Below are 138,726 nucleotides of genomic sequence, written 5' to 3'. Positions count from 1 at the left end.
TGTTTTATATTGTGTGTAATTGCTATGGGAGAACAGCACTGAATTTCATCACCATGGATAGCTCAGCACTTGCTGCTGTGTGTAAAGCTGCAGTTTACTCAGTTTCCTGTCACAGCACAACAGAAATAGATGTTTGTTCTCCTCTTGTTGGTGGCATTGCACCTCATGTTGAGTGTACTTCAGAGTTAACCTTAAAAATCACAAACCCTGTACTATTTCTGTGATATTCTGTGTGGGGGGGGGGGGGGGGGGGGGGGGGAACAAGTCATGTCAATAACGTAATTTGCTGACTTATCACCAAATGTCGACGGGTGCTCAAACAAAGGGATTCAATTTCCTCGATGTTTTTAAACCCCTTCTTCTCTGATTCACGGCCGATCGTATTGGAGAAGGGAAATTCACCATGCAGGGCGGGAATTTTGGTATAGGAACATCAACTGCATTTGAAACAGTGAATGGTGTCATAACAAACATCTGTTGTGTCATTGCTGAGGATGCTTGGATGCTCATCACTCATTGCTCTCACATATTATGTTACTGCAGGATACTGTGATCATGCCTCGCGGGGATAGATGTCCTACTTTGGCTGGGATTGTCTCGTCTGCCTTTAACTGTAGTTGCTCAATTTCCTGTCTTTGACCCTAACCCTGTGTGTGTGTGTGTGTGTGTGTGTGTGTGTGTGTGTGTGTGTGTGTGTGTGTGTGTGTGTGTGTGTGTGTGTGTGTGTGTGTGTGTGTGTGTGTTTGTACATGTGTGCCTGCCTCCCCCTGCCCTGTTGGTAGACATATGGATATAGGGACCATGCCAGGAGTTTCATAATACCATTTCCAGATCTGCAATTTGATTGGTTCGAGCTGAACGCCTGACTTATGTCAGCTCCTGAGAGGTGGCCAACCAACAACATACGGAGTGTGTGTCTGGCACAGCAGAGAGTTGTCACTTTCACACCACTCGAAACACTTTCACAACTGTATATGTGTGTGTGTTTGTGTGTGTGTGTGTGTGTGTGTGTGTGTGTGTGTGTGTGTGTGGGGGGGGGGGGGGGGGGGGGAGCCTAAAGTAGCGTGAGGGCATGAATGAGACGGAGTAGAGAGACCGAGCCAGAGACACGGGAGAGAAAGTGTTTGTCTGTGACATGAGTGCAGATAGCCTTTCCCTTAAATCTGGAGCTATCACGGTAACAGTGAGGGCTCGCAGACATGACTCGCCATCGGGGAAAGTGTGTGTGTCCTCCCTGAAGTGTATACGTGTGTAGAATTGGTTGTATTTCTTCATTGTGATGATACAATAGCTCTTTCCTAATCAAAGGTCATTTGCGCACTTACCTCTATTTCTTTTAAATAGAGGTAATCAAAACAGGGAATCAAAACAGATGAAATATCAATATGCATTTGCATATTCAACATCAAAACGCCTGTTATATCTATTTTTACATGATTGATCTGCCTGGCTTGTCAAAGCTCAGCCAATCTATTTATGAATATCTATTTAAAAACGTTTAATAAACAAATCAAAAATAACCGAGTGGGGGGGTCATTGCATTTTCACTACTCTGTTTGAAGCTTTTTAAGGCGTGCTGACGGCAGTAGCCTGGTCCATTGGGACTTGAGAACAGGAGGGGAACAAGTGAGAGTGGACTGATAGCCTCTTGGGCACTTCCAAGGTGCACTTGCTCGTGGTGCCGAACCCTCAACTGCTCAGGGTGCCTGCCCATGGGCAGCCCCCTCTCTCTGACATCCTTCCATGTGTACAGGTCCTGTTTGTGCATATAGTGTGTAACAAATAACAGAGTAAAGAAGTTGAATTTACTCTCAGGGATCAATAAAACATTTCTTTACTCTGTGCCTTTGGCATTCCTGATGCAGGGAAACGGGGATGACGAAAGAGGTGGACAGGACTAAACTGGACCTGACGACAGTCAGAGGAGGAGAGGAGAACGGGGTGAAAGAAAAGAGACAGGTGACAATAAATCCACTACCAACGTGAACCTATTAATGAATCTGTCACTATCTCTCTTTACTTCTGGGTTCAAGATTGATGCGCTGTATTCTCTTTCTCTCCTCTTCTGTATTCACTTCTCCTTTTTAATGGTCTGACAGCATTCTGTTTCTCTCTCTTACTGCCACCATTTCTCTCCATCTTTTTCTTCTTTCTTCTCCCATTCAGCTGACCCTATTCGACTGTTCCGATGTGACTCCTCCTCTCGCTCACCATCACCCTGTCTTCCTCTTTCTCCTAGTCTCCCTCTCTTTCGTCTGCCTGACGTCAGAGAGGAGAACGAGACTGGCTCAGCCTCTCTTGATTGGTCAGAGAAGACAACACCCTCAGCCCTGGCTTACTGTCCTCTGGATGTTACGGATCGTCAAGAGATGTGTGATTTACGGTTAATGGATCATCCCACTCAAGAACAATAGCGTATTAACCTGCAAAGGTATGTTTGTGTTCATTTGTGTGTGCATACATGCTTGTGTTTGTGTTCATGTATATTGTGTCTATGCATTCTGCTGCTCTGAGTGTGTCCCACTGTGTTGATATCATTATCATTTGAATTCAAAAGTTCACTCTTGACCTTAGGAGTCATAGTTTGATAAAAAATTAACTCGAGGGCAACTTCAACCGCATCTCACATTCTCCATCAGTGAATTGAGTTTGCTCTATCATCATAACCTGTGGAACTTTGGTCATGTGATAACAAGTAGTCATTAATGTAATATTAATTTAATATTTACTGTATATCAAAAAAACATACTTTTTAGCTTTTTAATTTGAGCTCTTCTTCAAACTAGGTGTAGTATAAAATTAACTGCTTACAATTTTTATATCAAAAAAATGTGTGAATGTCAATGTATGTCATTATGTATGTAATGTCTTACTTACTTACAACCATTGATTTCCATTTATTCTTTTATGGTATGAAAAACAATTAAAATATTCTTGAAATTGTCTTGACTGGTGTTTTATTTCATTTATAAAAAATTGTGCACTGCGCTGCTTCATAACTTTGACAAATAACAAATGCATAGTTGTTGTTTAATGGATGACAAAGGAAGTCCAACAATGGAGAAATATATGGAAAGCAATGGCTGCCTGGAAGGTAAAAAAACAAAACATGTTCCATTCCAGGAATCCCTCAGCGGCTTATCAACACAGCTCACTTTCCCAAGGACACTGCCTATTCCCATATCCATGATCCTGGATTCCTGGCCCATATTCCCACGTGCACCCTGGATCTCTGCGTTCACCAGCATCCAGCTTCAAAGGAAATGTGCCTGTCGGGGAAGGCAGAATACAAATACATCACAGAGGAGACAAGTTTGTGTTAGAATAAAATCTATTGATGTCAAGGCACTTCTGTTATGTGTATTATTAGCATTGTTTGACTAGCAACGTAGACAGCTTATGTTTACCATTTTTATGCTCTACTGGTCAACATCTGATTTTAAATATTACTGTTTTATGATATATACTAACCACAACATCTAATACATTCTTGTTATAAACATTTTCAGCTGTATCACTCTAACAATAGTCATATAATTAAATGTATTTGTGTTTGTTAGACGTCATCCTCTCTTACCCTGATGTTACATCACTGATGTCCTGAGACTATATGCGCTCACAGTCTCTACACAACCTCTCACACGGGGATTGCTCTCTCTGGAAAGGACCAGAAGGCTGTAGAAATGATAATCACACAGCGGGTTCAACTCTTTTTACTCCAGTTTTAACAACAAAACAGACTTTTTTTGTCTTTATGCAACAAGTAATATGCTTTTTAAGAATTGTGATGTGAATTTATCTTTTAACTAAAAATGACTTTTTAGGATTATGACGGTAATAAAGAATTGATGAGGCGTATGTGACAGTTATTTATTGTGTCCTCATAATGTTTTTGGTGTGCAGTTGCTACAGCTGCTAACGTCCAAAAGGCCATCTCTGAATTATATTAATTTACCAAATGAGACGAGACATATAGCTAGTTAGCAAAACCCACGGCCCTCTGCCTCACTCCCAGCTACTGTAGGAGATACTTTTCTTGGAGGAGAGTGAACAGCAGCTCCGGAGAAAGACCTTCAGTGAGTGGGAGAGACCGTTAAATTACTTTTTCTTGTCTCATTTGGTGTCTGATAAATAGTAAATTCGTAAAATCCAGTGTGAGATAAACACGCCCCATTCATTTCAATATAACCGATGGAAATAAAAAGTGCTGGGAAATGAATGTGGTGTTAATAATTAATAGTCCCCTAAAATAAATAAAAGTAGTTGTTCATTTATTGAACTATGGGGACTCATTTACATTTTCATATTTATATTTATCTATATATTTTATATTTTCAGGATTTATATAGGCATTTTTATTTATTTATGTAATTTTATTTAAAATTGTCTTACATGGCATTCCATAGATGAGAGCTTCTCGCGGAATTTGTTAATTCAGAAAAACAGAGCAGAATTATTTTTCCATGAAAACTTTTCTCAGAATTCTGAGATAATAATCTCAATATTTGGGCTGGATCTTCTGACTTTTCCTCAAGCGCCACCAAGAGGATGACATTTGTGGTTTGAGTGAAATGTCTCAACAACTGTAAAATAGATTGATACACAAACTCAAATCTCTCTAAAGATAAATTGTATCACTTCGTGATCCCCTGACTTTTCAGTTAACAGGTAAAAACTTTGATTCATGACCAAATACCAAGAAACACCAATGACTTTGCCATCTCAGCTGTACTATCTTTGCATGCTAACATGCTAAACTAAAATGTTGAACATAGTGTAAACATTATAACTGATTTACATCAGCTTATTAGGATTTGAACACTCTCGTTTGGTTCATTTTACAACATGGGGGCACCATGAAATTCACATTCTACATAGAGTGGCTTTAGGGAAAGTGATTAAGCATAGTGATTTAATTTGCTACATTATGTTCAATCAAATCACAGACACATTTCTTTCTGAGGAGATCTAGAATTCAAGGAGTGTCTTGATCAACACCAAAACCAGGGGCCTGCTTCCTCCAGATGGAAGGAGCGGGTCCCTGTAACATTAGCTTCAGTCCTAGTGTAAACAGCAGAAGGCAGGATTTACAGGAACTCCAGGGCTGAGACTGAGGCGCCACACTCCAGCAGAGAGAACCAAAAGTGTTTTTGTCACAAGCACCCCTGCTGTCAACACCAACCTGAGCTTAACCCACAGTACCTTCCCCATCTGTCTCTCCATCCTCCTCTCCTATAGTCTCTATCTTTACATTGAATTATATTTACTTAATAAATAGAGATCAAACGGATTTGAAGTTGCTTTTCTTCTGCACAGAGCTGTTGGTATCGCTTGAATTTAGTATTCCTTGAGTTTACATAGAGATGTCATATGCTAAATGTAATGTGTAGGACAACAGATAGAAGACCTTGGAGGAACTATTTATTAATGCAAAGCATGATAAGGGCTCGGTGTGTTAGTAAGGAAAATGAGGCTGGCATTTAGAAGTGCATTTGCCTTTCAGTAATCTGTGCTGTCAGAGAAAAGCACCTCCCGATGAAAGGGAAATGTCTGCCCCTGGATCCAACAGGAAAATGGGGGGGTGCATGTTGAAGCCTTTGAAGAACTGGGAGTGAAGTCCAATCCTGGCTAATATGGAACCTGAGAAACATCCAGAGCTGAGATCCAGTCACCTCTCATCCTGTAGAAGTGGTGTGTTCACAGGAATAAACATATAGCTACAACCAAGAAAGGCCAGGGTAGCTCTGCTCTATTCCCAAGGCCTCTTCTCTCCTTCCCTCTCCTTCCCTCTCCTCCCCTCTCCCCCTCTCCTCAGCTTAGAGTGTTGTACTAGAACATCACTAAGCAGTCCCTGCCACTCTGTTACGACACAGCTCACACTGATCCAGACCAATGTCTTCTCTTCAGTCTCTGTCTCACTCATGTTATCTCTGTCTTACTGTGTAATTGCAAAAAAAAAAAAAAAAAGATCTGCAGTGGAAATTTCTTTGATCAGATATATCATCAAAAGTTAATTATTTTTACAATAAATGTGCCATCGCTGCCTTTTGGGAGCCTTATTGCATCTCATTTGGTGTTTCACCAGCTATATCACTTTTTGCCATATCAGTGCGGTCTTCCATGCATGCTGTCAGTAGCTCCACCACTTTGCTCCAGACTGAAATATCTCAAGAACTATCAACTGGATCGCCATTAGTTGACATATGAATTGAGCGCAAAGCACCGCTATGTCCAAAGCACACCCTCACAGAGCTGCTATTGGCTGCAGACGCTTGGTCTCATGCAACGTGGTGTCACGGGATTTCACGGATAGGACCCAATAGCAAGACCACAGGAGACAGGAGTTGATATAAACAGGTTTTATTGTGAAGGTGTGTGAAGGTGTGGAGCCCGTGGTCCGACACCAGAGAGTAGGCAGATCGACGGTGTGAGTCCCGTGGCTCGACACCGGAGGGCTGGCAGCTTGACGGCGTGATGTCCCGTGGCTCGATACCAGAGAGTAGGCAGATCGACGGTGTGAGTCCCGTGGCTCGACACTGGAGAGCTGGCAGCTTGACGGCGTGTGTAGTCCGCTAACACAACGGAGGGCAGAGCGGCGGTGAGTAGTCCGTAAACACAGAGGGCACGGGGGATTCCCGGACCGACGGACACCGGAGGCAAGCGCTCGAGGGAGAAGATGCAACGGGGTTGAATCGGGTGAAAGACGGTTAAAGACGGTACGACCTGACAACCCCAGACTGCAGGACCAGAGTTTATATATTGCCAGGGGTATCGTTATTGGGACCTGAGTCTGGTGTGTCAGGCTGCAGGAGGTGATCAGCTGGAGTGGCTGCAGCTGTGTGGCAATGGGAGATGTCTGGTCTGACAGGGATCCTGACAGTACCCCCCCCTCAAGGAACGGATTCCAGACGTACACCGTCCAGAACAACAAACAAGGGTGGGCGGAGGAGGGACGTCCCCGCAGATACAAAGCCAACCAGGGTGGGCGGAGGGGGTCCGGAGGAGGGACGTCCCAGCAGATACCAAGCCAACCAGGGTGGGTGGAGGGGGTCCGGAGGGTGGGTGACTGGATCTGACTGGCCACGGGGCTGCAGAAGGGCTCCAGACACGGGTGCTCCGGCGGACGGCCGGGCGGGCAGAAGGGCTCCGGACACGGGTGCTCCGGCGGATGGCCGGGCGGGCAGAAGGGCTCCGGACACGGGTGCTCTGGCGGACGGCCGGGCGGGCAGAAGGGCTCCGGACACGGGTGCTCCGGCGGACGGCCGGGTGGGCAGAAGGGCTCCGGACACGGGTGCTCCGGCGGACGGCCGGGCGGGCAGAAGGGCTCCGGACAATAGGATGCTGGTCCAACGGCGGCAGGCCCTGGAGGTCGCTGCTGCTCCGAGGCAGGCCCTGGAGGTCGCTGCTGCTGAGAGGCGGCGACTGGAGGTCGCTGCTGCTGAGAGGCGGCGACTGGAGGTCGCTGCTGCTCCGAGGCGGCAACTGGAGGTCGCTGCTGCTCCGAGGCGGCAACTGGAGGACGCTGCTGCTCCGAGGCGGCAACTGGAGGACGCTGCTGCTCCGAGGCGGCGGCGGCCGGGACTGGAGGTCGCTGCGGTACGGAGACGGCGGCGACCGGGACTGGAGGTCGCTGCGGTTCGGAGACGGCGGCGACCGGGACTGGAGGTCGCTGCGGTTCGGAGACGGCGGCGGCCGGGACTGGAGGTCGCTGCGGTTCGGAGACGGCGGCGGCCGGGACTGGAGGTCGCTGCGGTTTCGGAGACGGCGGCGACCGGGACTGGAGGTCGCTGCGGTTCGGAGACGGCGGCGGCCGGGACTGGAGGTCGCTGCGGTTCGGAGACGGCGGCGACCGGGACTGGAGGTCGCTGCGGTTCGGAGACGGCGGCGACCGGGACTGGAGGTCGCTGCGGTTCGGAGACGGCGGCGACCGGGACTGGAGGTCGCTGCGGTTCGGAGACGGCTGCGGCCGGGACTGGAGGTCGCTGCGGTTCGGAGACGGCGGCGGCCGGGACTGGAGGTCGCTGCGGTTCGGAGACGGCGGCGGCCGGGACTGGAGGTCGCTGCGGTTCGGAGACGGCGGCGGCCGGGACTGGAGGTCGCTGCGGTTCGGAGACGGCGGCGACCGGGACTGGAGGTCGCTGCGGTTCGGAGACGGCCGGGACTGGAGCTGGCTGCGGGGCTGAGGCGGCCGGGACTGGAGCTGGCTGCGGGGATGAGGCGGCCGGGACTGGAGCTGGCTGCGGGGCAGAGGCGGCAGGAACAGGAACTAGAGTTCGCTGCGGCTCCGAGGCAGCAGCTGGATACGGTGACGGCCGGAATGCCGTCCAAATACGGGGAGCCGGACTTGGCCGGACCACAGAGTGTTCCCCTACACTTGCTTGGCCCCGTCTCCGGCTGAGAAGGTGCTTAGCCATATGATCCGAGTCCACCGGAGGGTCGAAAACCCTCCTCAGATCCTCCACAAAGTCCACGAAAAGCACAGCATTTGGCCGATCAAAACCTAATGTTCTCACGGCCCAGTCCAAAGCCCTTCCCCGCAGTAATCCAACCACGTAGGAGACCTTGGACCCGTCCGAGTCAAAAGTCTGAGGCTGACGGTCAAATACCCGTTGGCATCGCAACAGGAAGCCCTGGCACTTCCCCAGTGTTCCGTCGTAGGGATCCGGAGCCGGCACGGGGGATTCCCAGACCGGCGGAGCGAGGACAGGAGGGAATAGTGCGGGTGCTGGAACTGGTGGAGACTTGACTGTCCGGGCTAGTTCCTGCATGAAACAGCGAATCCGAGAAACTTCAGCAGCGACAGTTCTCATCTCCTGGGTCCATTATGGTCAGGTCGTTCTGTCACGGGATTTCACGGATAGGACCCAATAGCAAGACCACAGGAGACAGGAGTTGATATAAACAGGTTTTATTGTGAAGGTGTGTGAAGGTGTGGAGCCCGTGGTCCGACACCAGAGAGTAGGCAGATCGACGGTGTGAGTCCCGTGGCTCGACACCGGAGGGCTGGCAGCTTGACGGCGTGATGTCCCGTGGCTCGATACCAGAGAGTAGGCAGATCGACGGTGTGAGTCCCGTGGCTCGACACTGGAGAGCTGGCAGCTTGACGGCGTGTGTAGTCCGCTAACACAACGGAGGGCAGAGCGGCGGTGAGTAGTCCGTAAACACAGAGGGCACGGGGGATTCCCGGACCGACGGACACCGGAGGCAAGCGCTCGAGGGAGAAGATGCAACTGGGTTGAATCGGGTGAAAGACGGTTAAAGACGGTACGACCTGACAACCCCAGACTGCAGGACCAGAGTTTATATATTGCCAGGGGTATCGTTATTGGGACCTGAGTCTGGTGTGTCAGGCTGCAGGAGGTGATCAGCTGGAGTGGCTGCAGCTGTGTGGCAATGGGAGATGTCTGGTCTGACAGGGATCCTGACAACGTGGTACCTCATGTTACACTCTTTGTGTGGCTTTCTTCTTTGCATGCTAGTTTTGATAGCGATTGGAATTTGGCTTTATTTGCAATGTGGTGCGTTCTGTGTGTGGGCCCGGACCCGTGTGGCACTGTGCTGTACTCGGCCTAAGCCCCTTTCTCTGCACCATCTATCTCATCACACAGACTGGTCGACCTCAGATGACTTTGCAGACACACTCTGCAGTCTACCAGTCACGTGCAAACCTCTCCCCCTCTCCCTGTGGTTGCTTGTTCTACTTCTGATCACAGCACACATCTGTGCTTCTCCTGGCAATCTAAAATCTACGTCTAAGTGAGACAATCAAAGGAGGAGTGCCGGCCATTAGCAACTGTTTACAAGTTGCGTTTTAGATGCTCCACTGTAAACTCAGTTAACCTGGGGCCATGTTGAATGTAAAGATAGTGTCTCTGTCAATTGTGTTATCCGCCTATTTGAAGCTCTGTTAATTGCTCCCTAAAAGCTGCTTTGATGTGAAGGATGCTGTAGGATGCTACAGCACTAAGTCCCAGCACACACACACACACAGACGCACACTACTTGTGACCCTGCTTCCTTCCTTAAAAAAACACCCTCTTTTCTCTATTGGACACTTATCCGTCTTTCTCCATCAGTCATGCTCCTCTCCGTAAGGCTCTGTGTCTGCCAAGTTCAGGAAAAGGTCAAAAGTGATCAATTCTGCACTGCTACTGTGAGCTGTGTATCATTTTAAAACCAGAGCTTGAGAAAGTCCCCAGTGTTCCATCTCAGGTAACATGATTTAATCATCTTAATTTTTCTTACACCTTCTTGATCACGCATGTAAATCATGGCTTTAATCATTAAACAGAGCCTCTAAGCAATGATCCATGGAAGAACATCAATCCTTTTTGTCGTGCTCCTCTAGGCTCACTGCAGCTGTGATGTATTGCACCGCTGAGATGCCTGAATTTACAGGAAGGAGACAAGGGAGGAATAAATAATACAGAGAAATCAAATAAATCAGCTCGAGAAGATAGGCATCATCTGATTTTCCGATCTCCCACCATGCAGTGGGGCTTATTTATGGGGTCACAGTGGGGTCATGGCTGTAGCTGCAGCGATACACTGCAATCAAGCCAGGGCCTGCAGAGCGGCAACCTGGGGAACATAAATCAGTCGCGTGAACTGCCACTATGTACTGCTGGGTGGTGAAATATCACACACACACACAGTGGCACAAATAAGCTATACCTCAGTTATCCAGGTATCATACACTGCCATCAGGATGCACACGTTCACGTACAGATAAGAACACCCTGCTTTCTGCTAATTCCTCCCACGAACAGTGACATTAACAGATATCTCCCTAGTGCACAGCCGCCAGTGTAAAGCACCTTTTCATTAAGCTCGTATTGTGTGGGGCCTCAGGGGTGAGGAGGGGAGGTGTCTGGGAGAGTGTGTCTCCCTGGGTGTGTGGGAGAGGGCAACAGAAAGAGAGCACAGATGAGAGAGAGAGAAACAGCTTGAAACAGACAACAACTAAGAGCCAAGTGAGGAGATAAAGAAGGGAACATGAGGGGGGGGGGGGGGGGGGTGATATATTGTCCAGATTCTCAACAAGAAACTCTTGTCTTTAAATCATAAGGCTCTGGGAGCAATGGCTACTACGCTGACTTACTACAGGGTCATCTGACTGGGAAGGGAGAGATATAGGAAGCCAGACACATATATCACTAGGGACTTGTACGTTGGCCCTTCCTCTCAACGGGCCTCATTCACCAACTGTTCTTAAGCAGAAATTTCTTCTTAAAACCCACTTACGCAGTTTTCACTAAGACTCTGACGATCACTTATGTTCATTTATTTGGGATTTGTTCTCGGGTGAGAAAGGAATCCACGCACACTCAAGGGCACACTTTGAGTGTTGACATGTTTGTGCAAAATAATTGGTTATTGCATGTTTTTACAATTGCTGTACAACATAGGAGTCAAATACAAATAATACTCTGATATTATAATGTTTTCGTTATTCTACAAAGCATAATGGTCTTTTTAAATAAATATGACACTAACAATTGCTGAACGAGTAATAGCATCCTTTGGACCTTTTGTGTTATTTTGTATCCACTAAGCTACTAAATATGACAGCTTATTGGCACAAGTACCTCAACTTCACAACTACTGCAGTTCTTCTTTTCTTTTTATGTTTGGAGTTGTGGTAGTAGGAGTGATAATAAAGCATTTAAGTCCTTTTTGACAGTTTTTCCAAAATAATGTAAAAGGCATTCTTATACACAATAGGCAACCCTTATGCTTAGAAAAACAAAACTGAAACAAAAATGTCTAAACTTGTCCTACAAAATGATATGGATACCTCATTTTCTTGTGTTGATGAAAACGTTTTTCATTTTTGATTTGCAATGTAAAATACATCATTTTAATTCCTTTAATCATACCTATTCTGTTTTATTTACACTGGTTTTCTCACTAACAAGCCCTGAATACAGTTAGGAAGCAAATTATTTTGTACTTCATATATTATCTGTGCAGTTTTAAGATCAACTGGATCACAAAATGTAAGTTAACAGATAGCATGTTGGTTCGTAGTAATCCGATCAATTTAAAATCACTATTGCTCTCTTCTGTAGCATGAAAATGAGTGTTGGTTAGGTTTGTGTTGACCTATTTCTCCATACAGGAGTTAATGTTTGGAACTGTGAGAGAACGATGTACCATTTATCATGAGTCCTGATGCAAGATATCTTTAGTTATATAAAATATTGTAATGATTTTAGAAATTGTAGTTGTTTACATATTTATCAATTATCAAGACCATACATTTCTTTTCATACACTCTTGCTATTTCATCATCATTGATCATAATCTTTCCTTGATTTCTGATTTGTCGATAACCAGATGTTATAATCTGGTCCAGTGCTAGATGTTAGTTTGGCCATCCTTGACTTCATTTTCTCTGTTCAATTTCTGTTTGTGCACAAGGCCCTGCAGTCGCATGCCCTTTTAAGGGGATTGGCAGGGCGTTTACATATGTTAATTTGGATCAATTGACACACGCCTTCAATTAACGAGGAAAATGGGATTCACCATTGTATTGGACACATGTCCAAACAATTCTGCGGCTTAAGAACACGTCGTGAATCTGATTTAGACTTTTCTTAGGACTTGTCTTCAGAACAAATCACCAAAGAACGAAGATATTGGTAAATGAGGCCTCACCATTCTTGTCTCCTCTCTCTCACTGTTGTCCCTTTCCACACAACCTCCTCTATGGAGCTCCTTCTACCTGGAGAACTGACTGTGTATGGGCGAATATGTCATATTTGAAAATCACATGCTGTGCTATATTACTCCCAAGTCATTAACTCTGATTTCATAGCAGCCACCTTATGTGACACGCTGTGTACTTGATGGATGTATAAATGGCATTGGTCAGTTAGTCCAGTGTGTATGCAACAACATCTTAATTGGATGGATAGCTGTGAAGCCTGTGCTGCCTGTGAGTGGATTTATTTGCCCCCAACTGGGCTATTAGTCTATATTTACAACACACTGCTGCAGGATCTCTTTAGAGCATGACCTGCTGTCACACACTAATGAATATGTACTTCCCTTTCCAATTTACATCATTAGTTTCAAGGCAATGATAACGTGCGTTAATCAATGACAATGTTTGTACTGGGTATTTGCAAGAAGCCACATATTGCAGTGCATGTACAGCAACATTATTGTGTAAGCTTTATTCCACTGTGACTAAGTTTAATAAGTCATTGTCTAATTGAATCTTTAACTTAAAAATAAAGATCCATTTTGTATTATGAAAACATCGCAGAGTTTTCTAGATTTTCAGGTTACTAGGTCAAAAACCTAAATTTTGGGGGAACATTGTTTACTCTTTCCTTTCAAACCATTTTCACCTTATCAACCGACACTCGCATGCACTCACACACACACATAGACACATGGATACTTATTCAATTAGAAATGAAAGATGGCCTTTCCGTCCCCACAGGATAAAACAGTAACCTTTCATCTGGACCTCAACCCTGTCTTTTTTTACTGACCACAGTCCACATGTCCTCTGGTATCAGCTCAGTCAGGAGTGATCTCCCAAAACAACTCAATAATCACTTATTATGCCTACCGGTCTGACTGACCTTCACAAAGTGACTGAGCTTTCTTTAAATTGAGTGAATTGGCTCTTTAAGTGGATAGAGGTTAGCAACATGGCCCCTTTCTGCACACACATTCCCACAGTTTACCCAACCTTTAGAAACCTTGTGACTTCCCTTAGATGTGTAAATGCAGCTGCATTTTCCAAGGACAGTGGGTTCTACTTCTCTTCTGCAGAGACTGAAGTCTCCACAGGCTAAATTGAACACATTGTAATTACAGCATGCCCTTGATATTGCACTTTTTCAAATAGGGCTTGCTGCTGACACTATTTCATGGTTACACCTCCTTTAAAAAGAAAATTTGCTTCACAGAGAGCCGTGTTGAGGAATTTCCCGACGTGATGAGCTCTGGGCAAAAGGTTAACTGTTACCGCAATACATTATTGTAACCGGGATTTATAACGATGGTAAGGATGATGAGGATGAGCATTATTGTGGTGGCAGCTGAGGTGGTTATTGCCTCATGGGAATCGTTTGACATTTCATGAAATATGATTATTCGCTTTTCTGCTAAGAGTAAGACGAGAAGATCAATAGCACTTTCTTGTGTGTAGCTGGAATCAGCAGGTGATTAGCTCCGCATAAAGACCGGAAGCAGGGGGAAAGAGCAAGCCCACCTCTGTCCAAAGATCAAAAATAAGGCTACCAGCACTTCTTAAGTTCACAACCTGTTATTGGGTGAGCTTTAAAGGTGCTGCGCATATTGCTGAACTTTGGAAAGTGCCAAGCTAGCTGTTGCCTCCTGCTTCCAGTCTTTGAGCTAAGCTAGGCTAATTGTCTCCTGGCTTTACCTACAGAATCGAAGGTCTAACGATTGCAGGTGTCATGGATTGTAAAGCCCTTTGAGGCAAATTAGTGATTTGTAATATTAGATTACTATAAATAAAGTTGACTTGACTTGACAAAAGCTGGCATTCATATACTTGTCTAAAAAAAACACTTCGATGAATTTCATTAACAAACCACTTGAAGGCTGCTCTATTTAGCATCTCTGGCAACTGATGTTACCAGTGTGGAGACTGTTCAAGGTGTCTGGAGAGCCAAAGACAGCTTCTGAAAGTCATCTCGTCATCTTTATTTTTGGCACAGTGGTTAAATGTGCTAATTATCTATCTCTACCATCAGAGGTGGTTGGGCAAAGACCGGGAGATTAACGACAGTTTAGGATAAGATCATTCACACTCTAAAGATGCTGCAGGTGTGATAATAGCATTTTAGGCAGACTGGTGACCACTCTTCCTTAATCCACTTTTCACGGTGAGAATATTTAACACAGTGAGGTGTGAACAGAGGGAGCTACAAGTCCTGCAAATGTGATCGACACGGCACAGACAAAAAAATGACCCTAACCCATAACAACAATAAAATGTTCAAACGAATAACGGTCACTAGAATTAAAAAGGCACAAGAGACAGAAATAGTAGGCAGTGAAAACCAATGATTAGAAAAATAAAATAAAAACTAAGGCAATAAATGACTTAAGTAAAAGCCAGGCTAAAAAGATGTGTTAAGGTTTCTTTTAAAAGTGTCCCTCAGATCCTCAGGAAGACTGTTCCAGACACGAGGGCCACAGTGATTAAACACTGGCTCCCCACGCGTTTTTGTTGAGATCCTTGGGACAACTGAGAGGCCAGCAAAAGATCTGAGGGACCTGCAGAAGTAGGTAAATATCTAAAAAGCATGTCTGAGAGATAGGCTGGTGGCAGGACATTCGGTATTTTAAATACTAGGAAGAAAATGATAAATTCTTAAACTGAACCAATGTAGTAACTTTAAAATAGGAGTCATGCAATGTATGTGATCTCAGTACTAGGGCTCCTGTGTTATTTGTTGATGGCCAACAGCTTTTTTTAGGTAAACCAAAGAAGAGAGCATTGCAATAGTCACGCCTAGAGGTTATAAAAGCATGAATTATTTTTTCTGTATCAGCCTAAAAGAGAAATGATCTAACCTAATCGATGATTCTCAAAAGCCGAGGTTAGAATCTAAGGTTTTTGACCTGGTTCTTGGTGTGAAGGGCTAATGACTGAAGGGGTGACAGTTGCTGACTCTGGGCCTTTGCCCCAAATATTAGGTTCTCCGTCTTGTTTTGATTCAGCTGTAGGAAGATGTGACATCCATACATTTGTGTCGTATAAACACCGCAATAACCCTTACTTCTTTATTGCGTCACTGAATGGCTTTGGTTTGGGATGGCTTATCCTCCAAATCCTCACCACTCCCTGCACTTTAGCAAGACAGGTCCCACATTTCACACAGGAGAACACACATAGACACAAACCTATATCTGCAGCTTAATTAGATTGATAGATATCATCATAGATGTGAAAAAAGGTGTGTTTGCAAGGGCAATGAGGGAAATATAGCCTTTATTAAATCTCTGCTTCTTCGCCACAGGAGGCCGCCTAATTGCTACCTGAGACATACAGCAATTTCCACCCAATTTATTCTTGGCATGCATATGTTCAGGACACTCTATGCTGCATGCACACAATGCCAGGTAGGCTTGCCTATTTCACTTAGCTGATTAGGCCATCACTGTACAATGTGCAATCTCATTAATCCTCGTTGACTGACACAACAGCTACAGCAGCTCTTATGTTGTTAATTATGAATCTGCATGACACGAAACAAAAGGCAGTTTAATGTTGCACTGCAGTGAAATGTAACTCCTGGCCGTATCTGCCCCCTCCTCTGTGATGTGTTTGAAATGAGGAGTCGCCATTATGTAGCCGTCCTCTCAGACTCAAAGCAACGCTCTGTCTCCAAGGTGACAACACATTTACTGTAGCCATGGACACCACATCTATCACCCCGTGCAAGGCATTCAGTGACTTGCAAATCAAAGAGTCATCATTCATGATGATGTCAGATGAGTTCAACTATGTCTTTCACAAACCCAGCAGAAAATGCAATGACAGCAACTCTTACACTTGAAGATATAAAGTCGCAGCACCAGTCCAAAAAAGATGCTGACTGACAGAGAAATCAATGTGTATCAATCGCTTGGCTATTGGCTGCGTAGCATGAGGTGAATGACAAGCATGTCCCTTGGCTTGATAATATGATATTCCCAGCGAGGTCATCACAGTCTCCCCCCATCCTGTAGCCGCTCTGGATTTGTATTATTGAGCTCAAGCCCTCCAGCTGTTTGGAGTGCTATATTTCAAGTAATTGAGTCGTGGGATACGAGAGTTGAGCCACAGAGCGTGCGTATATAAGTGTGTATGAGAGTTTCAGTGTGTGTGTGTGTGTGTGTGTGTGTAATAGATGTTTTGACTGGCATGTCAAAGGTAATTGAGTCGTAGATAAGAGAGAGTAAACTCGCCAGCTGTCAGTCTCTTATAGCTGAATCCATCAGAGTGCAGCACTCCCTATAACCTAAAGAGACGAGTGTGTGCGTGTCTCTTTGTCTGTGTGTCTGTGTGTGTGTGTGTGTGTGTGCGTGTCTCTCTGTGTGTTTGCGTGTGTGAGTGTCTGCATTGCATTCTACAGGGCTGCAGCCAGTGAAAAGGCTGCAGCCCTATGATTTTGTGTAATTAGCTTTTCCCTTTTTTTTTTCGAAAGAGTGTGAATAAATAATGGGGTTTGAACATGGACATAATTTTAAAGTCAATCTGTTGAAAAGTCCCTCATTCTCATTTCTCATTTAATTCAACGAAACCCTTTTCCCTTTAAGGGCCACTTTCCAAGTGAGCTCTTACATAAAATTGAGCTCTGTGAGTTTTTTACTGACAAAAATTTAAATCTGCATAAATGCCAAAACCTTTTCTCCTTGTCATAATACAGTACGCCTCAATATCAAATCCTGCAGTCTGCCCGACATCTTCACATCTTTTTGTTGAGGTAACAAATTGTCCAGCAATGGTGACATCATTGTTTACGTGTGGATAGTAAGTTCCTCACCTGCCTCCGTGCTGCAGCTATGCGGCTCATTATTGCCAGTGTCAGCATTTCTGCCTCGACGATAATTAGATCAACTATTATGTTTTCACACACAGACTTGATTTTTGGTGACTTTATTTTGGTAGCCGGAGAAGTTTTTAACTAACAGAATAGAGGGGTGATCCGTTTAAGGTTTTGACGCTGACTACAACGCCACAGAATCAAATCAACGAACCTCAAGGGCAGAGCTGAACGGGCAACAGCTGTGCTAGTGTGCACATAATCTGTCTGTCTCCTCCAAGGTCACACTGAGTGTGAGCTAGATGTTACGGCAATACCAATAGTCAACCTGGGAAGAGGGCAAAACATCAACATATCATCTTCAAATGTGTATCTAACGAGCTTTATACTCCATATTCCCCATGTCGGGTTATTTGTTTTATATCTGATGAGTTGGAGGCTGTAATCTTCAAATGATTGGTTAACATGCTTTCTGCCCTCAATGTCATTTCATCAAGGGACACTTCACTCAGCGTGTCAACAGAGCAGTTACAAATTTATTACAAAAGTCTTTATTTTTGAAACCCTGTTTTCTGGGGAATCTACCTTTTTAGTGGCCAGATTATTGTGGGCCTACATCAACAAATCGTACCAACTTCCTGGCTTGGTTTGAAGTCATGGATATATGATAGCAACAGTCCCCTGTCGATCTGTCAATCTGCTCCCTAACACAGCATTTAGGATTATCGTGAAGCATCCCACTAACTTTAATTTGGGGATTTTATTTGTAAAATGTAAAATTAACCTACATTTAGTGAATTTTCAGGATTATAATCTTTCCAAGAGCAGCACCTGGTGGGCAAAGATCGTATAGCACACAATTTGAGATCAGACCACTGTTATTAACACCCACTGTTACTGTTATATGATTTGTATGAGACAGGAGTAGTGGTTGCTGCTCTCTCTATTATAGCATTTCAACATGCTGCAACACTGTTTAACAGAATGGGTGGTCACCATATGTTCAGTGAAACTGTCTGGAAATAATTTAGAGACAGTTTAGACATTTTGGTTCTTGGAGTATATTTTGACTCCTGTTTCTGTGTAAAAAAGTTGTAAGCTATGTGGCCGATGTAGCAGATATTGAATCCTTCAAATATCTGCATATAGTGTAATAGAATCAAGGTTAAATTATGGCAGTGTGGTTTTTGGATTCGCATGAGAAACTGTAATTGGTTGATTAGATGTGTTCCGGGCTCTTAGATTATGTATAGGAGCAGTAAAAACATTACCCGTGTCTGCCCTACAAGGTGAGACAGGCGGAAATGTGTTTATGCAGAAAACAGCTAGTGAACTATTGGATGAATTTGAGAAGCCATGGAGATAGTCACCAAACCAAAAAAGGGCTGCAATCCTAAAATAAGGGAGAAACCACCTACCAGACATGCAGTGATGAGAGACTTTGGGAGTTTATGAAAATTAGTTTTTTCCAGCTATAATGTGGCCTTTAATCCCTGAGAGATTATTTAAAATGATGTTGGTAGATCTGGAATAACTTCAAATGAAGGCAAGAAATAATAGGGTATTTATAGTTTTAAGGAATGTAAATATACAGACTGTATGCCGGTTTTTATAGACAGAACGGAAGATCATCATCAGCTTTCAACACAAGACTGATTAGAAAGACTTGACATACCAGCCACTGTAGGAGTTATTTAACTCCAGAAGATGGCAGTAATGCAAAATGTAGGATGCCAGCTGCTGTAAAACTTCAAAGAAGAAGAAGAAGGAACCTTTCTTTTGCTGCTAAGAAATGCACGGAACTTCACGAAGGGTACACACTCTGGTAACGGTAATGCTAGCAAGTGGTGTAGCTAGCATTGCCGGTTCTTGCTAACAATAGTTCTCCTTGCGTTTCGCACCAGTTTACCGTCACTGTAATTCATTTAACTGCTAAAGAGCTGCTTGACAGTGACGGCGCCGTCTACGTGCTACTGTTTTGTGAAACATTCATGCAGCCGAGGTGCTAAAAATGAGAGGAGGGTGAGTATGTGGCTATACCTGGCTAACCATAGAAGACATAGGTGGCTTAATTTATACGGTAAAGAACGCGGCGATAGGAGTAAAGAAGGTCAGACAGATGGTTAGCGTGCCTGTCACGGTGCTAGCTCGCAGCTAAGCTAGCTAACGTCACTGTAGATGCTGTTTTATGTCCAGTCACACGGTCGGCTTATCGCCGTCTCGGGAAACAGCTCGCTTTGACAGTCTCTCATGTAACGCTACAGTGCTTAGTGGTGATTCATTATGTAATACTGACACGGACATATGCGCCTCAAATACATTTGATAGATGTCAGTAGCGTTACTGTTAAACGTTAATGTGCTTTTCACCGGGCTGGCAGCAGCTGTCACCATGTCTTCTGTGTGTGTGTGTGTGTGTGTGTGTGTGTGTGTGTGGGTGGGGTCGAGACATTTTTCAGTCTTCTAATATTTATAAATGTTTTCACCATTTCTACCCAGCAACATCAACATTAATTATTCGTTGGTGCTCGTTCCTGGTCCTGTAGAGTCCCACCAATGCATACTTACTAGTTACATCTGTCTCTACTCTGCCCACACCTCATGAGGTTCAGTTTGGGATTTTCACTTCATCAAGAGTTGTTGTCCACCAGCCCTTAAAATCGCTGAACACACCTGATACTCATAAACAATCACTGCAATGACAGCCTGACAGACGGTGGTCGTTTGGACTGATTGCAGTAGCTAAATGGTTTGAGTGACAGAATTAGCACCACAAAGAAGGCTTTTTGGTTATTAACGGGTTAATTCATGGCTGCTAAGTGTCAAACCTCCCAACTTAGTTTAAGGTCCTCTGCCTGGGAGGGATCATGTTTTACATAATGTTTGACCTCAGTATTAAATGTACTTACATAGTGCCTCATTTAATGCTTGATTGTCTTTATTTTCCCTTTGAGAGACAGTAAAGTTAGCCACACACTAACCTTAACACGTAGCTGTCTTCTCCTTAATAACTTGGTTTGATATGCATAACATTGTCAGAACAGAGGTGATTCATTAAAGTACTTTTACATTAATTCTGTTAGTGATACCAAAGATAAGTTTACATGTTAATATGTCGGTTTTGGCATAAATATACCAGATATAGATTTTATTAGTTAGTTACTTAGGTAATATTAAAGATTATCAAATTTGAGAATTTGTTGTATTTCCTTAATTGCACTGTAGCAGTTTGTAACCATCACTTTCTGTGTCATTTTTCATATTAAATAATTACAAACTAGTTGATAATTAGCCTTATGTGCATTCTTATGCACTGATGACTCACTTGATCCTTGATTATTTACACTAAACCTGTTTCTCTTCTCTTTGTACTTGCAGAGTGTGTGTGGTGTGACTCAGCTCTTGGTTAGCCATGGAGAAGCCCTGGAGGCTGTGGGCGGGAATAGAGCGTTGTACCCTGACCCTGGCCTCCTGGTCCTGGGGTGCTTGTCGAGTCTCCCTGTTGGCCCTCATCCTCACCTTCCACCTGTATGGGGGATTTTTTCTCCTCGCACTGATCCTAGCCTCTGTGGCGGGCATTCTCTACAAATTCCAGGATGTGCTCCTCTACTTCCCAGACCAGCCCCCCTCCTCTCGCCTTTACGTCCCCATGCCAACAGGAATCCCTCATGAGAATGTGTACATTCGCACCAAGGACGGCGTGAAGCTCAACCTCATCCTGCTTCGCTACACGGGAGGCGACGGGCCTCCTGGAGTCAGCCCCGGCAATCAAAGCAGCCCCACTTCCTCTGCTCCACCCACCATCCTTTACTTCCACGGTAATGCGGGTAACATTGGTCACAGGGTGCCAAACGCCCTGCTCATGCTGGTCAATCTGAAAGCCAACGTGGTGCTGGTGGACTACCGTGGCTATGGAAAGAGTGAGGGCGAGCCCAGCGAGGACGGACTGCACCTGGATGCCGAGGCCACGCTGGACTATGTCATGACCCGTCCCGATCTGGACAAGACGAAGGTGGTACTGTTTGGCCGCTCTTTGGGGGGTGCCGTGGCTGTGCGCTTGGCGTCGGTCAACCCTCACCGCGTGGCAGCCATTATTGTTGAAAACACCTTCCTCAGCATCCCCCACATGGCAGCTACACTCTTCTCCTTCATGCCCATGCGCCTGCTGCCCTTGTGGTGCTATAGGAATCAGTTCCTGTCCTATCGACAGGTGGCGCTGTGCCGCATGCCGTCGCTGTTTGTCTCTGGTCTGTCGGACCAGCTCATCCCACCCGTCATGATGAAACAACTATACGAGCTGTCTCCTGCGCGGACTAAACGTCTTGCCATCTTTCAGGAGGGCACACACAACGACACTTGGCAGTGTCAGGGCTACTTTGCTGCTCTGGAGCAGTTCACGAAAGACCTGATGAAGAGCCACGCCCATGAGGAGAGTGCTCAGCCGTCCTCTAGTGTCACCATCATCTGAAATAAACAGCCGGGGACTGACTGGTCGTGGGCTGGAGGAAGTGACGGCTGTCGAAGGCTTGATTGGATGGACTTAATTGATTTCTTGAAAGAATGTACTTTTTTTTTAATGCTTTGGTCTGGGTTTCTATTTTATTTCACTCTTTCTACCTTTTCACTTTATGTAAATGTAATATATTTGTTAACATGATTTGACTATTTGAAAGGTTTTAAACGAGGGCAACAATTCCCTCATGGCTTCTTTTGTGTTGCAGCTATGAATGCATGAACTCTGACCTTAATCGAATGAAGCCAGAGCACACACGCCCAAACTGCAAGATGTGTCACAACCGCAGAAGACTTGCTGTAATGGGTCTTATGAAATGTTTTAGAGTCACTGAAGCATTTGCTCACAGTATAATGACCATATGAGCCCCTACAATGTTTCAGTGGAAAGTGATTGCAACTGAAATAAAAAAAAAAAAAAATACACTTCTTCTGGGAACCAAAATGAGACACTGATAATATGTAGGCCTGTACTGTATGTATCTTTGTTAATTCATAACATTGCACTTTTTGTGTTCCGATTTACCAGAGTAGGCTGACATCTTCTGAGCAATACTTTGAGGAGCATTGGGATGTTTGTTTTCTCTCCGAAACTGGTGAGGATCATCATTGCAGTAGCTTGGCATGACATGATATTGTAGTGATTAATATATATATATATATATATATATATATATATATATAAATATAAATGGATAAGCTGCAAGATATTCTCCCCGTTACTGGCCTGTTAAAATACAACAAGCACGCAGGATAGCTCTTACTGTTGAATGGACTTAAGTTGCTATTTGGTGACTTTGGCTCCTGTAGTTTGGTAAGGAGCGTTTACTCAGTGTGTGGTTTTGTTAATAAATGATGGGTGCAGTTTTATTCAGGTCTATCTCGGTACAACTCTATAACATATGCCCGTTTGTGCACTGACATGTTGCCGGTCGCTGTAATCCTCCTGTCGGTACTGATCGGGAAGAATTGTATATAATGTCGAATCCAAAATTGAGCAGAGGATAAAATGAGGCTTCAGCAGCCTCAGTAAGAGGAATCAAGTGGGTACTTTCCAAGGTGAATCCTATGTCCTCTTTGTGTTGCTGTTCCTCCCCCAGAGCACAGGAGGCTCAGTCTGGAAAATTCCAAAAGAGAGAATTTGTGTAGAAAAAAACATTTGATCTTCCTCAGACTGAAGCTTCATATTAAAGGAGTGGATTCTGTTCCCCATGTCGTACACTCTAATAGAACCAGCACGGGATATAGAGTATAAACAGAAACAGGGTTGCAAAATACTGTGAAACTTCCCGTGATAATTGGCAGGAATTTACAGGAATCATCTGGAATGAAATGGCAAATATTTTTGCCGATATTGCATTTACCGTGTCGTATGCAGCTGAAAACAAACCTTGTATCGTATCGTATGCAGACAAAATCCATTAATTCCTATTTAATGGGATTCTGGTAAATTAACTGTACACATGATATTCAGCACCGCATGTTTAAAATTCAATTAAATGGAAATACTCTTCACCAAAACATGCCATAAGACCTCGTAGTACCAGAAATGTATCGACCCTTTGCAACCGATAACAGCGACCAATTACTCTGTCAACATACATACAAATATATATATATATATACAGTGTGGGTATGTGAGTATTGTATTACGATAGTCTTGAAAGAAATATGAACATATTAAAGAGCTGAGAAATAATGTAAGTATTTCTGATGAAACGTGATTACTTTGCCATTATCAGCATCATAATTGTTAATTGGAAGATTTTCTGTTCTCGTCTCACCCCAAGATTATTTATCCTAATGTCTTTCCTCACTCGGAGGGCTTTTAATGAGCGGATTAACCTTTCCTGTACGTCTTCCTGGGACGAGAGGAGAGCCCGACGATTAAAACCCGGTCTCCTGCTCTTACCGTCCAAATGCAACATGCTGCACTGCAGCGGTGTCAGAGCCTTCTGAATACACGTCTCCTTAGCCATATTGTTTCTAAAAAAGTAAGCTAAACTACATTTAACAAACATCAAAAGGCCTAATTTGTTTGTCTCAATGTGAACTTAAAAATGGTCTCAAGGCTACTATGAATGTAAATTGTGGTCTTCAATTAACAAGAAGTAACGTATCGATGGTCTTTTCTTCCTTTCGTTTTGCCTCCAGTGGCTCAGAACACTCAGACGTTTGTTTGTATTTTACCGAATCCATGAACCGAGTTCCATTTGTCCCTCCATGTGTTGCTAGAGCACACTGTGCACTCGTTTAGTTCCAAACGCCTTGTTCTACACACGTCTGCTGTTAGTCTTCATTCAAGAGAAGATGTAACTCATCAGTCACTTGGTTTATTGTTTTTGGTGGCTGGCCTCAAGCTAAATTAATGAAATGTATTGTTACTGTACAACACCCTGTTGAATCAAACTGAATGTCTCTCCATCTTTTTTTTTAAAAAATAAAGAAAATCATTTGTCAGGTGTTCTGCAAATGCACCCTGGAACATATTAGATATGCTCCTATGATTGTTAATAGTGAAATGAATGCTGTTGAAAGTGTTTGCAAGCCGGCATGTGGTAACGGACCTGCACAGTGTTAACTCTTATGTGTGTGTACATCTACCATGACTTACAGCGACACATGGCAGAACCATTGATGGGACATCTGAATGATTCATCTTCAGCACCAAGCTGTCAGTTTGAGGGATTTCTTTCCATTTCCCTTATGTTTTCTTTTCTATTTCAAAACAATGTCGACTTCTTTTTGTAAGCACACATTTTCACTTTCTATTTTCTGTACTGTAACATGCAATAAATTGATACATTGAAATTGCTTGTTTGTGTTGTTGTTGTAAATAAGCTTCTTTTTTTTAAAGTAACAGTTCTAAACTCACTTATCTAACCTGGCGTCACTTCACTTTTTTTATTCTGGGAATCGCAGTTTGTTTGTTTTGCCATTCAAAGTTGAAGTAATTTTTGTACTTCCTTCTTTCTGTGCATGTTGGCTCCTTACGAACTGTAAAGTTCAAATGTGACGGTGCCGATAATTATGTCTTATTTCTCCCACTTTCTCTTTCTCTCTCTCTCTCTCTCCCTATTTCCCTACCAGACTGTCCCTCGTCTCGCTGCCAACCTGTCCTTCCTGTTTCCACGATCACATGGCTTGTTTGTTAGAATGTGGAGAACCTGGGATGTGTTTTATCCTTTTTAAAGAGCGAGATGAAGAAAAAGAGGACTTGTCAGGGCTGCTGGTCAGGCAGGAAGCGGTGAGTGCGGTTAGCAGAGCGGAACAGTAGAGGGGAAGCTGTTGTGCCCTTTCTTTGTACAGTATTTCTTCTGCGTATAGTCCCTCAGACGGACTAAAGTGGAACCAGCTACTGAAGGAGAAAGCGAGACTTAAGGAAGCCAGCGGTGCTTTTTAACCGGCATTAAGGTAAAGCTTAAGACACCGTTGATGACAGCAGCAAACACTCACCACTCCTTGCCCAAGTGTGTCAGCAGAGAGGCAGCTTAGTTCAGGCCTGAGGCTGGTCATGCTGCCGGTGTGAGCTCTCTCTGGAGACTGTTTGGGCCCCGCAATGGAAGTTTTGGCAGGTGTGAAGCCTGATGCTGGACAAAGGCCAGGTGGAGGGAGGCTGTCCTGGCCAGTTCTCCTGCTGACGCTCGCTGCAGTCACCTCCTCCTCTCTTTCAGCGTTCTCCCTGTACCAACTGGTGGCTCTCAGGGCTGAGGTGGAGGGACTCAAATCAGAGGTCGGTCGCAGGAGAGAAGAGGGACGAGAGGCCAAGCATGCGGGCCAGGTGAGAGACAACTAGTCCACAAGGACATCTTCATCTGCACAGATTTGGAAAGACATTTTGCCAACATGTATTGTTCTTTTCTGAACACTTCATTGTGTCTTTTCAGATTGAGAACATCGGTAGGAGGAGCAGCCAAGAGTCCCTGCACCCACCTGGCTTTCCACATGCTTTCCCCCCGATACGAAAGAAAAGATTGGTCTCCGGATCAGAGGCATTAGGTAAGACTGACAGTTCACTGTGAATGTATGCTGCAGATAGTAGTTTCTTTAGTTTGCATGGAGTGTACAGGGTGTGACCGATTTCATTTCCAGGGTTTACGGTGGGGATTAAGTTCTTCAATCCATTCCTTAGTGTTGTGATATTTGTATTTATACAGCTCAAATGGGTTTCGCAATCTGTACATGCCTTTTACGCTGAGACCTGTGATTCAGAAAAGTAAAAACAAACAACATAGCCAAGTGTGGATGACACATCAGCTTTGGTGATAATCACTTAAAAACTGAAACGCCTGATGTGGTGAGATAATGCAACCATCAGCTCATAAGCTATTGAACAATCCCTGGGCTTTTACAGGACATCAATATTTACAGTAAGCTGTTGCAAAGTGCTGACTTTGGCAATGGAATTGTTCCCAAAAACCAAAAAGGGAAGGAGCAGAAGGAAAAAGAGAGAGACGGCCACGGGGAAAGCACTGTGCAGATTGTGAGGAAGCCTCTGGCCAGTATGAACATGTCTAACATTGTTGTAATTTGTGTCATAGTTTCTCAGCCTTTCCTGCAGTTGTTGGCAAACAATAGCAGGAAAACCTTCCAGAAAGGTACAGTATGCCTGACCTGCACTATGACACTTTGGAGACTGTTGCCATACATATTTAGCACTCAGTGCTTTGGCGTGATTTCTCATTTTGTATTTCCTCGGGAACAGAATATAACTCGGAGCCGCACACCGGCATCCCCTGGCAGGCTGGGCTGAGGAGAGGCTCTGCCCTGGAGACAGACGGAGACAGCATGCTAGTCACAGAGGAGGGCTTCTACTTCGTGTACAGTCAGGTAGGACGGTTCATGTTGTCATGTCATAGTTCTTCCACAGGGAGGCGCTGCTACTCCGTTTGCCCATCACCAGGTTTTTACACGGGAGGGGAATGCATCTCCACACATTGCAGGAAGAAAAAAAACAATGTGCTCGATCCAAGCATGCAGTAGGTCAGATAAAGAAGTAGAAATGCAAATGATGCATGCATAATAAATGAGGTGGCAAATTATATACCACCTACCTGACTGTTTCTACATTGTTAACCCCCCCCCCCCCATGCCTCACAGCATAGACTGAGCCCAGTGTTTGTGATGTGCTCAGGTCTACTACATGGACAGCACCTTTGCAATGGGTCACGTGGTGATCCGGAGGAAGAGGAATGTGGTGGGAGACGAGCCTCAGTATGTGATCTTGTTCCGCTGCATCCAGAATATGAACCCCGTCCACCCTTACAACACCTGCTACACAGGAGGCAAGTATTGAGTTGTTGTTTGTGTCAAGCTATGTTACAACAGCTGTTACGGAAGGTCAGTCGGTGTTCTTTAGTCAAGCTCTCAAGCTTGTGTGTGTGTGTGTGTGAATTGGCTGCATATGTGTGTCAGTCGTTGGGTAAGCTGTTTGTTGCAAGAGAAGAAAAGAAAAAAAGGTAGTTCAACATCTGAAGTGTACATTTGACTTCCTTAGGTATTGTGAAGCTGGAGGTCGGGGACCACTTGGAGCTGCTGATCCCTCGTGCCACAGCCAACGTGTCCCTGTATGGAGACACCACCTTCCTGGGTGCTGTCAAACTGGCTTGAAATGTGTCACCTCATTTCAGACTGGAGGGACACTGTGGTGGTGGAGGTGGTGGGGAAAAAAAAAAAAAGAGTGCCATAACGCGAGCAACATAACACAGTTCTGGTGACCACGCCTGACCTGACCGTGAGAAGAAAACAGGAAGCAGCCATTTCTGTACCGGCTGAGTGATAGACTGCGTGACTCCGAGCTTGTTTCCGCCTGAGGGGACATGAAGGAGACTATGAGTTGATGGCATGGTCTTTACTGTTAAAGATGCACCTTGTACACGTAGCTACAGCTGTATTATGCTCATTGCTACTATACATCATGACAGGATATTGTACAAACCGTCACAATCAAATGACTGAGACGTGACTTTGTCTGACTCGTAAGAGATGTGTTACTTGTGTGACAGTGATACTGTTTTTGATCAATAATCTTTCCTCCTGTAGCGTGACTGAAATAGCTCTCGCATGTTATTTTAGACATTCAAACACAAACGTATCTTCTGAGTGCCATCATTTTGATTCAAGTTTATTCACTGATTAAAAATTCAGATGCAATAAAGTGACAGTTCTGTGCAAAAATATATGACATCATCTGGAATCTGGGTGGAGGTTGTTTTTTTTTCTGTTGTTGGCCACAAGGAGGAGAGACTTCAGTGTGACAGAACATCCTGCTAGGCAGCGGAGAGAGGAAAGGAACTACGGCTGAGCAGGAACAGTGGAACTCAGGTGAAAGAGCCTATTTTTAGAGTGATGCGAAACTGTACAGGCAGATGGTGTCTGCACATTCAAAGGAGCTCCTGCTCAATGAATCTGTAATACCTGAGGAGCCTGGAGGAAATAGCGATATGTCCTCATCAATGGATGGTTCTTTATGTAAAGCTAGTGGGAGAGGGAGAGTTACACCTGGGATCCAGACACATTTTGACCAAAGGAGTTCCACGACTTCATACAAATTATCCTAACCAAACATTCGGAAAAGTCTGATTACATGTGGTGTGAGAATGAACTGGTTATTAAAAACTGAACTACGAAATGAATTATTATAGGTTGACACAGAGTAGTTTTGCCTAATAAATACTGGGATATTTACCACCCACCGCTCGTATACAATACATCTTACATCAACACAAATTAATGACAGGAAATAAAGTTTGATCTGTATTTGTATACAGCTGTTATCTGCTGTCAGGGAACGACTAAGACAACTAACACACTGCTCGTTGTTGGTGGCACCCACCCACATGTAACTCAGCTTGTGCCCAGTGTCAGTTAAGTCGATGTTTTTGCCTATATACACACATTTGTTTGGGTTCATCTGTTTTGTTTTTGTTTGGGAATTGGGCACAGCATCAGATTTTGAAGTAATCTGATCTAATTATTCTTTGTCGGTCTGGAAGCATCTGTGTGTTATTTATCAAACACAGACACAGAAATTCATGTTGGCGATCCAACGAGGAGATTCAAGCATTTGCATTAGTTTGAAGCTAAATTTAACATTTTTGGATATTTATTAACCCCCTACGGGTTTGTGACAAAAATCTTTAAAGGGACATCCTCCCCATCACAATATGTTTCCAGTGTGATTATTAAATTGACTCATTCTCAGATAATACTAGTTGATATGCTTAGATCCAAACCAAACTGCTAACTACATTTAATACTCAGATAAAAAAAACAATAATAAGGAGTAATAATTTGGTCATAGACCTCTCTTTAAAATTGAGGTAATACTGTCATAATTAAAAAAAATGTTCAGGCCTAAACCATTGGAAGCTAATCCACATTAAATAAGCCGATTCAAATGAACTTGGTATTTCACTCGGTGAAAGAGAGACATCAACAACATGACGCTCTATATCGCCCCAGACAGGTTGGCATCTTGTGATGTTTTTTAGCCGGATATTTTCTAACTTTTGAAGATATTTTGAAGACATTGATGTATAAATATTTTTTGCTTTGGGGTTCTCTTACCTCTGTGTAACTCACACACACACACACACACACACACACACACACACACACACACACACACACACACACACACACACACACACACACACACACACAGGCCTTCTGTCCGTTGGGGCAAAGAGTTAGACAAAGCCCACTGGGTGGTCACTTCTTCACTAAGCATTTTGCCCTTGGAGTCATGGCTCCATTCGACAAGAAGAGAGACCGACAGAGGGGGAGGGAGGAAGGAAAGTCTAAAATAGAAGGCTGAGTAAGAAAGATTTCAAATTGGACTTAATGGATAGCATTAGCCATTAGTGGAAGAGAAGAGAAAGGCTGTGAGGCGAAAACGGAAAGAGAGAGCAGGCCAGACTACGGCCATGGAAGTCAGAGAAGCTCTTTGATGATCTAGTAAACAGAGCAGGCGGCTGTACAAACACAGTTTCGAGAGAAGGAGGAGGAAGAGGAGGGGTCGGAGAGTAAAAGAGAAGAGGGGCGCACAGACCTCTCCTATAAACGTGTCAAGCATGATGCTCCCCCTCCCTCTGGGCCAGAAGTGTCTTTGTGCGGTGCCATGGAGATGGCTGGTGTGTTGGCGGAAGCTGATGTCATTGTGGGCCTCGCCTCTCAAAAGAGAAACCAGCATCTGACCGGAGAATCAGGAAATGAGACCTGCTGTGTGTACACATGCTGGCACTGTGTGCAGTTCACACACACACACATGATGCGAGTGCACTTATTATTACACGCAGGGGGGGGGGGGGGGGGGGGGAAGCAGACAGATAATATCACACATATTAACATTTACAGTGATTGAGTTTGCCTCAGTGCACCAGTCACAGAGCGAACACGTTAGAATGTTTAACATATTATTGAATCTATTTTTAGTTGGAGCTAACAAGAACAGGTCGAAAATGTTGTTGACACACTAATGTACCTCTGTCAAGTGTAAAGACTGCTTTTTTTAGAATCAGATTAATCTTTAAAAAAAACATCTGTATCCTCAGGAGGTACAGTCGGATTGTAGGTTTAATATTAGTCAATTTCTCATGACTACAGATTCTTTCTGACTTGCTTGTCGGAGAGAGGGATACATTCAGTGGAATCATCAGTCTCTGTCTCTTAGAGCCCGTCTCCATCAACGTCCCATTTTTCAGGCTGCATCCCTCGCGTTAAAACGTGGACCTTAGCGTCTCCGTGTCCCCATCTGTCCTCTTCCTTCCCCCTCCCCTCTCTCCCCTCTCTCCCTGTTTGGGAGCTTTAGGACAGGTCTGACTGGCGATCCCTGAATCCTGATTATAAAAACCCAGCATGCTCTGTTTCTGCAGCAAGCCAACACGAACGCACGCTGCAGCTTTTTGCAAGTAGACATAGATTTGCACACGCACACACACATATGCACACATGCATCTTCACTGACTCAATACTGACAACATGTACAGCACTCACATCGTCGCACATGCTCTTCAGTGTACTACACGGTTGTTTCCGTGTACGTTCTTCTCTAGTATTTGGGGATTACTTTGATCTGCTGCAGTCAGACCAAAGTAATCAGGCTGATCCAGAGCACTGCAGCTGAACTGGCAGCAGCACTGCGTGGATTTCTCATTTAAGTGAGGATTTGGTTTACTAACAAACCGGATTGTGCCATCCGTTCCTCCAAAGTCTAAACACCATGTTCTGTGCCCGCCGCATGCTGTCGATTTTTGAATCGATTCAGCTTGAGAAGAGAAGACACACTAATTGTTTCTGATCCGAAAAACGTGACTGACCCAGCAGAATGGGTGGCTTTATTTGTTTTTAACTGCGTTAACGTGAGAGCTGGTTTAGTTTCGTCTCCCCTGACTACATAGGATCTTTTGGAATATAAGCTGATCTATAATTCATATGGTTCTGCCTCTGCCTGGAATCAAACTGGGATGAAGGGGCAGGCTTGCAATCTGCATGTGTGCAAGAAAAGTGAGAGCAGATTTAAAAGTTGCCTCCATTCAAGCACATCTCGATTAATCTCGCCTTCATTCGTGGGTCTTTTTCTCGAGGACATCAGCCGATCACAGAGGAGAGGAAAAACATCAAATGGAGAGGAGAGGAGAGGAGGGAAGGATTTTTGGTTTGCCACAACTCTGCCCCCCCCCCCCTCTCCTCCTCTCTCCATCTCCTGAATTCCACACTCTGCTTTATGGCTCCAAGATGGCGCTTTTGCAGAGGCACACAGGGACCAGCAACATTTGTCTGAGGGGGGAAAATTGAGGCCTTGACAATTTTTGAAAGTAGACATAGACAAATAGACAATAGAATAGAAATGATCACTTAACTTACACAGTATATAGTTTTTTCCTCTGTTGTGTTAGAGAAGACAGGAGAACATGGTCTGTCATGACTGTAACACAGCCGAGAAGTGTTCAACATATTCAAGCCTCTTTTAAATCGTTGTGTGTGAGCTTCTGTGAAGCCTGCTATAGTTCTCATTATGAAAATTGTCAGTGTTTCATCAATAATAGATCTTGTTTGATGTCTCACACTGTGATGTGCTGGGTCCTTGAATTTGGGGGAATTGGGCCTGGAAAGTCCTTGAATTCGATGTTTTACGAAGGTGTGGGAACCCTGTAGGCCTACATATATACTGAACGTATACTGATGCTAAGCATATATAATGTTTACAAGTTCACCATCTCAGTTTAGCACGGATTTAAACATGCTAACATTAGCTAATTAGCACTAACCACAAATAGCAGCTGTTGATGGGAATGGCATATAGGTTCAACATTTCCTGGCAATTCTTCGAACAGTTGAGAAATATCGGTCTGGACCAAATGTATGGACCGACAATAGAACCACGCTATCCTTCATCAATTTCTTTATTAGGTAGCAAGCTGCCACAAACCACTAGATGCCACTAAAACGTCCCTTTAATTAATCACCGCTTTTACGCACGACCTGGCCAGCGTGCCGAATGACACACAATCAAACACGCCCACAACAGGTGCATGCTGGCTCTCTCCGCTAACGTTCATGGTGGAATCCTACATCCACGGGCGGATCCTACGGCGGTGATTTCCCCACATTTTACGCAGCAACTTTTACCTTCAGTGAGTCGTGTGAGACATTTCTGCCGTCAAGCGTTTTGAATTGGAGGAACGCAGTGGGAGAAGTTGCAGCTGAAGCACATCGAGGAGGACGTCGCACAGTGCCCCTTCAGACAGGTGCACGACGTTAAAACAACAAACGCATCTGTGGATGCAGGTAACTACATGTGTGCATGGCATGCTAATGCACTTCATTCTGCAGTGCAAAAAGTGTTGACGGCAAATTATACAGTTAAACAAGTTACTTTAATTTGCTATAAAACAAAACAAAATTCTGGTAGCCTACTCTCTCCATCCTTGGAGTTAAGGGGATGAGAAGGCATGACGTAGGTAGGAGTTATGTCCTCGTGCTCGACACATCTGCTCTGCTTTTGTTATCCTCCTGTCTTCACTGTGCGCTTTCACTTTCAGTCCATTAGTTGTGTGTGTGGTTCTCCTCCCACTCGCACAGCATGCACACATGATGAGAGTGCAGCAAGTGTGTATGAAGTCCTGTGTCACTCATTCCCACCAGCTGCTTACAGGCTTGTGATAAGCAGTTGTAATTAGAGATTTAAACTCTCATCTCACTCTTGTCCCCCACAAACACACGCTCACTCACTGACAAACTCCTAATTTTTTCTCTCTCTCTCTCTCTCTCTCTCTCTCTCTCTCTCTCTCTCTCTCTCTCTCTCTCTCTCTCTCTCTCTCTCTCTCTCTTCCTCTCACTGACTCATGCTCTCTCTCCTTTTAACTAATTCCCCCCTCATTCACCCAAACTGTCTCTCTCTCTCTCCCCCCCCCCTCCCTTTTCTCTGATGGGATGTCAGTGGAGGATTCTAGCCTATGGTGTAGAGAGAGCTGGGAGTTGATTTCTCTCTCTCTCTCTCTCTCTCTCTCTCTCTCTCTCTCTCTCTCTCTCTCTCTCTCTCTCGTGTTTCAGATCTTTGCAGCTGAGATCAGATTGTCTCTGGATGTTATTTTCCCGGCTGGAAAGAAAGCATCAAGAACTCCGGGGGAAATGTTGCAGTGAGGTACGGTGCCACTTGTCTCCTGTTTGACGGTGGGTGTTGTTTGGCTGTGTGTGAATGTGTGTTTACGTTTCTCTGTTTACCATTCACACAGGGCCTGATGGCACAATATTTGGCCATTGGCAGTTTGTTCTCATCATGATTTTTTTTTTTTTTTTTTTGAATGCTTCATTCTTTACATGCGTTTCCGTAACTGAACAAACATCTCACAAAATGTCTGCATTGATTCTGCTTTATTTGTTTTCCAAGGGAAAGGCCATCTCTTCTTCTTTAATGGCCACCGTCTGCCTTTTCTTTCCGTCTCTCTTTTCTGTTTTTTTCCCCTCTTGCGTGCTGTTGTTTGCCCTGAGATGTTGCATGTGTGCCGGCTGGCAGCACAGAAAAAGGAAAACTGGTTTGTTGGCACACACTGCGCACACACACACACACACACACACACACACACACACACACACACACACACACACTCCTCCAAAAAGCCTCCGGGGTAATGGCTGTCAGTTGGGAATCGCTCTAGATTCTGAGGACCTGGGCAGCTTTAGCCCGAACGCCGTGCGGCTGTGTGATGTGTGCAGTGTCTGCCAGTGGTACTGTGACAGTCGAGAGACAAAAAAAAAAAAAAAAAGCAGGGGAGGTAGAGACAGAAAAGGTACAAGAGGCATACAGGGACACAGAAGCATTAATGGGCAGTGAGGAGACGGAAAGGAGAAACAGCCTGTACAGCTTTTTTTCTGCTTGGTGTGACGGAACGCCGCCGAGTAACGGACGAGAACATAACTCCGCCTGGGGTCACCCCACAAAACTCTGCTTTTGTTTCACAGGAGCTCATTCAGATGGCTGAGGGCCGTGTGTGTGTCTGAGAGTGAGCATGTGTGTTGAAGTTGTTGGTGGGGGGGGGTTAAACCCTTGGGAAGCAGAGCTGTAACTGTTAAACACTGTGTACAAAAAAATAAAATCAATCACGTTAAACTGATGCACAAGGAGGACCAGCCATTTCAGTCACAGCCCTCCTTTTCAATAAGATGTGTGTTTGTGTGCGTGTCCTACACCCATCTGTCCTCCTGCTCGGCCAGATTGTGGGCCTCCGTGTACGGCAGTGTTGCATGAAGGTATTACTCTCTCTTTCAAACTGAAAGGATTATCTCAGCCACATGGTTCCATAATGCCATTTTCCAGCAGTTGCCTTTTCCAGCTTGTCGTTGGTCTTTCACATTTCTCTTCTTTGGAACACGGTCAGAGCGTCTTCGGGTGTAGCCGGCAAGAGGCTAATGTCTCGAAGCTGTAGCCTGTGGGTCTGTGTCGGGACGCAGCCCAGTCCCCTGCGCTGTGGTCAGCTGTTGAGCCACATGGTCTCAAGACTTAGTCACCACCACTCCCTGATAATTATGGGTTGATTTATGAGCTACAGAGGGTGATGACGATGATTAGGGGGCCGAGAGGAGGAGGAGGAGGAGGAGGATGGGATGGCTGTACGAAGACTTTCCCCAGCAAGAAAGCGTTTTGATGGATCTGCTGCTGTCAGAGCTCCAGAGGTGTTAAAGGGATATACAGCCCCCCCCCCCCTCCCCCCCCCCCCCCCTCCCCCCATGCTTTCACATATGTAAAGCAGCCCGCCGGCTGTGTTGCAATGCTGAGGCCCCGTGGCTTTGACAAGATTTAAATGATACCTTTTTATGCATGATTAAGGAGGGGAATAGTTGTTGTCACAGGCGTCTGTGGGGACGTGTGGCGAGGTCGTGAAAGTCACAGCTGCATACGATTCAAAGAGGACAAACTAGAAATGACAGCCACCACCTGTATACCTGGGACATTTACCGACTGCTGTAACTCCTCCAACTGTGGGCCTGATGGTCTGAAGCTAACACTTGGTGTGTCCACCAGCTCATCTATTCTTAGATGGGACTGGCCGGTGAGCTCCCTCCCTCCCTTCTAAAGAACAGCGCATGCATACAAACACTGAGTGGATGGATGCATCTGATGTCAGAAGGCAGACAGCTGACGAGGCAGACAGATGGGGGAGGGGGGGGGGGGGGGGGGGATTAAGGGGGTTAGTGTTCATCTGGGGAAGCCTTAGATTAGTTTCACCCTCAAATCTGATTAGTGCAAATTGTAATCCACACAAATGAGCCATTTATAATTGGCAAACTAGGACTTGAGACAGATGTCTGAAGCAAGACTTGTAAACACACGTGTGCCTCTAAGAGACCATGAACATTTTAAATCACTTAAATAGTCAGTCTCGATTTAATCTTCTGTTGATCAATTTAAGACACTTTTTCTTAGAGTTTTCAATTGATCATGTGCTGGAAATCGGCTGTAGATAATCTAGATTGAGTCAAATTCCTGTTAATGTAATACAAAGAAGTAAAATAAACAGAAGGCCTAATGTATAATTTGGCATCTGTTTTCGTCTGAGCTGAATGATCCTGAGATGAAGACGAAATCCCCGACTATTCTTATAAGTGAGGCCCATGTGACTGGGCAGTTGGCAGCCTCAAACAGCAGCTAAAGCTAGAGACAGGTGGTGGGAAGCACTGCTGGCAGCAGCAGCAGCAGCAGCAACATGTTATTTGGGCGTGGAACACCTCCAGCAGTCCAACATAAAATCCAAACCTTTGGTCTGAGATTCTCAGATGAAACGATGTCATCAAAGCAGAGCAGTCCGCATGGATCAAACACTGAAGAGCTGCACCGGTCGACCGAGCCCTATATGATGGGAGTCCTTGTCAGAGGAGAGGGAGGCTGCTCCCCATGTGACCCTTATCTTTCTATAGAACACTTCCTCACGTTAATGCAGGCCTGCTGCCGCTGGCATGTGACTGGCGGCCATTGCAGACTTTGTTTCCCTTCCAGGGCTATTATTGGAAACCCTGTCAATAAGAAACATCAATGTCAGGGTCAATGTCTGGGCTTGCCAGGACTTGCTTCTGCTATATCTGTGTGTGTGTGTGTGTGTGTGTGTGTGTGTGTGTGTGCATGTACATGTGAACATGTATGGCTTCCCACCTGTTTGTGGTTGAACTGGAATGGGACAGCTGTATTTTCTGTGACGCTGGAAGTAGAGCAAACCGTGCTGGAGTTTGTGCTCGCGGAAAGAGAAAACGAGCACTCCGTAGCTACTTCAATGTTGTGAAGGTAATTGCGAGCGTGGGAAGTGGAAGTTGAAACGAATAGATTGTGTGAAACGGGGAGATGGCAAAGGTCTCTCTCAGAAAGAGGCGGGAGGGAAGAGAGTGGATCACGAAGCCGCTCGTCCCCCTCCCTGGAAGGTGTACGAGGCCGGGTGCTTGAGATGTAACCGCTTTACTGTTACCGTCACAACACAACAACTTGTCCACCTACCTGGCTCTCGTGCCTGCAGCTAGACGGCGTATATTAGAGGGCCGAGTATGAGCCCAGCTGCAGAGCCATGCAAATGATGTGAACAGATCTGGTTAAGCATTCCCTTTTAAAAAAAATCACTGCTTTGATCTAGCCAAGAAGCCATGGGGGGAGTTTACGCTGAGATGAAAGATAATGTTTGGCTGTGATATATGTGTGTGTGTGTGTGTGTGTGTGTGTGTGTGTGTGTGTGTGTGCGCTTCATTTCAAGCATGTCATCGCTCACGTTCAAGCCAAATCAAATTAGGTCAATACTTAATGGGGCATGATGCCCCCCTACTTACAATGCTATGATACACTCCCACCCACTAGCATGCTAATCTACGGATCCCTGTCAGACCGTTGTCTGCAACTCGGGGGGGGGGGGATGAGAGAGTTGGAGAGTGTGTGGATGAAAGAAGTAGAGAGTGTGAGGCAAATAGTAGAGAACAAGACTTGACACACAGTGTAGCTGGATTGACGGTGGAGCATAGTGGTGGTAGAAGGAGAGGAATCTCGTTGAAGGGTGATGTGAGCGGGGAAGAGGAAGGGACGATAAAGAAATGTCTGTCAGTACACTTCCTATTCTCTGCTCATTTCTGTGAGAGCAGATGAGCGTCCTGAAGAGAGGTGTAATGTCTCGGTAAAGCAACATCTCAGACCGTACTGTGGCGGGAATTGCTTCGGCTGTGGATTACAGCCTCCTCAGGTGTGTGTGTGTGTCTGTGTGTGTCTGTGTGATTTGAAACCACTCGTCTGGTAATTTCATTCCCCTGACGCACCTCAATTCAGAGATTTGATCCACACTCACCTCCTCCACCTCTCTTTCTGTGTCCTTACACTGTCTCCGTCTTCCCTCTCCGTTCATGCTTCTCACTGCACATCTGCCAATTGACCTTATTCCAGAGTAGATGGGGTTTAAGCTCAACTAGAGCCGCGACCTTACACACACCCCACTGTAACACAGGGCCGATGAGTAGATAAGGGTAAGAAAGTGTTGTTAAGGCGGTTATTCGGAGTGAATGGGACTACAGCTAGAGCTTCGTGAGAGGCCAGAGACTGCCTTGTTCTTTGTATGAGTGTCTGTGAGTGAAGCGTCACCAGTCTGACTCTTGGCATTAATGTTAGTGTTTGCAGCAGGGCAGTTCTTATAGATAAAAAAAACAATAAGAGACTTCTTTATGTTGAGTATTGGCAGTCGCACACAGTCACATTGCACCTCTTTTTGTGTGGATGTCTAGTCTGGCCAGTTATGTAACGCATTAGACTGACCCTAACGCAGAAGGTGCATGCATTCAAATCAATTAGTTTATGATGTCAGAATACATCCGTCAACAGCTGAAAGTGAACTATCGCTTAGTATACATGGAAATAAGGCTGAGATGAAATGTGTGAGAAGCAACAGGGAGATTAAGAATGACGAGTGTGAGATTGATGCAGACAGATGGAGAGATTTTCCAGGAGGAAAGTATGAGAAGCTAATTAAAAAGCAGATGATCTGTGAAGAGATGTGACAGAGAGGAGATCCCTGTCTCCCCCCCCCTCTCTCTCTTTCTTTCTTTCTTTCTTAAGGCTTCTTGATTTACGTTTATAACCTCTCCCTCTGCGTCCTTTATCCCACTCCAGAACCATAGTCTCCTCAGCGACTGTCTGACGAGTGGATGTGTTGTGAAGTTGTTACCCTCTTGCGTCTTCCGGTTCCCGTTTTTGATCTGCAGGCTCTCTCAGTCCTGCAGGTGAAGATGAAAGTAAGTGGGAGGGGAGATGCAGATGGAAGATCTGAAATAGGAAAACAGCAGGATGGCGATCGGTGGGAGGGCAAGGTGAAATGGTTTAAGTGAGGCGACGATGAACGTCTGTTGCCCGTGGAGGTTGTGAAGAGAGGGCTGGCTGGTTGTGGTGTGTGTGTGTGAGTGTGTCTGTTTGGTTTGTCTCTCAGTGACCACATTTTCCTCCCCCTTTTCCAAGGTCAACATGGGGAGTCTTAGCCGAGAGGCACCATAGTAATTACGGTGCCTGGTCATTAACTATTCATCACCTCACACCACACTGCTTGGCCGAGTGTTTTGTGCTTATGTGTGTTTGGGAGTTACAGACGTAACTCTGCGTCAGCATTGTGTTGTTTTCCTGCGTGTCCGTGTGCAAATGAGACAGCTGGCTCGCGTCTCAACAAGAGGTTTCCAGGCGCACCTATTCAGGCTCCGTTGTGTCTCCCTTGTCGTCTAGTCCTCATTGTCTGCCAGCGCTGCCTTGACAAATGCACACCCGTCTGACCACAAACTCTTCAGGGCGTGTTCGCTACATGAGGTGAATCCAGGCGCCGCCTCTTTCTGTGTTTTGTACCCTCCTCCTCGTTTTTTTTTTTTTTTTACACCAGCATTGTGATGGTAGAGAATGGAGCGCTCGTGAAGATGGGGGTGTAACTGTACCCCCTCAGATGGAGCAAGTGGGCTGGGTTCACTGGGGTCTGGAGAGGGGGAGGGACGTCGAGAGAGAGAGAGACAGACAGAGGGAGAGACAGATGTAAAAGAATTAGCCGCTCCAAGCGGCAGAGTTGCCATGGCTACGGGGGAAACGGATGAATGAATGACATCACAGTGGCGGGGAGGTGAGAGAGTGTGAAATTGATTTGGTGGCGGCGAACAGGGAGGTGGCTCTCGCTGGGTTTTCGTTGGGCAGACACATTTCTCTCTCCTCCGTACCCTGGTGTCTCCTGTGGACGAGCTCTCACCGGTAAGGCTGTTTCTCTTCTCATCAGAGGGAAGGCACATTTTGAGGATGAATGTTGGTGTGATTTTTTATTTTTTATTTTTTTTTCACTCTGATAAATGTCTTGACCCCATGTGAGGCGGACTTAGGGAAGACGTGTGTGTGTGTGTGTGTGTGTGTGTGTGTTACATGTACATGGATGACATGTGGTGCTCCTGGCATGCCACTGGGAATGAAAAGAAAGGCAGATGTGCCGTGCAGTTGTCGTTGGTGTATATATATATATATATATACAGTATATATACATATACACACACACACACCATGAGATGCTTAGTGTGGAAGAATGTGTGTGTGTTTCTGGCTGGGAATGAACAGCTGATTGCGCGAGAATGATTTCAATGCGCGGTGAGATCCTCACTATAGCGAGAATTAGTATCTGTGTAGAGGTTGTCACACTTCAGAGCTGCACATGATCGTGAATCTGTTGTGACAATGTGTGTGTGTGTGTGTGTGTGTTAGTTAGAGAGAGATGCACTATCTTGTTGCGCCGTTGTTGTCTAGCAACTTGCAGTGCTGATGTCCCCCTCCACAGACCAGAGCACATGATCAGTCGTAGAACAGCACCCTTGGAGCTGCTAAAGTCTCGCTGAAGAACACTTCAGCGGGGAAGCTGCCTTTCCTGACATTGGAGCGTGAATCTGGCTCCTCTGATTTAAAGGGGCGGTCTGACGTCGCATTGGCACCAGCCTGCTGCGAGTTCATGGGTAAAGCCCGCAACCGTTCATCTGGCTGCGTGATTAATTACAAAGTTGACCTGCGGTGACCCGTGCGGGCCAAGCGGCCGGAGTTGAAAGGCGGGTGCTAGAGGTCACAGCAAAGCCAATCAGAATGCTTAGCTCAGTGTCTCTTCACTTAGGCCAGCATCCAGGATTGGGGGAGCAGATTACATGGGGGATCAAGGGCTCAAAAATGTAAGCTATAGATTTGGAGAACGTAATCCATTACTACAACTGCTCCACTACTACAATCTGCAGATCTTTTTGGAATGAGGTGAATTTGGGATGGTGGTTGGTTTCACATCGTTTCGGTGGCTAATGGCTAACATCGAGGCCATGCTGTTGTTGAACAGAGCATTCAAACTCCAAGGACACAATACTGCAGGCGATCTAGTGTCATGGTCTTCTGCGGCAGGTATAGTTGAACAGTGCCGTCTGTTTGGTTCAAGGGAGAATATGCGAATAGATACATTTACATTTGGATTTGCATCATTTAGCTGCCGTTCCTAACTCGACGTTTTTTGTTCTATTCAGAAAATCACAGCAGTCGAGTACGTAAAGTATAAAGTTCAAAGCCATTACGGTACATGTAAGGCTGATGAATGTTGGCTTTAAGGCAGAAAGTTATTGTAAATGTTGTTGTTGCTATGTGAAAGGGGGAGTGATGGTCAACTTAGTTAGCTTCAAAGCTAAGTCCACATAGTTTAGCGGAGCAGTTGATGCTGTGAAGGCGTCTTTGAGAAGGAGTGAGATGCTAGAAGTCAATCTGTCCGGCTTCAGCACAGCGCAGGCTCAGCTCATCATTTATGAATAGGTACGGGGTGAATGCACATGAGGCTATTTCAGACAGATTCATTTGAACCTGCGCAGGTGTAGGAAACTGCCCGTAGGCGTTGGTCGCTGTGTGTGTGTGTGTGTGTGTGTGTGTGTGTGTGTGTGTGTGTGTGTGTGTGTGTGTGTGTGTGTGTGTGTGTGTGTGTGTGTGTGTGTGTGTGTGTGTGTGTGTGTGTGTGTGTGTGTGTGTGTGTGTGTGTGTGTGTGTGTGTGTGTGTGTGTGTGTGTAGGTAGTCCTTTTATACATGCCGTACACATCACACAAGCTAGTTGGCTTGTTTTATGTATTGTGAGGAGAACATTAAAGGGCTCCAGCACAGACGATACAAAGCAATGCTGGCATGTCTTTTAAGTCAGCGAGCTGAGTGAAAGGCTGTAAGTCTCTCAGCTTGTTGGATGGCACGGTTGGGGGCACAAGTGGGTCAGCAGCAGTGCATCTGCTTGTCTCCGCTCTGAGAACAGAACTGCCCCGTAGCACAACGCTACTCAACTCAGGTTTTTTTTTTTTTTTTTTTCAGTTTTGAAAGTAAATAATCTAAAGTCGTATCAAAGCCACTCCACTCTGAGCCTCTGGTGCAACATCCTTTCTTATGCAGGGTTGAGTTTTGTTCTTCATCTTTTCAGTTCACTCTGTGCCTCTCGTCCACTGTTCACGACTACTGGAGGGGTGGAGGAGGCGTTTCAACGAGGTTGATGAGCGCCATGATGAGTTGTGTTTACACGATAAAGTCAGCGTTTGTGTGTGTGTGTGTGTGTGCGCGTGCAGTCAGTGCGTCCTCCTTGTGACGTCGGCTGGTTGGCAACGCTGCGGTCCGATATGGTGACTGGACCGTTACACAAACCCTCCCACATTTAAACGTGCCCACATACATAGACTGTGTGGAGGGTTTTGGCACGAACATTTGGTCCACCTCATGAGTTAAACAGAGACTTCATTATAACTTTCATTTTACTGTATGTACTTGTTGAAAGGAAACCAGATGGGTAAAGTAACAGGTTTTCGTGGTGCATCATGATTGCTGTGGCATGGCCTTGTGTCATATGAACTCAGTGACATGAACGGCCCTTAGATTAACTGACTAGCGCTCTCTCTTCCTCATTCTGTCTCTCTCTCTCTCTCTCTCTCTCTCTCACTCTGTCTCTCTCTCACTCTGTCTCTCTCTCTCTCTCTCTCTCTCTCTCTCTCTCTCTCTCTCTCTAAATCGTCATATCCAATTCTCGCCCAGCCCTATATTTGGCATGTGTGTGCATGTATGTGTGTCTGAACCTTTGTGTTCACGTAGTGGAGACTGTCCATATGCTGCTGGAACAACAATGCCTCTCCTTCTCCTCACCAGACTGTGGCAGCAGTAACAATTGGGGGGTTGAGAAGTACAGCAGCATGCATGGCAGAGACAAACAAAGAAAGCGCTTGAATGCACTGTCCTGTACAAGTGCAGCAACTGCATGGTCCGTTTAATTACCTTTCAGTCTTCACTCCATTTTTGTTCGTTGGCAGTAGTTCTCGACACCGAAACAGTTCATTGATCTCCTCCAGTACTTTTATAATCAGGACATGACAGGAACCGTTGGGCTGGAGGTTGCCTCAGTACGTTGTTGCTGACTGGTCATACACAAGCTTTGAGATGGGAATTGTAATATAAATGTATTGTACGGTACTATTTGTTCTGCTGAGTTGTGAGAGATTGAGATAAAAACGTACCTCGTTGTTTAAATGCAGTTCTGCACTAAAGTAGAAAAACAAGTTCTTCGACAGATTTTCTTCAGACTCCCTTTTCTTCCCTGTCTGCACAACGGCTTTCTAAAATCAGTTTAGAAATCACGCAGTCATGGAACATTAAATTATAAGGAATGATAAATGACTCTGTGCTGTTGTCTAGTCCTCGTGCCTCAAACGAATCTGTCACTTTTTAATATTTTATCAGCTTGATGCTGCTCTTCTTTGTTGTTCAGATCTGTTTGTTTGAAAAAAAAAGCCGTTACAATTTCTCTCACTGTCACTTTTAACGAAGTGTTTCCACTCTTTGTGTGCTTTGCAATGGTTTATCATTTCCAGTCGGCTGCAGAATGCCCAAATACAACTGAACTTGAAATTAAACTATTGTTGACGGCAATGTGACCAAATGCCTTTATATTCTCCGTATTTGCCTTGAGATCTGTTTGTTTAATTACTCCTTTAAACCAGATGGGAGACCTTACAGTGCGATACGAAGATCTTTGTTTTTGTGTCACAACTTCAGCAAGTTAAACTACAAACTAGACCATTTTGCCAGAGGAAACACAGCAACCGTGTCTAATCCACTGTCTAGATCCACAGTCAATAATTGTTGAATATCTGCATACATGTGAACATTTCATTTCATGTAGAATGTCCTATTTCAAAGTAGTCACAATTTGCACTGTCGGTGCTATAAAGTAGGGTTGAACAATAAATTGAATATCAATCGGCATCCAGATTTTGGCTTATCACAACTGCGACATCAACGTTTCAAATGCACGCACTGCTCATCGGAAACTCTGCTGCATATCAAATCAAGTGCTTCCTAAACTAACAGCCAGCCAGCGGGGGGGCGATCGTGTCGTTTTGGCTCCACACTTTTGGGGAGCTGCCATGTCGCTGCAGTGTCCTGAATGTTGCGGCTGCAGTCCGGGGCGGAGTGATGAACTGTATATTACTGCAGAGAGCAGACGGGCAAGACAAAAATGCACGGAATTCATCTGAAGAACAGCCCGATTTCAAGTCTTATTTAGATGCAAATGTTTGTACATTAGCAGGAATGTAGCACAGGATGGAAGTGAAACCAGTGCTCTGTTATTTTAAATCTGCAATATGTTGTCCCTAAAATGTATGAATAATCATGATTTCCGTATTGATCGAAATCATTTTGATCATTTTTTATTTTCTTTAAAGTTGTTTTCTTCAGATCGTTGCACTAAAACCTAAGTATTATTATTACACTGATCATTGGGTACACTTTCTCTTACTACCCTTTTGTCTATATCGTTGCTTCTGCAAGCATCTGAGGCTTTGCCAAGAAAAGAGCAAACAGCTGGTTAAGTATAATTGTGCAGTGTGTTTGTGCACACTTGCTCACATGCACAGCAGGTATTTAAGGGAGCATTGGTACTTGAATTTGAGCAGCTGTGAGCATGGCATGATAACATAAGCGGAATGGTGATGTGGGTTGGGAGTTGGACCCAAACTGTGCGCGCGTCTGTTGGCTCGCCGTGAGTCACTAATACAGTGCGCGTCAGGCAGTGGTCACGGCTTTCACTCTGAGTCAGCGGAGAACAGAACAAGGCGAGAGGAGGAGGACGCCGCCTCTGTGCCGAGTGGCGCTGTAGCTTCTCACCACGCGGGACCGGGCTGCGCTTTTGTTTGTCCGGTTATTGATTGTCTCTCGCCGAAGCTCGCAGCCATCCTTCATGTTCCCATGTTGTCCATTGTGCCGGTTTCTTGAAACTGTGAGCTAGGAGAGAGGGTCATAAAGGCGAGACAAAGAGCAGAGAGAGAGAGAGAGAGAGAGAGAGAGAGAGAGATGGACTCTAGTCTGTGGGGCTGATGAGTTGAGCGGAGGTGATTTAGAGGGAGAAACATAATTATAGGCAGATATCAAGTCATTCATGAAGTGTGAGGAGAGAGAAACTGGCTCATAAGTTATTGATTCTTATAGCTCTCCTTTGTCTCACACTGCTTTTGTCCGATTCTAATTTGCTTCATTTGTCTGTCAAATTGTCCTGATGGATTTTTCACTTTACTCCCCCTCGCTCATGATTCCATCATGTCCCTTTCTTTCTCCCCCTGGCCAGCAGCAATAATGAGCCATATCAGTCTTCCAGTGCTCCGTTTGTAGCACCGACTGGAAGATGCTACAGATGTTGCCTCTCTGTCCTCCCCTCACCTTCGTCTTCCCTCCAGCCGTTGACTCTTGAACTGTGAAATTACAGAAGTTTTCCTTTTCATTTTTTGTTGCTTTAGGGAATCTTGGGAGTTCATCTCTTTTGTCTTGATTGTTAGTTTACATGACAATCAAAGGTGACATGATTACTAAGGAGGTTTAGGGAGCTTTTCGCCACGTTTCGGTGTGCATTTAGCAGACTGCGCTGCCTGACAGCGAGTGTGTGTTGTTCCTCTAAGGGCCCACATGTATGACACGACTGGAGCTGAATGAAGTCTGGCACGCCTGCTGAGCAGGCTGTCTCAAAGCAGATTGACCATCTTGTCACACCTGGTGGATGACTATTTCTCTTGAGAAAAACAAGTAGATTTTATTTTCAATGGTCCTTACTTTTAGGGAAGTGTATCGTTTGATATTTCTCAATACTACCTCAAATCTTACTTTTTCATTAATTATTTTTTCAATAAAATATATTTTTTTCATTGAACAAAAAAAAGGCAAACTACTAAAATGTTGATGATTGTCGTAACACAAGGAGCCATAAAAAAAATGTAGCTTAAATAGAATACAGTCTGAATTTGGTACTTGATACTAGGTTTCCACACTTTTCTGTTGGCGCCAAAAAAAGGAGTGAAGTACCCAAATACCCAGCCCTTAGAGACTGTTGGACAATGTCTGCCTGCACAAATATCGTTGAGTCTGAGCCTAGTGTCACTTTGCAGTAGTGGGATTAACGAGTATAGCTTGTTCGTGTTCTTTCTATTTAAAACATATAGCAGGCATCGCCTGCCGTGTGTCAGGCAGGCCCATAAAGCAGATTTACAAGGAGGCACTGTGTCACTCTGCAGCCGTGCATGTTCGATCAATGCCCTTAAGCTGTTGAAAGCAACACTTGGCTTGTTAACAACTGTCTGCGAGTGAGCCACATCGGCAAAAGCACAATATCTCTTTTGTACAGAGGGCTGTTTTTTTTTTTTGCATGGATGTCATTCGTACCTTCATCTGTCCGCCCTTTTTGTCCGTCATGTTTTTACCACTAATGCATTTATATGTGTTCTGCTCGTGCTCGTGACTCAACACTGTGACGGGGTGAGCCGTAGCTGCAGAGGAAAGACTCCAGTAAGGTGGATGTTGCTTCATTTTTTTTTTTCTGGATTCATCAGTCGGCAGTTGTTATCCATAAGAACTGCACAGACTAATATTGTGTCAAGGCTATAAGTTGTGTGTGAGTTTGTCTGCCCCCGAATGGTCATAAACTGCGTAATGCAGCTTTAATTAACATGGACATGGACCCGAGCAAGGTACATAAACCTCTATTTGATTCTGTGCAGTTTCTCGGTGCTCTGCAGCATCATGCAGAGAAGCATTTAAATCTCCCCCTTGCAGGCAACGATCCACCCTGGACTTGTCCAATATAGCTGCTCGGCTATTAACTTGTATTATGAATATTAAGTAGTGATCCCTGCTGTTCCCTTTAAACCTGGATTGAGCTGCTGTTTTGGATGAATAAATGGTTGGATTACAATATAATCCATTGTAAAGGGTGATACGCAGATTATTAATAGATTTCACATACAGGTCTCAGTGGGCACTAATGGAAACTGCATTTTGTAGTTTTTTTTTTTCTTTTCTTTTTATAGTAATTCATTTTTTGATTCATGTGATTAAACATCCAAGCAGGGATGAGGGATATGTTAAATTGACTACTTGCCTATTTTAACACATGTTGTAACTGATCCTGTGTTCAAGATGTGGTAAAACAAATGCTGACAATACTTTTGTGTTTTAAGATAAGTGTACAGAAGGGAGAGGCCATAGTAATAATACCTCGAGTCTTTTAAGTCTGAAAATACTCTGGTGTGAATTATAATTTGTCCTGAGACGACTCGCAACATTGAGTTTGATACCATACCTTACAATGATTCAGTGCATTGCCTGATAATATCTTTTACAGTTCAATTTCCAATTAGTTCAAAAACAAATCTCACACAACGAAATAAACAATGGGCCATTTCAGAGTGTTTCGTCAGTAGCATAATTAACACAAACAACAACCGTGTTATTGGCAGTGCAACAATAAAACCCAATGCAGTGACAAAAACACAAGCTGTCACCACCGCTTTACCGCCGCAGCACGGTGTATTGCGGCCGATTTTACACAGCATATTATAAACTTTGCTGTGTATTTACAGGAGAACCAGGCGGGGGACGACATTAAACAATACAAGGTAGTGTTGTTCCCCTAAAATCAACAACTTAGGTGTTAATGCTGCTGGAGGTAGCCGCAGGACAAGCGAATGACCTCGAGCTTGCGGGTACAGAGGAGAGGGGTTAAGGTAGAGACAAGGAGGCGATGGAGATTGCGTAAATACCACTGCATAAGTCTCCTGTGCAGCGTCTGATTTATTTGTTGACATCATATTGTGATTGTTCATAGAAAACAAACAAACGCATATATGCAGTATATATGGCAATAAAAGAGGTGAACGAAGAGGAATCTTCATTTGCTTTCTTTCAGTGTTTTTATGGGAATGTGGATCTTTTAGATTGATTTGAGGAGCGTTTGTGGTTTGCATCCTCCACATTTTATTGTAAGTGTGTGTTTGTGTGTGTGAGAGAGAGTCCCTCATTTACAAAATATTGCAATCACATAAGAATCTAGACCGTTTGTGCAGTATGCTTACTTGCTCATCACGGTTTATGTTTGGATGCAGATGCACTATTTCCAGCCAGTAATTTGTCTGGTACAATAAATAAATATTTATTTGTGTAAATATATCACATTCGATGAATAATTAATCCAAAAACAGCTCTTTTCATATATAATGCATCGCACCCCAAACTTTCCAAGTGCCTTTTGGCTTTGCCATAATTGGGAAAATTCCCTGTATCAAGCCTCCCGCGTTATCAGCGTCAGTGCTCTTATGCTAGCACATGCACACACACACACACTAGGACGGTAATCAAAGAAGTCACAGTGGTAACACAGTCGTAGTATTGACTGACACCCGAGGGTGTTGATGGCAGAATGTGTCAAACAGAAGGAAATTAGTCGTCTCCTGTGGGACAGAAGCTGTTATAAAGATGTTTGAGGCACAATCCACCAGCTACCAATCACAGCATTACATCTGATAAAGAAACACGCGGAGATATTGTGGCACACGTTTAGATAGTGGAATAAATTTATTTATTTTTAACCAGTAATTGCTGCATTTCTAAATGGCCTATATAATGAACCCCTTCTCTCTGTTATTTCTCTCTATTTTCTTCAGTGTACGTGCACTCTCTGTGTACCTCGCCGTTTAAGTGCTTGAGCTAAGTGTAGTTGTAGAAATTGTTAGGACTCGACTAAAACCCATTATCCTGTTGCTGTCTCCCCCCCCCCCCCCCCCCCCCCCCCGAGATGACTTTCCTTCTAGCAGTGTGTCTCATAGTGAGACCTTGTGTTACCTTCTGTCCCAAGGCTCCAGCATGTCGCCGCTCCTCTGATACAGCATGTTGTCTGTAGCTGCAGGCACGGAATCTGCATCAGAACATTAATGCTTTGCGACATTCGGATGAAAAGAGGTCTGCATGTCACGGGTAAAGGGTCAACGGGGTGGTCACTGTGTTATCCTCCATGAGTGTTGTCTAAATGTGTGCGTGTGCAAACCGCGAGTGGTGTTTAGCAATGACTTATTTAGTAGTCGGTATGGGACAGTTTTTGCAAGCGTTCAGGCTCGGTATGCACACACACACACACACACACACACACACACACACACACTTAAACCTGGCATCTCACTTTACTCAGGTAGATGTTGGAGAAGTTGCTCCAGCAGTGTTTTGCTGAAGATGCAGCGAATTGCTTCAGTGACCTGATTTCCTATGACAGGAATTACTCGAGCATTCAGTCTGACGCGCACGCACACACACACACACACACGCACACACGCACACACACACACACGCACACACACTCACACCTCCCAGTCTCTGCCTTCCTCTCTTTTTTTTCTGCCGCTCCGTCTCCGTTCAGTACCTTCACAAACCTCACCTGCTTCTCACATCCTTTCATCTCGTCTCCTCATGCCCGTGTTTGACAGCAATGGGAGATGAACACTCAACCCCCCCCCCAGAATGTGCAGCATGCTATATAACCTGCAGAGAGCACCGTGGCACAGATTTCTAAAATGTGTGTCAGAATCTTGCTTTAGCCACACTTACTGCACACTTCATTGAGCTGTTTTTCGCTCATCTACATTGTGTGTGGGTGTGTGCAGTCTTTCTTGCTATCTCACTTTATCTTTTTCTCTTTTGTCTGCAGTTCTTCCCCGCTTCTCTCTCTCGCCTTTTTTTTTCTCTCTCTCTTCTCCTCTCTCGTTCATCCTCACCTTCTCACCCTCCTCGTGCAAATCCTCTTTCCGATGCAAAGCTTTGGTATTCATATATGCAAATCAGCCTTAAAGCACAAAGTCGAAGAGATTGCCCTACTGACACTGCGAGCACATAATGTATGGTGTGTCACTTAACTGTGTGTGTGTGTGTGTGTGTGTCGGAGCATGATAAACGCATGATGGAGAGTGTGTGTCAATGTACTGGTCTCAGCCCCTACCATTCTCGTAAACTGTACTTATCTGTAGTTAATTTGTAGCCAATTTAAGGGCATTGATGAGCACTTAACCTGTCACCGCACCAAAAGCCGCACTGCAGCAGCTTCTAATTCCCTCTCTCTCTCTCTCTCTCTCTCTCTCTCTCTCTCTCTCTCTCTCTTTAGCTGTCCTATCTAATTTAACACTCCTTCTCTCTCTCTCCCCGTCTTTTGCTTATTTTTCTTTCTCTTGCTCCCCCTGCTGTATCTGCATTCCCTCAATTTCCCATCTTATCTCTATCCTTCTCTTTTCTCCAATGACCTCCGTTGCTCTCTCTCCTAATCCCCCTCTCTTAAATGTAGTATAGGAAGACACAATTAATCCCACCCCCTCCTTTTCTTGCCTTTCGGCTGAGATGGTAGAGGGTACTCCAAAGAGGTGTGCATCCTTATGAGTCACTGCATGTGTGTCTGTGTGTGAGAGATAGACGGAGACTGGAACGGGGGTGTGTAAGGAGGTGAAGAGCATTGCGTCATTGGGGGTGTGTTGAGAGGGAGGCGGACTGAGCCGTCTGTCAGTCAGTGACGCGAGTGGAGCACGTGCGTCGGTCCATGGCTGGGAAGACGCTGTGCGGTGGTTATCTGGCTGTGGGCGAGGAGAGCGAGAAACACCGCAGCTCCCCTTGCCGACGGGTTGATCGAGGGAGTGAATGTCTGTGTGAGTGAGTGAGTGTGCGTGCGTGTGAGAGTCTGGGTCTGTGCACATGTAGATGCTGCATGGACTGCAACCGGAGCTGCTGCTGCTGCTGCTGCTGCTGCTGCTGCCACTACTGCTGCTGGTGAATAATGCAGACAGGGAAGCGGAGTTTGGATAGCATGCAGGGAGCCAGATTAATAATGCATCCTGCCGGGTTACGAGCTCTGCATTAGTTTTCTGCTGGAACCTGTAGCTGCCTACTGTCTGCCTGCCTGCTTGACTTACTGACTTCCCGCCTACCTTTCTGCCTGCCTGCCAGCATTTCTACCTGACTGGCGGACTGTCTGACTTATTCAGAAAATGTCTCACTACCATTTCATCAAATGCTGTAAGTAGCCATTCACCATCTCTTTGTGTGTGTGTGTGTGTGTGTGTGTGTGTGTGTGTGTGTGTGTGTGTGTGTGTGTGTGTGTGTGTGTGTGTGTGTGTGTGTGTGTGTGTGTGTGTGTGTGTGTGTGTGTGTGTGTGTGTGTGTGTGTGTGTGTGCGCGTGTGCGCGCAAGTGTACTTGTGTGTGTGCGCCTCGGCCATCGGTGTGTGCCTATTGTGTCAGCATCACTACATAGGCAGTGTCATGACTATACTGTGAGTTTATGTGCTCAAGAATTCTGGTGGTCAGCTGCTGTCACAGCAGCACAATCTAAACTTCAAATGTGTGTTTGTGTGTGTGTGCACGCAGTATGTGGGTGTGCAAGGTTGCTGCAGAGAGCTGCTGCAGATGTGTGAAGTTGACCGGTGAATGCGGCAGGTACCGGCAGAGGGAAAGAACGGTGAAATAGAGTCCCAAAGATGCAGATCCCATGAGCGTCTGGCATATTCATAACACAGTGACAGACTGTCAGAGAGAGAGAGAGTCATTGCAGAGAGAGAGGAGGACAGATGGAGAAGAAACTGAGGGTGATTTAGAGGAGTGTTGCAGAGACGGGAGGCAGGATTGGGAAATGGAAAGGAGGCGAGGATGAAATATGAAGAATATGGCCGAGTGGCGCGAAGAATGATGAGCAGACTCGGGGAGGAATGAAGGAGAGTGATGCTGATATTTGACAGGTGATGACAGAGAAAGAGGGAAAATCAAAGAGGAGAAAACAGTGAAATCTATCATAGAGGTGATGCATGCTGCCATAAAGTCCCTCCTTGACTCTGAGAACCCTACCTGTATCGCCCCCAAAATCTCTACATATATCTATATCCTGCACGTGTGTTTTTGTGTTTGCCCACATGTGTGTGTATGCTGTTTTCTGATTTACAAGCTCCTGCAGTGCTGTCCGTGTTATTAGCCGGAGCCTGCATGGGATGTTCCACATTGAATCAATAACTGATGGCCCGGTGATGGGATGGCACGAGAAGAAAGCTTCTGCTTTTTATCCCTCTCTCTCTCTTTGCGTCTCCTCACTCACTCCATCTCTCTCAGGTTCATTCAGCCCTGTTTCACATTAGACTGACTGTAGCTCTTCTGTCCTTTCCCTCTCTCATTCACATGTCATCAGTCTGTTCAGAGCCATTCATCACAGCGTAGCATACACGACTATTCAAAGCAGACATTATGTCGTTGTTTTTTTTTTTCAAATGTTGAAATTAGGAATGATGTGTCTTTTCGGTTGATGGGATGTTAGATGGAAATTCAAGTATTCCTTGACTGAGGGCAAATTACGATTGATCTTTGCTGTCAGTACTGGCCATATTTGATGTGTTCATCTAAAAACGGAAGACAACGAAATGCTCCTAGCAATGATGTATTATAGCAACAAATTCAGCCACATTGCATACACAGCAACACACCGAGTTTTTCGTCAACATATCACAACATTTAGTGCCACGTGTGAACTGCTGTGCCGTTAAAGTGAACCTTCTAGCACACTGAGCATACATACTTATTTATTAAGACCAGTGCATTTGTATCACTAATTTACTAACTAAATGTTGTGTTTTTACGTTAGGGTGTTAAGCTGTTTTTTTAATTTAATTTAATGGATTTCCCTCTACTACACGATGTATATGCCTCGTGAGTGAGTCTTGTCTGTATCTATGTGCCACGTTTTGTGCAGAGAGTTGATGGGGCGTTGATGTGACTGTAGCCTTGAATGCCTGTACAATAGATGATGTATGAGGTTGACAAAGAGTGTGAAGGATATGTCCAAGCCAAGGAAGCGATGACAGTCACAAAGCCAAGGCAGAGATGGAGACATACGGTTCACCATATCTACAATGTGTTGGTGTAAAGCAAACCGAGCTAGTGTGGTTTATACATATGCACGTAAATATAGCCTAAACCTCCAGGAGCCCTGCTCTCAATGCTCTGTACGGTAGCCCCGCAATGAGCTATGTGTCAGCATGCAATAGATCAGTGCATCATATATCAGTGCACCCAATTTTTATAGGTGTGCGCTGTGGACACAGATGGAACACACACCACAGCTACCGCTGCAAGTCACCTATCAAAGTAGAAAGGGTGAGCAGAGGGAAAGAAAAGGAGGCGATGACTGAGCAAGCTGGACTGTGGAGAGATGGAGTGGTGTGATATTGGAAAAGGCAGTAGGTTGAGTGTATTTTTGTGTTTGTATGTGTGTGTGTGTGTGTGTGTCTGCTCAATGTGCAAGGCAAGTCACCATAATAGAAAGCAGTTGAAGCAGACACCTGGCGTAAACAGTACATTAATGACCCCCAACTTGTCTGGAACCTGAACACAAAAGAACTTTTTTTGCAAGTCTAACCAGAGCAGATGGCACTGGTGTATTGTGTGTGTGTGTGTGTGTGTGTGTGTGGCAAACCAGAGTGGAGGGGGCAGGCTGTGCCTCCATTTGTCTGCCTGCACGGCTTTGTCTCTGCCCGATAAAGATCTAGTCCAAACACACCTCAGCCCCTTAAGAGAAGAAATGCCAGTTTATTGTATAAAGTAGACGCAACACAGCAACAGTCCTCCAACGACAGACAGACAGACGGACGGGGTTGTGGGACAACATGTAGTACTTCAAAGGTGTCCCACTAACAGTACTTTCCACTTGACGAGCAGACTGATGTGTGCTCCGTTACCCTACAGAGACAAAATAGAGATACAGAGAACCTCTGGAGATCAATGGAGAGACAAAGATGCTCCAGGGGGGACACTTAAAACACAATGGGCCCAAAAGACGCAGAGCAACAAAGTTGAGCTTGATTAAAGAAGGAAATGAGATATAGAGACAGCACGGGCCAAAGAGGGATGAGTCGGTGAGTCAGAGAGAAAAACACAATATCTCTGCAAAGACGACATCCTCCTCATATTTTGCTTGTCCTCCGGGGTGGCTGTGACCTGAATTTGTCAAATCATCAGCGCTTTAAATGCCAGATTGATGCACATACTTTTACTTAAAACCTGCCTTATGTAATATGTTTTTCTTTGTATTGTATTCTTTCTCTCTTGATTTTTACTTGAGTACACTTGCAGTGAATCAAATACCCGTGTTACCATACTACTTAGTTTGCCGCAAAAATATAGTCCCGATATAGTATGTCAAAGGCAGTACGCCAAAAAATACCAGGATGTCTTACTGCATCCTGTGGCATTTTGCAGTATGCAAGCCAGCATGATTTGTTTGGCTATTGTGACCCACAGCAACTGAGCAAGAGGGTCAGACTTCAATTCTCAATGCTATGACAAATATTAGCTACATTAGTGCGGCTGCAGTACCTACTAAAAGGAAAAGAAAAAACAAAGTAAAGTGATATGCAGCCTCAGTGAAACTCTTTCTGAGCCCACCTACTGCACAAGCGCTGTGCGTCCCAGTCATCCAAGCAGACCATAATAGGTTTAGCAGCTGCCTGGGATGAGATCTGTTTGGCTAAGTTCCACCGAGAGGCAGAGAGATTATGCGGAGTCAGGAGAATCACTGCGACAGGAGAGGCGACACACAAAAATGCTGTGATGCTTCTCTCAACTCACCCCCAAGGCTAAACAGACAGCCTATATCCTTTACAGTAAATATACTAAATGCCTGCCCACACACACAACTGCAGACAGACATGCAAGCATACGTGCATGCACGCAAAACAGTTAAACGCAGCTGTGCCTGGAGATGAAACTGACAGCGTCGGTGTGTTTCATCACTTTGGTGCTGTCTCATTCGCTCAGTATCAAAGTGTATAGTGAGTAAATGCTCTGGACCGCAGTGTTTTAACTGATTTCTCTTTTGCTCTTTAGGTTGTTTCCAGCTATGTAATGTCTTCCGTCAGAACATGGAGATAGACCAGTGTCTGCTGGAGTCTCTCCCCATTGGCCAGCGCCAGCGGCTGGTCAGGAGGATGCGCTGTGACCAAATAAGGGCGTACTACGAGAGGGAAAAGAGCCTTCAGCGCCAGCAAGGTGGGATCAAGGTTCGAGCGCCGCCCACCCACCGCAAGAAGCACCGCGTCCGCTTCAGCCTCGCCGACGTCATACAGGATGCCATCGTTCGCCGTGACGACAAAGAAGGTGGGTGCGCGAACGAGGGTGTATGGTTGAGTGAAATGGTAGTAGTGTGTGTGTGTGTGTGTATGCGTTTGCAGTACACACACACACACACACACACACACACACAAGTGGACACACAGAGCTTCTGACTGCAGGTCACACACTTTGTTCTGCTGGAAGCTGTCCACTCGACTGAGGAGAACACAGTGAAGCTTTTATCCTGATACCAACTGCTCTCAGGGACAGAAATACCTCAGCGGAGATGATAATGTCCACTGTAGAGAGCCGCTGAGAGCCGCTCTTTGGACCTGGCTGGTTTGTGGTTTCCTGTGTGTTTTCAGATTTGTAACACAAAATAATGTATCAAAACAAATATTAGCATGTTAAAATATTAGCTCAGGGCCGATGAATACTGGGCATTGTTTCAACCGTTCAGCCATTTGTTTCAAACAAATGGGAGCTCGCTTATTCTGGGTGTACTTGAATGATTTAGTTTTTTACAAATGCAGATGACATTGAAGATAACAGTCAAAATGCATTTACTCACCCTGTAAAAGTCTTGAGAGCTGTCCTCAGGTCAGTCATTCCTATCTCCCCTCGGGCCTCGGCTCTAAGCAGGACTCGCCGGAGTACTCGAGCTGTTTTTGCAAGATCAAATAGTCAATGAACTCATAAGATTCAAAAGGTCCTCACACTTTACTCTAAAGCACATTGATTTCTTTCATCCAACCTCACCGTCTTTCTTTTTGGCTATGCCAGTCATTTGCCAGTTGTTTACCCAGCTGTCCGGGTGTATCTGTGTCATTCCTACCAGCAGCCTTTGCGGGTCAGTGTGTTAATCTCTGCTCTCTGGCTGCCTATGAGGTTCAGCTGGGGTCTGTGGGAGCAGCTGGTGCGCCATTGCAACAGCCAGACTGAAACCAGGGTGCGTTGGCTTGGCATGAATCAGATCTGCCATTCTGCCTAATGCCTACCTACCAACCAGGCGCCGCCATGGCAGTGAACTTGTACCAGGCTACGGTTGCGTTGGTATGGGAAGACCTCCTGACAGTGACACATTTATTTCTAACAGACTCCTTTGAGTCAAGGGGACGGCTTGAAAGCTTTACGATCCATTTGTGTTCCCCTGTGTTGGCCCGTCTGGTTCTTCCATCCGTATTGCAGTGTCCGTCTCTTCGTGAGTGGATCCGTCCAAACCTTGATGTAACATTTAGTTACGAGGATCAGCACTTTCTACATCTTGACAAAGGTTCTCGAGCTTTCCTCACTGGTCCTGGTTAGCGGAGTGCTTATAGGTTTTCTCACCGTTGCTGCTTAAGTGAGCTCTCTTTTCCTTCGGTACGGAGTGATAGGATTTGCCTCAGGCTTGAACCTTCCCCAGAGTAATGTGTGAGCATTGCTGGATCTTTTCCCCTTACTACAGAGGTATTTTAAGTAAGGATGGATTGTGTACACACACTCGTTGCAATGAGAGCCCAGGGGTTAATCTGGTGGGTCGGGGTAAAAGAGTAAAAGATTTGCATTTGACTCATTGACAATGAGTCTGTTGCCTGGAAAGCAGACCGCAACAGGAATATTAAACAACATATGTGAGGGCTGATGTCCTCTTTATGATGCAAGTTGTTTCCTCATACATGTGTATCTGTTAGCTGAGATACAACGATGTCTTCAACATTGCTGTTATCATGAACAAACTGTGCACATGCCAACTTGATTAGCTTTTAATCTTCAAAACCGTTTTCCCCCAGTTGGTGATGATCAATGGAAATAAATGGACGGAAAGACGTTTGGGAGACTCATCATTGTTTTGAAGAACTTATGAGTGTGCAGAAGAGAAAAGATTAACCAAAATAAGACCCGGAGAAAAGAGCACAAAGAGGCCGAGAGGGAAATAGAATTAGTGAACCCTTGTTATGTCCTAATTAAAACCTGTTTTAAGTGAGTGAGCTTGAGAATTAGATTCACAGATAGACTCAGTCTGCTGACAAGGCAGCCAGGTAATCAGAGATATCACAGATATTCAGCCATACCAGGAAGTGTACAGAAAATAAGATGAAGGAGAATGAGGTAAAGAGAAGTGGGGTGGAGAACAAAGGACAAGTTGAACATGGTGGGAAAATGAAAAATTGGTTAGCGAGGATATTGTAGGCTTAAGGTGAAAAAACGACCAAGAGCACACAGCCATATATATTAGATAGGAGCATACTATATTTCCTCTCCATTCCTATCTGTCATATGCAAACATCTGGCTCGCTTGCATTTTGATATTTGGTGAAATTGCTTTCCCCAAACCAATCTCTAAACTTCATCAAAACAAGGCACATGTGGAACGGCAGCAGCTGTTGCTTTGTAGCCACGAAACCGACAATCTATTTTTATTATGACTTCCCCTTTCTACAGAATATAGATGCTAAATGTGATATTTTGGTTCTTTACTGAGCTGGCAAAACACATTGTGATAACTGTTCAAAGTTGATGTAAATCATTTGTAAACGCTTAAGAAAGGTGAGCGGCAACTCAGGTAAATCTAAGTTGACATTAAGTCGAAAGTCGGCTGTTGCATCACGTCGTCGTGGAAGTGCTTGTGATGCCACATGCGTGGTTTGAAAACCCATCTGGTAAAACTGTCCATTGCTAAGTATTCTCGAGCTAAACATTGAGACCTCATCTAGTAAGCCACATGTCTGCTCTAGTGTTGCATCACATTTCAGAGAATGTCGTCTGACATTGCTGTACTTGTTTTGTTTCAGTGTTACAATGCTTTATTGCTGTGAAGTCATGTAGTGTGTGCATGTGTGTCACACTCGAGTGCATCCGTCAGAACTACCACTATTGATCGGTGTGTGTGTATAGATCCATCTTGCAGGGACTCACAGACTCCAATCAGTTCTCCATAGTGAGGAAGTGAAGCACGCGGAGGTAAAAGTTTATAGCTAATAACTTTCAGTCTGTTCTGGAGCCCTGCCTCAGACACAATTCATAAAACCTGAATCATTACATTGCTAAAAAAAAGGACACCATGTCTGGTGTTATACAATGTTCAGCCATATGTGTGGATCGCTCCCTGCCTCCAGATCAGATCAGTGCAGCAAAGCTTCTTAACAAACAGAGCAGCATGTTTTCTGGTAGTTTAAACCGGGATTCTTCCCGTTGAATTGAGCCCTAAATACTTCCTAATTCAGAGAAATTCTGCGACAAGGTGACACTGGTGCGCATACTTCTCCTTTGTCCTCAGTAGTTAACCAGGATCAATGTTTAAATGATCAGAGATGGATGTTTTGTTATGTTGCGTGTCTATCAAAGGAAATTATATTCTCCAAACATACTCAGGACGGCATCGTAGCCAGACAGGGAAGAGGAGAGATGGGGGAAATAGGTGAATATGGATGTTACAGGAATACATTCATATTTCTCTGTGACAGCATGCTGGGATTAAAGGCATGCCAAACACCTGTCATGTTTTTGACAGAACGGGGCCTCGGCCCACAGAGGGGGTAGAGAAAGATGTCATGATATCTCCAATTTAAACCATAAGACTCTCTGATACAGCAGGGATCCCTATAATGTTGACTGCGTCATCAGGCAGCATATTAAAACTTTTCACTGGCGGTGCTGTTTAGCTCGGCTTCTAAAATTAACCAGTGGCCGCCATAATCTTACCGCCTTACCGCATATATCTCGTTTTCAGATTTGTTTAATATTCCGATTCATATTTCACATGAACATAAGCATAATAATAACCGTATAACATCAAACAGGAGTTATGTTGTACAGGTTTTTTTGGGGACCCACTCAGAGGAGCACCGGTGGGTCCCTGGGACTCACGACATTGAAAACCTATCAACGTCACTGAGAGAGCATGAAAAATAAAAGTACTTTGTGAACTCACTGTCTCACATCATGTTAATCATGGAGGCTATTTACACAATGTTGTGAGTTATTATTTCTGAAAAGGTTTTTGCAGATTAGTCCTTGGAATACTTCAGGCTGGTGTATATGCTGTAAATATGTGGTGTTGTTTCAGACTTTTAGCACCTGCATTCCATAAAATTATCTCATTTCTGAACAGGTGGGCAAGAGTTCCATCTTACAGAAGTCACCATACGATAATCTACATTTACAGTTGAGCATTATTGGGAAACTGTACCGGTGCCTTTTTTCATCAGGACCGAAACCTTGGAAAAATGTCAAAGCTCATTTCAGAAACATAGGGCAGCGAGGTGAGACGCTGCCTCTTGTGGCTATGACTGTGTGATTAAGGGCCAAAGAGACATGAGCATTGGTGAGGGTGAGGGATTTGAACAGAATCTCATATGGGGCTGTCAAGGAGCGATGCCGTAGATGGGACGAAAGTGTCTGGTCGCTAGATGAAGAAAATTGCATATAGTGGAGGATTCATTATTGAATTCATGGAATATCACTAGTGGTGCAACGGATCATGAAAGTCACGGATCAGATCACAGATCGGATCAGCACAAAAGAAGAAGGAGAGCAATACTTTTAGAGATCCGTGATCACGTGTTTTGCCGCCGATACTAACTGCTGATGATTGATGATGAAAACATTTCCTTCAAACAACTGTAGTTAATATAGTCGCCGACGGTCCGTTACACCACTAAATATCACGGTCCAGTAAAATGAAGAAAAACCAAAGAATCCAAAAGAGAGGCTGAAGAGATGTACATGTAATCTTGTACTGTCTCTACAGAGCATGCTCGTTCGTTATGTGCACAATATCTACTTCAACAAGTTCAACAACCAATAACATGGTTGTCACTGACATGGCTAACGTGGAGGTTTGTGATTTTTGTTTCTTAGCAGAACCCTTTTCGGGAGAGAAGTGCAAATGTCTTTGTTTAAATGAACCTGAAAGTGTACTTACTTTGCAATTCTTTGAGTAGGAGAGAAGCGCTATATTCAGATAGTATTACAACACACAAACACACCGTGACAGCGTAGATAGGTGAGCAGTCAGGAATCGTAAAACTACTAATTCTCAGTTTTGAGCTGCAGTTTTGCTGTAGAATGTGACATGCCGATCAATCCATATCTTCTATAGGTTTCTCTCTCTCATCCGCTCTTCTTCTCTCCTTTCCACTCTGCTACCAGTTCCTATCTGGTTGCCATGGAAACTCCACATACGTCTCGAACAGCTGTTTTGCAATTTTCCACAAAATGACAGCCGACTTTGCTTCGCGCCCACTCCCCATTCCTCTATCAGTAGCCTCCTGATTGAGGGTCACACACACACACACACACGCGTGCACACACACACACACACACTACCAAGACCAAAGTCTGAACTCAGTGCACAATCAAACACTAATTGACAGATAAAGATTTAGCATAGAGAGAAAATGACTGCTGTATGCTGAAGCTGTTCTAAAGATAAACATCTCTATGACGGCCGGTGTTCCTTTTCCGTTTCAACTACAATACAACAGAGACGAACGTTCTTTACTGTAAACCTGCAAACACCTCCTGAATACACTCTGCTGCTCCTATAGACGGTATTCCTCATCTACGTTCTTGGATAATACTACATTTTATCACTGAATGATATGAAACTGTATGATCTGATAACATATTTTTAACTGTAGAAATGCCACGTATTTGTCAGATTGGTTTTCATTTTCAGCCGCTTTAGACAAGAGTCATTTGCATCCATCTTGGTACTGACCTGCTACTTGACATGTGGCCTGGTTAAAATCTCAGGAGTGTGGATTTTGTTCTCCCATCTCTTCCAATAGCCAGCGTGAATATCTTTCAATGTTCATGTGGACTACTGAATATTGTTGTGAAGTTGTGAAGTTACACTAATCCTAAAAGTAAAATTTAAATCTTTACCTCATTTAGCTGGCAAACTCCCTACTCGAGCAAAAGGCAAGCGGACATAGTGGACATAAACTATAACAACATTAACCGGTTCTAACATCAAGATCAGAGTGACGTTTGCTGTATAGTGTTTAACAGCTGTGGCTTGTTTATGCAGGTTAACTAGCCATACATTTTAACTATTTAGACTGTTTCAAAGTGTGTGTGTTTGTTGAAATACATGCTATTCTTTTGGGGCCATATTGTGGTTTTGTTGTATTGCATTGTGTACTGTTATATATGAGCTGTTGTTATCCTCTGTATACAGTACATTTTGGCAACAGATGAGTGATCGTCAACATATTTATTAGTGTGTTTAGATTATTAACCAGCATCTACTGGTTTTAAAACATGCTTTTTGTATGTGTGTGTGTGTGTGTGTGTGTGTGTGTGTGTGTGTGTGTGTGTGTGTGTGTGTGTGTGTGTGTGTGTGTGTGTGTGTGTGTGTGTGTGTGTGTGTGTGTGTGTGTGTGTGTGTGTGTGTGTGTGTGTGTGTGTGTGTGTGTGTGTGTGCAGGGTTGGATGAGGTTATTTAAGCATGCCTGTCGTCATAATGACCCTTTAAGTGAAAGGACCTCATGGGGGTCATCAGCAGGTTTAATTAGCTAGAATTATTACCACTGTAATTACCATGGTTACTTTGCTCAAAGACTCCACTCTTGTGTGTGTGTGTGTGTGGGTATATGTGGTGGGATTGCGTGACACTGGTGGCTGCTTTGCTGGGAGAAGGTCTTCCGGGGTTTAGTCAGTACCCATCTATTGCTGTCGGTGTCAGTGAAATCACATATGTCCAAACCCCAGCGCGCCGCCTCCCTCTCTTGTTTGTCCATCCTGCTCTATTCATCTGTCACGCTCTCTCTCTCTCTCTCTCTCTTGCTCTCGTCTGCCGGGGCCTCGTTCATTTTTGGTACATGTTGAATAAATAATATATGAGTGATAGAGTAGAATCACTGCGACCGGTTTCAGACCTCTCATGCGCTCATGGCTGAGCGCGTGAACTTGTTCGTAGTGGTTCGTGTCGTCTTCAGTCGATCTGTGTCAGCGTGTGAGTGGGTTGTGCGGCTCACTGAAGCTCACAGCGTGTGATGTGAATGTGTGTAACCCAGAGGCGTTCTCACCCGCTGCTGCAACAAGGAGCTACAACACACACTCGCACAACCTTAACACTGATCCACGCCGACAAGTCAAGGACAGTCAGAGGACACTTGGCGCATCGGTTTTGATAGTGACTGGCACAGATCAGTGTGCGCTCATACGTCTTCACTGTTTGCCCCGTCTGTCTTCTCATCCAGCAGGTGTTAACATTATGGATGTTTGTTGTGTTGCAGTGCTGCGGCTCCTGAAGGAGGGAGCAGACCAAAACACTCCCATTTCTTCTGGGGGATCCTTGCTACACCTGGTAAGACACACAGTGTTACACAACTATTAGAAGAGACATTCAACTGACTTACATTCATTCCTTGGAGTTAACCCCTAAATTTAACCATACCGGCTCCAGTCCTAGCCCTTACCTAAATATAAGCCGAATGGAAACCAGAAATTCAATCTTAACCTTCACTTAAATGGTTATCTTTTTTTTTTTTATGAATGGCTTTCGTCCCCACAGTTTGATTAATACAAGTACAGACCCTCACACTAATACTATACAAAGGTAGAGAATGTTTTGATTAAGATTAATTTGCCCAAAAATTGTACTTAAGTAGAAGTATCTAAGAAGAAGCTCTAAAATCATAATCTGCAAAATATTACTTTAATCTACAGTTGATGTGGCAATACACGTAGGCCTATGTGATTGTTAATACTGTTGTACAATACCCTTTTCACATATATTAATTAGTACGCCCTGAACCACTCATGTGTACTGTTTGTAGTTGGCGATGCTTCAGGATATACACATTTCTGAAAAACGTCTAATAAGGACATCTACTGTGATTGCATTCTGCAGTGTGCTCGCCATGACAATGTGTTCGCGGCGGAGCTTCTGATCGATCGGGGCCTGAATGTCGACCTCCAGGACGAAGACCTGTGGACGGCCCTGCATGTAGCGTGTGTGTGTGACCATGCAGACGTGCTGCTGCTGCTGCTGCTGGTAAGAAACACGCATGCAAACATGTTTGGGGGGGAATGACACAAATATACACACATTCACACATGCATGGACACACAATTTGTGATTTTATAATTTTTCTTCAATTCCAAGCTTGTCAGCTACAAATTAGATTTGTGTTTTGGAATGGGTGGGTCGGCCGTACTAACTCCGTGTTTCAAATCAGCTTTGGACCATTGGCTGCGTTCACATTAGTCATCCAGAATCTTCTGTCAAAGTGGAGTGTTTTGCATTCACAGGGGGCTTTGGATTAAAGAGGGTCTGAAACACAGCTTGCCATTTCTCTCACGAAACCTGGCTGAATCACTGAAAATGACAATATTTAGAATTTGGGCATTAGCATGATATCAAAGAGAGAGCCCCGCACTGTGGAGGATGTTTCCCCCGCTCTTGTCGGCGGGTCGGTCTCGACGAGTGCTGTGGTTGTACTGATTAGGTCCATAACGAGAGCATGGGGCCAGCTGCAGGGGGAGGGCATACGCATCCAGTCCAGTCGCTCAGTGGGCTGATTGGACCCACGGAGGGTTAACGCTTGCAGTCTGGAGCCTCCATAGAATCCAGTACAGCCTGGTTCTGCTTATTGGGTCCTGAGTGATTGCCGTCTGCGTGCGGGGCAGGAAAGAGACGTTTCCTGAGAGGAATGGATACGTTTGAAGAGCTGCCAGGCGAAGGATGTGCAGCGAGAAGCCTGTCAGCCTGTAGTGACTGGTGGTTCATGTGTATGTTGCGTGTTTGCATATTTGCATGCATTTAATAAATTCCCTCGAAGCAAAGATTCATGCCGGCTGCCTAGTATGTAGAGCATGGTGCGATATGGATACGCCAAATGCAATTCATGCAGTGAGTTATGCTTTCATGATAGGCAATACCATGAGAGAGGGGAGAGAGATTTAATACTGCTCCCTGGAAGGCAGTAACTAAATGTCTCCCATTCACTACCAAGACGCAAACAGTTTCTACTAAATGAGGTCATATTTCCACAGAACTGAAGAGAGCCGGGGTTAAAGACAGAAAGAGGAAGAACATTTCCAACAATTTCCAAAAATCACTCAACGCTGTGAGAAGTTAGAAATGATTCCAGTTTACACCAAAATACGTCTTCGGCTTTCACAGCTTCAAAGTCCTTTGATAATAAGCACTCATTTGTTTCACTGAATATGCCTCTGTGGATGCTTTTGTGATTGTGACAATATGTGGTTGTGAGGAGACTAACCGAGTCAGAGAGGACACTTGAAATGTAATAATTTCAACAACAAAAAATGTCCTTATAGGGTAAAATCAGCACTTGGGTTTCTTTTCCTGGTGTAATCAGCAGGAAAGCTCAACGCTCTTCCTGTCTAAGGGTGAAAAAAGCTTCAGTCAAGCCACATTTCAGATAGAGATGCAACCCCCCCTCTTTTCTTCTATTCATTCATTTTGACACCCGTCTCCTCTACCACAGGCCCTGCCAGGGCCCAGTCATTCCGCTCTGCTGCGAGCTGCAGCCTTATCGGAGCTGTAAGTGGGAGATCTTCCCCTCCGAATATAACGAGTTTACATTTTAATGAGAAGTGGAACAGTGGTCTTGACTGGCAGCTTTATCTTTGATTGGCACAGGAAGGAATAGGGCTGCTAATATGTACTAATCTACGGTGTCCTACTCCTCCATCTCTTCCCCTCCCCTCATCCTCTGCTTCCGTCCTTGATTTCCTGTCTCCAGTTCCTTCATTGAGAAGCAGAAATGTTTCGCTGACAGAGATGTTACCACGCTTGTCTTATGGGGGGGAAAGGAGGAGGGGGAGGGGGGGGGGGGGCATTGTAGCATTGTCCGGTTTGGCAGTAATGTTTACGCTCTTATCTCCTGCCTCCAAACAGCAGGAGAAGCAGTAAGCTGATTCCCAACCCATTCCCAAATACGCTCCTAAGCTATTCCTAGCTCAAGCTGTGGTTAATGTTGGTCACTGAGACTCCGACAGGATTAACTGCCAGTTTAGAGACACAGTGGATTGTCTCCTATATAGATGTCAACATAGTCCAGTGTAGTTAGCCTTGGCTCATACACATCTTGTCAAAACATAACAGTGGCTCAATTATCTCTTCCTAATTTGGTTCCTTACGAAACTCTGAACTGAAAAGATTTGCTAAGTGATTAGACTTAATTGCATACTTTCCCCAATTCTGCTTCAGTGTCTCCTTGAGAGAAAGTGCACAGTGTCTTGAAGAACATAAAAAAAACGAGTTTGCCGTCTTAAACTGTTTACCACCAATGCACTTCAACGGATGTTTTTTTTTTGTATTGTTCTTCTTCCTTTTTCTTCTTTGCCATATCGTAGTTCTCTGTCAAGTACTCGCTTTCTGTGTCTAAACTTACGCCGGGGAAGATGCAGCGATGCAATCATTTGGTCCCTGGGAGACAGGTTCTGTCCCAAAAAATGTTATTTCTCATCTTGCAGTTCAACACGGGGTTACAGATGTAGAAGTGACCCACTTTCGGTGCTTGTAAATGATGAATTCAAAACTTCTGAACTCTGAGTCCTTTGAAGTCGAGCGATAAACAGCAAGCCCCCGGCTGCATTTCACACCAGTTGGATTTTTTTGTGGATTTTCTGTTGATAATATAAACCTCCCTCTTCTAAACAAAAATCAAGCAACTGTTGCACGCTCTACAATCTGCTTGAATTGAGCCCCAAACCTTCAATTAACTAACAATTTACATTTTCATATTTTCATTCAAATGCAGAATTTGTGAACAAACTACAAAATACAAAATCTACTATTTATAGATCGTGATGCTAATGTGAGTAAATATTTAATGTTGTAATGAAGAGTTTAGTTTTAGTGTGGTCAACAATGCAGTACGTTGTCTCACCACAGCGTTAGTATCTGCATGATGGTCAACAAAAGGAACAGACGGAAATGCTTTCGAGGATTCAGAAGTGTGATGATTACAGTTATTTTCCAGCCGCCTCTGCTGTTTACAACACATCACTGCAGCATGGCGGATCACAGCTGAGCAGATGTTGTGTGCAATCAGTTGAGAACAATAATTGCTCGGTTGCCTCTCGTCACAGCTTTGTCAAAGCTTTTTGATAATCAAGTGAGAAGGTTCATTGTCACTGGATTGCATTTTTTGGGAAAACCACAAAAAAATAAGAACAATTAGAAAAGAATATGTGAAAGATTGTACACATGTGACTTAGACCAGATAGGAGATTCAAATATGTATCTCCAAACACAACGGTATAGATTTAAAGGAGACATTTGGGTATCTGGACCAACCCACTGTGGGCTGCCTGCATCAGAAAACCTGTGATTCAACAAGCCATTCAGATTTGTCTGGAGATGTCGTATGCAGGCTCATTAGAATTCAATACTTTGTAAACATGATCTTGCAGAAACCCCCAAACACAAATCAAAGTATGAACCTGTAAATGAGCATGATATGGGACCTTTCAAAGAAAAACAATAGTGTACACAGGGCCCCTTGCTTTGGCTGTGACTAATGTGACGGGCAGTGTGACCGCCCCAGGGAAAGCTTTCAGTGCATGTCTGCTAGTTGTTATTGATTCTGCGGCAGTCACTGCATGTAACAACTGGCATTATAACCCACGCGCAGCGTAGTATGAACAGATTTCCATCTCTGGGTCGTCCGAGGTTGATTCATCATATTGTGGCTTGGGAGCGTGTCGGGGTCAGAAGTCAACTTGTTAAACCCTCGCAGCCTGCGCAGGCTGCCGGCGAGCGCCGACTCGTTTATATATGTCAGCACTTATCATGTTAGCTCAGACACATGATTAATGGTCCTCACGTCATGCTTCCTTCACCATAATCTGTCTGCTGGTCTTGGACTTTTGTAACTCAGCTGTGGGGGGGCGGCAGGCGGTGGTGAGAGTGGCCTCCTGACAGAGCAAGATATATCTAACTTCATCCAGCCAGACCCCCCCTATTGGCTTTTACTGGACCTTGAAGTCAATTGTCTGGGTTAGCACACCCCTTAATCCCCACTATGCAGCGCACACACACACACACTCACACACGCAATAACACACACTCGCATGTTAACAGAGGCACCCTGAGTGGAGCTGTCTGGTTTATGAGGAAGTTGACTACCGTTTGGGAGCAAAGCACAAATTGGAGGAATATTGATGGAGTAGTCCATGTTTGACAATAGAGTGTAAGGGAAGGATGGCGGGGAAGGTGGAGTGTGTGTGTGTGGGGGGGGGCTAATAGTATATGCACTCTCTCTGACTCACTCATCTCATCATTTGCTCTTCAAGCTGTGCTTCACGTCGCGATAAGGTTTCTTGTTGTCTCATGAATAGTCACCAAGCAGCAGCTGATGGTTATTAATGTTAATTAATTCCCTTTGTTAAACCCTAACTAACCCTCATAAGTGAGCGAAAAACGGCTCCCACTAGACGACACAGATGGACGCACACAAAGAAACCGCAGCGCTCACCAGAACATATCCTCTGATAACCGGAGTTGACAGCGCTGTGCTGCCTTTATCGCACTGTAATTACTTTCTTGAATGAAATCGTTTCCTTTGAATATCTTCAAAACGTTTTTCATTATTGAAGAAAAGGAAAAAAAAATTTGTCTGTTTATGAATCAATTAATAACTGCAAGGTTGCACTGATGGCTCCGTGTCCTTGTGGTCTTGCTGCTCGGGTTTGCTGCTAAGGTTCACCGTTCTTGTGTAGCTCTGTCAGCCGGCTCCCTCCTCGCATTTCCAGCCCTCTTCCTCCCATTTTTCTCTTTCCCCACCCCTTCCCTCTCTGTCTACCTAAGGACCGGGTCATGAATCTCTTTGCCGCACTTCAACTCTGCCGTTAGAATTCTATTAGCTGTAAATATTCAATAAGGATCCTCACTTAGAGTCCCCTGTCCCCGTTATCAGACCTGGTCCAGCTACGATCGTTACACCCGCTTGTCTTTTACGGTTAAGTCAAACAACGGGACGCGATTTATGGCTGGATGCTGACAATTTCCTCTTGAAAGGATGTGTGTTACTTTTAGTACCCAACCCCAAAGAGGGGAGAATAAAAAAATGAAATGGACAAAAGGAAAGTCCACCTGAGTACATTTTGCATGGCTTGTACACATTTCTGCTTTACTGGTGAAGCATTTTCACGAATAATAAGTGCCGTGGAGTTCGTCCAGAGAGGAGCAATTAATCGTAGCCATATTGTGACCAACGACTGCGCTGTCAGAGTACGGTCATTAAAGGAGCCCGAGGGAAGGCCTTCCATGTTATCTCATGCTTCACGCTTCACCCCGATGAACCCAGGGACCAGTAACCAACGCCCTCGCTATTCACTGCCGCCCCCCCCCCCCCCCCCCCCCCGCCCCCCCCAGGCAGTTATTTAATGAGTTCTTTAATTCACTGTATTGTCTGTTAATGTCTCCATGGTTCTGCTCAGGTATACGCCTCAGGGAAGCCTCCATAATTGTGCCTGCTTCATCGTCGATTTCAAGTCTGATGAATTGCCCCGGCTGAAACTCTTTTTCTTCTGTCTTCTCTGCTTTCTCCCGCTCTGCGTGTGGAAGACTGGGGTGAATGTTCTGCTGCAGGACGTCAACGGCAGCGTTCCTCTGGACTACGCCTCCGAGGGGACAGAGACCAGCTGCATCCTCCGAAAACACCTGGAGGAAAATGGTAGAGCTCTGCGCACCTCTCATTTGTTTCTGCGTTGCTCAGTGAGAGAAAGACAGGGAGGCAACATTGACATTTGATTTATCATGAGCTCCATTAAAAGTGTGATTCAAAGAAATACAGTGGCTCAAGTCCATGTTATCACAGACTTTCAGAAAGAAAACAATTAAGCACAAAGGTAAATGTTTCATTTTCTTCATTTAGGAATTATAGGGATAGTGTGAATGGTTAATATGTCATACCAGCAGTTAAAGTGTGTGTGTGTGTGTGTGTGTGTGTGTGTGTGTGTGTGTGTGTGTGTGTGTGTGTGTGTGTGTGTGTGTGTGTGTGTGTGTGTGTGTGTGTGTGTGTGTGTGTGTGTGTGTGTGTGTGTGTGTGTGTGTGTGTGTGTGTGAAGGTGAGGTACACCCACAGGCCTAATGATGGTGGATTGCGATTTGGGCACTTGTCTCCCACAGAGAACGGAGAAGGTCAACACAGGGGCTGTGAATAACAGAGATAAAGGCACGAGAGAGTTGGAGGCACAGACACTGAGTGACAGCGGGAGAGGCAGGGAACAGTGGCAGAGAAAATACAGAGAGACGCGCAGAGGAAGGGCAACGGGAATCGTGCTGACAAAGCTAGACAGAAACAGATATAGACAATGAAGGAGGGTCTTCCCTCATCTGTCTGCCATTGGCCTGGAGTTCATACAAACTCAAGATTCTGAGTGCAGACAGCTAACTCATCAAAGACACACACACACACACACAGGCTGACTCTCTGACTCCCCAGCCGCGGAATATTTTTAGACTTTTCTCTGCTTCTGTCTGCCAGCCCCCGTGGAGATCTCTCCCTCCTGTGTGCCCCCCAGATACCCCCCCCCCCCCCCTCATCACGCTGGGCCATGAAACACACTCTTACTCACACAGGCTCACTCTGTTGCTATAGCAACTTGGCTGTACGCTCTCTCTATGTCCATCAGGTTTGTTGGAGACAGACAGACAGACAGACAGACTGTCCATGTGTCTCTACATCAGAGAGAAATAGGAATTCAGTTTTTTTTTTTTTTTTTCTCATTGTCGCAGCCGAGTCATTTATTTTTCATGTTCTACTGGATTCCTCCAAGTATTGGCACTGTAGAGGATAATAATTCTCTTCTGTTATGGTAATGTTCCTCTGAGCACGTCTCAAAAAGCTACACACCCTTTGGCTCTCATTTGTTTGTAAAGACAAACGTATTGATTAGCTAATCCAACCAGTCTACCTGGAGAAGTCCCATTAGTTAGTTCTCTAAAGCTCATCAGAGTGGAATATAGATCGATTGATAATCAATCCACGCCATTGCGGCAACCAAAGTCGGCTGTTCTGTGTGTGTGTGTGTGATTGTGGAGCCGTGCATTGATCTTCATAGTTTGGGATAGATGCCCTTGTAGACGGCTGTTTTGCTGTGTCAGCCAAAGAGGCGGCTACAGTAGCCTTGTTCTTTACGAGTATTGGACGTCCTCTAACTTTTCTTTATTGAAGTTTCAACATCAGGATCACTTTTGGTCATCACTTGATTTGCCAGGCTTCGGTTTTAGTGCGCTGTCAGTTTGAGGGCGTTTTCCCTGCCAGTGCAGCACACACAGCCTCCCTTAAATTACATGCTGTGGTTGAAGTGGAATCAGAGAGCACCGTGCTGAACTCACGCCAAATCCTCTTGAGAGATTTAGTTCTGCTAAAACTGGGGAATCTTTAAATACAAAACGTGTACTTGAATGTAACTCGTCCCTACATGTTGGAGAACTCTGTAAACCAACTAGTTTGCTTCAAACAACTGAATCTTAAGTATAAGGTTTAAAGGATCAGATCGACTTGCTGAGAGTTAAAATAAGACGATTGAGACCAGGAAGTCACTGCTCCCGGCCAAGAAATATTCCAGCACGTTACGCCCCGTAAAACGGCAAGTGATCATTTTTTCGCTTTTAGCGTTAATTAGAGGTGTAGGCCAATTTCCTTTGGACAGAGCCAAGACTCCAGCTTTAATTTGAATGCATAGATATACATAAGTGTCATAGAACGTCTCCAAAATGTCAAACTGCTTCTTAAAGCATAACAATGCGTAATATGTGGATCTCAATTGTGTTTGTGTGTTTTTAGGTGTGGATGTGTCATCCATGCACACCATGAAGATGCAGAGACGTAGCACCATGCTCTCTGATGTCAGACACCTTGTAGCCACAGGGGGAAGCCTCAACCAGCCCAATGATGACGGGGTCACACTGGTAAGTACGGTCACATGTGTTAGTGTGTGCGTGCGTTGACCTCTCTTTCCCCCCTGGTCATGGTTTGTCCTCTTCCTTCACCTCTGTTTTTATTAGATGCTGTAGCGTCTTCTTTCTTCGCTGTCATAACTGCATCTCTTTCTCTCTCTCTCTGTCTCTCTCTGAAGCTCCACATAGCATGTGCCAGTGGTTATAGAGAGGTGGCGTCTGTGTTGTTGGAGAGTGGAGCGGACCCTCATCCAGCCGACAACAACTTCTGGACCCCTCTCCACCTGGCTGCTAAATATGGACAGGTAACTCCCAGCTGCTCAACAAAATGTCACATTGACGTTGATGAAGTAGTCCGCTTAATTTCTACTCATCCAGCTGCATTGATCTGATGTGATTATAGTCATTAATTGAGTGATTGAAATAACGAGGAAGTTACTGATGGATGAGTGCTTCCTCTGAGGAAGTAGCATCCAGTTACCCTGCACACACTCTGATAAGCTGCTCTTCTTTTGGGCCTATTGATTAGGAACAGTCAAACTGCTGCCACAGAGCACTACTGCACATGCATTTGTTACAGCATTTTAGATTAGCAGTTTAATGGCCTCTCTTAGAGCAAAAGAGATTGATTTCCAGATGGGGCGGAGGAGAGTTGTTGGCGCGATGATGAGATCTGGTGGTTTGGGAGGGGTCCAACTATGAAGGAAGGGAAGTGAACACGTTCAGATCTTGCTGACCTAACTGGATATTTAATTACATGTCTGTGCTGTGTGCTTGGGCTGCTGAAAAAGTAAAATTATTCATCCGGTATTTATAATCGCTGTCTACCTCTTTGGTTCATCTACCCTGAAGACGTGTTTTTTGTCACCTCGCAGCCTTTCTCTGTTTCATTCATTCAGAGTTGCTGCCTTTGTTTTCTGTCTTTCCTCTTATACAATTCTTCTTGTTGTTGTTGGTTTAAATTATTATTTTTGTTAATCACTGCATCAAAATGTGCAAGTCTTCCAGATAGCAATCTTCTAAATGGAATAATAACCTCCTTTTTGTCTCTTTGTTTTTATGACTTTCTGCATAAGCAATTACTCTGTGCGTGTGCGCGTGTGCGCGTGCGTGATATGTAAGTGCATCTGACTTGAGAGTGGCATTCTAGAGGATTGGAGAATCGATTAGTTTCCCTTGCAGTGCTACATCACCTCAGCCATCGGCTCTTTACTGGTGCCAGTGCTTTGCCTCCTGCATACCAACGACTCCCTGAGCCTTCTGAACACACCATTCCCTTTTTACTGACAGTGACATGTCAGCAGTCAGGATATTATGGGTTCAAGATGTGTGTCTGCATACAGCCGACTAAATCACTGGTCCCACCAAGAAGAGGCTTCGCTGACATGAGGCAGAAGCTAAACCGTTGCCTGGAAACACTTGCTGGTAACTGTAACACGAACTGGAACGTTAAACCCAAAGACCCCCATCTGCAGCGTGGCATACCCACTACACTGACCCTTTAAGAAGATGCATGACCCTATTACTGCAGCTAATTAAGCCTCCCTCTCTCAGTCTTGTGATAAGTTAGACCCTGGCTCTTGGCGTCTTTGATTTGAGTCTAGGCTCTTCAAGATGTGTTCTCTTAAGGGAAGGATTTTTAATAGTGTGTGGATTTTCAAACAAAAATGGCAGGACGTTAAAGTAGAGCCCTACTGGGGTTGGATTAATTAATTCAGTTTTTATAATGAAGGTCGATATGAAAGCTGTGGCAATATAGCAACCACCTGAACAAGTTTCATGATCTCAAGATCACTTTTTAGATCTGACAAGTATTTTTAAAAGGAAATCTGAGCCTTTACAAAAACCTTTTGTCTATCTGAATATGCATCAGCTATGAGGTTGCTCTGTAACCGCGGAACCCAATGTGCTGACCTTTTCCTGATCCCCCCCCCCTGACCGATTTAAAGAGTTAAGATCTTGTGGTGCCACTGACGCGTTGTCCATATTTATAGGGTGTGAGTGCAGCTGACAGGGTTTGTGGGCAGAAGAGATGCTATAGACTCATAGCCGAACAGCTGTTGACGTTCGTCTGAGTCCGCTGAATATGCTGAGTCACTCTCTTCCGTACTGCAGGCGATGCCTCTTACTCCGCTTTAGTGCAAAGAAGTTCTGCTGCTTTGGAACGCTCCTTAATTGAGAATCAGTAACAATAGTTACCAGCTGAGTTAACTTAGCCCAAGCATGATAATGTGGTTTCTTGCTGTTTAATATTCTCTATGCACAAGTGAATAGCAGAAATGTGTTTTAGGTGTCCTGAATTTAATGGAGATCTTCCAGACATGCTCAGTCTTTAAACTGTGCTTGTTGCATTGCAGCTAAATGTGGTAGTGCGGCCTAAATTACGTTTCACAAATGTGTTTTTAATTAAAGTCTACGTAGGGAGGAGGGTGGGCGGATGGTCAAGTCACATAGTATTCACAGATCACATAGTGCAGCACACATTCTTTACAGCTGATAGTCCACAGAGTAGAAGAGGGGTGTTGACAACGAGAATGCAAAACGAAGATGAAAGGGGCAGTAAGAGGGAAAGGAGAGCAAGTCTGACCGAGAGCCCGACGGCTTGGACAAAAAGGAAAAACCTCCACAGAACAATAGAGGACAGAGGCGACAGCCATCACATGTCACTGTGTGCGAGAATGAGTGTCGACAACTATGGGGTTGTTCCACTGTGACATGTGATGGAAGATACGCTTATTACCAAAGGATCTCCTCAGTCAGAGGCAACGCTTGTATAGATCTGTCATGTGTGACATACATACATTGTTTCTGTCAGTGTTCACATTCCAGGGCTGTGTAACACTATATCCTACATTTACATCTATACATCTACACTGTAGCGGCAAATGTGGGAACATCTCCTATGACCTGATGAAAAAATCTGCTTTGAGATGTTTTTTTGTTTGTTCTTGCACTGATGGTTTGAAAGTTGCTGCAGTTAATGGTGCCCTAGAAATGTTGGATTCTTTTCTGAGGGTCTAATGAAAATGGATATGTGGGTGTTTCTCCCGTCTCTTACAGACGAGCATCGTTAGCCAGCTCCTGAGGCACAGAGCAAACCCGACTCTGTTGAACTGCAACCAAGACAAGTCCTCAGGTAACGCATGTAGGCATTCACACAAATACGCACGTACACACACACACACACACACACACACAAACGCTGCTGCTGGAATGTGCAAACGTGTTTTTAGAAATCAAGAGTTAATGAGGCGGAGAAATGGATTTTGATTTATGCTGCTGCAAATGCATTAATAATCACAGTGATAATATAAAACACAGGCTCATAAACACACACTCGGTATACACAGTGAATGAGGTTCAGTCACCGCTGAGCCTATCTGAGTGCATCTGCGAGAGAGAGAGCTAATTTTTTTAATGAAAGAAAACATTAACACCTTACTCATGCCCATACACACATGCATTGATTAAAATGGGGTGTTAGCAGTAATCAAGAGGCTTGAGTGATTCATTTGCTAATGGGCATAAAGGTATCATATCAATGGGCATAAAGGTATCATTATCAAGAGGCGTCTACTCATTTTTAAAATGTTTTCTTAATTGAAGCTTACAAGATAAACAGAGGAGATCTGCTAAAGACTATTAGCACTGATTCAATGTGGGGCAAGTTGTGTGGATGTCTGTCTATGAGGATTCCCTTATGACTGGTAAACACTACAGTTAAGAGAAGACTTAATTGGTGATTATTGATTTAAATAACTTGTTGCAAATCGCAGATTGATACAGCTGCCATCTGAAAAATGATATCCACTCTTACGATGTTATTTTAATTCTAGACCCCCGTAAAATCACACAGTCTTAAATGAAATGAACCGTTGATGCTGTGGAGCAGTGTTTTGCTCTGACTACAAAGCCAAAGAGAATGATGATGGAAAGTGAGGGTGGCTGGACGCAGCTCGCTGCTCCAACGCTCTCAGCTTCGGGGTAGAATGTTAGCGAAGTCAGGCAACAACCGTCCTGTGTAATCTGCCGTTAAGCTGTGCTAGGTTCATGTGACTGAACTATGAATATAAATCCTTTCATTTGCTGTGTAGAAATCATGTAGGCTGTTAAACGGTAGAATTAAACGTTTTGCGTAGGCAGATAAGTCCTATATCAGCCCTAATGTCGTGTTCTGCTGCACGAGGACGCAGGAATATGCTCACATTCCTGCCAGTTACAGAGGGCGGTAATGCAACTTGTTGTACATGCAGGCCATAACACATGAAGAAGAAGAAGATGATAAACGAATGAAACACCTTTTAAACAGACTGGAAACATCTCAACAATTTGCTAACCAGGCGTGTATGTCAAATGAGAAAGGAAAGGCATCCAGCACATTTGTAAGGCGCGCAAAGATGCACACAATGCATTTCGAAGAGAAACATTGGCTTTAAACATAAATTATATCAATGTTGGCGTGAAAGCTGTAATTGGCTGATGATCCCAAACAATCTTCTAAATTCCCCTTCCACACACACACACACACACACACACACACACACACACACACGCGACACAGCAGCAGCAAGGGTTGAACTCTTCGCATCTTAACTGAACAGATCTGTTGTAAGACCATTCACTGAACCGGGCTGCTGATGAATGCAGTGTAGTCATTGATAGTGATAGTGATGAAATCTGTCATATAGAAGGGGCTTCGGGTTCCTCCCCATTGTGGGATAGAATACCATAGCTGCCTCCAACCATTTACTCCCATGGCTTCATCACAACTCTGATTGCCTCAATCGGGCCTTAATCAATAGCTCCTTCTAGCATGTAGGTTTGGAAAAGATGTGAGACAAGCCCTCCGAGACTGAGACAATCCCCCTCTTTCTCACTCGAAGCCCCACATCCCTCCTTCAGCGGCCACGTGACGAAAGAAAGCCGGCGCAAGAGATGGGAGCCTAGGGGGTTGTCAGTCAGACACAAATGAAGACAGGATGAAGCCATTCCCCTTCCCTCGTGCCCTGTTACACCTCATTACAGATGGGGGATCTTATCTCCCCCTTCCTCTTAAGCACAGTTGGATGATCCACAGTGGGGTTCACATTGTGCACCAGTGCAGGTTCATCCACTCGGATTGTGAAGGAGGGTGAGAGACCAGTGAACAGAAAGGCGTACCTGGTTGTTTTAGAGTGCAGAGGATTATGGTCTTTGGTCACAATATTACCAATATTCTGTTGCTATTCTGTTATTGATGGCACAGAATGGTGAAAAAAACTATTTCCACTTTCACCAGACATTTCCGCGTCGGAGCCCATAGCGGGCATGCTGCTGAACGCAGAGGAGAGCTGGCTGCAGAGACTAAAGGACCCCTCCGCTCCTCTACCCGCCACTGACCAACGCTATGATGGCGGTTCTCACGACCTCAACACTCCTGTCAAGAACTTGTGGGTTAACAGTTTCATGAGCACAATTGTTATCTTATGGTTGCTCCATAAATTGTAAATACTGTCCCCCCCACCCTACATTTTTCTCAAATCTGCTTTCCATCCATTTACCTTCTGTGTCTTTTCCAACACCTTGCCTGTCCACCTATCACACAGGAACCCCCTGGGTCTCTCCATCTCTAAGCGGGACAGTCTGCTGGAGAAGTACGCCATGTTTAGAGATGCAGGTGGAGCACTGAGCCGACAGCCCTCACAGGACAATGGCCTAGATGGCCCCTTTAGCTCTGGAGCCAGCAAACTGGAGCAGGTACCGTGTCGTCCTACAGCTCGGCAGTGAGAACACAGATAATCACAAATGCCCCCAAGTTTTTATCTATTTCAAATTAAACTTGTTTTTGTAAAGATTTGAGGCATAGCATTTCACATCTGCTTTATCAGGCTCTCTTTTTATCTGGAGCATCACACAGTCTGTAATAACTCTGGTGTTTCATAGAAGTATCTGAATAGACAAAGAGGTGGGAATCTGATAAATTTACTTCAGCAATGATGATTGAGAAGTAATCAAGTATGTGCTGGCTAAGCAATATGTGCTATAGGTGTCTACAATAATGTGCATTGTAGTACTTCTCAGATGTAATGTTGGAAAACAGAGGAAATAAATTGGTGATGAACTTGATTGGAACAAAGTGCTGCAATATCTTTAGGCCTCAGAGGATCTTAACTGGAGAACACTGTCCCAGTTAAGTTAACACTCCAACTTAGTGGCAGCCTGTTGGTGTTTACTCTCAGCTTGCGCTTTCCTCAGGTCAAGCTGATGCCTCCCGCTCCCAATGACGACCTGGCATCCCTCAGTGAGCTGACCGACAGCAGCCTGCTCTACGAGATGCAGAAGCGCTTCGGAAACGACCAAATCTACGTAAGACCCCGCTGTCATTGTGCCACTGAACCAGGAAGCATTAAACATGCATGAAAACACAAAGCACACACCGAAAAGAGAGAAACACAAACACACACACACACACACTCTCTCGCTCTCAGGCATAACTCAGTTGTTCATTTCTAGTGGAGCGTTGTGTTGTTTACGGTCTGGGAATTTCAGAGTGTGATGTTTGGATCACATCACACCATCTTTCTCCCCATGAGCACCGCAGTGGGTTTCCCTCCGGCATATGTGTCTGAAGTATAAACAGTGCATTGCAAATACTGTACCTTCTCTCCTGAACACTATTGTGCAGATCATATTTAGATTTGTGACCTCTGACCCCTGACTACTTTTACAGCCAACGATTGGTGGTGAATAGTTATTCGTCTGAATATAGTTGAATCTTTTTAGTAAACCCTTTTGTTATTAGCTGGATCCCTTCCCCTCTCTGTTTTGGCCTGCTGACTTGTAAGAGGGGTGTCTAATTCTAACACACACACACACACACGCACGTGCACACGTACTTACACTGGTGACAATTGCAAAATCAATACCATTTAGATCGATTGGAAGATAAATCCAAAACTATATTCAGCAGTAAAGTGCCTTAATCTCAAACAATTGTTCCATTTTATAGTCCTGTCATCTTCCTTCCGTTTCTAACTGTAGTCTGGCCCATACTTCTCCATGGGGGCCGAGCTCTATAAAGACTGGAACCAGATCAATGTGGAGCTATCCGGTGCACTCTCCTCTCTGTGAAGAAGCAGTAATAGTCTGTTATTATAGAAACCCAGATGGGCGACAGACAGTAGGGTTAGCCACAGCAGGGGACGACCGATAAGGGGGATGACAATAAAAGGCAGCAGAGTGGTGGATGAAGAAGAGAGAAATGATAAGAATTCAGAATAATGAGGGCCGGACTTGAGGTGCAGTCCAATTTGGAAGAAGAAAAGGTTAAAAGAAAGGACACAGTGAGGCTATCATGGGGACGTAGGAGCAGCTGATCTGATTGTGTATAACTACTCTGCCATGGAGATGCACATGCTACAGTCATGAGTTATGCTCTATTCTGTTTATAGCAAAAATATACATAAATAAAGCCTATATGTAAAGATAAAGTTTTCAACATAGTCTCCATCTTCTCTAAAAGTGCTTGGAAATGAACAACGTACTCTTTTAGTGTTGCCAAATGAATACATTTCTTTGCTTTTCTGCCCTCCTTCACCTTCTTCTTTTTATACTTAAGGTGTGACCTTATGCACATGATTGAGGGCATTTCAAGAAAGAGGTGAACAAAGCAGAGATGTGATGAAGGACAGAAAGGGGGAGAGGACAAAGGCGGCGAATGCTCCATATGTTCCCAGCAGGGTGGTCAGAGATGGGGCTTTGAAGGAGTGGTCTGCTGCCTTCTGCCAATATAGAAGGACCGGTGCACCGTTAAAACCCCCGAGGAGAGCAGCAAGGAACTGGGGAAGGATATGACTGAAGACACTGTTGTTTCATCTTGTGACATCCCTGTCAAAAATGCAGCCTTCCCCAGTTAATATTGAAGTTTTACTCCGTAGAAAAAAAGAAGCTAGACTGGTAGTGTGAATTCTGCTCTGTGTCTGCAGGCAGTGGGAATTTGTTCAAGTCATTAACCTTGAGCCAGGGCCTAAGGACAGAGCAGCGTGTTACTGAATGTTAGCAATGTCTGCGTTCTCCCGGGGGACAGAGCGTTGGCTTTCAAACATCCTCCGGGGCTCTTTGTGAGAAACGGAGGGCTGGCAGTTTAGTGGAAAGGGTCAGGAATCAAGAGTTGGTTAATTTGATCTAATTGGCCTTAGGGTTTGTGTGTCCGCGGCGTGGGAGGACAAAGGTTATTGCTGAGGTTATCGTCGGAGGTCCCTTCTTGGCCTTTCTCTGCCCTGAGATTACCATATTCTTATGGTAATGGTGATTGTCGCTGCCATGAATTCTGATGTGAAAAGAAGACTGGGACAGCACTTTTATTTTCAGTTCAGTGTTACCTTCAGGAATTATAAACCAGCTTCAGCCTGTTTGCAGGTCAAAACGGTCAACCTCACACCCAAATAGTAATTGTCTTACAGTTAGATTCACGAGTAATAGAGCAGTCGGGTGCGTTTTCTTTCTTCTCTTTTGTAGACTTACATTGGACACATCCTCCTGCTGGTCAATCCAAACAAAGAGCTGCCCATCTACTCCACTTTGGTAAGCAGGTATTTTAAATTACCTCTATCTCACAAAGGCTTCCATTATATGCTGCGCTTTCTCTCTTCATATTTAATTTGCAGGTCTATGTACCACGACCCACGCTTTAAACATGTGGCTTTACATTTGAAAGGCAATGCGTTTCTTATGCAAAAGCATAATATAAAGGAGGCATGTTTGCCGTATAATAAGCAGGACGTGAACGGATGAAATGGACCTTGTGGTTGATAAATAATGCAGTCTTCCTGTCAATGATACACAGCACAAGGCTGACTCTGCATCAGCAAGGGAAGAGAAGTATCCAGTTTAGTATCCAGTTTAGCACACACACAAAGACGGACTTTATTATGCTACCTCACCGCTTTAAAGAATACATTTTTAAAAACACTATCTCTAGGGGTGAAAAGCAGCATTTGCAACAGCTAAAGGAGACTCTCAGTGAAGGACTGACAGTCTTTGATGTTTTTAAACAGCATTATAATTAGTTTGACGTCGTGATATCAATCAACAACAGAGTGCGTCACCTTCTTTATAGCAGTGGATAACTCATTTTGAAATAGCTGAATTAACGCCAGCTTAGCGCTTGCCCATGTGGACCCAGGAGGGGTTGGATGGAGGGGGAGACATCTTCTCCTGCCATGACAGAATGAAGCCAAGCCCCCTCTGGCTGTCCCGTTCCCGCCCGTGTCTGGATTCACTCCAGGCGTCCACACTCGACTGAGAGGATGTGTGGACGAGCAGGGAGGAGCCAGAGAAGGACATATGTCCCAACATGTGTGATCTGCTGGCCGTCTGTCACCCCCTCCGGTCTGGTGGTCCACCGCCCATCCGCCTTTCCTTTTCCACAGACACCAATGCAGTGCTGGCACACATCTTCTGGACTTGTTACAGAAAGAGGGTGTGACGGTACAGTCATATAACCGTTCAGTGTGACAGACAATGGAGGGTACCCTGTCTGTCTTTCTTAGGCATACATTGTGCAACATTTAAACTATAGTTGCTGTTATAGGTTTCAGTGCAAAAGTCAGGTTTGCACTTAATCACTTTAAATCAAGTGTTTTACAAGCATATATATTTTTGTAAAACTAAACCCAGAACAGAACCTCCTTTAAAAGAGTTTGAAGAGCAGGAGTAACATTCTCCAAACACCTCAGTGGATTACTGCCATGTCAACATTTTCCGGCCATAGTTGAGTCTAATTGTTCAAAGTGCTCATGCATATTTAAAAGTGTGGGTCTCCAGAGTGCAACTTTTTAAACCAACAGTTGTTCAGACAATCGCAGTATTCCGATAAGCTGAAATGGTATTTTATCTTTATTTATTTTAACCAGACAGCTGATGATTTGCTGGCTTCCTTATTTACTCGAACTCTATGCACGGAGAGGTTACACCCAGTGTGGTTTCACTTTATCCTCTGTGTTGCTCAGCCCATGCGTGTGTCCATGTTACATGAGGTTGTAATCCAATGTGTGGGCGGACTCTACCTGTCTTTCTCCCACAGGTGAGTCAGCTGTACATGAGCTCCACGGGTCGCCTGTGCTCCTCTCTGCCACCTCACATCTTCTCCTCAGCAGAGAGAGCTTACCACATGATGCTGCAGGAGAGACGCCCGCAGTGTTTCATTTTGAGGTACACGGGCCTCCCTCAACACACACACACACACAAACACACACACACTCATAAACACTGAACTCTCTGCCCCGGGATTATGAGACAAACATCTCAACAGAGCGAAATAACTGTGCAAATTTTAGTGACGTTCAGCCGGCCACCTGGTTGGTCCACACCCCTCACTGCCACACAGCTGTTAAACACTCCCTGAGGGATTAATAGCTCTCAGCCTGAGCTGAGCTGTGGACCTGTTCAATATCCACGCAGAGACGGAGGTTTGCTGGGAGCGTTGTAGCGTCTTGCTCTTCCTCCTCGGCTGGACGGAGGCAGCTCCCTGATTGCAATTAAATCCCGCGCTGCAGTGACATTCCCGCTGAGTGGTAACCAATCTGGCAGAGAGTTAATGTGCCCTGGCCACAGGCTATCCATCTCACTCACACGTGCTAGGACATTGTACAATGCATTGTCATGTACACACACACCTTTTCCCTTCATTCTTTCCCTGCTACACTTTATTCCTCCCTTTTCTTGTTTCTCTTTGATTTACACTTTCCTGTTCGTTCGCGATTCCTCTTTATTTCCTCACACACACACACACCTACACATTTACAGGCAATCGGAGGCCATCATCCCCCGAGGCCAGTGCTCTAACAAAATGCCCTTGAAATCTAATAAAAAGTGCTAAATGAAATAGGCAGAGGAAAGGGCTTTGGACTTTGCACTCAGCAGGGCTGTAAGGAGGAAATCTATGTAACACACATACATACACAGAGACAAACAGCGCGGCACAGCACACTGCGGTCATTAGTGAGGGCTTCTGACCTTCTGAAGCCATCTGCTTGGTGCTACTATGCCTGTCTCAACTCTCTGCATGTCGCTGAGTGTCAGAGCATGTACTGTAGAGGTACCTTATGTCAGATTTAATATCCACTCAACGCCATTAATTAATTAATTAGATTAAAAACAGGCGCCCACTGCCAGATAAGCTGTGGCTGTAACGGCGTGTGGAAGGTGGGGATCAATGGAGCAACGTTAGTTGAGTCAGACAGAAGGGAGAGATTGTGATTTTGATGGGTGGGGGTTCCTGAAGGGGTGATGTCAGGAGGTGGGGACATGGAACCGAGGTGACAGATGTGGGAAGCTCCCTGATGACGAATGCATTACGTATATTCTTCTGAGAATGGTAACACACACAGATGCTTGATTTTTGTACTGATATGTTTGCTTTTAATTTCATTCTTTTTGACTTGCCCATTATCCAGATGGAAGTCTCTATGTAGATGTTGCAGCACAAGGTAGAAAAGAGTGCAATTATAAGATCGAAATATCAAATGGCAATAAAGGCGCAAAGTGTTGCACGATGACTACCTACCCCGTCACTTATTGTGGAAGCATCTCTTAATGTCCAGCATGAACACAAGGATGATCACAGCAAGCAAAACCTGTCAATGTTCTATTGTTTTAAAACGGACTTGAGAAATGATGACCTTAAGACATGAAACATTGGAGACCACGACAACAAGTATAACAATAATAGCATCACTGAAGGACATTAAATCAGCATATTTTTTGTTTTCTGTCTCTCTAGTGGTGAAAGTGGTTCTGGGAAAACAGAGGCCTGTAAGCACATAGTGAGACACCTGACAGCCCGCTCCAGCCCCAAAGGCTTTGCACTGGAGCCCAGAATGAAACATGTAAGTCTGGTCCTGATACGCTTTCATTTTACACTTCAAACAGTCACCGGGTGTCCTGGAGGCTTAAATGACTAAAATATATGTAAACGCATTGTCCTGGGCATGAGTCTCGAATCCTTTGTTGCTCTTGTGTCTTTACTTTGAATTTGCAAAAATGCTAGAAAAATAACGTTATGGGAGACATCTTTTTCATTTCAAATTCAATTCTCTGCACAATCGGTCCTCATCGAGAAACTCATGACATTCGTGTGTTCTTCAAAGCGAGGCACTGACTGAATCGTACATCCTTTCACCCTGTGCGCAAGTCTTTACTGCGCTTATTGTTCCCTCTCGCATGTCATCTCTGATAAAGAATCAGATGGCACACATTGTAGTGAGACAGTGGGTCATAGCGGTGTGAATGTATCCTGCTGTTCTTCTTGTCTCTGTGCTGGAGGAGAGGATAGATGTATGTATTATTGGACACAGTAAGGGGCTTTACTGGTAGTCTTTTTCTTCTCTGCTCGATAGCTGTTCATTTGTCAAAGACAGCATCTGAGCATTCAGACCCTGTGTTTGATTTCATCATCAAGATTTCCATTAAGATGACTTTATCTCTTACCATACCGTTTCTTAAGAACAGAACCATTTGCAGCGGAGAGAATCATTTGGCCGTTATTCTGAGGGGGCAGTCCATTTGTCTTAAACTTTACAGCCTAATGAAGGAATATTGATTCAGAAAAATTATAGAGTACAATAGGATGCCAAATACCCATATCTGCTTCATGGCACATCTTCCAGTAGATCAAGAGAGGCTACAATCATATAAAAACATAAAATGACAAATTATTATTAATAATATTTTTTACAAGGCATTTAAGGTCGGAATTAAGGTCAGAGTTTAGTATCCTCCCTTGTCTTGTATATGAACAAGAAAGAAAGAACTTGCATCACTGCCTCTTCGTGTATTCCCCGTTGTGTAGATGTGGTTCGGATTGTGACATGTTCGTGGTGTTTAACACACGATGCACTGCTCTCCTCAGTCTATCAGTCGGGTAACAAAGCAGCGTGTAGCCAGAGATTGCAAGTGACGTGTTTCTGATGAAGTCATCGTTATGTAGTCGATATCTGGGTCAGCTCTCTCTCTGATCATCCTAGGACACACACAACACTTGGTTCCCGTGTAACGGGTGCATATTGACATCTTGTGGCGGGAAGTGGAATTTTTTGATTCAGGTGTTGAGATACTAGAGAGATACTTTGTGTAAAATAAAAAGGCAGACATACTCTGCAGTGAGGTTGTTCACACTCGCTGTTAACATTTTTCCTCTGGTTTAACAAAATATGCAGGTTAACTGCATTCTGGAGGCCTTCGGTCATGCAAAGACTCTGAGGAACAACAACTCAAGCCGCTTTATCAAGTTGTTGACCATCCAATACTGTGACAAGAGGAGGACACTGCTCAGAGGTAACACACATTTCTCTCAATGGAAACTGATTGATGGTATTGTTTGTATTTCCCATTAGAGACAAGAGTAGAATGAAATGCTGATAAGTGTCAAAACATTGTACTTAATTCTTCAAAATGTCTATATTCAGGTTTGATTTAGCTATACTTGACATAACATGTTTCCTTATATGATTCCATACATTTGTATTCTTTATTATTGAATTAAATCAAATATTTTTGCCAAAATAAGTGAGAAAATAATCATTGTTTTCAAAGTCTGGACCACTACTTTATGATAGTACAGAGATGATAACATAAACCATAATAGAGGCACAGAACTACTGTGTGATGACTTGCTATGGGATCAGGTGCTCAATAGTGAACACCAGCAGGGGGCAGTAAAGGCCCATGAGTCTGCTTCAATGTGTGCTCCTTCATTTAAAGTCATGTTTACCTTATTTTACCCCAGTTCATTTGACCAGTGAGCACCCACTGAATGTTCAGCACTACTACTATCATCTGATGAAATGTAATGTACACATGTGTTATTGAAGTATTAAACAAATCTGATGTTTAAGCCCGTGTGTACACCCACATGCTGGAGAAGTCTCGCCTGGTCCACCTGCCTCCTCACCAACACAGCTTCAACATCTTCTATTTGATGGCTGAAGGCCTGTCGCCTGAGGAGAACAGCGCACTTTACCTCAACAATGTCCTGGCTCATAGGTTAGTGTCTGTCAGCTGTCGTATCTATATTATATCCACTATTTAAATGTTTATATATCCACTGAATGTCACCAGTGTGATAACTACTGACCTGATTCGCTCTGATTTGGAGCCTGAGAGGTACGCTTGCCCCTCTTGCATCACACCAACCCATTGGTGATTTACAACCCTGTTTGCTATTTCTCCTCCCTTCCAAACGGAGCTCTCTGCATGACGGGAACTGTATGTAGCATTGCACAAAGCTACCTCATAAATCTTTTGGATCCTGTTCTCTGTCATCCACAGATATGCACACATGTTTGGAACCAATGCACCTGCACACTGACCATGGGACACACTTTGTCCTTTGTGAGCATTTTGTTTGAAATATATCAGTCCACATTGTCCAATGTTTATGTCCTTACTCTACTCCAGGTATCTCAGTGGAGGACTTCTAGGGGAGAACCCTCCAGTAGCTACATCCTCTGCCCAGAGCCGGGAAGGCCTCGCAGCAGTCAAACAAGCCCTGCGAGCCATGGGCTTTAACAAGCAGGTATCGATCGGCACTGCATACGGCTTCTGTTATTGTCCCTGTTTATTCAAAGGTTATCGACAGCGGGGATCGTTTAAAGTGTTGATGTTACAGACCCTGAAGTAGCCACGTATGAGGTCATCAATGACATTTCACCCCAGGTTTTGAGTCTGTAAGTTTGAGTCCAGGGGCTGGATCCTCCAAAGGAATGTGTCCCTAACCTCAAAGATAGCAGAACTACTGACCCATTCTGTGGGATTTTGTTTCGATTTGAAAAGTCAAATACTTCTAAATATATGAGCAGAATGTCATCCCAGTAATACCTGGTAAATACTGTCACGGTCAAAAGTAATTTTCAAGTCGAAGAGGATTGTCCATGCTCCATTAAACAATTGACCACTGCATAATGGATTGCGGGAGACTGAGTGATGCAAAGGACACAACGGTATATCCTCCCACTTCAGGCACAAGACGTATTTGAAATGAGGCGGTCATAATCTGTTTCTAACGACATATTCGGCCTAGATGTTTTGATCTCTTAGGATTGGGACTCATTTTCTATTTTCTATCTAAAGATCATATGAAGACATTGATTTAGGCCTGCTGAGTGCATGTAGTGTGCTACAGTGTGTGGTACAGCCCGTCCTGTGCACCACCAGCTGTGTTCCCAGCCCATTATCAGATTCTATTCTTAAATTCCCAGTCAGCATCTGTCAGCAGTGAGTGACCACCATCTCACCTTTTAATCCAGCAGCAGTCAATACACGCAGGGATGGCCTTAAGGACGGGGGGGATAGAGCGATAGATAGGCTTATATCAGAGGGCACTAGTGTCTACTGGATAAGAGAGAGTCCAAGGGACCAAAGAAGGAACGGGGGGTAAGACTGGAAGTGATAGACCACCCATTGGTCTCTGTCTAAGTCTAATCAGCGTAAGACTCCCAGTCCAGACCCCAAAGGTCAATCGTCATTAACGCTCCCTATCGCTCCTTTTCTCTCCCTTGTACCCTCGCTCCCTTTCTTCTCCCTTTCTAAGCAGGGGGAGTCTGTCTGTGTATAGAGTGTCAGACAGAGACTAATGCTTGTGTTTATCTCCCAGATATCAGCTCCAATATCCTGCCTTGAGAGAGTGCACACACAGACACACAAGCACACACCCTCAAACTCGAGCACCCCCCTCTCAGAGATTCAGAGCAGTGGCTAATGGGGTATTCCATTAAGCGTCCTCTACTCAAGGGCAGAGAGGAAGGGGGAGTGGGACGGAGTGAAAGAAGTGTGTGACTGAAGGGAGGAGGAGGGTTGATGCGTTGTTAAAAAGCCTTGGATTTTCTATTTTTGTGTTTCTTTATTTTTCAAGGCATTTGTAAACTTTAAGATAAATGTAGTATATCGCCAGTCCCAAGGCTGAATTTAGGATAATTTAGAACAACTTTCCTCAGCATTTCATGTAGTGCATGTTGGACTTAAGCAGTGGAAAAGGAGAAATTCCTGTTTTTGATTGTGTTTACTAATTTCGAACTTCTAGTAGTTCATATGTTTGCTCTCTAACTCCCCACTCTTTGCTCTCTCTCTCTGCCAGGAGGTTGACTCAGTGTTTATGCTGCTATCTGCTGTGCTCCATATTGGGGACCTACATTTTGCTGCGTTGACGGATGCCGACACAGCCTTCCCTTCTGACCTCCAGCTGCTTGAGAGAGGTCAGTGCCCTCCGTCACATGACCGGGGTCACATTTCCACCCTGTGTGGAGGTGGGGTGGGGCAGGAAGGAGGGGGTGCATCACACATCGTGTTTACCTCGTCGTCATCGCCCTTCCCTTTCTCTGTCTCTTGGAGTTCTGCTTGGCAGCTTGCCAGCACGAGCTAAAGGCCAGACAGTCACCTGCTTGGTAAGCCGCAGTTTCTGGTAAACAGTAACCACGGTGAGGAGAGATCCCTCTTAAACCCGCTATCGGTGTCTCTCTTTTTTTCCCTCTCTTTCTATCTCCCTCATTATGCAACCGCTACATTTGCTCCTGTGACCCCCGACCTTAGTGAGATGGTAAACAAATGACATCAGCGCCTGAGCGGGAAAGAGCCGGTCGTTGTCAGGGAGATGTGATGTCATCGGGTTGTTGTCACCTGTTTCTGCTGCTTGTTTATGGGTTCTGCTCAGAAATCCACTGGTGACTAACTGCTGCCAGCTCTACTGATCGATTAGGTTGGAATGATCTGAAGCGGGGCTCAGCTTGTTGCGCTGGCAGCGTGATGTTGTCATCAGAGTAGGGAAGAGCTGGAAGTCATCAGAGCTACCTTTCTGACCTATCCTCATTGTTTATGATTAATGCTGTTGTTTTGATGTTTTTCATCCAGTCATCTCGTCACTGTCAGTTATTCTGACGGCTTCTTTCTCTCTCGTCCTCTTCCTCTGCACAGTTGCTGGATTGTTGCAGGTGTGCTCCAATGACTTAAGCACCGCCCTCACCTCCAACGTCCAGTACTTCAAAGGTATCCACTCACCAGCCTTCGCCGTCACTTGGCCCTCCCTATTCCACATGCATAAGCAGTGACAGTCCGTCACTATGATTATCATCGGATTCATCTTTTATATTGATCTTTACGGCAAAGACATGTATGAGACTTGTACTGGAATAACCTCAGCACTGTTAAAGTTATAAATACTGTACATCTTTTAAATTCCAACTAGCAGCATGTCTTTAGTCGCAGGACGACTACATTTAAAACGCATTAATCAGTGTCGTCTTGCCGCAGAAAACAAAACATTGGGACATAAAACCAAAAATGAACCTTACAGATATTGTTCCATCACTGTGCTATCAACACGATCATCAAGGAATTGTGTTGCCATGTCCCTTTTGTGTCAGGTGACGTGATCACTAGGGGCCACACAGTGGAGATGTCAGAGCAGTACAGAGACCAGCTTGCGAAGGCCATCTATGGACGTCTCTTCAGCTATCTGGTCAACAGTACCAACGACTACCTACAGGGACAAGACGACAGCATTGGGTATAGCTGTGTGTGTGTGTGTGTGTTTGTGTGTCTGTGTTTATGCTCACAGGTTGCTTTTTTTTTCCCCCAGTGTTTACCGGCAAAATCATTTCTTTGAACGCCCAGGCTGTTGATAACAAACGGCTCCAATGTAAAGTGTCTGTAATCACACGAGCGCCGTCTCTCACTCAGGGCCTCTGGAGTGACAACACTGATTATTGTGACAGACACATAGTTTAGAGTGAAGGTTTGTAATAGTTTACATTGCATAGGCATGCACACTGAAATGAAAAATACTGAACAACAAGGTGGAGGACACACCCAAGGTTTCTGTGAAGGTCTTGCGAACAGCAACTTAAACACAGACACACACACACACACACGCACCCACACACACACACACACTTTTAGATCGAGGCCAATGGATCCTTGGTTGTGTTGATGTTGTGAGGTCTTATCACACGCTGTCGGATAACTGGTGTTCCATCTTCTGGAATGTGTTTGTGCTTTGCGTTGTTTACACACCAACTACACAACATAATTGATATGTCAACCACACTACTCACTACTGGCACACCCTCTTCAGATGTGTTATTGCACACACACACACAAACCAGATAATTCCTGTCAGAGTGACGCAAGCAAGCAAACAAGTCCTCACATTGATCCTGGAGTTTAAGTGGTCATACGTGTAATACATTTGCTCTCTTATCCGTTCATTTCTTCTAGTGATCCTGCCTTGGAAATTGGGATCTTGGACATCTTTGGGTTTGAAGAAGTTCAGAGGAATGGATTTGAGCAGGTGGGACAATGCCTACTTTTATTAGATTTCAGTCAGCCCCAAAGATATGCATCAATGTTGTGTCCCTCTTCCCCTCAAGCCAACACATTTATTCTCCAAATCAAGTTCTCCAAATGCATTCATGACATTCCCTGATTAACATCATTGGCTTAGAAGGCCGCCCTGAGCTAACGAAATCTCTTTGAATAGTGTGTGGTTTTGTAGTTTCAAACAGATCTTAATCAAATTGTGAAAATATTTGACGGTTATCTATTTTAGACATTTTGGTCTGTAATTGTAATGAATGAGATGAGGTCTGTGGCGTGATTTTCAGCTGTCCTTAAAATGAACTGAGGGCTGACACAAAGGCTCCTCTGTGTGTGAGATGTCAGGGTAATGAGCTGCTTCAATGTGTGTGTGTGTGAATCTTATTTTTACACATATGATTTAGTATATTTTTGGGGTCACGATGCAAATCATTGATTCTTTTTTAAGAACCAAATCTTGTTCCAATGAAGTTGGTCCCAACTGTTTTTCTGCAAAGAAAACAAAAACATTTGTCACATTTGGTGGCATTGTTCGCATCATTGGAAAAAAAAATAAAAAATACCAGCAACAACCAAAATTACAGAAATGATTTCATAGTAAAGAAATTCTTTGTCAAGTGTTGTGGTCATAAAGTAAGCTAATTTGCCTGTTATGTTTGATGATCAGCAGTCTGGCTGTAAATTCATGTTGTATTAGAGCTCAGTGCACAACAGTGGGAGCCTGAAAATAGCAAAAGAAAAAAAGCTCCTTTTTCTAAGAGAAGCTACACCAAGTAGTATATTTAGAGATAGAGAAGCAAACAGGACTCCATTTTTTGATTTCATTTATAAAGAATAGGAATCTCGTCTTTCTCTCTGTCCTTTACTTTACTTTACACAAATGGATGGGCGTGTCTGCAATGCTTGGTTGTTTTCGTTATGTCAGTGTGTGTGATTACATTGCATAGTATACAGAGTACAACATGTGCAGCTCACCTGTTCTGGGCTGTAAATCTGTCATGTGCTCATCAAGCACTCACTGTTAATAGACTAGAGGCCATTCTAAGACAAGCAGGCAAGTCTGTATATCACCACACACACACACACACACACACACAGAGTGTGTAGTGTGTTAGGTTGTTCATAAGGCACAAGAGGCTAAGTGCTTATTCCTTCTACTCAGAGCTTACGTTCTTTCCCTCAGGAACTCCCAATATCCTCCCAGTCTTTATTAAGGCCAGTGTGTGTTTGTCTTTGCTTACATGCATGTGTTGGTTTTCGTGTGTGTGTATGCGTGTGTCACTGAGATGTCAGTGGTCTTAGTCTTCCCTTGGATATTCTCTAAGCTAAGTGGAAGTGAGGTATTGCGTGGCCTATCCTCGGGTCTATCCTCGGGTCACGGAGAGTGCAAGTGCCAGAAGGGAAGAGAGGGGAGGAGGCTAACGAAAAACGGGAGAAACAAAGAGACACTATCTCTGGCAGGCGGTGGCATTGCCCACCTCTTTCTCCCAGACATCTTCTCCATTGTTGATGCTGATTTTTTATTTTTTTTTATATCAGCCTGTTCAAATCACACACATTACCCGCCACCCACACCAGAGGAAGCAGAGGAGAAACAAGGTCTGGAGAAACAAACTAGATGATCTCTTACAGTAGATGTGGCACTTCAGTGACAAACAAGCACTCACACTCTGAGATGTTTGTACACACACACGCAGACTCGTAACGGGCAGGCTCCACATGCGCAGCATGATCGGGGTCATTAGGGCTTGTTAATTAGAGCTGTGTTTGTCAGGGGTGTGTTGTACCTGCTCAGCACTTTGCTAATGAGCTAACTCAATCAACCGCCTGCTGGGACTAAGCCTTTAATGTACTAGACCAGCTTGAAGACAAAGAATAGACAAACACTGATGAAAGAAAACAGGACCACGGCCCCCGCGGCACAACACACCTCTAGATCAGCACTTCTCAATCAGCGTGCCGTGAGACAAAATGTGGATCATGTTGTGATTGTTCCGATTGAGACGCATGACAGTGCCCAAAGAGAGAAACTAAAGCCTGTTTATTTATTCTTGCACTTTCTTTCCCCCAAATATTAATTTGCTTCTGTGAAATCTCGTAAAGATACATTACCCCAAAGCTAAGGGCTGCAAGGCTTTACTTGAGCACTGAATACAACATGATTATTTTCACTTTCACTTTATTTGTGAGCCAGTCATTATTACCTACAAGATTCATGTTCTTATCACATGGCGGCATCGGTCTGGCATCTGTCGTCGTGTCAGGTGGTGTTAGACTACAAAGAAAAGATGCATCAGATCTCCGGTTGAAAACAGGGACAGGGGCTCACTGAGGTACAAGAATGACAAGTTCATTCCTAGACTACAACACTGTACGACATTTTTTATGTTCCACTTTGTGACACATTTGGGTTCAGGAGAAGTTTAAACGGGCCTGCTGCTGCAGACTACTGTCCTGTGTTGTTCCACTTCATATTCTGTGTTCCTTCTCTTTACATCAATGTGACAAGTCACACTTGAGTTTTCCCCCCCAGTGCTCCGCACGCACACCCCATATAAAACCTCATTTGATTGACTCCTGTGCTGTGATTGGTTGACTGCTGGGTTAGGAAGAGTTCATGTGTCCCAGCAGGAACACTGTCCATATCATAATGGAATGGAATAAAGGCCCTACATTGGGACACCCTTTAAACCGCTCTGGGGTCTGATGTACTTATATGAGTAGTCAGTTAATTTATGCCCCCGTTGACTTCCCTTTGGGTGCCACAGCAGGTTGTGTTCCAGATTGTATTTGTGCATTTATTTGCTTTAGAACTAGAACATACAGCTTTGTGTCTCTGAGGAGGGATTTCACACCATGCGCACTTGTTTACAGGTTGATGTGTGTGTTTTGTGTGCATTCCAGCTGTGCGTGAACATGACCAACGAGCGGCTGAGGCAGTACGTCTCCGAGGTGCTATTCCAGCAGGAGCAGTCTGAGTGTCTGCAGGAGGGCATCGCCATGGAGACCCCTCGCTCCCCCGGCAACCAGCCAGCTGTTCTGGACTTCTTTCTTCAGGTACTGGTACACCGAACTGGTTCAGACCGGTCTGGTCCAGTTTGGTGTCTCGTGATGTCATGCAACATTGCAAGCCCGCCCAGAGCTTTGACGAAAGCTCTTAAATCACATGGATCAAATTCACACTTTCATCGCTTTTTTTTTTTTTTTTTTTCTTCTGTTTTTCAAAGTTGGAAACGGTTTCAGCTCATTAATAGCTCTTTAATTCTTCTTCTTTTTTCTTTATTTAAGTTTAATTTAAAGGTATACATACAACACAAATGTGACCTACATAAAGGTTGTGTAAAAAATAAAACTCAAACTGGATTATTACTGGTAGGACTGGTGGTTAAGATGTTTACAATGTAATTGCAACTTGCCCTTTGTTCAACTTGTATTGCATGTTAACCTTTCACCCCATGTTTCCTGTCTGTCTACAATCTCTATCACTAATTGCCCCCAAAAACGTTATTTGAAATCAGAGGGATAGTTACACCCTGTAGGGGCCAATAAAAGTGTCGTAATGAAAGTAATTTATCACTCTTATCAATGGTTCTTTGTCAACATGACTGACATAAATAATTTGAGCTTCTGTTTGTTCATCCTCCAGAAGCCTCAGGGATTGCTGTGCGTGTTAGATGAGGAGAGCCAGAGCCTGCGGCCGGCAGAGCAGACCCTGTACAAGAGGCTGTCGACCCAGCTGGACTCCAATCCCACTCACGGTCTCTCTCTCACAACCAAGGATGGCAACGGAAACCCACCGCCCAAAGACCAGGGCCCAGCATTCACTGTCAGCCACTATGCCGGACAGGTCTGTCATATACATTACAGAAAAAGAGTTCAGACACACTGAATGTTGTGTCTAAACTCTATCTAACAATTACGTTTCCTTACAGATAAGAAATGAGTTGTGCATGTTTATGTAAACTTTATTTTTGAAAGAATTGCCTAGTGAGATTAGATTTATAGGCTACACCTGAAAAAATGTAACGGTAGTTTATGTGGAGGACGAGGTGGTAATTGTCCATAGTCAACATTTAGAAGAAAAACAATGCACTGTGTAAGTGAATGTATGATTTTGTTTTTTCCACCAGATTTCATATGATCTCACAGGATCACTCACAAGAAACAAGGACTCCCTTCCTCAGAACCTCCTGTTTACGATGAAGTGTAAGTGCCGAATAAATGACACGCGTATGACCACATTGTGGCGTCAGAGCAAACTTGATCACAAAGATGCACTCTTGTCTAAACTAACAGCACACAGAACCACTCTTTGTCTAAGTGTGGCTGTTTTTGTGTGTTTCATCCCATATGTGGCAGACAGCACCGTCTGTGTGTATGTTGTCTATAGAAGGTGCCAGATGTGGGGTGTTGTGCTTAGCAGGACACAGGCAGTCGTTGTGTGACTGCCAGGCTAGCCTCGCATCCAGCAGCCTAATTGCTATAATTTTCATGATGAGGCTAATCTTCTGAAGGCTAGCCCTTAACTCACACTTGGCTGTTGTCCCCCCATCTGACCGAGACGATGCGTCGCTGCCATTCAGCCGCACACATTAACATACGTACTACGTGGTTTCCTCTAACAGATGTCATCACCTTAAAGTTTAAGCCTTAAGCTAATCGGAGAGGCAAGGGGTCTATGTAAGTCTATATTCAGGTGGTGGCAGTGATTGCTTTAAATGAAAAGACAATTACCCTTGGAGCTGTGTGTAGTTAAATGAGTCTAGGACTCGTGTTTGTTTTTCTTGAGAGAGAGAGAGAGAGAGAGAGAGAGAGAGAGACGCCCACGTTCATGTTGTTTGGCTCACTGAATGAGCTCATTGTTGTTGTGGACCGCTCCACGTGTTGGTCCACCCCCTCTTGTTGCCTGACTGATTGTTTACATGAAGGCTAACTTTAAACCTCCTCCCCACACTTCTCCTCTTATTCTTCTCTCCCTCCTTGTTTACATCATTCCCACTGTTCCTCCCTCCTTTCTTCCTTCCTTCCCTTCTTTCTGTATATCATTCTGTCTTGTCCTTTTCTTTTTCTTCATTCCACCTTTCCTTACTCCCCTCCACCCCCTTGTTTCCACCAATGCTGTTGCTTCTTTTCATAATTTTTTTCCCCCTCTCTGTCTCTGTATGTGATTTATGCCCGGCAGCCAGTGAGAGTGTCTTACTGCAGCAGCTCTTCCAGTCCAAGCTGACTCAGACTGGTTCTCTGGTGCCAGCAGCCCATGGCCGTGCCGGGCTGAGGGGGCCTAAAGCTGCCCTGTTGCTCCACAAGAGGCCATCAGCCTCCCTCGTCACTGCCAACATTGTCCCCCAACAGTCCCGGAGGTGCTATGACCTTACCAAGGTACAGTACACCTTTCACAGAGTGCCGAGCGTTAAATGATGTTCAAGGCCTTGATTGATACTAGCTTTTGAAACTAGTAAATGGAATAAAGGAATTTATGAGCTAAACAAATGCGATCAGTGACAATCAGTCACAAGGTCTTTGTTCCAACAGGGCTACTCACTGCTGTGCCAATCAATGGACACACAGCAGTGGTCATTTTGAAAAAAAACAACAATCTAATCTAAGCTACTTCCAAACATGGTACCTCTGGAAATTGGATTTGTTTCAGATAGAAACTACACAAGCATGCAAACGCACGCACACACATTCATGTGATCACACACTTCTGATCTTTTTTTGATTCTTTATTCCTCAGTAGCTTCTTGAAATAAGATGCCGATCTATCTTGTATGTTTTTCTCTCATTATCTCTGTCTGTGGCCAGATCTTGAAGAAGAAAGGCTCGAGCTCCTTCCTCCAAAGGCTAGAGCGCTGTGGGCCCATCACAGTGGCTGTCCAGCTGAGGGTAAGAACCACTCGACACACATTTGTACTTTTGGACAGGATCAGGCCTAATTCTAGGTCTCTGAGTAATAAACCATGATGTTTGGCGCTTTCCCCCATAATAGCCATTAAGGAGCATGTTGACTAATTGGTTAGCACTTGTGAAGTTTGAATGTTCTCTGCATGGGTTTTCTCCCACACTAGTTTCCTCCCACAGTGAAAATGCATGCAGGTCAGGATTGGACTCTTAAATTGTTCATAGATGTGAATGTGTTCGTCAGTCCGAATAGCCCTGTAATAGCCTAGCGTCCAGCTGACAGTGCCTCTTGCCCAATGCATGGATTTTGGAGTTCATTGAAGTCTCTCAGTCCTTCTGCAAAATAGTAAATAAATATGTACAAAAAATGAATCTTGACAAGCATGTGTTTGTCATTATCTTAACAAGCATGTGTTGCAGTACATATACAACCCTCAACTGTCTGAGAAAAGTCAATATACAAATTGAATTTGTCTTTATTTTACTGAATAGCTGTTCCTTACATCGAGTACCTACAAGCATCCAGCTCAGATCTCAAATGAGTTGAAAGATTTGTTAATGAAACTTGAGGTTTTGTGTGAATTGAGTGCTGATCTCAAAAAACCGCTGCAGGGTACTGTGATTTCCTAACTATATAAAGCAACAATAATATTCAGTCAGAGGAAAGTAGCTCAGTGTCTGCTGGTGACGCAGAAGGGGCTGAAATGTGGCTCAGAGAAGCAGTACCTTTTGGCTTGAATGAAGCCAGTGTGTTGCACAATCAGAGTTGTGGGCTGGTGGTGGACGGGTCCCTCAGGGAAGGAGAGAGTGGGCTGAAGAATGATGCTGTACCAGGCCAAGCATGAAGCCCTCCACATGAATGAATGAACAATGAACAACTACCACTGTGTGCCGTGCGCATGCATTTGTGTGTATGCATGCGCGTGTTCGGAGGGAAGGCAGCAATGTAAATGCTGGTTGTGACTTTCAGACATGAGGGAGGGGTGAGGTGTTGATTGATCATTGTACCTAAGAGTATGCAGAGCACAGACTGACGTCAGTTTGCAGCAGTAATACAGATGTGAGCGTTTGCGTGGATGTGTGGGTAAATGTGTGTGTCTGTGTGACCTTGGATGCAGCATCTGTGAATTCAGGGCTTGAAGAAAAAAAACTCACACACACACACACACACCCTTCGAAAGAGCTCTTTGTGTTTCTGCTTCCTCCGGAGGCAAAACACCCCCCAAAAAAAATAAATTGGACCGCTTTATCTCAAACACTACGTGATCTCACTCCAGTCAGTGCGTCTTGCAAATCAAGTTACAACATCAAAAGCAAGAAGCCCCAGAGCCCTTCCTTTGTTGTTAATCAAAGCACTACATATTGCTCATTCTGTTATGATTGTAAGATGACGAATTCAACTGCATCTCCTCTCTTTTTCCCTCTTTCAGAACTCGCTGTCAGAAGTGATCAGTAAGCTGCAGGCTTGCACACCTCACTTTGTGGAGTGTGTCCGCCCCAACGCCAGTGGTCAGCCAGACAGTTTTGACAGCATCCATGTGTCTACCCAGCTGCAGTACATCGGGGTTCTCGAGATGGTGCGCATGATCCGTTATGGATACCCTGTCCGCCTGTCCTTCCCGGGCTTCCTCAGCAGGTCGGTGTCGGAGCATGTTGCCTAATTAAGAGTGCAGTAACCGTATTGCTCCGTTTGCCGATTCATTCCCTTCACAGCCTCCTCTTCTCGTTCAGCTTCGTCTATAAGGGACGGGTCTTAAAGATGACGGATTCCTCTGCTGCCTCTCACTGATCTCAGTGGTGCGGATACATTACCCTCCCAGCAGGTCACCGTGATCTCTGTCAGTTTATATGTGACTGGGCGAGCAGGTCAAAGCAAGCCGAAAGCTTGGCAGCGTATTCCTCCTCTACATCTGCAAATAAGCGCAAGGGCATATACTGGACAGGATCATGCGCTCACATGCAGATGGTCACATTAGCATTTACAAGTCACAGCAACCCTTGCTGTTAGAAGGACGACATGACCTTTAATGGCTTTTTTAGAGTCTATGGCAGCTGATGACTGCCACTATCACATTTCCCATGTCAGCCCGACACACGCACATTAACCAGCCAGTTGTGTGTAAGGTCTCCGTGCCCCTACACTTGAATGTCCGTCATTATTTCTCCCCATCACCTCTTTTCATAACTCTTTCACCATGTTCACGGCTTTGCTGCAAAGTGGTAGATCTCTCTTCCCCACTTAAACTGCTCCACCAATCCATCTCACTACCCTTTTTTTTCTTTCTGCATGTCCCTAATAGAATCTGTTGCTTTTCATTGTCGTCTAGCTCTGTGAAGTCTGGGATTAACAAATCAACTTCCACTCTAGTACAGACCGTCTCCCAGCCTGTCTCTCACTCTTTTTGATTATAAAGGGATCAGAATGAACATTCCTGCCAGATAATAGGAGAGGACAAAGCCGGTCACATGACTCCCCCCCCCCCCCCCCAAAAAAAAATACACTGCTGTATATGTCATCACATCATTCCACACACACACATACACCTTGACACACACGTGTGTCCCACACGTCCTAAAAGATGATTGATGAATCAAGATTACTGTCTTAACCTTAAATACATCAAAGGCGTTGAAGCATTTTACTACTTAAGAAAAGTTTCTGGTCACATTCCTCATCTTGAATTCATAATAAAAGAAAGATTAGGCACTGTAGAGTATTGTGCAAAATCTGAATAAGAAACTAATGTATTGCCATGGAGGTTTTCACATACAGAGGAATTTGTCCTGGTATTTTGGTGCATAACAGTCAAAATAAACAAACTGCAAGAGTAAAGAATCAAAATATAGAATAGAAATTTACAATTAAGATTCTTTAAAATGTGTTAAAATAAATAGAGCTACACCGTGGTTGAACAAAGACAATGAATTGTGCAAAATATACAAAAAAATGTGCAATTGTTCACAGCATGAAGAATATGTGAGAAAATGATGACCCATGAGGCGTTGTTGAAGTGTGCTGCATTCATTGTCTGACAGTTAATATTATCTGGTCTAACAGACGTCAAGTGAAATAGATCATTGAAAGTCATACATAATATATTTCCATAAGAGAAAACCTGAACAGGGAATAGAATCTGGAGAACCACGTCAAATGGTGAAGTGAATCCAATATAGAATGCAGTGTTGTCCGTCTGTAAGCATCTGCCAGCCTCTTTGTGTTTCTGATGGATATACCATGGAGAGCCAACACTCCCGTTGTTCAAGATGTAATTGAAAGATTCCTGGTGAGGGTTTTTTGAAAGCTGTTTGTTAAGCTGTGTGCGTGTCATATAAATGTAGGCAGCAATGGGTATGACCAGCAGATAACTGAGCATCCAGCTTTTCGCCAGAAACTAACTAACTAACCAATGCTGGGCTGGGTATAAAGCACACAACTTTTGTTGTACGTTTGCATTGTAAAGGTAAGGTTGTTTGTTTGCTTCTAATGTGGATAGAGCTTATTATCGGTGGAAGTGCAGGGAGACAGGACCGCTCCAGTACCTGCATCTGACATATCCACTTCCAAGATAAGTGGTTGAGAGTGGTCTGGATGAGTTTTAACCCAAACAAAGGTGTAGCATTGCTGCAAAGGCAGGAGGCTGATATGAAACTCACACTTATCAGGTTTGGTAAACATAGTATTTTGAATTTCCATCAGAGCTGTTCAAGATCTGAAGCCAACAGAAGGCAACAGTTCAGGGATATTATATATATATATCCTTGAACTGGAATTTTTCCACAGAAAGGAGAACCTTGCTCCAGCTGGTGAAGTGGATGGATGCATAGACCTCTTTGAGCCTCTTTGATGTATATCTCTAAGGCAGCTGAGAGTCTCTGGAGTGGAGAGGGAGCAGAGATGACCCAGAGATGAACAAACACCAGGGAGGAGATCTGTTGTCGATCAGGCAGAGTGATGGTAGGGTGGGTTCCAAACACTTCCTGCAGGTTGTTACAGTCAGATGTAACGTTAAACAGGTTGACAGAGTGTGATTGAGCAACGAACGCACCATTAATGGTCTCGGGTTTATACTTGAGGCCGGTTAGTTGACACACAGGCCTCCTCCGTTCCTCCATTTTACAAGCTGTCCAGTCAATGTGCGGATTGTGCAGAGCGAGTTTTCGTCAAGATTCCATGAAAGCTGAAAACTGGTGCATCTGATTCACTTGGGCGATCTTAGTGGACAGCATCAAATCGGGTACAGGGGAGGTAAACAAGAGAACTCAACTTTACTGGCAGGTCTGATCTTTTGCTTGATGCTTAGTACACTTAGCTTGATAGTCAGTGAAGACAGTATCCCTCCTATAGCCAGCAAACTGTACGTGCTCCTGCCTTGACAACTAGACCATTCCAATCTCCGTATGCTCTTCAACATCCAAGAGATTACTGGAGAAGGGAAGCAGAACAGCATCTAAAGACAGAGTAGTGGATTCAACTGTCAGGGAGTCCATCGTCAACATTTATGGGCAAATAGTCCAACTCTTCGACCACCAACAGCAACGTTTGGTGGCTTTGACGAACCCTTTTGACTTGCAGACGCAGGATTGGTAATCTGTTGGTTGAGCGACATCTATGAGAATCGGCAAACCAAATGTAGAACGCAGTATATACAGTATTGCCATGTGAACAGACAATGATAATGACCAAATCTGAATCAAGGCAATTAGGCCAGTAATATTAGGCCTGTAGTATAGACTGACCACTCAAGATGAACGAAGGAGAAGAAAATTCAGCTTTGAGAGTTGTAGAAGTACCACATGTATGTTTAACCAGAAAGCAGTACATTTGTTTAATGTTTAAGATGCACAAAATTACATCATTCTGGGCAGGTTACTCGAAAAATCCACCTTTTGGTAAAACGGCAAACAAGCCGAATCCTCAAAATATTTAAGTAACACGTTCCTGGGATTAGAAACTGAATTTCAAATTGTAATCCTACTGTCACTGAAAGAGTAATCGCTGTTCTACCTAATTCAGCACTTTGTTACTGCCCAGCACTGGTTTGTGTGCATTGCGTACAAGTGTTTTGTGTTCATACAAATGGACCGTTTGAGTGTGCCTTTGTCTGACGTGTGTCCCCGTTCTGCTGTTTATACATTAATGCCATGCTTAATTTGAGTGGCTGCCACTCACAAAGACACCAGTCAGCTGAGCCCAAGTGCCATTCATATCTCTGAGTTCAACGCAGACATGGCCAATGAATGAACACAGCCTCGGCCAAGGAGGGAGCTGCTGCTGAGTGTGGGCGGACTTCACTGCTGTCTTCACAGAGCTCTTTCTCACTCAATTTCTTATCATTTCCTCACAAGCTCCCTCTTCTGAACCGCCATTTACTTTTTTTTTTTCTTTCATCTTCCCCGGCCCATACTTTTTATTTTGCTTCTTTCATCCTTTCAGTCTTTATCTTTCCTTCTTTTCTCCGCCCTTTTTCTCTCATGTGCGCACACACTATTGCAGTCTTGTCCTGTTTCTTATTTATCTCCATTTGTCACTCTTTCAAAAAGAGGCCGTGGCCCTTGACTAATCAAACTGACAGGACATTAACTCAACCGTTAATCTTGAGGTTGCCATATTCTCGTGAACACAAACACACCAATGTGTACACACAAACACACACTTGCCCACTGGAACCATGCAGGCCAGTTCACTAAGTCATAGTGGCCGCCTGAAGCAAATTGCATTATTGTTCTGGTAACCAGAGTGATTTATGGGGGAATCTATTTTACTGCTGCTTTTATTTGTCTTTTATGATACACTGTGTTTTGTGGCGGGATTTATTTTGTGTCAATGTGTAAGGTCAAATACTACCACTTGAACCTTGTGTCTTTCCTAAGATCTTCATTCTTACAAAGTGGATGAGAAAGAGGCATCGGTATTCACAGAGCAGGTCACAAATGCAGCTCCATAATCATACAGGTCATGATTTCTATAGCCATGTCTTCATTACCTCCCACTGATGGATAAACGTACACATTTGTAGATTATTGAGTTACCTCCATGATTTCAGACTGAACACTGAGATAAAAATCCATAAACAAAAGCAATATGAGAATGTGGCAACACATTTGTCTGACAGAAAGGAGCAGCTTCAGGGAGGAAGCGAGTGGTTTAAATTCGAGCTGCATGGCCTTTACCACCTTTGTGATGCTCACTAACAGTAATCTGATGGCCTGTTGGTCACAGAGAACCACGTTAACGCCCCGTCTCCTTCTTCCATTTAAACTCTTATCAAAGGGGTTATTTCACTTCTTTGGTTCCACATGAAGCCCCTTAGGGTCTTGTAAAAGTAGAGACCATCGATGGTTTTCATATCCTCATAGGGGAGGTCATGGGTTTACAGAGTTCCTTTGTAATTTGATGGGCCATGGGGGACAGCGTGTGCCGTCTGCAGGACTGGTATTACCATATATGGAGAGGGTTAGGGAGAGTTCAGACAGACCCCACTCCTGCAAATCAAACGCATCCCACATTCACGTGCACTTACTTAGTCACTATTGACAACACAAGCGGTTTATGATTCCAGCCATCTGCTTGTTATATATATGTGTGACATCATCAGCTCACTCTGCGTCTCATTGATAACAGAAGGGGCCGACTGACAAAATGCACGGTCCAACTGATATGGAGTTTTGGGGTTTTGTTTACTCAGCTGATATTCCTATTTCATTCAGAAAATGTCATTATTTCATACTTACAGTACACAGTATATATATATATATACAGTATGCTTACATATTCCACATATCCCTGGGGGGCTGTAGTTACAATTTGGTGTGGCAAAGACAGAGACTGGGCTAAAAAAGTGTGGATACCTAAGAATATTGATGTGTGTGGGTTGCCCCTGTATCAGGTGTCTGCTACCCTCATTTCCTCATAAACAAGTCATTTTAACCTCCAGGTCCTGGACAAAATTATAAGGATAAACTGAGGAGTTGTGTGAAATCTGTTGTTGATTATGCCTTTTTATTAGATTCAGTAAAGCAGCATGAGATGCATTATGTAATACAGCAGTACTCTACGATACTATCTTTATGATTAATCCTTTGAAGCAGCTTGTAGAAAAGCCCTAGAGTGTTTATTGTGCGTCTCGTGACTACACAGTTATCTCAGCTTGCATTAGTAATTTTGTATAGTAACATACTTTCTGTGGTAGCTGTTGACATTTTTCTTATATAATATAAGTATAATATTTGCCAGAACAAACACACACTGTGGCCAGTTACACCATTTGAATTGTCTTTTTTCTTCTTCGGCCCAATCCCAATCTCTACACTCAGACTCACAGACTTTGAGGTGCGCTCCGTGAGGGTTTAGGGCTGTCAAACTGTTAAATCAAAGAGTGTTTTAGGTCTCTCTTGCAGACATTTTGAGCCCTTTATGAACCCTTTCCGTAAGTCTGCATTTCTGCTGACTTTGCCCAAGGGAATTACCCACAGTTCATAGCAATGTGACGTTACCAGTGGAAGCATGTAGACGTAAAAATAGGTAAACAAAGCGGGCGGCACATGGGTGTTCAGCCTGGCGTATTAAATGTACCCGTTGTAATTACATTGAATGTGTTGTAATTCAGTTATCCTGTTCTACACATGACATCTGTTGCACTTCTGTCCATCCTGGGAGAGGGATCCCTCCTCTGTTGCTCTCCCTAAGGTTTCTTCCTCTTTTCTCCCCGTTAAAGGGGTTTTTGGGGGGAGTTTTTCCTGTTCCGATGTGAGGGTCCCGGGACAAGAGGATGTCTTATGTGTACATATTGTAAAGCCCTCTGAGGCAAATTTGTAATTTGTGTTTTTGGGCTATATAAAAATGAATTGAATTGAATTGAAAACATTAAGGATTAAAGATGGAACATAAAAACGCATGAAAGCAGCGGAATGGAAGCAGCGACTATATTACACAGATTTATTCATCAAACATTTCATTTTGACATCTAAGCTGTTTTGACAAAAACAAGTAAATAGATTAATTGAAATTACCTTTCATCTTGTGAGGAAAGAGCCTGGAAGACATTCAAATTAGGGAGTCTTCTTCTTCCTCTTCCTCCTCCTTTTTCTCTCCTTCTTCTTCTTTGCAGTTCACAGTTTGACCTGTGTGACTCTCTGACACTTCCTGGAGTAGGTGGAAAGGGTATTAAAAGGGGCGCTTAGGAAGTAACTGCTCATGAATGGGGGAATGTTTCATTTTCATTTTTTTAAATCTGTGGTCCAGGCATTCAACTTGGTAATTCTCTTCATAAACCGATGAACCGTGTCCATCCAGCTGACCATTCATAGCAACAGTTACCTAGGGCAACACCAATAGGAACAGATGCTGTTTGGCTGGTCTGCCGTATGACCCCACTGACCTTTTAACCCATTGTTTCTGAAAACAGGAGGTGATGCTACGTCCCGTCTCCGTTTTTAATTTTAGCATTTTAGCTCTAACGTTTTCCGTTTTTATCTGTGTGTCTCAGATATAAAGACCTTGTGGTCCCAACTTTGGGAGACAAGAAGAAATTGTCACCAGAAGACAGATGTCGCTCAGTTCTGCAACAGTCCAAACTCCAGGGATGGCAGGTGTGTGTTTGTGTGTGTTTGTGTGTGTTTGTCTATGTCTTGCCTCTTTTTCTGTCTCCAGCAATAACAAAAGATTTGCCAAATAACTTAATCCCTGACCCTCTATTTGAAAGATCCCATGGAATCTTTGACAACTCGCTCCAGCTGTCCCACCTCATCATCATTCTCCTCACACACACACAGCAGCAGTGTGGACCCCCCCTATGCTCTGTCCTGTCTGCCACACTGCTGTTGTGTCTGAGTGTGTGACCCTACAGGTCACATTAGCTCCCGCCTCGCATACGCACTCCTCCACAATGCTCAGCAGACATCTTTTCATGCACTTCTGCTTGACACACTCACACACGAACCGCTCCATCAAGTAGCGTGCGTTGGAATGCATAGCGTCTGTTGAAGTATGTCACCCCCACAGTTCTGTGCACCTGGTATCTAAATCCAGGAAGTGAATGCAGTCAAAATGCAAACTCCCTACTCCCCCCCCCCCCCCCCCCCCCCCCACACTCCACACCCACCTATTGTCATACATCATTGCCACATCAATGCTCTCCCATCTCTCAGCTGGCATGTCACACTCGTGTCAGATTCCCAACAGAAGACAGCCGGACTCCCAGAAGCTCATGATGATGGCAGTGTAGAGTACAACAACGATGACTTGTGTTGTTGTGTGTGTAGATCGGCAGCAGCAAAGTTTTTCTGAGGTACTGGCAGGCAGACCAGCTGAACGACCGCTGCTACCAGCTTCATAAAAAGATCATCACCTGCCAGAAAGGTAATATCCAAAATAATGAACCAACAACCCGTGATGCTCTTTTAGGTTCATCTGTGTTTCTTCCCGTGACACCTCTGACTTCTTCTCTTCCTCTCCTCCTCTCCTCCTCTTCCTCGTGTCTCAGTGGTGCGCGGCTGGCTGGCCCGACAGCGCGTCCGTCACAGGCTGTCATCGCAGCAGAAAGAGGAGTGCGGTGTGCAGCGTTTCCTGCAGGGGGCAGAGGACATGGGGCTGCGAACCTACGACCAGTTGGTCATCCAGAATGCATCCGACATCGCACGAGAGAGCGACCGCCTACGCTGCCATGGCAACAGCCTTCTCAACACCCTTGGCAACAGCCCACCGCTTGGTGAGAGGCCCGAGCCGGTGGGCAAGGAGGAGGATCAGCCTGTCAGGAGGTAAATTAGCAAACACCTCCTCAATTCACACGCCTTCATTCAGGTCTGAAGGTAAAGATGCGAGAGCATTCGAGCAATATCGATGTACGGTTATTCATTTTTTCCCATCTGTTATTTGTAGTTATTTTGTCCCCGTTCAGTTGCTTAAAAAGTTCACCTGTTGTTTGGATGATAGACTTCCACTATTCTGCTGATTACGTCGCACTAATGCAACCCATCAAGACTCTATTCTCACTGAAATAGGGCTTTTATTACTAACTACAGTATAATTCATTCAGTCAACAATCTGCAGTTACTGTCATTCCCAGGATTTATTATATGAAGGAATCATTTGCTTTGTTTGTGTGTGTGTGTTTCCGCACAAGTGTGCCAATATCTGTGCGATATATTGTCTCCATTAATGATTGTATCCCTGTGGGCTGTAGGCTTTTAATTGTATGTTTTGTGAGAGATAGTCAGATAATGAGCAGCGTTGTCAGATTGTGTTAGTATTGTGTTGCACTTATTGTGTTACCCTTAACTCCACCTCACCTCATTCTAATATAACATACCATGCCTGGAGCAAATAGAATAACACTAGAGGGCTGAGTTAGAAAGGGTTAAATAAAAAAGTAATAAGAAACTCTTCTGCTAAATGAGCAACCTTCATTTTGAAAACTCACTTTTCAAATTTTTTGAAAAATGACTTGTATATGGTAATACCTGAAATATGAAATATGACTTGTGCATTTCAGCCCTAATAAACCTGCATACATGTGATATATGTTGTGTGCTCTGTGGCACAATGCATAATTAATGCATTTATTATTTCAATAGCATATTTCTTTGCCTGCAGAGGAAGCATCACCTTTTGCGCTGATTATTACCGTTGTTAATAATTCATCTCAGCGTGACAATGATTGGTTACTATCGTTAATGTCTCAATACGTTTTGACAAGATGACAAAATATGTGTTCACTACAGTTTTGCTTCTAGCTAACTTCAACTTTAAAGTGCTGTAAAAGTGGAAACGTCTCACTATAGCATATCATTTACATCAAACACCGTATTGACATTTTTTTATACTTTTGATATAATTTAATTATTATGTTGAAACATACACACACACATGATTTCTGTGTCCTCTGTGTCCTTGTGCGTGTAGCATCTGCTGCTGGGACAATAGACAGGAGCACAGGGAGGCGTCCAACAGGAGGACTGGTGTCCGTAGGCGGACTGGGAGAGGAGTCACAGTTGTCGCGTACTAGAGGGGATAATATTGACCCAAACTCACCTAATTTCTCTGCAGGTTTTCAGAATGCCTTCCCCCATCATCTACACACATGCTCGCCCCCCCACCCCCACCCCCTGCCTGCAATCCTGGAACCAACAGATGGCTCACACAGATTAGCAAACGAAATATTGAACTTGATGGTATCACTGGAAGGAGATTAGATTTAAAGCATAATCTCTTTGGTCTTTATCCTCCAATTGGCCTCCTTAGCTCATATTTGTGGCATGACAGTTGAAGCAGGCCTACTTTGGATTTGAGCATACTGGTGATCGAAATGACATCATTAACTCAATCTGGATCAGAAAACCATTGGATGGGAAAAAAAGGTTGTGCCTGTAACTTTTATGCTTCCTTTGGGAAAATCATGAATCCAGCACAAGTGATGGCGATGCAAACGGTCAAATATGTTTCTCTTTCTACCACTTGATTATAAATTCTGTTGTTCTTCCAATTTGTAGGGTTGTGGAGAAAAGCGGAAAAGTCTATGACGGTCCCGTCAATGGGGGCAGTCGAGTTATTCGCCACTTTCGGTCCAGCTCAGTACCCATCCCCCTCGCCATGGAGAGCATGCTCCATTCCTCTGCCAGTCCATCCATCAAACCAGCCCTGCAGCAGGTAGCTCATACCAATGAGGACGCAGCAGGTGGGGGAGGTCTTTCCTCTCCCCGGAAGCAACCTCCGCCCAAACCAAAGAGGGACCCCAACACTCGTCTGAGTGCATCTTATGAAGTAGTTAGTGCAGGGTTGACGATGGCAGCCAAAGAGTGCCCCACTCCAGAGGGGTATGGTTCGCCCGCTGGAAGCCCTCCTAAGTCCCAGCTGTCCCCAACAGACCCTGCAGGTAAATCGCCTCGACTGGTCTTTAAAACATGCAACAGATGAGGCTTTTCCGTGCCTTGACTTTCTCTGTATTTAATTGCTTCCTTTATAATTTCCTCAGCCTTGTCCAAACCCCGTCCCCACAGTGATGACTACACAGCCATGAGGAAGGTGCCACCCCCCAAACCGAAGCGCAGTCCCAACACTAAGCTGACAGGCTCGTATGAGGAGATCAACGCTGTTGCCCCCTACATTCACCAGCTGCGTCCTGCCGATGTAAAGCTAGCCTTGCTGTCCCGTGCGGGGGGATTTGGAGGGTTTCCTGGTTTGCTGCAGAAAGCAGCCTCTGTGGATGCCCCACAAGGGTTAGGACTGAGCCTTTACCAGGGCCAATATGAAGAGGACGTGTACATAGAGATGTTTGGCTCCCAGCCACGGGCTCGAAGTCTCCAGGAGCCCCCTGATAGTCCAGAGCTGGCTGACTCGGAGGCCGTCTATGAGGAGATGAAATATTTTCCTCACGAGGATGGCGCCGCGCCTGCCACTGTGGTTAGCAAGGCAGCCAAACTGGAGGCACTAGGCTTGGGCCTGGTAGGATTGGGGGCGTCTCATGCTCAAAGCGGGGACACCAAACGGTTGGCAGCAGGGGTGACCGCTGCCATGGACATCGCTTACTCACAGAGCACGTCCAGCAGCGGAGTTCCCAAAACTCAGCATGGCAAAGATGGCAGCTGTGACATCCCTGCTCCCTTCCCCAACTTGCTTCCCCACCGTCCACCTCTCCTGGTGTTTCCCCCCTCTCCCGTCACCTGCTCTCCCGCGTCAGACGAGTCACCCCTCACCCCACTAGAGGTTAAGAAGCTGCCTGTGTTTGAGACAAACCTGAACTATGCTACCGGCCCAGACAGCCCTTTGTCCCCACAGTATGCCCGCCAGAGGGCTGACTCCTCCCCTAGCCTCACTGTCCTCATGCCAGAGAAGAAGTCCACATCTCCTCTCACCCCTCCACCTCCACCTCCTCCCCCCAATGCCCCACCTCCTCCCTACAGACCTCCTTCGTACTTCCCCTTCCCGCCTGAGGCTAACTTCCTGTCTCTGACCCGAACGGCATCTGTCACAGGGAGCTCGGACTCCCCAAAAACCTCATCCTCTCATAGGACAAGTGGCGAACCACTTGGGAAGCCACCTCCCTACTCCCCAGTGAAGATGTCACGTCCTGAGCCCCGGAGAGCACACTCGTGCTCCTCCTCTCCCCTGCTGTTCAACCCAGCCAATGGCAGACCCCTGACCAGCCCCCTGGATGAGCTCAACACTCTGTTCAGCTCTGGTCGCACCCTGCTGCGGAAGTCCACCTCTGGCCGCAAGATGCGAGATGGAGGTTTGTCAGTAATGTTCACGCACGCCCACACTCTCACACACATCTAAATCACTAGCAGAGGAAATGCATCTACATGCATGGGTCAATGGTCCATTTGCTGTTGGGAGAACTGTGTGTGTGTGTGTGTGTGTGTGTGTGTGTGTGTGTGTGTGTGTGTGAGTGATACAGAGCATGTGTGTAATATCCCCCTGTTTTGTGTGAGTCTGTGTGTCTGCGGGTTTACACACATGCTCTGTGTTTGAGTGGTCGGGAGGTGAGATGGAGGCAGCGCCCGGCAGCCTTTCTCATAAATCCCCCTTCTCTACATTTAGAAACTCCTTCCATTGATTCAGGTGTTGTAGCCAGCCACCCTCGTTGGCCCACTTGAGGCGACCCATTTGTTACAGTCTCCAAGTGCAGTGCCCTTTGGCCGCTGCAGCTGCCTTTTAACATGTTACCTAATGAGCGAGCCGGTGTTGCCCATTTAGCCTCATACTGCGCTATAAGGATGATCTAGCTGGGTTTGTGTGTGTGTGTTGTAGCTCGATGCGCTTACATTCAGAGCACATACAGGCTCTCTGGCATTGATGCACAGGTTGACCTTTGCAAAAAAGAGGCCAAACATGTGTCATGCTTAGTCAATGACAAGGGTGGATCTTCAGGTCCAGAGGTTCCCAAACAGATAAATTATTTTGTGGTGCCTTTATGAGCGTGAATTTCCCATTGATACTTGAGCTTGACAAAGCACAGGCATATGAGAGAAGATACAAACTGTGTTGTCCCACTGCGTTTTTGTCTGAGTCTGTTTCCTCCAAGTGTATTTGTTGTGGCTGGGTAAATAATGCATGAGCAGTAGAATGATGAGGATGGGTATCAAATATTTAACAGCTCATTCATGTTCTACTGAAAGCAGTGTCACTGCCCAGCAGCAGCAGCAGCAAACAGGCCACCCTGAACAGTTGAACAATTAAAATCTAGTGAAAGTGTTGTTGTCATCTTGCTTGAGTCTCATATTACTGTGGATCTGTTTACTTTCTAGAAGACAAAGTTGTGTGTGTCATACGTCTATTAATGTAAGAAGTTCAAGGGGCAGGAAGCTGAACTCCTGTGACTCGAGTGGCAGCTTGGAAACAGTGTGTGTGTGTGTGTGTGTGTGTGTGTGTGTGTGTGTGTGTGTGTGTGTGTGTGTGTGTGTGTGTGTGTGTGTGTGTGTGTGTGTGTGTGTGTGTGTGTGTGTGTGTGTGTGTGTGTGTGTGTGTGTGTGTGTGAGAGAGGTGAACTTGGCACTGGGGTTCACAACCTTGCTGTTATTTTGAGTGAGCAAAGCAAGGCGGTCCCCTTAGATCAGAGCGCAGAGGGATGCCGATGGGCTTAGGGGGACGGCCTACTTCTGTTGGCTGTTAGTGTGATACCTGACGCTGTGGGAGTGGCCAGGGGTTACAGTTGCTATCCCAGACATCTCTGTGAAGAGCAGCTGCCTCTCCCTCCTCCTCTTCCTCCCCTTCCTCATCCTCAGGGAATGGGTAAACCACAGGAATGCCAGGGGAAGGTGGTCTTAAGGCTTCAGGAAATTACTGTCGACACCCCATGCCTCGACAGCAACATACAAATTAGCCAAAATTAGATAAAAGTCAAACTTTTCCCTCATTATAGTCTTTACTGTACAAATCCAAATACTCATTGGACTCTTCACAAGCATGCAACGCTCACATGGAAACCCTCCCTCTACCTGGCCTTATGTGCCTCAGAAACACACACCTGCCCCGTGGGACCTATAGTAGAGTTTGCTAAGTTTATATTTAGGCATCTTGTGACCATGGGGGGGGACCAGGAGGCACACATTCTCGGTTTGGGACGGCAGCTGACGAATTCCCATTCACACACTCCACCATGCACATATGTACCCACAGTCTTTTAGTCAGTCGGTGTGTCACAGCATGTGAGCCCCGAGGAGCAGCAGCAGGTCATGTGGAGTCACCTTCCTGCCAGACAGAACAGATGAATCATTTTTAAATTTCTAGATGGGATAGGAGGAGTTGGAGTAAGTGGTGAGAAGATACTGGAGATTAACACATGATTAGCTGAATTATACAATTGTAATATAATACTAAAATGTGTATAGTTTGCAATAAAACCAATTTAAAAACAGACTCCCTGTGCTGTTTTGGATTTTGTTTTACCCCACAGATACTATGCCTGATTTAATCCAAACTTTATCTGACGTCTACTGTATATGACATGTACTGACATGTAGTGTGTTGTCCTTTGGCTATATTCTTCCCAGGATTCAATTCTAATATCAATCTGCCCGGGAGGGAAGATTGTGGCTCTGCCCCCACCTCGCCATCTCTGCAGCTACAGGACAAGAACGCCAACAACCACACGCATCCTCACTCCCAAAGCCCCGCCCCCGTAGAGAACGGCAACCAGATCTCCAACGGTAACAGCCCGCGTATTGCACATGTACGCGCATAATTCAAGAAGAAAGAAATGATCAAGTCCAGGTTGAATGTCTGTACAAAGTGACTGTCCTGTGGAGTGAAGAAAGTAGCTGTTAACTCTCCTTTTGCCCTTTTGCCCAAGTCACAACATAATTACAAAAGCACTGAAATTCATCTTAGAGATGCCTGAAATAAAAGCACTGCACGGTCACTGAAGAAGGGGAGGAGGTGCATTACATGAGACAATGAAACGATCTGAGGAATAAGGAAAGAAGACCACTGATATCATAATAGAGGACCCCACGTTTGATCACAGTGTTCTTTAAATGCTCCGATAGATTGAAAATCACAGTTCTTGAGAAAAGCCTTTTTAACCCCTGCTTGTGTTTAACGGGTGAGATGTCCATCAGTCTGTGTGTGGGAGGACTCGCAGTCAGATTATTTTTGCTATGTAATGTGCTTTTTGATTTTGTGTGTTCAGGGTCGCTGGAGGATGAGAGTCACAGCAAGTTAAACTCCACCAGCTCCGCCTCTCTGCACAGACACATGGACAGCCATCATACTCAGGTAAACACACAGAGACCGGCACTTAACAGCCTAAACGCACACCAACACACAGACAATGACAACACGACTATATCAGGCCTGTATTTTGCTGTGGGTCGGTCGACATTTTGAGTGGACGGGGAAAGTGGCCTCCTTTGAACAACATGTATCACTCATGACATGTGATCGTTCTCTGGCTCTGTAGACGGGTGTATGGTTACAGGATTGAGTTAAATGTCTTGCACACATGCTCTCATGCAGAAACACACACACACAGCCTCTGATATATGCAATTGATAAAACTTTGATGGCCAAGCAGAAACCATCTTAAAGAACTTTCTGAAAACTGAGACACCACCAACTGATAAATGCATGCATTTTAGAAAGCCTTAATCATCTAAAGATATAAACATAGAGGGGCTTACCAGCTTGATCACACTCGCATGACTAACAGCCTGCAATAGCTCTACAGGGACAGCATTACCACGTAGAGCCACAAAGCTCTCATGACGATTATCCTGCGCTGTACCTTCTCCTCAGGTAAAAATAGACATTCAATAGGATTGTCTTTTATTAACAAAGGCCAGCTTCATATTCTCTTTTTTCTTATTAATCCATCATTAAACTGAAAAGAAGAGTTACCACAATATTATAACACTCTTCATCCCTTTTGTCTTGCCACTAAGTCATATACCCACCCTGAAGAATTAGCTTGGTGAGCAAATTACTCTGTATTGGATTTATAGCTTCTTATAACTTCCACTTTTGATCATGCCATTCTATAGAAGTTGAATTGTTACAACCTGTATTCATTGGGAGATCTGGTTACAAATAATACAATCTCTACTGATGAACGGCTAATGTACACTGGATCTGAAAGCTTCACTATCCGGCTCCATCGCGGCTGCTGGAGACAGTCTGCTGGCGTTGTAGCCTGTGTGTGTGTGTGTGTGTGTGTGTGTGTGTGTGTGTGTGTGTGTGTGTGTGTGTGTGTGTGTGTGTGTGTGTGTGTGTGTGTGTGTGTGTGTGTGTGTGTGTGTGTGTGTGTGTGTGTGTGTGTGTGTGTGTGTGTGTGTGTGTCCACCGGCCCCGTCTCTTTTGTCAGCTGAACTATCTTTACGCTGGATGTATTTGTATGTATGGTTCCAGCTTATATAAGTACTATGTTGACTAGCAGTCATTACCATTTCTGCTGAGCTGTGGATAAAATCACAAAAAAATATAATCACAAATACGGATCAATGAAAGCAACTGCGGTTGTTATATTCATGTACAGCCACAAAGCATCTGAATACGTTGCAAACATGTTCTTATGCCTCTAAAACATAAAAGATGTGGGAGAGACAACTTCAAACAATTTTAGAAATGTGGCTGCTGAGCACGGCCAACGCGACATAACATGTACTCTGCTGTTAATAAGATCATGTCCACAGGCTATGCAGTGAACCCGCAAACTCTAACAGGAAATTTGATTTATTTAAGACACCGGCTGTCATAACAACAATCGATCCACAGATGTTACCATTGCAGCCTTTCCTCCACCACATTGGTTTCATCTGGAAGTCACATTATTGCAGGGTACATACAAGTTAAAATGTCTCGCATAACGGCGTTCAGGATGTGAAGGCTCTGCTCAATATTCTATGTCGCTGCGTCCTGTATCCCAGAATGCAGCTGTTTCATCCCGTTCCAGAAAGTTTCACCACATGAAAACTGATTCAGATTCATCACAGACTGCTTCAGTCAATGATTGAGTATCACTGTCGGTGGTGCATGAAGCACAAGAATGAACAAAGCACATAGTGTCCCACTTTCACAGAAGCTAAGGACGTTCGTAAGATACTGCCACTAGAGATGTGGAGGGCACACAATGTACCCACTTCACAATTCTCAGGTTGCCTAAACATTAGGGGTGAACTCAGCCGTTTGAGGCTGCCAAGAAAGTCTGAAGCACATTCGTGCTGCAAATTTAAAAGTCTAGTTTTCCAAGTTTTTACTCAGAATATGTGAGCTATTGGGCTGTATGGAAATGACTATGACTTCTTCTTTCTTTTCTCTCTCTCCCTTTTGATTCTAATGAGCTTGGCTGTTACTCTCACTCCCTCCTTTATCTTCCAGAGAGGTCATCTCAACTTTTCTCCGTTCGGTGCGGGGGCAGCCCTCTAAAACAGCGAGGGGGGGGGCAGGGGGGTTCACTGGAAGCCCTGTTCACATGTAGGGATGTGGTGAGTGTATGCCATTCCTCGCCGATCTCCACCCTTAATAGCAGTGTTTTTCATAGACCCAGTGCGGGATCATGAAAGTAATGATCCTTATCGTGCACAAAAGAAGAGCCTCAGAAGTTTTGTCTTGAGTTTTAATACCCGACCCTCTATTTCAGTATGAAGGAGTTACCCTCCTGTAGAATGGCTTTAAAGAATGTTTAGTTTTGTCCCTCATGGACAACGGAGACTGTGGTCATCCTGCAATTATTGCAGTTACAATTGTTTCCAATAATAACCAATATTTAAAGGGGCAGTTCACCCCTAAATCAAAGATACATATTTTTCCTCTTACCTGTAGTGCTATTTATCAATCTAGCTTGTTTTGGTGTGAGTGGTCTAGCGGAGGAGATAACAGATGTAGAGATGTCTGCCCTCTCTCTTATATAATGGGACTATATTCAGCTTGTGGTACGCACAAGTGCCAAAAAAATACATTTGAACAACTCAACAGCAATGTCTCTTTCCAGAAATCATGACCCAGTTACTCATGATACTCTACAGACATTGTGAGCAGTTTCATGTTTCAACTATGGTTGAAAGAAAATAGTTCCCACGTGAAAGTCCCCGCAACAAGGACGCCTCTATGGCGATATGGCAACTCACACCAAAACAATCTAGATTGATGAATAGCAATACAGGTAAGAGGGGAAAATGAGTATTTTTGATTTTGGGGTGAACTGCTTCTTTAAGGCAGGAAAATTATTTGATAAAAATTTCTGGTTGCTTTAATCCAAAGATTCAAATCTTCTGAAAATGTGGGCCCTCGAAGGAAGAATCTTGAAAACCACTGCTTTGTTAGCTTCACCAGCTCTCCTTGTTTACTTTGCTGTTTGTCCTTTAAGCACTGGTCTGGAATCAGATTATCTATCTGCCCTTTCTTCTGTCTGGGGTGAAAAGTCTGATCCAACAATCTGTGACGCTGATGCTTCCTCCCCCCCCCCCCCCCCCCCCCCCCTTTTTTTTTATCCCTCATTTCTGTAAGGAAACTGCCGCTGTTGGACTCTTTGCATCTGTATACCTGCTCATCATTATTCTTCTTTTCATTTCAGGCTACCTATATTGTTTATTGTTCAGTGAAACGCTTTTTAAGCTGCTAAATTCAAAAAGATCTCTACGTCAGTTTATCTCTGTGCAGTGATGCAGAGGGCTGTTGTGTGGGGTGCACCTGATCAGTCAGCATATCCAAACAACATTATCATTCTTTGAGATATTATTACATTGTCACTGATATTGAAATTGCACGAGACATATCGGGTATAGGATATGCGGATGATTCATCTGGTGATTACAAAGTCTTAAGTGTTGTTTCGTGTATTTAAACTCTAATCTACTATAACGCTGACAATAACTCTTCAGCTTGAATAGATTGATGCCTCCTTTCCTGTGGATTTCTATAAACATCTGTTTAGTGTTAAAGGGAGTAAATTACTCCCATGTTCTTTATTTCTTTATATATATATATATATATATATATATATATATATATATCTTCATTTGAGGCTGCAACATGACAGTCAGCATCTTACTTTAAGGTTGCAAGTGCCTGAGGAAGAAAATGCAAGTGTATTGGAAATACGACAGGCGATCAGTGTTCTTTGCGGTCACTGGTGTTACTTCTTACTAAGAGTTGTATAACCTCAGAAGTCACTCCAGATCTACTTCCTCATGTGTGTGACATTATCTCTGTGTCAGAACATGTCTCTAAAATAGTGGTTTCCTGCTGTTATCATTGCAACTTGTATCTTGATTCCTTACTTCAGTAATCTGGTGTGTTGTCGGGAACAGGTCCATCACCATGAGTTCATTCAGAAGATGGGAACAAGTCTGTGACCCAGAATGCCTTTCAATTAGCTGCATTCCAGACCGTGTTTATACAGGATTAGCAGATCTAATGGGATAAATGAAAAGGAAAGGATGAAGGAAGAAGAGGGGGATGGGCAACTCCATTAGGAATGAATGGACTGGCTTGTTTTGGTTCCCGTAGTCAGTAGTCAACGGCAGTCTAGACTAATCGTATAAAGAATAGGCGGACTGTCTTCCAACTAAATGATTGGATTGTACAGCCATTAATATTCTTAGTAGTTTTTTTTCCCCTTCCGACAAAATCCAGGCAGAAGTAATGATGTTTAAAGTGGGAGAAGAACTGCGCCACATGTTTGCTATTCAGAATAACAGCAGTAAGGATGACAAAGACGGAGCTTTGGTGTCTCCGCATGAGTCCCCCATGTTTGGCAAGGTTAAAGCATATTTGTGAATAAAGGATTCTCTGAAATCCCCACGTCACCTAACCCATCGTGAAATTTCCAGGAAAGAGCTCACACACAGGGCGTCGATGGTCATCGACATCTCTCCCTCTTAGCAGTCCTTCTTTTTTGCTTTTTACTTCTCCCATCAACAGTCTGGGTAAAAGGGTTCTAGAAATACACACTATTTAGTGAGGTCTCTGTTATAGCGTCTTTGAAAAAGATCTAGCATCGGTATTGATTTCCCTTGTCTTGATGTTGTAATGATTAAAGGTGTAGCTGTTTATTAGAGGCACCGATATATTGTGAATGATTTAAATTGTCTGCAGGGTGTATATGTGATGAACACACAGCATGAATGATCAATCATAAAACATACACGCATGTACTGTGTTTAGCAGTAGAATGTGTGTTTTTTCTGAGGAGAAGCTCAGAGGTTATTGTCACACTGCGGCCTCACGGCATTCCGTCTGTGAGTGACAGTTCGGAGTGACCACTAGACTTCCGATATTACCATATTATTAACATAACATTACCAAGCCATTAACGTGTTGGTTTGGATATGAGCTCCCTCCCCCGTGCTATTGTGAGCAAGGGCGCGGTTAAGATGTCAGAAGTATGAGGATGTTTCAGTGGAAAAATGGAGTCTACGTGTTTTTTTCTGATTTTGGCTACTTAATTAATGAAATTGTTACAGCAATTTCATATTTTATATCACTCATATCAGTTCTGGTAGATGAGATCTTATTGGGGAGTACAAGTTAAAATGCAAGGGGCTGAATTGGTGGGGGTGCATGTTGTTTCAGGTACCGGTGGGACAAACAAATAAAATCCAAAATCCAGTCTGAGTAACAGATTCATGAGTTTAAACACTTAACAAAACACCGTAAATAATCTACCAGGAACGTACATCCTTTTGATTGGCCGACACAGCACTTTGCTAAATGAAAGTCACAATGCGGTCCGTAAAAAGTTTAGCCGGATAATTCTACTTTTAGTTGAAACACAGACCCTACCGTCAAAGTGATGTGCACACTGCTGTATCGTTTGGGCTAGGCCCCTTAGTTTGAATTAAAAGAAATGTCAATGCTGCATACACATACAATGAATCCCTTCTTTAAGGCAACACTAAAGGAAACCATGTCCATTAAGACATGGTTTTCCAAATTTGGTGTGGAAGAACTTGACTGGCCTTGACGAAAGTTTATACGGTTGCATGAGAGCTAATACCTGCAGCCAGGTTCCAGGAAGTTATCGCAGCATATTATCACCCGAGGTTTGCCAATTTCAACAGCCACACATAACATTGCTGTTGGAGAGCCCACATACTTGCCATAAGAGAGAGGTTTAAGCATGAGGGTAAATGTGATCTCTAAATGCAGACACTCTGAAGATGAGTATTCAAATTATGTCTATATTTAGGCATCAAGGCCGCAAACTATGAATCTGTTCAAATGTTCTTCTCTCAGAATTATTGGATTCTAATGTATCTGAAGTTGCAGCATTGAGTGTGTGTGTGTGTGTGTGTGTGTGCGTGTGTGTCCGTGTCCATGTACTGTCATGCATTGACGAAGGACAGGGTGTTCCTACTTGTCTACTGTTCCAGTAGCTGGTGTTCCTGGCTGGCGCCAGAGCAGAGAATAGCCTGGCAGGGAGGTGTAAATTATGGATTAGGTCGCTGAGTATGGCGCTTGTGCAGGCAATCAATGTGTATGTGTGTGTTTGAGTGCATTTGCATATGGACACTCACAGGTATGCAGTTGTCCAGATATGTGCATGTGACCCTGCCTATGTGTGCATGTCAAAGTATGTAGTGTGTGCAATGTGCATTTATTGGCCTGTGTGTGTACCATGTGTGTCTGTTGCTATGTGGCAATGTCCGTGTGAAATGCATCACTAATGCACTGTATGCTTGGCAATATGCAGAGAAAATGTTGCATTTTATGTACTGCAAACTTGAATTAGCTTACAGCTCCAACTCCAGCAGAGATATGAAGCGGAGGAGGGGGGTAGAGGCAAGAAACAAATTATAAGGGAAACTGAGATCACAGCCTAGAGTCAGGTTTTAATCAGTTTTATGAGAATTTTAAAAGATAGTGATATATTTTCTAGAATAAATCCTATTAAAGGACTTTAATTAAAACTGCCTTTACACTACTAACAATGTATAGGATACAATACAATACAGCGTATTGCTCTGTCATAGAGCGTCCTTGTTGTCCAAAAACACATTGCACTGGAACACATGTTCCTTCATGATGAACATGGACACTGTAGTTTACAGCAACAGCCTTCAGCTGTAATCACTCACCAGTGCAACAAATGTGTATTAATCCACGGCTGAAAATAGTCCGTGACAAATGTGCTAGTTACTCCTGTTTGCGTCACATTTATTGAAAACCACAGTACCCATGTGTTTTAGGAAAGTACTTAACCTTTTTTTATGAAGCAATAGATAACAACAGTTATTTGCACTTTCACAGCCCATCAACTGCCCCCATTACAACCTCCGGTTCCTAATCTGGTCTTGATCGTTAGGGTTTGGTCCTGTTGTCGCCGGCATGACAGACTGAGGCAGATTGGAATTCCTGTCTGATTGATTTACATGGATGTTGACTGGCAGATGACTGATGATGTTGTTTACACAGAATGATAACCATGTGTGCACCTTTGGGCATTTGACCCGAGTGTCTCTGAGAAAGAACATGAGCCACTTGAGTTGCTCACTGCACAAAGGTCCCTTGTGTAATTCACAAGACCTTCTTTGAGGTGATTTATAGACGGTCCAAAGACAGAATATGGAAATGAGTCGCTGTTAGAGCTGTCAGTCAGAGAAGGGACCCCCCCCACCCCTCCCTCTCTGTTGCCCTCTGTATCAACTGTCTCATGAGATGGCTTGGTGACCACACCAGATTCAGCTCAGTGTTTGTTATTAGAATGATTCATGAGAAAACCTGTCCTACTTTGAGAGGAGAAGCCAGCCCAGTGATCGCTGCCTCTTTCAAGAAAATGGATCAGACAAAACTCTCCTATTTTTCTAGCTCTGTAGGTGGTCATCTCCGATTGAGACATGATGGTATTTCAAACATCTTCCTCTGCTTTAAGATGCTTTTGCAATGACAATGAGATACTTTTTTTTTTTCTTTATATAAAACTGCTGCTTGTCATTCACACTCCCCTCTCCCTACTTCCTCCAATCACAGCTTTGTCATTTCAGCTTTCTGTCATCTGCGTGTCAATCCATTCTGGAGAAAGCCATTATTTAGTGTGTGGTTTAATTGTAAACATGCTCTGTTTTTTTGTCCTCGCCTCTGCTCTGCGCTCCAGGTGTTCCAGCGGTTGCGTCTATCCAACAGGGATGAGAGTGCCACTCTCGGGGAGCTCCTGCGATGGCGGCGAGCGCAGTGTGAGGGGCGGGGTGACTGGAAGCACCGCCCACCTCAGTCCCCGGCCCTGCCCCCCACGCTGCTCTGGACCAATAGGAAGGCCTCTCCGTGACAGAGGTCGTGTGATGCAGTCACATGTATTGGCCCTGCTCCTTTTTTTTTTAATGTGGACCATGTAACCTCAATGCCCAGGGGCTAGGTCAAAGCTCCAAGCCCCAAAGTGTGAGCCTCGTCCCTGGGCTGAAGGTCCTGCCTCCGCGCCTCTTGACCTCGACTGTGGAGGATTCCCCAACCTTTGTGATACAAGATCAGCACTCTGTAACACTGACGAGTGTCGTCCATGGAAGAAGAAAAAAATTCAGACACAGTAGAGGTCCATGAGGTGCTATTTTTGTGATCAAAGATGTTATTAACAAAAAGAGACAGAATATTATTTATTTTCAGTTCTTCTGAGACCACGTGTATGATGTCCATCAATGGGAGGCTGATGTAGAGATCAGATCAGCAGTGTTTTCATAGTAGTCAGATATTAAATGGCCCTTTTAATCAGTCTGTATCATGTTGTTCTGCTAGAGTTCCACCCCAGAATATGGTGCTGATTATACTTGACGTGCTGTCCTGTGATGTTCCCATGAATGCTTGTGTGTGCGCGCCACCGAGTCTCAGACCGCTCTGAAGTTTACATGTCAACCAACGCCTTCGTACACCAGTTTTTAGCATCAGTGGACTGGCTTGGATATGGGACCTTTTTCAGGTACAGCTCTCACTTAGCCTCTCATGTTTGGGCACTAAGTGCTACTGCGGCCCTGGCAACGAGCAACCAGGGGTCAGGGTAACCTCAGTAATATCCCATGGTGCACTTCTCTTCCCCATTGTTACCACCAGCCTTTGAGGAACAAAAACATTCAGCTAAAATACAACCTACTGCGCTAACCTTTACTAGGAAACGGGGATCCAAAAAAAAAAAACAATCCTGCTTAAGGTGTAAAGGTAAAGCCAAAATAACAACGCTTCAGCTGACGGGTATACAGTTTATGTTGTGTACATGAAACTCTGTGCCAAAGTGACACAACTTGTGAAAGATACGTCTAGACTAACAAGTATAGTTATAAAATCAGATGTATACACGTAGTCCCCATATATTGACATGTGCAGACTGACATAAATGACCAAATCATAGCTGTTACTGCGATTCAGTGGTGATTCTGTTTCTAGATGGATCAGAAGGACATGAAAAAAAACAACCGTCTACAATCGGAAGACAACAACTTGACTCTCATCGTGTCTCATCGACACCTGAACAGTTTCACGTGTTCAGTGTTGTTCAGAAGATTGTGCAGAGCTCAGGAACTCGCGCACAGACGAACTCGACTATTGTACAGATTTCTCCACCTTGGCTGGGTCGGCACAGACGAACATCGCCTTCCAAGTCCTCCCTTCATCTGCTTTCCCTCCCTTAACCCGAACAAGCAGACCCCTTTCCCCCCCCCCACCCCGACTTGGTCTTTGACCCCACCCCCCACCTTCCTAATGGATCAAACCGGCTCTACGGGTGTTTCCATGGTAACCGCTTTGTAAATAGTGACCGGTGTTGTACGTTCTAGCTTTTACTATCGCAGGAAAGCACAGAGATTGAATTAAAAGATGAGGAAGAGATAAGATAATACTGTCTATGATGGTGAAACTAAGGTTTAAGAATGTCTTGGGTTAGATGCAATGACTAAGGTAAAGAGAAGAGGTTTATTTTACAATGTGAATATCTTTTTGTTTTTTTCTCAGAATGATCGTCTATGGCTATGAAATTCTTTATACTCTATTCATTATTAGTATTAGTTTTGTTCCCTGTTGTTCTGTTCCTATGATGCAATGCAGATGTTTTCATTGTATATGGATGTTTTATTGCACAATGTTTCTGTGGTGTCGTGTTGACTTCTCAATGGGCTGGGTGTGTCTCAACAAGCCGTTTGATCTGCGAAGATCGGTTTGGATTGTTGGCGCCACAAAGTATCAATAGCTCTAATTGATTTCTCATTCCCACTGATCACCCACAATGTGTCTGATTGATTCAGCCGTACGAATTAGCAGCCCCGTCACAGGATCGATCTCGGCTGCTGTCAGTGCGCCACGGCGCACAAATATTCAAGAGGAATTGGAGAAGATCACTGATATTCACAAGAGATGGCAAATCAGCTGAGCTGCGTTTTTTTTGACTGACTGGCTGAATGTATAAATGCAAAGTTTTCTTTCACTGCCTGGAACCCTGTGTAACTTATTACTGGAACATGCGCCTGTATCTAAACGGTGTACCTGACTCCTTTTTAATGTGATTATTGTCTTCAGAAGTTATGTATGCAGTTTTTTTTTTTTTTGTAAAGCTAGTTAATAATAAGGATGCGGCATTTTTGATAAAGTATTGATTTGCTCCACGACTCACACCTTGTATGCTGCGATCATGGGGTTGCATGAATAGTGCGGTACTGCAATGCAGAACTATGTCAAACATTTTCCTCATAGTGTGGTTCAGCTCATTCACACAAGGATTCGAACCGATGATCAAGCAAAAATAGAAAGGAACCGATGATCAAGCTACTCAACCTTGCCAATGATTGGTCCTTCATTATGATCAGGGTTGTGGTTAGTCGTGTGCATTATGGATTTGTGTATTACCATGTTTACTGAAATCATGAAATGAGATGAATTGTTTTTTTATTGTCTTTTAAAGCATATCGGTGCTTTTTACCTTGCACGACCACATGTTGGGCCTGGCCCTTTATAATGTGCTCATGCTGAAAAGATCCAACAACAAAAAAGGCTGTCTAATGTGAAGAACTGCTTCTCCCTGCACTGTGAATCATTGCACTGTCCCCCGTCTCTCATCCATGCACTCTTTATCCATCCACATCCACCTTTTACTGGACCGATCCGTGCACATATCGGCTCCGTCATATACAATCCCCTGACGTAGCTCAGTCTGTTGTAAGCGTTGCCTAACTCTGGCAGCCAGATTACTGCCAGTCGCTGTTAGTCAGGCATCTAAAAATCTCTGCTCTGAGATCAGCTCTCTGGTGCTACAGCCAGTGCAGATTGGCCATCTTATTGTCCCTTATAGCAGCTAAATGGGGGTATCTCACTGCCTTTCATAGTGGTGTTGTTTTTTTAATTGTAGTCTTTCTTTTGTACATGACATGCAGTATATTTTAACTGGCATACATGTGTTTGTGGAAAGAAAAAAGATTGTATGTGATATTTCATCATTATTATGTTCCCAATGTTTTATAAGTACTGTACCTGTACAGCAATAAAGCACAATTGTGTCAATGCTAGTGTTAATGTTTGTGTGTGCACATATGAGAATAGTGCACGTCAATTCCAGGACTTGGATGCTTAAAGGTGTGAGTCTGTATGCTTTGTGTATAGAGTATTTCAGATCCTTTAATTATCATTGGGTGTTACAAACTGTTTATATCTTTATTCTTTACTCTTTATTATTATTCCGCTGCTTTTTTGTCCCTTAACTCCTTACAAATATTTCAAAGTAGAAACTTAACTAAAAATTCAGCTTAATTAGAGCATTATTGCTATTACTTTTATAATTCATAACTTTCCTACCATGGAAATATTCCATATTTAACTGGAAAAAGTCAGCATTCAAATAAATGGTACTTACAAAAAAAAACTTTTTCAACTCTTATGTATGGTACTCATTCATACTTCCAGCTAGAGACTTCATTTTAAAATGTTTCTCACATTTTATACTTTCTGGGTTTCATTCAACCCCATCTCATTGAAATTTTTCTAATATTCAACTTTCTTTGAAGCTTAGGAAAAGATGACCTCCGTTTTTTACATTGGTGTGTATTGGATGGTACGTTCATGAAGAGCTTTTGCATCGACTCCCATAGAAACTGAAACCAGAAATATCTGGAGGAAAGCCGACAGAGACAGTTTTTCCGAGCCCACTCTCGTTCTCACATTTTTGACACCACAAACAAATTCTACATCAATGCATTCGGCTGAATCTGTTCTCTCTCTCTCATGATAATAATATTTGGGTGATTGGACTCATGGTTCTTGACTGGAAGGCAGGGGTTTTTGAGGTGTGCCTAATCTTGATTTTTTTTATTAAATGAACCGGAGTCACTCAATAGCATGGCAACCTTTGATTGCAGCTGAAGACACACAGCTGATGGAGACGATTCAATTAGTCCAGTTTGACAAACAAACATACAAGACTTGTGACTGTGGCTAAGTGGAGAGCAGGGCCGTCCTTCAATCAGAGGGTTGGCGGTTCAATCCCCGGCTCCGGCTCTGCTAGTCGCATGTCGATGTGTCCTTGAGCAAGACACCTAATCCCAAAATGTCTCCCGTAGCTGTGCCTACGGTGTAGAAATGTGATAGAATCTTAATTGTAAGTCGCTTTGGATAAAAGCGTGCGCTAAATGACTGTAATGTAAAATACTTGGAGATTTTTCCGCTTTCTCTTCCTGCAACTGCTTCTTGATACACATTAAAGAGATGAGCTAATTAATTAGTTCAGTTTGACACACACACACACAAACTTACAAGACTTGGAGCATAGAAATATTAGAACAGAGTTTACCAGACCTCTGCAGCGTGCTCCTCATCTCTGCTTGAGGAAAGCGGCGCAAGGCTACATTAGAGCCGAGGCCAGATACTTGCATAACACACCCAAACTGGTTGAGTTGCATTGTGGGTAATGTAGGCAAGGAGGAAGAATGCATGGAATTCAAAAAAGATATCTCTTCTCCATTAATACTGATCTGTTGTGAGTCGGACAATGTTTTGGAGTGTAATGCTAAATCATTTGAGTACTCCTTTAATCTGAAAAGTAACTATGAACCTAAATTGGCATAATTGGGATATATAGTGGATTAGAAATACAAAGTAGCATTAAATTTGAATTACTTCATTTGTAAAGTACCTCAAAACTCTTCAAATATAGGCTACCTACAAATTAACCTTTTTACAGCTGACATCATCAAAATATGGCTGCACATGTTGGCAAGGAAGTGACGCTTTGCTCCAACCATCAAGACGAGTTAGCAAGTTTTAAACATTTAATTAAAACTTTTACGTGTCGACTGGTGACTTTCAGCAGAATGCGTCTGTGGTTGCTTGTTGTAACTTGTGTAAATGTTTGGCGTACATATTAAACACACATTATTAAGTCATTATGGATTCAAGGCTTTTCCGAGGACACTTACATGATTTTGTTTTGTGTGTTTTCATCACTACGAGCAACCACGGATGCATTTGGCCGAGAGTCACCAGAAAGACTCGGTCACTCGTTTAACCAAAACACTGGCAGCAAGCTATTAAACGTGTTGAATACCTCTGGCCTGGTATAAAATGCTTGCGTTTGTACTGCCACTGAATGGCAGATAATGGATTTGTATGCATCTCGTGACTTGTATTGCCTTTAATGTCTAGCTGGTGTAACGTTACATGCTAGGTTTGATGCTTGATGTGTGTGTTTCACTTTGAAACACTCTGTATTTGGCAAAAAATCCTACGTGAAGATTGTCATGTGTGTAGCAAAATCAGCAAAACAGTCATAGTCATTAATGTTTTACAACAGAGTAAAAAGCAGATTACCAAGAAGAAACACAGCAGCACAATTATCTCTGTGGTAACCATACAGATAGTTCTGGTTTCATTTCTTCAGGCTTTGGATACTATTACTATAATATTACATTTCTGCATAGCTAGATATCACAAGAACAAAGTGAGAAAATATGCTTCTCTTAAATGTAGGTGGACCGACCCATTAAGAAGTTGTTTGCAGGGCCCAATAATAAAGTCAGTGTGAAGTGACATTTCCCGTAATAAAGAGGTATTTACTTACCTGCGGTGGTTTCTGCACGGAATCAAGCCAAGACAAGCACAAGTCATGTCAGCTGGAACAACAGAGTCTTCCCACATTAATAGTCTGCAAGAGTAACTCAAAGGAATGTTTCCCCTGAGCAGTAGTCACTGGAAGGCTTCACTTTAGAGTATGAGAGTTTGAACTTTATCTGCCAGTGTGTGTCACAGTAAACATCTTCTACCAGAGGGTGCTGACTCATACACACCCAGGGTGTGTACAGTTTGTCAAGTCATCAAGTTACCAAGAGTGATTGACATGTTTATATTGTATTAAAAGAAAAGAGAGAAGGAGAAATGTAAAGATTGCTGAACTTCATTTCCCATAAAAACTACTTCCTGTGTCATATGAGATGTAAACAACCTGGGATACCACAATAACTTGTTATCTACCAGTGTATCAACAAACATACAGTGGCTCCAGAGGCCAGCTCTTCAATTTTAAATAAACCCTTATGATTGATTATGATACCCAGATATTTAAAGCAATGAACAACCTGTAGCTCTTCTCCGTAACAGACAAACAGACAATTGATAATGTGAGCTTATCTGTCTGCACGCTGATTATAGGTACTAGAAGAGCTCAGCAAGTGTAAATATTTATACTACTAATAACAGCAGGCTGTATGCAGCAAAAACTGGTTGGTTATTTCAATAGGGGAGATTCACTGGGTGCAAGTCGTTCTGTACAAGCTTAAGAACATCACAAAATAAATATTTAGGGTACATTGCACACTAATGAGAATCCCTCAGAGGAGCCGCTGACTCAACATAGCTCCAGGAGAAAGCTGGCATATACATATGTGGATGTATATGGATGATTGGGGAGCAGTACATCTGATCCAATCTTACCACCATCACTGAGGTGATGTGTTTCTTTCTCTGGAAGTTGTTCCCTTTTCTTTCATTTCCTGGATCTATATGGGCCACACCCATATCAAACTTACTTTTTCTCACCATTTACATTTTTTTTTTTTTTTAAACTACACCTCCCATGGATTCATTTATTCTTCTTTAGATCAAAGAAAGACGTTATCCCATTGGCATGAGTCTGCAGTCAGAGCTTTGGGGTTGCTAGTTTCATGTGTTGACACCTGCGAGATCTCCCTCGAGCCTATTTAAACCTGTGCAATAAAATGCAATCATTGGCACTCGTATTTTTTGTGATCATTTTGAATTACTTTTACTAAGTTCTTTAGTGTTAACACAGTAACAAAACGCCACCCCCACCGTAGGAGGGTTGTTTCTTATTTCACCCCCCACCGATAGACATGGCAACAGGGCCACTCTGTCATTTAAACCACAGTGGGAGGGGGTAAACGGCCAAGAGGTCATTTGGACCAAGCTGCCTACTGATGCTACACCAATAGGCCCTGAATCAAACACACATCCCCTTCCTCCAAGCCTTCCACTTAGAGCACTAACTGTGGTCTCCATCACTCCCTCAGGGCTACCTTCAGGAGCAGTTTGTACCCAGGTGTGCACTGCGTCCATAAATAGTCTTTGAGTGTTTTAATGGTCAAGAAGAAGCAATGAAAGATGGTGGAGATTGTGCCTTGGCTGTTCTGTCCACTTGCAGATGACCACAAGCAGAGAATGGCTACCCACTACACAGCCTGCAGATGGCCATTTAATGAACCATGTCCTCTGCTGTGTTTGAACATAAGAAGAAAGGTTGCCAGTATATAATATACATATTGTTTTGGTTCTACCTGCGGGGTCTGTGTTCTGAACTGAACTCAAAGTTCCCATTCACTATATTATGGAGTCTTGTTATTCAGACAGAATGTGGACAATTTGCGCAACAGGTTTGAATCATCTCATGCCAGATTAAACCCAACTTGTTATTGTTCCTAGGAAGCACAGAACGGTTGGCTAACAGAGAACAGAGAACAGCACAATGAGAAGGAAAAGAAAAGATATTGATCATATGTGCTTGCTTTGGCCTACAAACCATCGTGACAGACTCACCAGCGACAGACTGACATACAGTAATGTTTGTCTTTGTGTCTTCATGTTTATGTGTGTGCTTGACAAAGAGAGAACAGCATGAGGAAGAAAATGAAAGCAGTGGGAGCCCCTCCATCTGAGACATTTCAAAGGCCATGAAACACAGGAGTAAACACGATTCGCACCTCTATTGATCACTTGAGCACTGGTTGCAGGGTCTGTGGGTTTATGTTGACTATAAACAGCCTGGGGACTGGCTTGCTCCAGTCTAATCGATGCTGCGAAGAAAAGGCACAGGTTAGGAAGGTTGTTCCCTTAGCTGTGTGAGCCTTCATCGGCTTTGTGATAGCCAGAGGTTTAGGGTTATGCTCGTAACATAAATTAAGCTGCAAAAAATGGTGTCTCTTTTCCAAGCATTTAAAGGCCCCATAATGTCAATCTTTCAACCCCACTTTACAGCATACCCTCACCTCATGATCCCTTTCTCTCCTACTTTTGCCCTCTCTAGTCCTCTTCCTCCACCCCCATCCCGTTTTCTCTATGCTCCTTTGACCCCACTGTTGTTCCCTCATCACCTCTTCACCCATTTCTCGCAATGGCGCGGACTTCCGTATACTGCTCGCTGAAAGTGTGGAAATCAATAACATCATCTCAACACTGTCTCAATTTTCAATTAACGACTTTGAGGTCCGTCTCTCCAGACACATCCATCATCTCACATCATATCAGCCTGCGAAGCACTAGATTAGACATAAACCTCACACAAGCCATGAATCTTGCACACACACACACACACACACACACACACACAGCCGAAACCAACAACACTCACAGTGGGGGAAAAAAATGCTACAATATTGTTCTTAAAGCTGCACAATATGTTAGAAAAACAATGGATCAACACACATATGTATTATGAAAAGGGTCCCTAGTTACAGATTATTATCTTCCGACTCTGCTTTTATTCTTAGCTGTTTCATCGTTTTGGTTTTGTTCTCCTTGTTGACGTTTTTGGCAGAAAAAAACTGTGGAAAAACTCTGATGCTGCCCAGCACCAAACACAACTAACAGGTAGTTAGCAACAATTAGCTGCAAAAGAGCCAATTTAGTGGAGACAAAGCTAGAATATGAGATAGTAAATGTTGGACTTAGATTCCCACGGTGACCAGAAACAACTCCAAATAGTATCAAACTCCAATTATGTATCTTGGTGTCAGTTGGATGTGTGAAGGGGCAACTGTTTGCAAAAGCTGTTGTCAATGTTATAAGGCGATAACAGGTCTGCTGTGCGTCACTGTGGCCAAAACACAAACATCCTTGATCTGCCAAATGACTTATTACTCACAGATAATTGTATGTGTAAATGAGTGCATTTCCCTCCGCAGTGTGTGGTATTTGAGTAAGTATACATTATTACTTTCCACTCTGACTACCCCCCAACAAACATGGTTCTCGTCGGCCCCCATGCTGAGGCATGTTGTGTCAATACCTCCACAAACATATGCACTCTCAACATACCCAACGTGGAAATTCCTTCCCCCATCTGAACTTGATAAACAACCGGGAGACTCTCTTGCTATCGGTGTCTTGATATAGAACCACAATGAACCAGTGCTCATATGCTTCTAGAACAGAAAAAACAAAACAAAGTGATAAATCATTGACAGCAGATCAGTAACAGAAGATGAATCCTTTATGCTCCACCCTCCCTGAATCCAGAGGGAAGCCAGGAAAATTATCCTCTTTCCATTCCGGTTTTACCCAGCAGTCAGCAGATAGGCAGGCACTGTGGCGGTCTTTGATGATAAAGCTAATTAACGTGGCAATTAACAAAGCTCTATATTGCTGACAAGGTCAGATGGGCCAAGACATTCTTTTGTGCTCGTGCACATATATACACATACATGTCTGTGAGGTCGTGTACTCATAGGGGGGGGTTAAGGGGCAGTAATTAGGTGTAATTGTGTAGTGTAGTGCAACAAAAACAGACCTCTACTACCAATCCACAGTCCATTTATTGATTTATTGTTAAAAGGGTATGGATGTAGCGTCAGGTGCTTTTGCTGCTAGTCACTCTGACATGGAAGCATCAAAGGAAATGGATATAATTATGTATTATGTAGGATTCCTGGGAACTCTTTCAAAATTATGTCAATAACCTCTGTGTCGTTTCCATGGCAACGGGAGGCCTTGTCACTGCAGCGTAACCATTGTGCTGCAATGCTGCTCGCCCCCCCCACTTTGGGCCATTTCTTCAAGGATCTCTCTTTGCTGTATGTCATGTTTACATTAACAACCCACGCTGCCCCCAAAAGCAAACATATGTCACTCTGTACAGTGGACTATAGTCGTGCTATAAAAGGAAATACCATTTTTCATCTCAGTGTGTAGGTATACTCAGTGAGGGTTTGTGAAACCGATCAATTCCATGGATCTGTACATTAGTAAGTGAGATTAATTATGCATTCCATGAATTCAGAAGAGAGACATTTATGCGGTAAAATCTCAGGAATATGCAAATGCTCAGCAAGCGATGCAGCCTGGTCAAGAGGGAAAAGTTTCTTGGCTTCGTCTCGTGGGCCTCGCCTTTGTGTGGTGGCCAAGCTTTCTTCCTTCATTTGTCTCCGCTGTCAGCGGTAAAATTAAAGATGAGAGAAAACCCCAGACAATTTATGCACTTAACATCTGAGGGAGACACAGTGACAAATGGAGAGAGGAAAACGCCCCACCATTTTCTGTTGATCCTACATGTATAAATGGATCTGAGTGTAGCCCTCATGCCTACCCTCCTCCAAGTGTGAATGACAATCATCATCGCATAGTGCTGTAGCACTTTTTTAATCAAGCATTGGTTAACTATCTAATCAACCACTCGCCAACCAATTAAATCTCATAATTGCCCTACTTAAGAGGTATAAGTAATTTAATTAGCATGGGTTGGCTCCTCTATATGGGTGAAAGAGGAGGTGTAACAATGAGACGCATGGTCCAACCTAATTTACCTACGAGTCTTCCACAGTCCATCTGCATTGATTGTGTGTCAAGAAAATGAAGGGTTAAGACCTGACAAGCACACAAAGACACACGTGTACACAGCCACACATACGCACCAATCAGTATTGTTGGTTGTGTATGGAAGTGGGAGACGCTATATACGGTATGTGTGTGCATGTGCACGATTTGAATATATAGTCTAAATACGGAAGATTTTGGGCGACATTGTTTAAATCAGGGATATTATTAATATAATACATGTTATCAGTAAGTGGAACTGTTTAGAGGCAATTAACAGCTTTGATAGAACTACTTTAGCAGTAAGAAAGATGTTTGTTTTTGTCTGTTACAAATATATTTTTGTAATTAGAGACAGACAAGGTGTTGACATGCAGCAAACGCCTCAGAATTTGAATTGGGGATGTTGAAGATACATCTTAAACTGCAAGGCCACCAGCACATACTTTTATACACGCAGATGTGAAACTTGACGTGTTCACAAGACTGAGAACACATTCGCATTAATGGCTTACCACATTTACACATTCTCAACTCCCTCGACACTTATTGGCACAATTTTTGCGTACAATACACAGCATAGTAGGCATGCTAAAAAGTTATTTTTGTCCACATAGTCATCAGTCTTCCATTCACTGTCGTGTATGAGTACTGGCTCCATTCCAGTTCAAGTCCTCTCAGTTGATGGTTCTCATCTCTTCATCTTATCAGAGTGGTCTGATCCTAATCAGCATATCCCCACTAGATCTATAAACACGAGGCTCTTCTGTTACAAACAGGCAGGAGACACATGCAGAGACACACACACACATGCACACACACACACACACACACACACGAACACTCAAGCTATATCAAATCCTCTGCCATCTAATTTCTGTCTCATTGTGATGCCTGCTCTTTATGGCATTGGTTTAAATACTTGGACTTGCCGTATTATCAACATATAAAAATGATTACAAAACAAAACACAAAGATGGAGAGATCCAACGGTGCAGAGCATGTACGAGTGTGCTTGAATTAAACTGTTGCACTTTACAGCACTGGCCTTCCACATGGAAGTTGTAACTCATTCGGTAGGGATACCAGATGGGGGGTTGGGAGAGTAATACAAATGTGAAAAACACATTTCAGTAAATGCTCAAACATTTTAAAACATTTGAGAGTTTTTCTTCCTGTAAATATCGAAATATTTCATATTTGCAGCTTTGAGGCTTGTGTGTGAAAAAGTTTAGAAAGACACAATGAAATAATTGTTGGAGATCACAGTTGGTCATTGTGTGAATGCTCACTTGCAATGGAAATTAGCATTATTGTCTCTTTTTTTATGGATATTGCAAGCCAGACATTTTGACAACTTCTGCTCCACAGTACACAAGACAGAATATCAAATATGAATTATGTGAATTTAACTCAGGGTTCAATCGAGGTCTACTATGACTTGTCTATGTTTGTGCTTTGCCGTGTTTGCCATGTGAGTCAAGTGTATAGTGGTAAAGATAGCACCGTCATGTTATTGGGGAAATGTTTGCAAGGAACAAGGAAGTATAGACATAATGGTACTTAGGGAACTTAAACTGTGCAACAAGCCGGTGGTGAATATTGAACTTACACAAAAACATCCTTGTTAGGAAACGGTTATCATGGTTAAAGGCAACCAATGTTGAGTGTCGGTTGGAAACAGAAAACAGAGTCTCCTGTGTCAGTGTCAGTTTACCCACATTTATTTGACTCATGTCTGCATAATGATCAATGACTTGCAGAGTACAACCTGTCTTTTTTCTTCATTGTTGGCGTTTTCCTTCCAGCTTTTTTATAAGTTGATGAGATATCATGTTGTGCTCTATGGTGTGTTTGAGGACCAAGCTATAATACATTTTGTGTTTTTGTAATCTCTGTCCAGTAAGCGAGGCAAACTCTCTTTCTCAAACACACACTTACCCGATATTCTCCACATCGCTGCATTTTCTTTGTTTTTCTTTTTTTCCCTGACTATAGTTTATGCATTCATTACAACAGCAAACAAACACCTGCATCAGAGGTGTACAGTTACATTGTCCAGTTTACCTGTCAGTCAGAATTGAGAAGTCTCAGAGGTCATATAATGAGTAAACATATCACATCCTGCCCCAGAAGCTTGTAGGTGAGTAGGAAGAGAGAATGACACACAGAGAGTGTGGTGTGGAGGTTAGGGTTTGCCGGCTCCTGACTGACCCCCATTGAAGTGCGGTCGCAGTGACACAGAAGCTTGCTCTCACCCAAGAGGAGCCCTACCTTCATACAGCAGCTCCTCCACATTCGACTGCATAGCCAGTGTGGCAATAATAGGCTGAACTCCCATTAGCTGTAACATTGTGGCTAGTTTCTGGGCCCATAGCCACATTCCTAAAAGCATTAAAATGTTTGCTCTGTTTGCATGCAGTACTCCCTGTTTATAGCAACTCTGAGACACACATTTCATTACTCAAATATGCTTGACAATTGTACATATCGGTCTGGTGCTTGAATAAACCTCTGAGTAACTTCTTCATAAGCGTCACAATGACGTACCAGGTAAAATCTCACTTTTACTGGAGTGTTTCTGTTTTGGGTTGTTTCTCTTGAAATAGCTCCTCAGATCTCTTGATCGCTGGGTTTTCCATTCAGCTGTTGACCAACTGTGAAGGTATTCACCAGATGTGGATTATCTGGTTTCAGGGTTTATATTTTATCTTCAACAACATATTTTATTGTGTTGTGGCCTTATGGTGGACTATTACATATTGAGTAAGCTAGCTGGGAAGCTGTATGACAATAGCAAACATTATTCTTAGCTGTCAATGTCATGTTTGCATAAAGCTATTGCAGAATATTCACTATACGAAAGCCCATAAGCCATTCTTTTTACAGATAGCTAAATCCAGCACATTTCTGAAAAAGGCTCATCCATCTGTTTTTTCTCTAACTCTGTCCGTATGTGTCGTTCACATGACTGGTAACACGCACACGCTCAGCATTCACAAGGAGAAAGTCGTCCTCTCAGATTTCACAAATGGCTGACATGACAATAGCAGGTCACCTTGCTCTGCTTGAAGAAGGTGTTGAGAAGCACTCAAACTTCTCTTCGCCAGTGTGCCAGGGAGCTCATTGTTCCCGTGTTGGGAACAGAACATTACACAGCTGAAGGCGGGTTCAATTTGGACTGCGTAGCACCCTGCGTTCCCCCGGGCTGTCGAAGCAGTGTGGAGAACACCTTTCTCTCAGTCAGCTGAAGAACACGGAGTGAAGCATTTGCCATGCACAAACACACACACACACACACACACACGCACACACACACACACACACACACACACACACACACACACACACACACACACACACACAGAAAGATTAAACAAGACAGAGTGTTCCTCACTTAGCGCAAATAGCAGTTCATCATAGCCAGGAAAGTTTCTGCTGATCAGTAAAGAGATAATTCTTTTACACACTGAGTACTTTGTTGAGGTGCCTAATGCCCATGAACTCAGTGATACGTTCAGTGAGAGTAATTCTCATTGCATGAATGTCCTTTATTTTTCCTCTTCAAGAATTCTGTTCACGCAGCCTGTGACGCTGCCACTGCGTACACACACATGCATGAGTACCCATAATCACACACACACACACACACACACACACACACACACACACACACACACATAAACCAATTGTACTCCAATTCACAGTCATGTGCTTTCCATAGCTGAAGAGAGTGATAACACACAGCCTTATCTGTAACCATGACAACACACCGAGTCCACTGTGAGCCCCCTGACGCCTGTTCTGAATCGGCAAAGTGTCGTGAAGGAACAGAAGCCCGCTGCTGTGGGGAAACTGTGAGATAGCAGGGCCTTTGATAATGTTCAAATCCAGAGGGATCCTGGGTCTCACTTTATGTTCCGGTGACCTTGGATTGGGTTGTTTGCACGGACCTGAACACCTTCTGCTTATTTGAAAGCCAAAAATGTTGCCCTGGACAACTGATGGTGACACGATGACCCGTATGAAATACAGAGTAACAGGCAGAACATTCAATCATAAACTGCTGTCGGCCGGGGAAGAATGTGGCATACCTGCTGTGGCTGACACATGCTAGTAGTAGTCGGTGTTTGGACCTGAAAAAGTCTGTTCTTTATTTGAGTCAGCCATAACAAGAGACCAACACCCAACCCCCCACCGTCTGCCGTCCTCTACAGACAAAAAGGTCAGCCGGAGCGCACCATAAAGAGGAGTAGAGCGTGGTCATTGAGTTCCTCTAAAGTTCAATCACATTCAGCAGAGGCCCACCACTCTCCCTCTCTCCCCTGTTCTGTTTGTGGCTGTATGTGTGGTTGTGTGTGAGAGAGTGGGGGGAACCAAAGACACTGAGATTTTAGGATTGTGTTTAATAAGCAAAGGGGGGGTGGATGCACTGACCCTGAAGCAGACTGACCCCAGGGTCAAAACAACAGGAAGGAAGTCACATGACCCATTCAAACTCACGTAGAGTAGAAGGTGGAGGGTTGGTGGGGTAGAGGGACACAGACAAACACAGAAGAAGGCACAGAGAGAGGGAGAAGAGGGATGAAGGTGTGGGCTCTGTTCTTCTGACTCTTGTTTTTCTCAGTTCTCTGTCAGTCTGACGCAGGTGTCTGCAGACATGCTTGGCGCCTGTCCAGGTGTGGATTACAACACCAAGACCACTACATGGAAAACAAGAAGCAGGGTGAGACAGATTGAGGAGCGAGTGAAAGCGACAGACTGAAACAGAAGAAAAGCAAGACCGAATGATTCTGCCTTTGTGTTTGCCTCTTTGTGTTCTCCTTGTCACTGTTAAATAGCAGTATTTGTTACCAAGAAAAACAGCATTGTCAATAAGAATGAAGCGATGAAGCTGCCTAGCAACATGAAGCCTACTGTAAATTAATTTCTGTGTGTGTGTGTGTGTGTGTGTTTGTGTGTGTGTGTGTGTGTGTGTGTGTGTGTTTGTGTGTGTGTGTTTGTGTGGTAAACCTTCAAAAGAAGATGGTTGGTTGGTACAGTCATTGGGTTGCACAGTGGATAAAGACGGGGAAATGGGTCGAGCTCACTGTCTTTCTTCCTCTTTTACGAGAGATGTCCAGGTCAAGAGGCAGGAGAAACAGTGGTCATTAATGGCACAAGTTATTGGTCCCTTAAGTCCTAACTGAGTGGTACTGTGATATTGGGTCATATGAAAGTGGGCTGTAATAACTGCTGGTTTATTGCTGGGTTGTTAAACTTTGGCCTTTTTGATGTTTGCTGTGTGAGATCACTCACAGTTTGGACAAAGATAGTGGCTCTACTTGTGCTGTTACCTTTTCATGTGTATCACAACTGCTTTCAGATGATATTAAAGATGAGGCTGGTGTTATTCTTTATTGTGCTTACTGTCAACCGACAATGCAAGTCAATCGACGTTCCTACTGGAGAATCTTTTAAAATATAGGTACATTCTTTCTTTTTTGATAAAGGCCAAGTAATTTCCGGTCGAGACAATATGAAACCATGCATATGCCGTCCCCCACACGTAAACTGGTATTCATAAGAACAGAATGTTCTGTGAGAAGGTACTTCAGACTAGATGGAGAGACTGTTTTCTAAAGCGAGTCAAGGGTGATATGATAAGGTGAAGATGGAAAAATAAGGCGCACTCAAGTAATAAAACATGTTTGTTTGTTTTGTTTTGTTTTGTTTTTGCAGCCTAGTGTACGTACACACATGGGCTCCGCTGGTCACCACGCTCTGTCTCTAACACAGGAAGGAGATTATTAGCTTCCTGAGGAACTGATGGGACCGGTGGAGGGGGGAGCGACAGACAGAGAGGACAGGATGAGGTCAGCATCACTATGGATTGGCTGGTTGGAAGCTCCCAGTATCACTTACCACTGATACTGGGGACTGGGGGGATTAAAAGACAAAAATAGGAATGAATAATGGAAAATATCAACTGGGAGGCTTTTGCACCGCAATCAGTCACAGTCATTCTTGGAGAGTGATGGCTGGCTTAGAGGATGGGGAACGAAAGTGATATTGCTCCAGGCAGGATGTGGAGGTCAAGAGGCTCTCTGACCAAGGGTACACCATGGCCAAAACACTCCATTAAAACTGGCCTGACCTTCAACCCGCCACGTCTGTCAGAGAGACTCAGACAGCGCCAAAATGTCCAGCACTCCTCTTATCAGCTGTCCGATGATAATTATTGTGTGTACGGCCAAATATGTGCGCGTGTCTCTCCGTCTTTGTGTGTCCAGTGCGTGTGTTTGAACAGCAGATACCCGAGAGTGCAGGTAACCCAAACAAGGTCACGGTGGATCTGGGGATTTTCCTGTGACCCGGAGTTGCACAAGAGAAATGAGACAAGTTGGACAAAATGCCAATAACAACAGATAGAAGAGAAAAATGGATGTACAGTACGTATATATGTGCTGACAGGATGAACGACTGGAGATGTGAGCTGATCAGTGTGTGTGATCAGTGAATGTGTCCGCGCTGCTTTTCTTTTCTCAACACATGTATTTCAGGTCCTGTGCTTGGGCGGAGGCCCGTGCGGTTTATTGTTGGTGGCGGAGGCGTAAGCTCGTCACGCTGTCATTACCACAGAGAAAAACAGAAAAACACACATGCACACAGATTCATGTAAACACAAACACAACCCTCTCACTGTCTCTTTCTCTTATGCACAAACACATTTGCCCAGTCGTGCCCTCAGCACAGCTTTGTTCCAGCGAGCAAGTGGATTTAAAAACAAATGACGTGCTTGGCCTTTTATTATGTTCCGGACTGTTTTTCCTGAGGCTGGAATGCGGACAGGAATGTGTTGTTGCTCTGCTAGCGCTCGGAGGGAGAAAAACCTATCATGCTTTCATGCTCAAGGAAAAAGAAGAGAGAAAGACGGGAGAGAGCGAGAGAGAGAGAGAGAGAGAGAGAGAGAGAGAGAGAGAGAGTGAGAGAGAGAGAGCAGAGTGTAGCAGGGATTTAAAGTGAAGAACTGGGGAAACATATAAAGAGAAATGAAAGGGGCTGAGGCCACAAGTAGTTGCAGAAAAACAGCTTGTTACTGTTAAGGGTAAACCGGGGGGGGGGTGAATTCTCCCTGGTGTGGTTGGAGTTGTGATGGGAGCTTTTTACTGGCTCTCTGTCTCTGGTTTTCATTACAGCTGTTATGATGCTCTGTGCTCAGGCCAGGCCAACACTTGCATAACACTTGCCTGTTATTGGCCTGCTAGTCTAAACTGTGCCGCTGACAGTCTCTCTCTTTTTGTAGTGTACAGTTCTGATGCTCTTCTACTTCACCAGGCCTGGATGGAAGTCAGACAGACACTTCCAGACAGTTTTTGCTTCAAGGCTTGTACATACCAAAAAAATGTGTGAAAAGAGGTAATAAAGAGGAGGAAGTTTAAACCCTCCTCACTTTCTTACCTCTGCACACCTGGTCAATCGCTGTGTGGAATGGGTGTGAACGTTGGCTTGTCAGTTTCGGAAAACTGCAAGAATTGATCTATTCCGGCGTGAGATAGGTCTGGAGGGAGGGAGCGTCAGACGACAAACACTTTGGTTGAAGCAGACTGACATGTTCTAGTCCTCCCAGTCAGCTCCTTGGGCGTGAGACGAGGGGTGTCCAGTCCTGTCGGCTCTTGTCTGGCCTCTTTAGCTGCCGACTCAGCAAATCGAAAAAGTGGTGAGAAAGAGGTTATTGGATGGCTGATCTGTTGTGAAACATTGATTTATCAATTTAGTGATTTTTTTATTTTGTTTTTGTCTCCGCCTCTTTGTCATGAGCAAAAGTCACAGCCTGAAAACGCCATCGCAGAGTCGAGAAATCCACAGCTCTGTGAAAATGGTTGGCTTGTTTGTTTTGTTCACCTCTTCATTATGTTTGTTTTTAGCACAAATACTGACTTGGGTTATTCTATCTCATGCAGAACGTATGCAGGCAGTTAGTTATTTAGTCAGTTTTGTAGATGATGGGATTGGGGCCACAGAGTGCCACAGATTGTTTTTGTCTTTAAATGAATCAGAGAAATATAAAATATCATCAGCCTCATGTAGCAACATCAGGGGACATGAGGTGACATAAAGCTTGGTAAAGTGATGTTCTTTGAACCCAGTTACAGCCCTGCAGAGGGGCATGTGACTGCAGACAGGAACTTATGCTGACTTTATTTAGCATCCTGCCTGGTGCTGCACTGCGACGAAGATACCTCAGACGAATTTAGTTCCGTTTGTCATTCCACAATAATGTGTCTTCCAAGATTGTGATTTCAAATTGTGTGTTCCGTGTGTAAACAGCAAATAGGTTTGTGTTTGAAATCATTTGAACGGTGCGTGTTGCCGCAGGAAATCATTACTTTCCATGTGACATGGATCGTATGGTCCATATAAACGAAACAAGTGTAGAGGACAAACGTAACAATGGAGCCCATTCATGCATTTGTACAGAATATGGGAACTGAGTTTGATGTTATCTGAGCGTGAGAGTGAATACATGAGAGAGCAAAGACAAATTAGCCAAATAAAAAGAAGTGGCTGTAACAGTCTCATCCTTCACCAGCGGCGCTCAGGGACCTATTTGTCCCAGCAGGTAAAGGCGAGTGAGGGATGAGGTCTTAAAGCCCCTCGGCTTGTCTGGTGCTCAGAGCAGGGCAGGAACACCCAAGATGAATGCGAAG

General features: G+C 44.2%; 3 protein-coding genes across 4 annotated transcripts; all 3 read left to right on the top strand.

Moving 5' to 3' along the window:
• Positions 1-19,279: 19,279 nt before the first annotated feature.
• Positions 19,280-24,844, top strand: abhd13 (abhydrolase domain containing 13). 2 transcript variants are annotated; one of them, XM_076107071.1, is made up of 2 exons: positions 19,280-19,335; positions 20,900-24,844. In XM_076107071.1, the coding sequence occupies exon 2, from the start codon at positions 20,934-20,936 to the stop codon at positions 21,987-21,989; it is 1,056 nt and encodes a 351-aa protein (XP_075963186.1). In that variant the 5' UTR covers positions 19,280-19,335; positions 20,900-20,933; the 3' UTR covers positions 21,990-24,844. The 2 variants fall into 2 exon arrangements, with proteins under 2 accessions (XP_075963186.1, XP_075963185.1); XM_076107070.1 differs by lacking the exon at positions 19,280-19,335 and adding an exon at positions 19,342-19,544.
• A 298-nt stretch (positions 24,845-25,142) lies between these two features.
• tnfsf13b (TNF superfamily member 13b) lies at positions 25,143-28,212 on the top strand. Its single transcript, XM_076107072.1, has 6 exons — positions 25,143-25,814; positions 25,921-26,032; positions 26,575-26,631; positions 26,739-26,863; positions 27,168-27,318; positions 27,531-28,212. The coding sequence occupies exons 1-6, from the start codon at positions 25,593-25,595 to the stop codon at positions 27,641-27,643; spliced, it is 780 nt and encodes a 259-aa protein (XP_075963187.1). The 5' UTR covers positions 25,143-25,592; the 3' UTR covers positions 27,644-28,212.
• Positions 28,213-32,567: 4,355 nt separating this feature from the next.
• On the top strand, positions 32,568-122,509 carry myo16 (myosin XVI). Its single transcript, XM_076107069.1, has 36 exons — positions 32,568-32,824; positions 33,477-33,680; positions 54,762-55,031; positions 62,213-62,283; positions 62,830-62,973; positions 68,521-68,629; positions 70,748-70,872; positions 71,040-71,165; positions 73,921-73,996; positions 76,139-76,289; positions 76,446-76,596; positions 77,095-77,205; positions 79,357-79,422; positions 80,924-81,051; positions 82,622-82,727; positions 84,057-84,174; positions 84,735-84,882; positions 85,297-85,414; positions 86,972-87,089; positions 87,805-87,876; positions 88,254-88,395; positions 89,107-89,179; positions 92,110-92,262; positions 92,852-93,052; positions 93,336-93,411; positions 94,388-94,584; positions 95,011-95,091; positions 96,537-96,742; positions 103,593-103,695; positions 104,368-104,464; positions 104,589-104,862; positions 106,594-106,976; positions 107,076-108,332; positions 110,596-110,751; positions 111,234-111,319; positions 119,133-122,509. The coding sequence occupies exons 3-36, from the start codon at positions 54,797-54,799 to the stop codon at positions 119,301-119,303; spliced, it is 5,829 nt and encodes a 1,942-aa protein (XP_075963184.1). The 5' UTR covers positions 32,568-32,824; positions 33,477-33,680; positions 54,762-54,796; the 3' UTR covers positions 119,304-122,509.
• Positions 122,510-138,726: the final 16,217 nt, after the last annotated feature.

The sequence above is a fragment of the Anarhichas minor genome, unplaced genomic scaffold, assembly GCF_050575085.1.
Source record: "Anarhichas minor isolate MPS153535 unplaced genomic scaffold, ASM5057508v1 ptg000004l, whole genome shotgun sequence".
NCBI lineage: Eukaryota > Metazoa > Chordata > Actinopteri > Perciformes > Anarhichadidae > Anarhichas > Anarhichas minor.
The sequence above is the reverse complement of the archived record's forward strand: the minus strand, read 5'-3'. Positions and strand labels throughout refer to the sequence as shown.

What these genes read in the sequence shown, in the direction of transcription:
- abhd13 (XM_076107071.1), top strand. Translation starts at nt 20,934, where the DNA reads ATGGAGAAGCCCTGGAGGCTGTGGGCGGGAATAGAGCGTTGTACCCTG.
- myo16 (XM_076107069.1), top strand. Translation starts at nt 54,797, where the DNA reads ATGGAGATAGACCAGTGTCTGCTGGAGTCTCTCCCCATTGGCCAGCGC. An exon ending in GGGGATCCTTGCTACACCTG is followed by an intron (nt 62,284 to 62,829) that starts GTAAGACACACA and finishes TGCATTCTGCAG; the next exon opens with TGTGCTCGCCATGACAATGT. An exon ending in CGGCAACCAGATCTCCAACG is followed by an intron (nt 110,752 to 111,233) that starts GTAACAGCCCGC and finishes TTGTGTGTTCAG; the next exon opens with GGTCGCTGGAGGATGAGAGT.
- tnfsf13b (XM_076107072.1), top strand. Translation starts at nt 25,593, where the DNA reads ATGGAAGTTTTGGCAGGTGTGAAGCCTGATGCTGGACAAAGGCCAGGT. An exon ending in AGGCCAAGCATGCGGGCCAG is followed by an intron (nt 25,815 to 25,920) that starts GTGAGAGACAAC and finishes GTGTCTTTTCAG; the next exon opens with ATTGAGAACATCGGTAGGAG. An exon ending in CAGGAAAACCTTCCAGAAAG is followed by an intron (nt 26,632 to 26,738) that starts GTACAGTATGCC and finishes CCTCGGGAACAG; the next exon opens with AATATAACTCGGAGCCGCAC.